Here is a 121,896-nt window from a genome sequence, read left to right on the forward strand (position 1 = left end):
GTCAGCAGCTTAGGCAGTGACCCCAGTATTTCCTCATGTCCAGCTATTCTCTGTTTTCCAAAGAAAGCCATCTGGCCTTCTGCTGAAGGAGCCTGGGGCCATTTGCCTGAGGAGAGCACTGGGTAAGTGGGTTTAATCCTGCTGCCTTTCAACTGACAAAAAAGCAGGGTTGGACCCAATGCAAGAAAATGTCTCCATTAACTACTGTGTGGTGTACCAAACAGCCTGCTGTTGCAATAAAATATTTATAACTAATCATTTTGTTAAATGAGACATGTACTTTATGGCACCTTCTATAATTAACAGGCCATGTTCCAGTTAATTTTGCACATGATGTTTCACAGTTTATTACTAGGTACTACAAGGATACACAGTAAGTACTTACAAATAACTGCCCATATTAAGATGTAGTATTGCAAACAAAAGCAATTAAGCTTAGTATTATTTGTTTGTAAACAAGTATAAAGGGAGGATCTTTGTAAAACAAAAGATTGTGTTAGTGGGATGATAAAGCAGTAAACCTTGCAATGCATGAACACATTATTGTGGACCTACATGCATGGAGCAATGAGGATGTTTTAGCAGTTACTTTAATTTTGCTGACAAATAATGTTTAAAGATACTGGTATGGTTAAGATGTACTTAATGATGCATTAGATGACCTGAATGCTGGCATTAACATTGAAATAATAGCTCATTTGAGTAAGGCATTCTCAGTGGACTACAGTCACATGAACATAGTCAACATTTACCATTTTCTAATTCGCAAATTATAGACTAAAATAAGACATTTGAGGGGTTTGTGCTGAAGTGAAACCTTGAACAACTGCCATTCATCTTGTCCTCAATAAGTTGGAGGTTGTGAATATACAAAACTCTGAGAGATTCATTCTAATCCAACCAGAGAGCAGAGATGTTACATTCTTAGTTCACTGACTTGATCACACCAATGCAGTGTGCTAAGTTATCTCCTATTTTTTCCTGCTATGCAAGCACAGGACAACCACTGCCACCATTTCTCGTGGCTGTCTGGCAGGAGAAACCTAGGCAGGACTTAATTGCTCACCATTCTTCATCTTATTTTCAAAAGCTGGAGTAGGCTTAAAGCAACTAAACCTCAGCATTTCCATATTGCAGATGTGGTCTGGGGAGACAGTTCCAAATGTTTATTGAAGCATCTTCTGAGGAATAATCATCTCTTGGTTAGAGCCAACAAAATGGGTATATTGCTCCTGTTATCTCTGCCTGGCAAACAAACCAGAGTGTACAACAAGGAAGCCTGGTCTGGTGCAAGCCTTCCTCCATCAGTGCTTCCTAGCACAAACTCCAGCGCACCCTGGGGAGTCACGGGGTGGGAAAATCTTCTCTGATGCACACGGATGCCCTTCATCTCTCCCTGAGCAGTTGTGTGCTGGCTTGGCCAGTCTGCGCTGTCCCCATGGCAGGGGGACAAGGCATTTCACACCAAGGAGGCACCATTGCCACATGGATCAAGCCAGGGAAGCGCTGGGGGCTCTGCATGCTCACCACTAGGGATGTGCCATAGTCTTGGGCCCCAGCACCGCAGGATTAGGCCTTCCTGTGAATCAACCAGAAATGTGGCATTTTCTGTCTTACTCTGAATGCAAAAGGCTGGGGCTGGCTCTGCTGGTTATTTGGAATCTGGCAATTCTCACATATTTGTTACTTTTACTGGTGCTCTGGGATAAGTTTTTGCAAATTGCTGAACAGCTGTGCCAAGTTGATGTGTGCCATCAGCTCTCACTGGCTTAATCATCGGTCCTTTGGTAACCAACATCTACTACATGAATTAACCATCTGAGAAACACTGCCCCACTCTATTTATGCCAAATCCCCACATCCTTATTTGAGATCAGGGACTGAGGGGGCACAACAAGTCTACATACACAATTTTCTTGCAAAACATTTCCTGGCTGTTTCTTTTTTTAAGGGCTGTGTCAATATTTGGCTCATGATCTCTGCAGAGGTAAGCATCTGTGTTTCAAGTATAAGGCAGAGCTAGGTGAAAAATCAGTGTCTTTAATGATGCTCAGTTTGAATGATGACAAAATTATTGTGAATTTTCACTGCATTTAACTTTCTTCTCTTAGTCCTATCTTCCCTTGATCTGTCAGCAGAATAACTAATGTTCCCTAGGCAGTCTTGCTCTGGTTAGGCATGTCCATCCTGGTTGCTTTGCTTTGGCGTTGTTGGACCAGTTTCTTTGAGTTTGCCCTAAAACTGGAGGCAGAAGATCTGAAGAGACACTCAACCTGATGAAAAATTCCTGTCTTCATCTTTCATGCTGAAGCCAGCAGATGGTGCTTACTGCCTTTGTACACTCCTTGGAGAAAGCTTACCTTATCTGGCAGTTAGTTTATGGTATTTACCAGGGAAAAGCTATAGGGGTCACAGCTACTTGTCACTTTTCAGAGCTGAAGGGTTGGGCTCTGTAAGCAAAACACATTCCACAATATTGAGAGCTTTAGGATTTCAAACCCCTATGAGTTTGAATGTTTTCATGAACTGTTTTCTGAAAATGCTTTACTACTATCACAATAATTGGTGGGGGGGCTGTTGTTTTTTGTTTGTTTGCTTGGAGGTTTTGTTTTTGTATAAAATTGGAAGGTAGGAGGAAGAGAGCAAGTTTTACCATCTCCTTGGATAGGTTTCAAAGTGAAACCTACAGAAATAGGCTGTAAGATAGAGATTATGCATCCGACAAAGGGTTGCTGAGGCCCAGGGAAGCCAGTTCAAGTTGGGATGATTTACAGGGAATACTGAGCAGCGTGTGCTTCCAGAAGGAATGCTCTGAGACCTCTTCAGCCTGAATGAAAAGGGTGATAAGCTCTCAGAAAAGCATCTTTCCAATCCATTCCTAGCACTGTTAAAGAAGAACTATCCATCCTCACTGATGAGTGGAGAAAGCTATTGGGTTCCCATGTTTGCCTTGGGAGATCTTTACATCCCAAATATTTTCCTAGAACAACTACAGCTGTTCTTTCTTCCAGTGTGACTTACATCTGATGGAACGTGCACAAAGATTGAGTTACACCGATTAAAAAGAAATAAAAGTAATAAATAAATCAGAGCTGCTCTGTCATTTGGTGATGAAGAGTGTGAGCAGCAGAGTGCTGAGGATAAAAGGCTCAGCTATACATTTACATTGAGCTCCTGTGCAAAGAGCTTAACTTGTTCTTTTCTATTTACCTATGTTTTTCCTTTCTACAGACACAAAACCAGAACAGAAACTTGCCCAGCAGATTGCACCTTCCTGTGAACATCTTTTATTCAATATTAATCTCATTCTCTCTTCTTTGCAGCTGAATCATTTCATCTCCATTAGAGCAACAATTTCTACCTCCAGCCACAGGTCAAGGGCTTTAATAATAGGTAACAATTTTGCTTATCTTTAAAACCAGTAGGAATTCCTTTCAAGAAAATGTGTGTCCAACAAGTTCTCTCTGCTTCCAGCCCTTGCACAGTCAGTGCTGTCAGTGCTACCTGCATTCTTAGGAGCAGCCTCAGGTTTAAACTTTTCCTTTGATGGTGAAAGCAGAAGCAGTATTCTCTTTTTGAATTTTTTTTTTCTTTATGGATTTCCTGTTGTACAAGCATAGCTAGGTTTTCTACGTGGGAGAGTAATTTCTAAACCCGTAAGGCTGGTTAGAAAACGCAACAGCCTGGCATCTGGGCTGGACTAATTTCCTGGCTGCTCTTACCAGCTTTGGCAGCTAACCCAGGGGAGCAAGAGCTTCAGGGAAGCTGTGCTGCTCCATGCTCTGGACCTGCATCCTCAGGTTTTCTCCAAATGACATCATTTCCTCCTATCTGCATGTTTACAACAGAAACTTGGTGAAATTACAGAAATATTGGTGTTTGCCTGAGACCATCAGCTAGTTCTCTTCACCTCACTGGAAATAATGTAAGATAAAAATCCCTGATGATTAATATCTTTATGACTTGATCTTATGTGGGTAGTGTGAGTCAAGAATTTTCTAAATAATATGGGAGAAGAGTGTGTCTAGGCTTGGGCAGAGGAACCAGGCAGGATCTGGCCCACTGTTACTCCTTAATGAGGAACTGGTGTACTTCAAATACCTGGAGTTGATATCAATGGCATCAACACTTTGCATTAAACAAGATAGTAAGATAAAAGTAAACATATGGAATTACTTTCTAGTTTTCAGCTGTGTCCAGGAGTGCTGAGCACTTGCCCTTTAATCTAGCATTTTATCATGTCTTAAAAAATGGAAATAAATTATAAGCAGTTACTGAGGTATTACTGAGCTACTCACTTTTGGTTTATATCATGGGCAGGCTGACCAACTTTGGTCCTTAAATAACCAATCTACAAGAAAAAGGCCTGCATATTCAGTTTTCTTTCTGTCCTATTTCTGTAACAAGGTCTTGTTAGTGAAGGCAAAAAGTACTCAGCAACTCCATGACCTCATTTCAATGAAGAACAGACAGCTGCCAAACACTGAGCTCAATGGGAGATGTGCAATTATGCTTCCTTACTTTGACGCACTGAAGACATAGGAAGGTCTCTAAAATCTGCTTTGCTCCCAAAGAAGTCAGTTGTAAAGCTCCCATTGATTTCAACGAGAAAAAAAAGCCTGCTATATCAAGGGTAAGTAAATAAATTTATGTCACAAATATAGAGGTCAGAGCTCACACAGCTTTGCAATGTGAAGCACTGAGCACCTCTAGCATAACGGTGAGTGCTGTGCTGCCTTGCTACAGTGTGCTTTTTCACCTAGCCCAGACCTTCCTCCACTTAGTCTCTCTTCATCTGCCCACAGGAATAGAGTGAGAGGAGTCACGTCTCCTCCAGGTCACCTTGGGTTTCCATAGTGACTATTTGAATGTGATTGTCTTATCAATCAGAACCTCCTTCACTCTCACAAGCAACTATAGAATCTCCTCTGGTTTCTATAGCAACCATGTTTAAACCCATATATTTATTTTCTCTAGGCTTAACTGATTTGTTGAAAATAGTGCAAATTAACTGTGGGTGCAATATTTCTTACATTTTTTTCCCCTTAAACTATCCTTTACCATCATCAACATCAGAAAAACAGTTATGATGAAGGTACTGCCCTTTTGTTTCAGTTACTTAGAGACCCTCTTTGCTGCCTAACCACATGTGCAATGATCTTAAAGATCATTGTTTTCATGAGAAGATTGAAAACCCAAAACGTCTGCAGTTCAGTATTTCCCTTCCCATTCAAACCCCTATGTCCTTCCATCCCCAGGCACTTAGCAGAAAAAATGGTACTGTTTTGATACCCCAAATCACTTTTTGTAGTAATATGCAGGAATAACACCTTCCCTCCAGTGACCTCAAAGTAAAGTACAGTTGTTACTTAAAAGAACACTGTGAGTTACTCAAATATTATTATTGGTGTAGTATAAACAATATGCACAAGGTTAATGGCCCATTTACACTGTAAACCCAATAAATGTCAAGAAGGTTGTGTGGTTTTTTCAACATAAATGCAGTAACTGTAGACAAGGTTGATACCACATTGTCTGTGGTTTCCTTTTACCAGACAGCAGGTAGACGTAAAGTTGTCTATAGAGCTGGCACAGTCACAACTACACCTTTACTTCATGATCTGACTATAGACACACATCGTTTAACTTGGCAGGCAGATCAATGCCATACAGCCACTTTCTCACTCCCCTCCTCAGCCCCTGATGGGGATGAGAATTGGGAGGGTAAAAAAGTACAGTTCACAGGTTGAGATAAAGACAGTCTAAGACAACAGAAAAGGAAGGGATGATAATAATAACAATAACAATAACAATAACAATAACAATAACAATAATAATATACAAGTCAAGGGGTGCACAATACAATTGCTCACCACCCATAAGAATGTGCCTGATTCAAGGTTATAAAGTTATTAATAGACAATTGTTCTGCTCTGAAACTCTGTGGCAGCATTTTCTGGGATCCTCTTGGTAACAGCAAGTTGCAGACATACCAGATCTACCTCTCTGCAACTTCCAAGTTACACGGAAAGGTAGAATGGGAATAGAAGTCCTCAGCTTCATCTGAAGTGCTGTTTTCAAGCTGTCCTGAGTTTTTCTTATTCCTCTTTCACTGCAGTAGGAAAACAATTTTGGTTTTGGAGCAAGATGAGAGACTTGTTCGCTTTTCTCTAAATTTCTAACTTTTCTTAGAAACGTTTGGTCCCTACACTGTCTCCATCTGCTCCCCCTCACCCAGAGCTGCCGAAGTGCTGGCATGAGGCAAGTTTATGCCTGTGCAACGGGATGAACGGCATGTGCAGAAACACTGGCAAAACTACAGTCAGTCCACCTTGCTCCTTAGGAAAAGGATTACCAACAAACTTCAATACACTTAAGGAAAAGTGAAAAAAGAGCCAGGAGGCTGGGATTGTGGTCACACAGTAAAAAAGAGTAAGAGAGTTTTGTGTCGGTGGGAAATTCAGTAACTGAAATCTTATGGGTATAGAGGAGGAATACATCGAGATGATAAAAAGGAGAGGAATTATCTACTTCTAAAATTAAAAAAAGGAATATGCAGTGACTCAGGATCACAATGCTGAGTTCACAAAAGGCAGTCAGTACTGCAGGGGTTTGGACCCCCCAACTGCCTGGCTATGCTTAGGGAGGTTTCCCTGTTATTCCAGGGTGCACCACTGATGGTCCTCACATTGAGGTGTAGATGGAGAGGAATGGGCAGCAGGAAGGCTTGAGGCTGACTGTGAGAGCTCCTCCAAGGAGAGGTGGATGTGACCAAACTGTATTCAGAACCCTCAATGAAGTAAAACCATTTATGTTCAATAAGAAGCATGACCTGCTTGTGACAGGAGGAGGGGACCAGGCAGTCCCTGACTTGACCGGTCGGGGACTGTGGTGTGCCAGCACAGGCCTGGGTGCAGAGCTAATGGTGTCCCAGCTGTCAGTGCAGGGACAGAGTCACTGGTGTCTTTGCTGACTATGAGCTCAGGACCATGGCTTTGTTGCATTGCTTCAGATATGGCCAGACACTCCAGAGCACAGCACTGCAGCTCATTCCTCTGAATACTGCAACACCTTTGCTCATACAAACCTCAGAGTAAACTCACTTCTATAAAGAAATGCTTTGCAGAAACTCAAAGCCTTTTCAATAGGGGCTTGGCTGGAGCTGTTCTTCATCCCTAATCTTTTAATACACAGTGTTTTTCCCCACACAGATGCCCCTCAGATACACAGGGCTTTCAGCTCTCTGTGCAGGTCCTGCAGCATCACTGTATGCTACCAAGGCTCTTGCAAACATGGTTACAAATCTGCCAGGTACCAATCAGAAGGGGATGCCAGGAATCCAAGTGAATTAGAGTCTGCAGGGGAGATGGCAGCAAGCAGAGAAAGGGCACAAGGAAGCCGTGGAGCAATACTAACTAGCAGGAAGAGCAGCTTTCTTCAGGCAAACACTTGCAGGACCTCTACCTTCCTTCAATGAAGGGATTCTACTGCTGGCTAAACCTTCCTGAGAAAACTCTGACAACTTCATTCTCCAAAACACTAGTGTTAATAAATTTGGGCCCATTGTATTTGACTTGGCAGAATAAGAAACTCGCAGGTTTATATAAAAACTGCTTAACATGAAGCTGTTTTTATCTAAATTTCAGCCTATGTGCAGGCAAGCTCAGAAGCCATACAGCACTGATCTTTTACCTTCACACATCTGAAGTTGCTAAAATCATATAATCATAGAATGATTTTATAAAGTATTTTATATGTCCACTGTTGAGGTCTGTAGAAGCTACTGATATATACTCTTTCTATGCAGATGTCCTGAAGTAGTCCAATATCTGAATGTGTAACTCACATGCAACCTGTTAAAAATAAACACATGCCCATTGCCAGCAGTAGAAGAACATTTATGAATCTGAAGTCAAATACTCAGGAACTGGGAAACGCCGGAGTTGAAGCTGTCTCTGCAGTAGTATCTTGAAAATGCTGCAAAGAACAGAGCATTTCTTGCTCCACTTCCCACCTTCCTCCCCAGGCAGGCTGAACTTCTCTTCCTTCTCTTTCCCCTGTGGACTTAAGTTGGTGAGGACCAGACCTGCTGGTTTTTGGCTTGCACAAAGAGTAGCAGGGATGAGTTCTGTGCTTCCTTCTATGTGGCAGGAACAGAAGCCATTTACTGTGGATACATTTGCTCTTACCTAAAACTGAGGAAAGAGGCAGCTGGGGAGAAGGGGTGAGAGAGGGTGTTTTGCACTGTGGTTTTTCCCTGAAGCTTGTAGTGGGGCGGGTGTGAAGCCTATAAGAGCACAGCTCAGTATGGACAACAGGAGTGCCATATGAGGGGCAGATAAGGAGCACATTTCTTGCAAGGACTAAAAGCCTTATTCCCCTTATCTCAATTTTCAGAGCTACTGAAGCTCTATGTCTTTCTCCTGTTTGACTAATGTATTTAGAAACCGATGTAGAGCAGCTACACGTTCCCGTCTTCCCTGGGGCATGCACAGCTTGGCCAGCGCTTTCTCTCTCTCTCCTTCCCTCCTTTCTTTGGGAGAGTGGGAGATGTGGGCTGTGCATGTTTAACACCCCACTGTCTACGCTGTATGTAGCTGCGCATCCCAGTCTTCTTTTCAGCAGCTGCCCCCAGGAACATGACTTTGCTATTTATGCTGCTCCCTCTCCTGCTCCCACTCCCATCACACTGTGTAGCCCACGGTGGCTTTTCCCTCAGCTAAATGACTCAAGTGGCAATAACACTCAGCAGCTGTGCTGGATACTGCCACAGTAGTTCCCACTAGAGTAACCCTAGAAGACTGCCAGTAAGGTAAAGGGTTTGGCATGCTGCTCACTGGGCTCTCATGTCCCTGCAAGGTGGCTTTAGTCCCTCACCCTGAGATCACTTGACTTCCAGCCTTCCTCTGAAGCATCTGAGCAACTCCCACAGAAATGGGAACAGTTTCTGTAGGAGGGACTGTAGGTGATGACTGGACATCAACTTAAAACATGGCTAGCAACACCACTGTCTCCATCCCTCATTTGAAGAGGGTGGGATGTGCTCTGAGCACAGGCACAGGGCAGGTCCTGCAAATGATGTGGTGATTGTCGTCTTCTGTGACTTCCACCAGTGTGCAGGCTGACACAGCCTGGACCTGGGCAGCTGCCCACCCAGCAGTGGCTGCTTAAATGCAGCCTCTGGACACATAGACCCGAGTTCATCCAAAGGGGTTTTAAGTACTAGAGCCCATCCAGACTTCTCTGGCCCCATTGTAGTATTGGTCAGGGACCAGAGATTTCAGTAAAGGTGAGCTAAGGACGTGCCTTTTCTCTTATGTTCAACAGAAAAGAAAGCCGTGGCAAAAAAGTGGGAGCAAGGGGTAGGAATTTAAGCAGGACCTTTGAGCTACTTTTTGAAGTCCGAGCTTTTTTTTTACATTTTCTTTAAAGACGTCTGAAGTGTGGGATTTTGAAATATGAAAGCAGTTATTTGAGCTCGAAAGTGCTCACAGAGAAGCAGCAGTCACCTGTTTGACTTTAGACAGCAGTGGAAGAAGCTACATTTCTTTTTATATTGATTACACCTCTGTAGGCACTTTTGCTGGTGCCTGCAGCAGAGAGGGTTGCAATTGAGTCCTGTGGTAGGCTGGCTGCAGGAGGCAGAGATGGATATCTGAAGAGAGGAAGCTAGGGCAACAGGTGCTGAGTGTTCTGAAGAGGGATAAAAGTTTTGTAAATTTCTGAAAAACTCAAAAACATTTAAAGGACATAAATAAGAGTGGATTTGTTTAGGTTTTTTCCTGCAGAAAGAAAGTGTGATGAGACCTGTGACTGCACCTATGCAGAGGCAAATAGGAGTAAGTAAAGTTTTCCCTGACACTGTGTAAGTCTTGTCCCAGGGCTAGATGCATCTGGTGGGAGTTTATACTGCAAGTAACTGTGCTTTTCTGTGGGAAGTTCCTCCCCTGAGACATTCCAGAGGGATTAGTCAGATTTGTATGCCTCTGAAAGAAATATGTACTATGGCTTCTGGAAAGAAAATAATAAAAATAATCCCAAGCAAAGCTGTAGTGCAAGCAGATGGAGCTGCCCAGCCAGGCTGAGCAGGCTCAGGCTGTCCATGGACAGCTCTGCCCACCTGCAGAGCATGTGCAAGTCAGATGGAGCTCTAAAAAAATATCTGAGCTGTTCAAGAGAAAACAAAACTGGGGTTTGAAGATGGCAATGAGGGGTGGGAAGTAAGTTTGCAGACAGCACCAAATTGGGCAGGAGTGTTGATCTGCTAGAGGTTAGGAAGGCTCTGCTGAGAGATCTGGACAGGCTGGATCAAAGGGCTGAGGCCAATTGGATGAGGTTTAATAGGACCAAGTGCTGGGTCCTGCACTTGGGTCACAACAACCCCATGCAGCAATACAGGCTGAAGGAAGAGTTACTGGAAAGCTGCTCAGCAGAAAAGGACCTGGGGATGCTGGTCGACAGCTGGCCTGAGCTGAACATGAACCAGCAGTGTGCCCATGTGGCCAAGAAGACCAATGGTGTCCTGGCCTGTATCAGCAATAGTGTGGCCAGCAGGACCAGGGCAGTGATCCTCTCCCTGCACTCAGCACAGTTGAGGCCGTATGTCGATTCTTGTGTTCAGTTTTGGGCTCCTCACTACAAGAAAGACATCCAGAGTGCATCCAGAGAAGGGCAACAAGTATAAGGAGTGGCTGAGGGCGCTGGGGTTGTTTAGCCTGGAGGAGACTCAGGGGCAATCTTATCACTCTCTACAGCTACCTTGAAATGAGGGTGTAGCAAGGTTGGAGTTGGTCTCTTCTCCCGGGCAACAAATGACAGGACAAGGGGAAATAGCCTTAAGTTGTGCCAGGGGAGGTTTAGATTGCATATTAGGAAAAATTTCTTCACAGAAAGGGTGGTCAGGCATTGGAATACACTGCTCAGGGAAGTGGTGGAGTCATCATCCCTGGAAGTGTTCAAAAAACAGGTAGATGTGGCATTTGGGGAAGTGGTTTAGTGGTGAACATGGTGTTACCAAGTTAAGGGTTGGACTTGATGATCTAAGAGGTCTTTCCCAACCTTAATATTTCTATGATTCTATGAATTTGAGCAGAAAGTTTGAGGTACTTTTCAAAATCCACACTTTCTTTGTCTCTTTTTTTGTTCTCTTTTAAAGACAGCTAAACTGTTGCTATTTGTAGTCTTGCATCTCACACAAGTAAGAACCTTTTGCACTAAGCAGAGGACCAAGTGGATTAATAAGAGGTTCTGTTGTTTCCAAGAGGAATAATAATTCCAGAGCAGGAAATCATTACTATTCCATCCCTTTGGAGACCAATGGGTAAATTTGCTCATGTTTAAGTATTTGAACTAACAGTGTGCAAATTCCCCATCTCTTTCTAATTTTGGAAAAGTATGTTGATAAATCAGACATCCACAGCTGTGTCCAGAATGTTCTTCTGAATGTATTGCGGCTGTTGGGTGGGACAGAAGAATAAATGTGTGCTTTCTAAGTAGGAATACTGCATCTGAGAGATATGATCTGTTAGCATAAAATAATGTGAAATTGTTTTAAATGAAAATCCAAATTCTGTATTTAGAGCTTGGTAAAAAATATTGAGCAAAATATTTGAATATTATATAAAATATAAATAGCAAAATAATTGAGCAAAAATCACTTTGCCACCACTAGAACCTGCTGTTTGGGCTTGAAACCAAAACTGTGCCCAAGATATATAAATCCTGAGAGATATTTCCACAAGGGAAGTGGTGTTACACTGGCCATCTGCCCTCTCTGCCCCACTGGGAAACCACCCCATTGCTTGTTTGTGGGCTGACTTTAAGAGATGGAGGAAATTTTGTTGAGGTCATCTTGACTAATTAATTGATAGAGCCGGGCGTGTCTGTACAAAGCTGCATTTGCCAGTGATCAGAGAAGCATCCAGCTACGTTTTCTTGGGATCCAAACTGTGGTGGCAATAGATTTAGGATGCAGAGGCAAAACATGTTTGTTACTTGTGCTGATCTGAAGGGCCTGCTCCTTCCTACTGAGGTCCAGGATTTGTTCTGGAGCTCCTAGGGAGGACCAACAGCCATCAACCACAAAAGAAGTTTTGACCATTTTATCACTTGTTGAAACCATATGTATTGGCTTCAACAAATTTTGCAATATTGGAAATAGGAGAGAATGAGGGGAAAAAAAATCTTGTAATAAGCTGCTGGTTTATCTGGGACACTCCTCTTGCTTCCTCTCCAAAGAATAAGTGGTTTATTTTATCCAAATTGGGTGACAAAAGTCAGCAACTTCTTTGTGTTATGGATCTCCAGTAAATAAATAACTTGTAAGCATGATGATCAGCAGAGGAAGATTTGGGACCTCTGCTTCTAACTCTAACTTCATCCCCTGTGTGTTCCCCTCCCAACAGACTCCTGTTCTGATATTCATGAGAAACAGTTTTGCCATCACCATTTGTTCTTCTGCAGGTTCCTTCTACTCCTGAAGCCTGCTCGGCTCTGCACCTGTCAGCTTGCCCATTGACAAATTGCTGCACATGTGCATCCACCTACTTTGAGTTTGCCACAGGCTTCCACACAACACAGTGTATGTCCATTAAACAGCTCATACTGTGTTATCACAGACTGTAAATTACTGCTTAATCACACGACTGGCCTGGATGTCCATCTCAGTTTGAGCTCAGCTTCTCCATGCGACTGATGATGAAGGATGTGTGCTTACCAACAGCACAAAGTATTATGTTCTTGGGAATCCAGAGCAGGAGCCACCACAACATACGTAATGTGACTTGCTGCAACCTAGATAAACTGTTTGAGGGGTTGTATGGATGTGGGAACATCTGAGCAAATATGATAAGAGAACATAAGGATTTAAATGAGCAATGTCCTGCCCTATATAACAATAAACCAAACAAATCAAAATCCCCTCTCCTCCCCCATGTTAATCTCTTTTCTCCTGTTTCTCATTCTCGCAAATCTGTCCTTGGTATTTACAGCGGCCTGTTTTCAGCATGGCAAAGTTTGCCCCTGTGTAGCATTTCAAGTAAAACAATTTAATGGCCCATTGGCTAAACGCTGACTAACCTACTTTGAATTCAGTGGGAGGTAAGGACAGAGCAAAATCTCAGCAAGGATTTTGGCATAGCATCCTGTGGCATTCACATCCTTGCAGTTTAGCGGGAGCTATTTACTCATATGGGGCTGTTTCATGCTCTGCATGAAAACTATTTTAACATTTTTTTTGCATTGAAGCAGCATTACTGAGGCACTTACTCAGCTTTCATTTGTCAGGCTTTGCTCTTGGCCCTGCACGAAGTGGGGCCTCTTCGCAATGTTGTTCAGTGACACGTTCTTCTCTATTGACCTCTCTCTGTGTATAACTGCGAATTGTATGGGATATTACAGATTTGTTCTTTATTTGGCTGTAGAGAGGTATCGCTGGCAAGCATACATAAACACAGTTTTATAGTAAGTATGGTCTGTCATGGCTCAGTTTGGGTTGTGGAAACATCCACAAAGCACACAGACCTATAGCAGGGTGCTTTTCAATGGCAACGTGGTTAGATTACTTAATTACCATCCCCCCTGGTAGCACGGGAAACCTCAGCTCTGACCTAGGAGCAGGCACTGTGAGTGATGCTGTCACAGGTTTCCTGGTAGGTGCCTGTGCATCTACATTCTGTTCTACCTCTGCTTTGATAGATCAGAGGTGATGTGCAAAGGCAGAGTCCTGCTGTCCACATCTGTAGATGGCAGAGCTGATCCCTGGAGTCTGGCTGGAGAACACATGGGTAAGTAATGCTACTGGCTAAGCAAGCAAGTGGCCTACAGCACATGCACAGGGAAGGAATACCTGCAGGAAGCCAGTGTGGCCTTTCCTAATCACCCTACTGCTGGATCCATGGGCAGGTGAGCCCCTATGGCTTAGATTCACGGACTGCATTTAGTGTTTAGACCTATACCTTACTCTCTTGCCTCTTCTGTTTTAGTCTTCATCTGTGTTTTAAATCACTGGGGCCTAAACATGACAGGATGAGGGTTTTTTGTTCCACAGGGGATGCCTTTGGGCTTTTTCTATTTTTCCTGTGCAACTTACTTTCTGAAGAGGAAGAACATGGTCAGAAAATATTTTACTGCCTTCAGCCAGAAGAACTACAGACCAGCTTATAAGATGCTCCAAAATCTAAAAATGCAGATGTTAATAGGTTTTATTATGGCTGTTAGGCTTTTTTTAAGAAAAACAAACAAAAAGTGGAAATTCTATGCTTAAATCCTGTTTTCTTCTATGCAGTTTTGTCTCCTTCATCCCTTTTGAAAGTCATCTGAAAGCTCTCTGAATTAACATTCATTGAAATCAATACCAGTTTGGGGGAATTGATTAAGGTTCATTCATGGAATAAACAAACATGTATCTATTTTTGGAATATTTTTCAAAGAGCTGTGCTGTGACAATCACAGGGAGACACAAAACATAAATATATGCATAGAACACAAACTTTATCTGTTGCAGAGCAGCAAACAGATGCTCAGCTGTAAAAGAAATCTAAAATCTCTACTCAGATTTAGTAACCCATTTGTCAGTAGAGTATCCTTTTCTGCAGAGCTAACCAGTAGCTCCAAACATGAATAAAGGGCTAGGAGCCAAAAATTAGTAATGGAAATGCTTCACAAGTCCCTCCTTCCTTTATAGCTTGTTTAAAACAGTGACACTTATTTTTCTTTGAGCTTTCTATTAGGTGGATGTTGTGATCTTGCTTCCTGCTCCTGCTCTGACCAGAACTGAAGACTTCCTACCAGCTTTACTGCTGAGCTTTGAAGTGAGTCCTCTTGTTACTTCCTTCCCTCCTTCACCGCTGCCTCAGGACCTTTGGCTGAGCTCAGCCTTGGGAGGTTCCCCCCTAGTGCCTCCTGGAAACACCCCTGGGTTCCCTACGGAACATCAACAGACCCTCAAAGCCTACCCATTCAGCTATTGCTGGACAGAGGATCTTCTGTCCTGCAAGTCCTCAGCTCAAACCAGCAACACAAAGATCAGGGTTAGCCTGGGCCTGAGGCTTAGGCACAGGCAGCAGCTTGGTTTTTCTGTGCAACAGGCAAGGTCCCCAGTGCTGCATTCCAGTGGAACAAGTGAGGGAAGATGATGCACTTAGGGCAGGTCTTAGCATTTCCAAAATAATGAAGTTCATCATGAGATGCATTAGACTACAATCTGATAAATGAGAACTTCATTACATATGAAGAATATTTGGTATTCTAGAGAGATTAGCTTATTTTGGCTCCATCACTTCCATCACATACATCCATAAAGAAAGTAAAATGTATTATATAATGGGAACAGTAAATAATAAAAGAAACATTTTACTGAGGGGCAAAACACCTGATCTAATGTTGAAATGCATCATTTGGACTTTTGTAGTAGTCAGTTTAGGTACTGTTAGTCCATCAAAACATTTTAGATCAAACCTGTATGAAAGAGGTTATACAATAGATGAATTTTAGATTTTACCCTTTTTATTATTTATTTTGTCCTTATCCTGTTGTGGTTCTAAGATCTTTGTGGTTAATTTTAAAAAATAATTTTTCAGACTGTGCATAATCTCACAATTCTTAGTTCTACTAAAGCTTTTGGAAAAAAAAACATGACGGCAAAGGAAAATACAACAGTTCTGACAAGTTTCACGTAGTTCACATAAATTTGAGTTATCTAAGATTCAGAATTACAGGAAGATTGAATTTAAAGAAATTTGATGTGCGTTGTGAACTTATAAACTTTGTTTTAAAGACAGAGTTAACTCACAAGTTTGTTATGTTGGGAAGATAAAGTTAAGGAATATTTATATAAGTAACTAAGGTTAATAATGACCCAATAAGGCAATCTCAATAAGTCCTTTTTGAGTGTTTTCCACTCACATCACTTTAAATATTTTTACTGGGGATTTGACACTCTTGTATACTTCACACAGATTTCTGGATAAGAAATAAACACTTATTTTTATTGGACACTTTTCTATGATACTTGAAAGGAGTCCCAAGAATCTCAGAACATAGCTTGAGAAAAGCCACACCTCAAAGATTAAAGTACACTGAATACTGATGCAAATTCTCCCTATTAGTAATGCCACTATAGCAAAATAGTTGTAAAGACTTGGATAAAATTGGGAACTTCAAGAAGTACATTATATGTAAATGTAACAACACACACAATCAAAAATCCTTTATGAAAAGAATTGCAAAAGCTTGCCTTAGAGGAACCAAGTTATTTTTTTCCTTCCAAAAGAAGAGTCAAACTCTCATGCACTATTTAGTCAGTAAGGCTAAATACTTTACACGTTAAGGCCCCTACACTGCAGTGCCAGCGAAATTGAACTGGCCATTAATCTCTGCCTGGCAGTGCCAAGTGTTCTCCTGGTATGTTGCAGAAGGAAGGAAATTGCCTTCTCACTTCACTGTGACTGATGCAGAGATCAAAGTGAAACAGGCACACGTGATTTTCACATGTGTCTGGTCAAAGGTAAATTAGAAAGCAAGGTCATTAAACTTGCGGGAGGGGAAGGAAGGAAAAGCTGAATCACTGATTTATTCTTCTTTTCATTCTCCCTCCCTCAGGGTAAAGCATAACCACTGTAAAAATTTAAATAAGCCACTTAGTCATAAGGGATTAATCACTTACCACACCATTAGCTGCTGTGAAATAGTTAATGTTGCAGAAATCTGAAAAAAAAAAAAAATCCACCCCAGATTTGCCTGTTCTCAGTGCACTTTTTATGAAGGTTCATTAGTGGAAAATTAGAGCAGTACCTTCTATAGAGGCAATTGAATACATGGCAATCCATCAGGACCAGAAAAGCTGCTTTTTGTAGATTCAGAACTAGTTGTTCTGACAGAATTCTACTTCAAATGTCTCTACAAAATTCTCCTCTGATTCAGCTAAGCTTCCTGCTATGGCATCCTATGAATTTTGCAATGTAAGTCCATATCTTTTATGGTGCTAGAATCATAATTTTCATTTCAGCAATGATCTACGCAAGCAGTAGTCTGTAAATAAAACTTAACCCTTCATGATACCACTCTACTGGTACCAACACAGAAGTACTCTTCCACACTTAAAACAGTTTTGAAGTTTGGTCTGACTTTCTATCTCTTAGCTCTAGGAAAAGGAAAGGGAACAATCAAAATATTCCTGTTGTTGCTAACGGCATACAGTCATCTGATGGATCAGCAGAAGTGAAGAATAGGCAGCTCAAAGCAGTCAGTAACAAGGATCTGCATTTTGATAATCCAGTTGTTTATAGTCAATGCAGAAAACTGGGCACTACTGTGGGAAGCTGCACAGACTGTAGCATTGCTCCTGCCCTGGCTGTGAGAAAACCTAGGATGATGCTAGAAGTATCAACTAGAAGTAAAACGCTTGCCTTGAGTAGGATTAGCTGGCCCTAGAAAGCACCAGTCCCTCTCACCTCTTCTTCCTCTTCAATAGTTTCAGTGGCACCAGTTGCTCTTTTCTCCTTTTGGTTTTGTTGTTCCAGACAAAATACTGCTGTAGCAGTAATGGGTTCTTTCAGGTATGTACAGCCCTTGGGGCAAAGACTCTTGGCACACAACTGTTCTGTGCAAAGTGTGAGAGTTTTAAGCCTTTTTATGACTCGTGCACAGGAACACAAAGCAATGGCCTGTCAAATCATGACAAAGGCAACACTTACAGCAGAAGTACTGAAAACAGTTAAAAACAAGAGGCCAGGAGATACCAGTAAAATGAACTTTATTTCAAAGCTCATTAAAAAGCTTCACAATAACACTAACAGAATTAGCGCTTCCTTCATTTTATGTACCCCACATGAAAAATGTATTGTTTAGCAAGAGATGAAACATAAGCGTTTCTGCATGCTACTAACACATTTCACCATCTTATTACCTGATACATACTTTAGACTGCAACAATCAAAAACCTCAGGACAGAAGGATTTCTTCTGGAAAGTCCTTATAAACGGGACAGACACTGGCTTTTTCTGACATACCCAATTAGATGTCCAGACAAAAGAAAACTACCTTGGCATCTACAAATGCCTACGAGTGTTTCGATTACAACCTTTTGAAGGAGCAGTACATTTCAGAATAAGGGCTTCTTTTCATCTTTAGTGATGCAAATGGTTAAATACTGCACAGAAGCTTAGTATGAACTCACAATTCCACAGGAATCTGGAAGTTACCAAGGCAATTTTCCTGTTAGGATAGTCATGACCAACACTATTACTATTCTTCCTCCTGTAATACAACATATCCCAGACAAGTCTTAAGAAAAAAATATAAATAGTTTCCAAAACAATGCATTCCCACCCCCATCACATATGAGAGCCAAAACATCTTCTGTCATGGGATGAAATAACTTGCTGCAAGTGCAGTGGTTTAGTCCAGGTCCATGTTAATGGTGTTTTGATCACTTGGATGACATTCGCCATTTTGCTGAGGCATTTCCGAATTTTTGTCGTCTTCACCCATGTCTTCAGTTTTATAATCACTCCGTTCATTTAATGGGTTTTCTTCCTTAGGAGAGTCAACTTTTGGTTTTGGTTGTGTCACAACAGGCTCACAGACATTGTTTAATTCCTAAAAGAAATGGAAAAGATGCAGTCAGAATATATACTAAGGAGTCACCAGCTTCACTAGTGTGAATAGTCCTGTACCCAAAAGACTGTATCGAACTTGCTTCTGTATTTGTTTCCCCTGAGTCCAAACTGACAAATACTTATTGTACCCTGAAATAAATTAACTGATGTTCCATGGGCAAAGTTCAACTTTGTATTTTGGATTTCACATGAGTTTTTTTTAAATTCTGTTTTTGACTACCAGTAAAACACTGAAAAACATGATTTTTTAAGGTGACTGAGAAACATAAAATATCAATTAACTCCACAGCATTGTACACAGTATACTGGAGCTCCTCTGCTTTCTGCTCAATCTCTATACTTTCTACCTGTTAAGAACACTAGAGCAGTAAGATGAAACTGGGGGAGACAAAGGGGACAGATACCAGTCTAGTTTTAGCACCAACCTCTAATGATAGTTTCTTACAGTACTTACCTGTAGTTTTGCCTTAATTTCACTTGAATGCACAGCTGGATCCTGATCTAAGCTCTTCTTAGCCTGTGCACTCACAGCATTATTCATCCACTCTACCACTTCACTAACACACTTCTCTACTTTCATCATTTCCATTTCATCAATATGGATGTATTTCTCATCCTGCCCAAATACAAACATTTTATATTAGTTAATAATATCACCAAGTTATGTCAACAAGGCTATCTCTTATTTATAAATCTTTACTGATGGTCAAAATAAATAGACATTAGCCACAAGCAAGACCTGTTACAGCAAGTGACAACAAGAAATACAGAATAAGGCTTCCTTTGCCCAATAAACAAGAATTGCAGTTCACAGGGGGCATAGAAGCTTCACAAACAGGTCATGCAATAGAATTTAACATTCTTAGCAAGGCTGATAACAAAAAACATCCCCTCCCCTCCTGGAGGTTCCAACTGGGCCCAAGGTACTTTAGACGGTGTGATTCTGATGTAAGCAGAAAGGATCGAAGTTTTCAACTTCAGCATTCCCTACAATGCCACAGCTACACAATTAACTGATATCAGGAGAAGGATCTACCAAGAAACACAACCTATGAATCCATATTTAGAATTCTTAAGTAAAACCAAGTTTTAAATATACCCTTTTCAATGATGCTACTTATTAAGGACTGTGCAACAGTACTAATTATTTCACCTAATGACAACTTCGTAATCTGTAGCTACGGGGTTATAATTGTTTGCAACTGAGAATTGCACTGAGATGCATCTCTCAATGAGTGTTGTGAGCTGCCCTATTCAAATTTTTAAGTAGAAACCCAAGGAGCAAATTTTCAGGCAGGAATGCTTATCAAGAAAGTAATTTACGAGTACCATTGAGAAGACAACAATAAACAAAAAAACAATCCCCAAACATCCTCATATTATAAAACTGGATCTTTTATTTTATCAACTAGTAGATTTTGCTCTAATGCTTCTCACCATACAATAATTCTCATTCCTGAGAGAACTGGAAATGCATTTCTAAGAAGAGTCAGATTAGCTTTTAAAAGGTCAAGAATCTGACCATAAATCTAACCCTCACTCTTTATAAAATGTCCTCTTTAGCCTTAAAACATCCAGAAGTATGAAGAAACTGAAAATGACATACTGTGTGAGATTTTGAGCACTGGGAAACATTTGTGATGTTAAATTTGTGACCTATATAAAGTAGGTTGCAGCTCATCTGAGTGAATTTGAAGCCTTTCCAGCCAATGAGCCTCACTGAAACACTGTGGTAAAAAAAAAGTACTCCAAGGCCACTTACTTTATTCCTGAATTCCCCAGCTATTGTAGCATAATACTGGAGCCTGTGTCCCAGTTCTTCTAATAGCTTTGGTCGTTCCTCTGCTTCTTGATAGCGCATTTCAATTGGAGTACCTAATTTCTAGAAAAAGCAGTTCCTGTGTGTTTATGTGATTCATTAACATTCCTTAATGTTGTTTTGTGCAGTATTTTGGAAATTTTGCATTTTGGGCATAGTAACAGACCTACCTTTAAATCCTCTAATTTTTCTATGTACACCTGCTTTGCTTCATCCTCACCTTCTTCATACAGCCAGCCTTCTGTCTCTGTTAGGAGTGCAGAGAATCCCTGCAGATCCTATGTGTGAATATAATTCAACACAAACATCAAAATAGGTACCAATTGACTATGTTTGTCTTGCAGTAGCAGGACACTGATAAATATACACATCAATTCTTAGCCTACAATATAAAAATTACATTTCTACTGCATCTTTTGCCTAATTAAGTCACTTAAACCACACCAGCTTCTGAACTGAGAAACATAATCTACAACACAGGTATAATCTATAGCTTTTTGTCCTTCATTGGGCCAATGCTTAGAGTGTGGCTCTAATTCATGGTTTTGGTTATGTGTCCAGCAATACAGCTTCCCCTTCTAGTCACCAACTTTATTTGAAGACACTACTCCATTTGTGATAAAATTTATTTTCAGGGATATGTATCTGCTAAGCCTAAACCTAATTCTGGATCAGTCGCTGCCATCATTCAAACAAGTTCTGGTTTTGCAGCTATTTCCAGGGTGGCTTTGAGTAAGCTTGATCAAGGTATACAAAACATATTTGGTGTTAGTATTTTAAGGGAAGTTCCTGGAACCATAACCTACCTTTTCACAAACGAACTTTTCATACGGTCCAGACAGCTTGTCCCTGAACTCATATACATATTCCTCCACTGCGTTCTTTGCATCATTTCTTTCTTTCTCCAGTTTATCTTGCATAATCATCTTTCCCTGTATGACCACAAAATTTATTTTAATTAAAAAATACCAGTGTTCAAACAGCATTCTATAAAGCACAGCTCTTCTAAAATCTCCCAGAGGCCTTGGCTCACCTAACTGCTGGAATTCTCATTGCTATGCAGTAGACTCATCTGAAGAAATTTTAACAACAGTTCATACCAATCTGTGACATCATTCATGGATCACTGCTCTGATACTAATTGTTATAAACACACTTCAATCTTTCTGACAAACATTTGTAAGTTGTGTGTTACAAGTCAGACTATATTAGCTCACTGTAAACCGAGTTCACACTCCAGGGTTACAGTAAAAGAAGAGAGGTTGCCTGGAAAAGCAGACAAATGATTCATAACTGCATACAAGAAAGCAGTCCAAACCACACTCTAACTCACCTCTGTTTCAATATACATATTGAGGAGATCTTTTCCTAACTGCCAAACCAAGTTAGCTTCAATGGGTAGTTCCACATTCTTCACTTTTATCTTGGGTTTTTTAGCTTCTGGGGGCTGATCACCTTTCTTCTCATTTGTCTGAGTTGGAAAGAAGAAAAATAAGATAATTTTCCTGACTTCCTTCTAATGAAGTAGCACTATGATGACAGAAACATTCAGAGGAAGAACACACAAAGGTTTTTCTCTGTTCTTTCAAAATCTTCAAAATATACTTATGAGGCCCTTTCCTTTCAGGAATTCCACCTCCTATGCTAGTCTCCTTACAGACAGTAAGTACTGAGCTAAAGGAAAGATGTTTCTCAGATGTTTGATATCATGTGTTTGCAGGTTTTTCAGAAGTGTCCATCTGTAGCTTAGCACTTTGATGATGCTGACATTGGTTAAGATTTTAACCCAAAACATTTTTCATCTTGTACAGATGAAAAACCACAAGCCATTAGCAATAACATGCAGACACATGTTTTTCACATAGATTATTTCCTTTTAGGTGTATGAATTCCTGATTCCAACTTTTCTCAGTAGGCCTAATAAGCTTGGCCTCTAACAGCTGTTAAATGAAAAGTCTGCAACCCAAATAAACTAGCTGTACAACACTGCAGGAAGACAAGGAAGTGGTAGAGAGATATTTCTTGCAGGAATCCTTTTGCAAACTCCGTACAAAAATTATCACAAGATACAGACATCATTTTTCACAGTAACAAAGATACGAAAAAGTTTCTGAGCACCAAGTTCCTTACTTTTTCCTGGAATATGTTACCATTTTAAAAGCCACCATTATAGAGCATAACATTTTCAACAGAGTTAAAGGGTCACTCACTTTCTTGACATCTGGGATTTTGTTTTCTTCAGAGGGAGGTTCTGATGAAGGGGGAGACTGTGACGTTTGTTGACCATCAGTTTGTACCTGGGACTGTGTTCCAGCCTCACTGTTCTCTTGCTGGATATTTTTCTGAAATGAAAGCCCAGGCACAAAGGATGTAGAAGGCATGTGCACTTGCATTTAATTATAGGGCACTTCTCTTCTGATGCACATACTGTCCAAAGTGCCCTACGAAGCATTCTGTGCACACGTAGAAACACACATGCTTTAACTAACGGAGATACAGACTAGGTGCAAGTTCAGAAGGACTTTATGAAAATGCTACCAGTGCCAAGCTTGGAGCATGGTACTTGTGTGCGTGTGTGCACGTGCTACCACTTCCTCTTACAAAAAGTGGCTTTTAATTTGAGTCAGAGCTTTTAAGTTTTTTTCCCCCTCAGGAAACTTAAAACATCAAGTAAACTATAGCAATGCGCATTATTCCCCAGCGTTCCCCTCTCCTTCAATGCTGTAGAAAACGATCCAGCTTTCCTTTTCACAAAAAGTTTCAAAACACTTTACTAATACGAAGGATTACATACAAATCCTTTTAACACAAAGAGCACAGATGATTAACAATCCAAATGAAGTTTTCCTGTTTGGAACAGTTGGATAACTATGGTAGTTGTAAGTAATCCCACCCTTAAGCAACCCACTTGCTGCTACTGCCCAAAAACTGATTTTGAAATCCACACACTTTCAAGATAGCGTACATTGTCTCCTGTTCTTATAAAGACACATTTCCTGACAACTATGCACATCTTAAAACTAATCTTCTTTCACTTCCTTAGAAGTATTTTTCTTCCAGAGTATGTAACAGCAGAACACACTTGGCTCAGTGAGGACATTCACACACAAGAGAAGTCAACTTACATCACTTAAGTTGTCAATAGGCCTCTGGTCCTGAGATTCCACTTCAGTCTCAACACTGACATCTTCATACTCTTCACTTTTAACTGGTTCTACCATAGATGCAGTGGACACACTGAAAATGCCATGAGTATTGACACGGACTTTTACTTTGACTTTAGACTTCTCTCCATCTTTCTGGGCTGCCACATTCTGGATAACATACCTACCTAAAACCAAAAGAATCAATACTCACACAGTGGAATTAAATAGGTAATACTCCAGAGATAGGAAAACATGTGTTGTCCTTTTTCATAGACAACACATTTTCTAAATATTTGATGAAGCCTCTGTGCTAATCTCATGGTCCCCAAACTGACATAAATACTACCAGGGAAAAAAAAAAAAAAACAAACCACAAAAAACCCCTCACCAAAAACAAAACCCAAACCCAACCAAAACCAAAGTACACTGCTTTTCAGCCAACTTCAGTTTACGAAACAAAAGGGAACATGATTATTTTTGTGAGCTAGTATAGGTTCTCCTGACACTACTAATTCAGAATAAATATAAAATTGGTTCTGTGTTACTAGTGGACTGAAAGAAAACTACACAAAGACTTAGTTTAACACCAACATTAAGCAGTATTTTTTTAACATAAGTTACTGTCCAACACAGAAACAGTATTTCTAGAAGCACTCTTTTAAGCTGCTAACATCCACGTGAGTCTACCATAACCTTTTAACCCAAGGCAGAATCTAATTGTTCTGCAACTACTGTAATACTTCAAACAAGTGTTGTGAAACTAGAATACAGACAAGTAGTTTAACACTAAATAAAGAATCAGATACTCTTGACATTAGCAGCAGTTTTCTGCCTACTATATGGTTATACACATATTGCCAAAAGAGTAACCTGAAGACTACAATGCTTGTTTAGCTGCAAAGTACAAGTTCCCTGATTTCATCACAGGCCAGATATACACAGGTTTGAACACACCATTCCTTCAGCAACAGACCTAAACTACAGCATACAAGCTTTTACCTGCTTATTTTACAGGCTAGGGAATACAATTCTCTGTCTTGTAAATCCAGTAATATTGGAGATGTGTGACCTGTCCTCCCTTTTGGTGGTCTCATCAGAACTATTAACTCAGCCATTAGTACTACTAGTAATTCTGTTCTGAGTAAAGAATTAATCAGCAAGTGAGCTGAAACCAGTGTGATCAGTTCAGAACAGCAGTTAAACAGCTTTTTATTTGTTAAAGCCATATAAATTGAACACTCACAAATCCCACCATCAGTCTTAATGGTAAGAGTGAACACAAAAGGCAGTGTGCTGTTTCTGTAACTTCAAAATATTGTCATAGAAGCATAGAACAGCCTGAGTTGGAAGGGATCATGAAAGATCATCTAGTTCCAACCTCCCCTGCCATGGGCAGGGACATCTTCCACTAAACCAGATTGTTCAGGGCACCAATCCAACCTTGTTTTTAACACCTAGAGAGATGAGGCATCCACAACTTTTCTGAGAAATCTGTTCCAGTGCTTCACCACCCTCACAGTGAAGAATTTTTTTCCTAACACCTGACCTAAACCTGCCCTCTTGCAGTTTAAATCCATCCCCCCTTGTCCTGTCACTACTTGCTCTTGCAAAAAGTCCCTCTCCCTTGTGCTGGTTTACAAAACATATGATAAGCAAACATACAACATTTAATTGTACATTTGGAACTCAAGAGCAAGTACTTAATTGGCCTGTCTTTACCATCACAATCTTTTTCTAACCATGTTGTAAATTCTTTGTAAGTGTCAACACTGTCAAGTGTTGCAACTTGTCAAAAAGTATGAAAGAGCTGCATAGAAATGTTACATAGACAAATCAATACTGTAGTTTTGCAGTTGCTGCTATTTTAGGCTGCCTTGATTAAAAATTATTCAGCATTATGTCAAGCCAAGAAGGTATAGGAAAAGCCAATAACTAGTTATTCAAGACATGCTTTTTTCATATGCAGGAGATTTTTTTGTGATTAGTCCTAGCCTGCTTTAGTGATAAGCAGAAAAGAAGATTAAAAAAGTTATAAAATTATCTTTTGCAGTGATAACCCCATTCTAGTCCTAGGCATTCATTTATTGTTTTTCCTCATTTCTTTGTCATATAACCATACTGTAATACACCACAGTTAAAGAACTGATTTAAGATCAAACAATGAGAGACAACATCATTTCCAGGACAATTACTTACCAATTTTTGACTCAGGATACGGTACTCCATTAGGATCAGAATAAAAAGCTTCTAATTCAAATGGACCTTTCCTATAGAATGTAAGAACCTTAGAGAAAGGTGCTGCATGATTTCTGCTGAAGACCTCGTGAACTCTGTAATCAAGGGACAAGTAACATTTTTAGCAGAGTATTTAAGCTGAAAGGCTTTAATATAGGGTCAGAACTCTTCAGAGGAACATCACCATGTTTTGACACATATGGACTTCTGAACAGTTTCAATAGAAATACTTCACTACTGTACTGCAAAGGAAAAAACTACTGTTCTCAGTTGTGATGGGAAATTGTCCTATTCCACTAACTTTTCATCTCAGAGGCAAACAAGTTTAGATGTAGGTAACAATACAGTGACAGATTATCAGTAGATCTCCAAAACTGGTTTCCTGCAAAGACATTATTTTGAGCTTGGAATAGCATAATTTTAATTGTAATTTGCACCCTTCCTCAGTCTCAAAGGGCTAATTATAGCCCTGTTAATTCCTTACTCACTTACTTTCGATGGCTCAGTTGAGAACCCTGACACCAGATTATTATTCATTCCTGGATATGAGAGAAAGACAAGAAGCATTACTTCACTTTCTTTCTCTAAGGTCTGTCCACTATTATGCCAGTCTAATATCCAACTAAGTTTTGTCTCCTAACTGTGGAAGATCTCATCTAGTAACCTAAATGTGAGAAAGTGAGAGCTTTACCTAGAATGTGAACCCACAGGCTGCTCTCAGAAGTATGTGACAAAACAATTAGGTTCTGCATCTCCACAAAAAACAGACAAGAAAAGAAAAGGCAGAATTACAAGGAACATGAGTAAAGTAAGAACAGGTCCCTCTAGAACTACAATTTTTCCAAAAAATGAACTTGGAGCTTTTTACATCGTGGACAGCAACTGCATTTGCCACAGGCATGGCACAGTTACTAGCAGAGAAATCAGTAAGACACTGCAACTGCAAGAAATTTCTCTTACAGAAGTTATATTCTTGCTAGGAGTTAAATTCTTGCTTCAGTCAGATAAATAGCATCCACATAAGCTCACAATATTTACAGTGCATAACATTATTACTAAACCAAGAATCTCAGATAGGTGGTGGGAACACCTCACATAAAAATAGAAAGCCAGGGAAAAAAGTAGGATCAGGATCCAGTCATTGTTGTGGTTAATTTCGTATTCTAAAACCTGACAATCAGATAAGGGCAATGCAAGACAACATATTAATTGGTACCCCATTTACTCACAAATTTTTTTTAAATCTTTATATTTTAACATATGAGGAACTATAGTTAAAATTTCCACTAAGATGGAAATAAAATAAATAAATTAAATAAATAAGTAAAATAAATAAACAAATAAAAATGTCTATACAATCTCCACTGTCAACCATCTCTGGTACATAGTCTATGGGTTTTCTGTATCAGAATGTCAAGATCCTAATTTAATGCAAGCAAGAACATCATCCTTGAGTTATAAAGGTCAAAAGCTTCACAGAACTGTAGTCTGAGCTACCTACCCTTCAGTGTCCTCTGCTTCAGTGTTCCACAACAGAGATATTGGAAAAGGGGTAGCATCTGTCACAGAGAATTCTCTCACTTTAAAAGCTGGAGAAAGAATGGCACACTAAAAAAAAAAAAAAAAAGACATGCAATGAAGTTGGTTAACTGTTCTACTCCACTAGCCAAGACAAGCAAGAGAACTACGTAAAGCAGAACTAGGCAAACTGCTTGATTTCAATGCAGTACATAAGAGACAGCAATCTCCTACAGAAGTGTTTACACTGTCTTAGCAGGCCCTTTGGCCTCATTCTTTCTGTAGCTTGTGAACAAAGGCAACAGTCTAAGCAAATACCAGGACTGTAAAGAATGGAAATGCTGCATTGCTTAGGCCTAAAAGAAGTGGTGTTTATCTTAAGGATCCTTCTTCCTTGCCTGAACACAACTGATTGCTAGTAAAGGAAAGCAGTTAGAGAGATGGAGTAAGGAAACAAAGAAAAGAATGAAATAAGACAATAGATTATAGGAGAAAAGAAAGAACACAATGAGTGGTTTGCTTGTAAAATGTAGTTCACAAGTTGGAAATTGTAAAAATGGGAGGGAGACAGAATAAAAGTCTGTTTCACACTGATGGAAAGTTGGATATTAGAAAATATCAACTTGCAGTAGTTTGGGATCTCCACAGATACTTCTCATACCTTGTTGATTAAAAATATCTTTCAGCTTGACATCAACTTAAAATTTTTTTGTATTAAAGATCCCTAGATCCTGTTCTTTTGAAGAGCAGAGTGGACTGCTTACAGAATACACCCAGCACCAGGACTTTCAATACAGGACTGCACCAGAGGAGTAGTCTGGACTTTTTAAATGGCACAGTCCCATAAAAAGATCTAGCGATGTTTCCTTCCGTAATTTAAAACGGACCACTTCCACCATTTTTCATAACTGCTTGGTTAATTCTTCACAGAAGCGATCTCAAGAAATATAACTTAAGTTCATCAAGTGTTGCCAGTACTATACCTGCAGAGCACAGCCCCTAGCTATGGCTTCATCTGCATTCAGTGTTGTACTGACATCCTTGCCAAAGAATTTAGCAATCCTCTCTTTGACAGCAGGAATGCGGGTTGCTCCTCCCACAATCTCCACAGCAGTTACATCTTCCACTTTCAGTTGTGCTTGTTCCATTAATGAAACCAGAGGCATCTCTATCCTTTGCAGCAGGTCAGCACACAATTCTTCAAATTGTGACCTAAGGAAAAAACCATGGAATTAACTAAAGAATGCTTTTCCCACCACTACATTTCCTGATATTCTTGTTTCCAAACTGATGCAGACTAGGTTTGTTGACCACACCGCGAAGAGACTTAAAGCTGAACTCCTATGAGGAGGCTCAAGTGGCAACTGTAGACAAGGTGGTACACAAATAGCTGCTTACAGATTTTCCTAAGCCACTGTCAATGTAGTTATTTAAGATAAAGGTATCATTTGGGCAGCTGCTATATATATATATTTGCCTTTTAGCAGAGATTACAGATAAGAAATCAGAAAACACTGATATTTCCTTTACAACCAAGTCATTGCCTAAATACTGGTGGGAACTGAAAAAAAAACAAACCCCATCACTCTTGGCAGTAGTTACAGAACTAATAAATGAAGTCATGCCTTGTGAGCATGTGCAAGAGACAGATAGATGCAGATTTCATTTACACTCAGACCATAATTAAGTCATTCCTCATAAGCACTGTTTCTGTCCTCTATTCCTCAAACCAATATCCACAGTACAGTTAGAACAGAAAAAAGGAACAAAGCTGCAATTATTGCTATCTTAAGTTCAGTATGGGATTTAGGTTACCTAAAATATGCAGAAGGCCTAAATATGCAGCCAACTGCCCCAGTCTGCAAGCACCAATCCATGGTTTTAAAAACATGTTATCGTACAAAAAGAATCCAAGCTTCTTATGCATGCATTATTGCACTGAAACTTTACTCAGGTAGCTGAACATTCCATTTAACAGCCTTAGCTATTGTAGCATTATGAAAATACCACCACAGGTATTCAGCACTTACGCCTAATTTTAGCACAGTAAATTTCCTTCTAACACAAAGAAACACTTGTTTAAAAAACATGGCCATCAAAGCAAATGCTTTGGTGTTGTACAGAACTCACCTGTTCATTTTTCCAGAGACATCAGTATCATTCATGAAACACTCAATATTTAGAGGAATGTCTGTGCTATTTGAACTCATGAGTTTCTTCAGTTTCTCACACTCCTGATACAGACGAAGAAGAGCTCGAACTTTGGATTTTGGATCTAGTTTGTACTTTGATTTTATTTCTGCACAGAAGTAATCTACCAGCTTTCCATCAAAGTTCCTCCCACCTAGGAAAGGGTCAAATGCTGTGCCAAGTACCTGGTTTGAAAGAACACAATTAATTTAGTCTTACACTCAGTAAAATCAAAAGGAATAGCAATCTCCCAATCTAAGTAAGCCTTTGCTTCAAAAAACTGTTGGGGACAGGTCAGCCTATCTTCCAAGGCACAGGCTTTAAGTACTTCATTCAACCACATCAGCCAAAAATTGCTCTTCACTTTTACAGTGGGAGTAAGACTAAGTAACTAGGTGACAATCCTAATTATTCAAAATTTTAATCCATACACACATTCATTTAGATAAAACAAATTAAATGATAGCAGTTGTATTATGTATCTTACATTTGTGTATTGCAAGGAATTTACAACTGCTGTTTGAAACCACCCTAATGAAATGAAGGACACTGATGAAAACCATCTTTTGACTCGTCGACACTTTCCATGCACTTATTTCAGAATTTAAAGAACAAGACAGATTTGCAGGCTATTTAATTCTAGTATCTCATAAACCCTTTTATTTTCATTTAATCTTACTACCTTCAGTTTGCTCTTATTGAATGCACAGGCTGATACTTGAAATGCAGAATGTCCCATATCAACAAAGACAACTATCCGTGGCTTCTCCTCAGGAGCTGGAAGGTCTTGTTTATAAATTCCATAATTTAGAGCCACTGCAAAAGAAGTGTCAGATATTATCCATGCAATCACTAGTGAGTTTCCAATCACATCCCTGTGAATATTAAGATATAGGATCAAAAGCATCAAGACAAATCCAGACATACACCTATGGAAGGTTTTACCTTCATGGAAGCTTTATTCGATTAAGTTGCAGGATCTGAGAAGCAGAACATTCTCCCTCAGACACGTATATGCTCTGTAAGTGTTTGGGTTTCTGTTTGTTTGTTTTTGTTGTTGGTTTTTTGTGCATTTTTTTGCTTTTCTTAGTAATCGAAAGCATAGAACATTTTAACAGTAAAATCCAAACCAAGTTTTGTATTTACAATCAGTATCTCCCAGGCAGGAAGGTTTTGTCTGAGAGTTGTATAAATGGTCAGCAGAGCTGCATGTGTGTGTCTTAAAACCACAAGTATACTGAAAAAAGCCTTGGAAGTCATGAGGTGTTGACGCTTAATTAAGGAACTTCCTTTCAGAGTGTCTAAATCCCGCAACTGTGGATCTGGGCAGTAAACTAAATGAACAAGTACTCCAGGCATGTGCAGTGACACCTAAATAAGCGCTCAGGGAGAAAACTGTCACTGAAGCTTGATCCTGTCTACCCCTTCACACAGAAGACATTAACCCAAGAAAAGAGCAAAAAGTTTTTCAAATGTTTTTGTCTCATGTTTAATTTTTCAAGTCAGCCCTTTTTCTTGGAGTAACCAAATGCACTCTCTATCCAACTTGTCATTTACAGAAACTGCTCATTTACCCTACTTACCTGCTGTCATGTCATTCATTAATCTAAGACAATTTAAGCCAACAATCTGAGCTGCATCTAGAAGGGACCTTCTTTCAGCATCTGTGAAAAATGATGGAACCTGAAAAGAGCAGGTGAGAACAGGAATTTATTTCCAGAAAATGAGACATCACAATGCTTATTTGAAAGCGTTAATTTTAAAATTGTATCTATTCCTTCTCTTTGAGGAAGACACTTGCTCACTGCAAGCCTCTAAAATGCAACTACCATACTGAATTGAGACTTCAACTATTCTATTCAATCAAAGATGCAATTAAACAAGCATCAGTAAGCACACATTAGAAAGAAACAAGTGAGGTATTTGTATACAAATGCTAAGAACCTTAAGTACTGAGCCAATATGTGAAATTCAGTATTATGGAGACAGACATGGAATACCTTCATCAGAACTAGCAGCTGTACTCCTGTCCAAAAAAGCAAAGAGGAAGGTAAAAAATATATGGCAATACTACAGGTGTGAGAGATGAAAAAAAAATAAGGCATAACAAATATAGAGAATCTATTTTGGTTGAAATTACTTTAGGCAGGAAGTGGTAAGAAATTCTGAAGGAATATGTCATTGAAAATTTTTTGTTTGTCTAGCATTGGCATTGGACAGCAACTTCTGATGTGCCCAGGGAGACATGAAGAACTAACTTTCCAGGTAAAGACTGGAGAATAAACGTTTCTAATAACAACAGAGCTAAATATCCCTAGATGCAACACAAGACAGACTTGTTCCAACAGTCATTGAGAACAGAGCCAGGTGTCATTTCATACTCAGGGCTTTGCAATGGAATGACTGTTATTGATCTGAGGCCATTTCCTTAGCAGTCATAAAATAAAAACAAAAACCAAAAAACAACAAACCCAAACAAAACCCAAAACTTGCTGAAAGGATAAACATAAACAGGACAGAAACTAAGGTTTCCAGTTGCCAGAAGGCAAACTTTGGTTAACAAATTGTTTATCAAAGTTGTTATCAAATTGCTTTGAATTTAAGGAAAAAACACAAGCATAAGTATTTACTTTAATGAGTGATTAGGATGCTTAGTCATGGAAACAAGCTGTAGTAAAAGGGTATAAATCTGGATCCCAGAAACGTTCTGGGTCCAAATCTTCAGACATTTCTAAGAGAATGAGTTCACAAAGTGAGTCAGGGTCTGGAATATGGAAGCAGCTCTGGGATTTCTTTAAGTCAAAAGCTCTAAAGCTAGTTAGGATTAATCTCTTTGTAAGTGCTTCGCAGAGTTCTTTTTCACTCTACACAAATAGAAACAAAATGCCTTCAATAGCTGAAGTTAAAAGACATAATGTTCCTGTGCACTACAATTACTTACAGAAATAACACAGTCTGTTACTGGCTTTTTCAGGTTACTCTCTGCAGTCTCCTTTAATTTAGTCAAAAGCATAGCTGAAATCTGTTCCACACTGAAGATATGCTCCTCATCCATGTACATGACCTGGACAGAATAGGTAAAATAATTCCATTATTTCAACTGAAGGAAAAATTACTTCATGTTCTTTGATACACTGGCTAATACTCTATCAATCATGACATGCTTAATTATTTCATTACAGAACTTCACTTTACAGTTTAATTTCCCAGTTGAGTGTTTACAGTAGCAATAATTCCGTTCTCAAATTCTTAAAAGATTACGAACTGTATCAACTCTATAGATGAAGAAAATGGTTAGGAAATGGTCAAAGTAACACAAGTTTAAAATGTGAGTGAAGCTAGACATGGTCACACACTATTAAGTCAAAATCTAAAAATAGCCAACAATTTTCAAACTACTGCCAAATGCAAAAGAAAAGCCCAGAACTGCTTGTTGGCTATTTTCCCTTGGCATTTTTATCCTTCTACTCAAACACATGAAGAGTCTCAAATACATCAACAGTCTGCTCAAATACATGAAGAACTGTGGAACACAGTTCACCTATGCACATAAAACAATTAATAGCTTAAGATGAAGCTCAGGAAAAAGTTTATTTATTGCTCTCTTACTAAAAAATTATTACTGAATCACCATTTTTCTGTGCATTAGAATACATGACAGTGATGAAGTGAAGGAACATGTTATAACTGATTCTTGAAAGCAGTGCTTGCCTTTTATTCACCTCAGTACAATTTGGGGAAAAATTAAGGATTTTGGTTTTAATAGAAAAATTGTTCTCTAAATATCCCATGTTTAAACTGAATGTTACTGAATCAATTATTAAAACTTTTTAATCACAGTTAAAAAGAAAAAAGTACTAATTTGTTCTCCAAACAACCTGAGAAAAATAGAATACCAAACAGCGGTGTTCTCCCAATACTAACCTTTCTCATATAGTAAAAGACTCCTACACCCATTAATTAAAGGAAACCATTAATTTGAGTTTGAATTTATCTGTTAGCCTCACAAGTCACAAATAGCAGAAGAAAAAGTATCTACTCTTTTGTAAAGCCTGGCTACTATTCTAGTCAGAATTCTTTCTCATGTATAATCTCCTCTATGATCTATTCATTACCTAGGACTGATCCTATGTTGAAGTTTTGAGGCACCAGCTCAAACTAGGATCTTCATTAATGAAGCAACATCCTCCGTTATGCCAGCAGGGCTTCATTAGCAATAATTTTATATACTTTTACAAATGGATACAATGTTATTAACTGCACCTATTCACAAATAGCTGACATTGTATCAGCAAACTCCTTGAAATGTAAGCAATAGCCCAACCTGCAATGTGGTACAAACTGGTTTTCAACCCTTGTTTGCAAGTAACTTACTCCAGGCAGTACACTAAAGATACACATCACTCATTTATAGCAACCATTCCAAAGAAAAGTTCAGACTACCTTACGAGGAATTTGTAACCACATAATTAAACTGCTGCAACACATTTCACACAAGTGACAGAAGGTTAATACTTTGAAGTAATACCATCCGACCTTGAAATAATCTTAGCAGTTTTTCTGCCAGTATGTTTGAGTTGGACGTGTAATGTATCAACACAGAAACTTGCATTTCAGCAATTACTCATAAATGAGCCTTAATTTGATAGTTAACATTCATTATTTAAAGATGAAGATGTCTATTCATACAAGAGTTCTTCTTTAACAGAAAGACTAACAGAAAACCCTAGGGTAATTAAAAGAAACCGATATTTTCATGACTAGGTGCTGAAATATAAGATTTCAGATTTAGCTGTAACACCCAGAAATATACACTGCAAATTTACCTTTACTCCAACTCCACCATTCTTCATGGGAACCAAATCATAGCTCAACTTTTCTTTTTCCTTCTGAACAAAAGGATCATTAAATGCACGGCCATGGAATCTCTTGAAGTTAGATACAGTGTTGTGGGCATGAGTAATTTGCTGTAAAGAAATACAGGGTATTTAGAAATCCACTCTTAATCAGCCTGCAATGTTCAGTGCTGTTCCGTATGCCCCCAAGCACAGGTCAAGTTTTCAGACAACCACCTGCTCCCCTGTCACAGCTGTTTCTTTTAACACCAGTAATTACTATCTGGTACTTTTTATCAGCTCATTACTACAAAAGACTAGCAGACCACTATTTTTTAAGGATTATAAAAGTATCTCTGAAGCCTTGATGCAACCGAGTGAGCAGTGACATGATCTGTAGTGCCTACTACTTTAGTCAACTAATTTAGAATCAGAGAATTTTTTATGTTGGAAAAGGCCTTTCAAATTGTTGAGTCCAACCATTTACCTAACACAGCCAAGCCCACCAATGTCTCAAAATGCCACATTCACACACCTTTAAATACCTTCAGGGATGGTGACTCTACCACTTTTCTGGACAGCCTGTTCAAATACTCGACAACCCTTTCGGTGAAAAATTTTTTCCTAATATCCAACCTAAACCTCTCCCAGTGCAATTTGAGCCCATTTCCTCCTGTCCTATTGCTAGTTACTTGAGAGAAGAGGCTGGCCTCCACTTGGTTACAACCCCTTTTCAGGTCGTTGCAGAGAGCAGTAAGGTCTCCCCCGACCCTTCTTTTCTCCAGGCTAAACAAGGCCAGCTCCCTAGGCTACTCCTCATAAGGCCTGTGCTCCAGATCCTTCACCAGCTCTCTTGCCCTTCTTTGGACACACTGCAGAACTTCAGTGTCCTTCCTGAATTGAGAGGCCCAGAACTCAACACAGGGCTCGAGGTGCCCAGTGCCCAGGAGGACGATCACTGCCCTGGTCCTCCTGGCCACACTATTTCTGACACCGGCCAGGATGTCATTGGCCTTCTTGATTACCTGGACACACTGCTGGCTCATGTTCAGCTACTGTCAATCAGCACCCCCCCAGTGCTTTTCCACCAGGCAGCTTTCCAGCCACTCTTCTCCCAGCCTGTAGTGCTGCAGGGGGTTGTTGTGACTCAAGCGCAGGACCCAGCACTTGGCCTTATTAGACCTTATAAACTGGTCTCAGCCCCTCCATCTCATCTGTCCAGGTCCCTCTGCAGAGCCATCCTAACCTCCAGTAGATCAACACTTGCACCCAATTTGGCCTCACCTCCAAACTGACTGAGGGTGCACAACATTAGTGACTGGCCACTAGCTGGATTTAACTCCATTCACCACCACTCTCTGAGCCTGGCTGTCCAGATAGTTTTTTTTTACCCAACTAAGAGTACACTCCAGTTGTGTCAGTCATCCCATCATGTTTCCGTGATGGCAACTGTGTCATAGTTTTACTTTGCACAACAGTATCCCACTCCTCCTCTTTGTTGCCCCTGCTGCAGGCATTGATGTAGATGCACTTAGTTGGGCTATTGATCCAGCCACTTTTGGGGATGAAGAAGCTCCAATTCCTACATGACCATTCTCAGGAGCTTCTGTGGTTTCCAACACATCAATAACCCTTGTGTCATTGCTGCCACATGGATCTCCATCCTCTACCTCCACTGAGACAGCAGACTGAAGGACCTCACTAGCACACTGTCCCTCAAATACCAGTGTGGTGCCCCCAGGCCTATCTCTAGCAAACCTGGTTTTATCCCTTTTCCTTCCAAATCTAATTTAAAGCTCTCTAAAAGACCCTTGCTAACTCCCAGGCAAAGATCCTTTTCCCCATCTGTTGTCAGCAGCCCTGCTGTCATGTAAACTGACCCACAATCAAAAACCTCAAACTCTGCCATTGACACCAGGCTCAGAGCCTGGTCTGCTGGCTCTTCCTGTCTTTTCCCACATTTCCTGAAACTGGAAGGATAGAGGAGAACACATCACTACTTGTGCTCCTGATCCCTTAACCTGCTGTCCCAAGGCCCTGAAGTCTCTCCTGATTGCCCCTGGACTTCTGGATGCAACATCATCACTTTCAACCTGAAAAAACAGTAGAAGTTAATAATCTGAGGGCCATACCACGGTAGGAACTTGGACCCCAAGGAGGCAGCAGACTTCTCTAAGTGGTTCCAGCCAGCATATTGGGCCTTCTGTTCCCTTCAGAAGGGAGCCTCCTATGCCAACAACCTCTCTTTTTTTCTTTATGGAAGCAGTTTTGACATAGACTGGCTTAACCTGGGTGACAGCTTCATGCAGGACGAACCACCATCCTCATTATTGTTCAGTTCCACTTGCAGAGCCTCACACCCAAGTGCAGGGCACTTGGCAAGGTGGGGCATTCACAGAGATGTGTCTGCTGTGCTGCCCAGGAACTTGTCACCATTGCCTCCATCCCTTTAAGACACTGTGTTCAGAGAGGTGGAGAGGAGGGTAAGGAATCCTCTCTATCGTGTGTCCTATCTGCCTCCCAGGCCTGTCCCAAGGAAGGCAGGGTACAATTCCAGTATTTCATCTCTCTCTTTTGCACTCCAATACTTCTTAACCTACTTACTTCCTCCCAGAGCTCTATCACTAAGTGGAAGAGTTTCTCTACCTGGACACACTCCCACAGCTGTGCTTACAGCTGCTAACCAGTACTGGCACAAGAGCAGGGCTCACCCTGCAGGTGGCACCTAGGTGGCAGCATGTTCCCGCCTGAGCTGTCTGGGCAGCTGTGTCAGTCGTGCTGGGTGTGGACCTTAGCAAGGCCATGGCTTTCTGCCAGGTGAATACCGTTGCTCCCTGGTCGAGCTGGCACTGCTTCAGCACTCTTCTGTGCAAACTGCTGTGCCACACCCTGGTCACAACTGCCCCCTAAGGGCTTATTTTATATTTGGGAGCAACTGCTGTTGTTGCTCCTGGCCCCACTTAGGCACCATCAGCCACTGCCGCTCAAGCTGCAGGCTTCTGGCAGCTCTTGGCTCCCTGTGATGTTCCCCCACTCCAGGAAACTCCCCGCTGTGTGCAGCACTAGAGCACTCTGCTACTGATCATGCCAGCAACCGGAGCCACTACCTTGGCAACAGAGTGACAGAATTTAGATGAAATTCAAATGATTCAAGATAGAAACCAGCTTCACAAGTAGTTGCAATGTTTGTAAACTGGCACTCCAACCCCAGCCACCCCACCTCCACTTTAAACCTCATTACATTAAGGCAAACAACTGCTTCTGTAGTTATGAAGTGTCAAGTTTAAGTGTCCCCACGCATTTCAATACTTACTTTTTTCCTCTTGCACTACCTTTAAATCACATCATTTCCTTGTCCATGTTCATCTAGCAGCAACTCAAATTCTTGCACCAGACTGATGAAGTGCATAGATAACACCAAAAAACTTGAGACTTTTTTTGGTAACAACATCAGCTTGAAGTATATGCTAAGCTATAATGCAAGCTCCCCACAGACACAAATTACCTAAGGAAGCATTCATTATCAGGAATGCAAAGCACAACAGAAACTGGACAACTAGACCGGTCCAAAAGAGATACTGCAAGTATCTCAGCATAAAATTAATCCTATTCTATTGGAGAGAAATTATAAGAGTATATTGTTCTCTGCAGGACAGATTTAGGTAGGCACAGACTATATAATAACAACTCAAATGCTGATCATACCAAGGAAGATTTCTAGCATTCACTACCCTCAAAGGAAAGCATCAGTTCCTTGTTGCATGTAAAATTTTCCATCATGAAATAGAAGAATTTGAACTACATCTTATATTAGAAAACTATGCAACTAGGACAGTTCTCCTACAGAAAAGCTCCCTGAAAAAAAAGGAGGCTGTACTCCTACTAACAAACAGTAACTTTCAGACAGCTGTGTGGAAAAATGTCACACTTGAATTCCCTACTGAGAATCATCCTTGGTTTATTCTAATCACCAAACAGCACTCAGCAATTAATAGTAAGAGCACGAGTTAGGACAGGACAAAAATCATGCCAGGAACTATTCCAGTCCTTTAATGCATTTGAGTATTTAGGTTCCTGTGTCTTAAGATTGTTGCCCAGCATGGTTTCATTTATTTGTATACCCACAGCTTCAGAGTACTTGAATGCTACGTAATTCACAGCTGTACAGCTGTAGAAACAAGAATTATTACCATGTAGTGGACAGAGAACCACAAACACTGGTAGCTTTTATAGCCTAATTTAGAATTAACATAGAAGCCTTTTCTAAGAGAACAATCTTAAAATATTTTTAGAGTAATTGTATGCCATAGGTCCGTAGCATGTTTTAATATCTTCTTGCTTAGTCACAATTACGAAAGCTGAGAATTATGGTCTGTTAACTAACATACTGTTATCATCTCTGATGCTATCAGACTTACTCAAAGGTAAGAGAAACTCTCTGAAAATTTGCTCCAGCAGCAGATTCTCAAATATTAAAGAGAGCACCTCTGAGCTCTCTCACATATAATCACATTGTAGAAGGCAGTCAAAAACTCGGGGTTTTTTTTTTTTTTGGTGGGATTTTTTCTTGGTTTGCTTTGTTTTGATTGCTTTTTTTTTTTTATCTAGGAAACTCATTCAAATGAAAAGCATCACTGTACTCCTTGATTTAAGTAGCAACTACACCCTAGGACACAAAAAATGTATCCCTCCGTTATCCCTGTCAAGAAACTTCTATATTTACAAAAGAAATACAATTTACATCTCAAGTCATCAGCCAAACTACACCACTTACAGCACGACAAATAATTGATCTATTATCTTTTATCCTTTTAAGTATCACTTTCTTCTGGCAAAAATGTTTACCTTCAACTGCTAATTGGACAACCAAGCATGAAAAAGTCAATATAGTAACATCATACAGGTTAGTTTGAAAGCACCTTAAATCACAGGTGTTCATCACTGCAAATACACACTTGTAAATGCATTCTGAGAGATGCAATCTACTTCACTTTCAGCTTGCTTCATGCTTTCCCCAGCATTTACTGGAATAATCTAACAATACTGAAACATGCTCGAGAGTACATAGGTTCAGATCACTTGCCATTTTGAGTAACAACTAATTTTTTGCACACTGATGAATCATACTAGTTTCTGACTTAGTGGAAGCAGTCAACTAAACAAAACCAATGTTAAAACAAAACTTAATGAAAAAACACAAACATAGACATTTACTTTATTACTGCAAATGTTAACCCATAACTGAGAGCATACATGTGCTTGTAAAGATGTAAACTATTTGTATTACCTCAGCTGTTCAAAATTAAGAGGGGAGATATTACAGTGGAAAAAAGCCTCGTTTAGTGCTCTCTCCATGGAAACCCACTGCAGTCCTTTTACTATATGAGAGATATGCACAGGCCAGTGGAGGCTGCATGTTTGATCTCCACCGGCAGCAGTTACGTAACAACTTAAAATACCTAAGGATTATTTAACCATTACATTACATTATTCTGAGTCTCGTTGGAATCAAGCTTTCCTTCTAAATTGAAAATATGACTTTACTGAAGAATACATTCAACCTTTCAGAGCATCTCAATCAAAAAAACCCCCCAACAAACAACCCCCAAAAATGACTTCAAAACAAGAGCTACCTAATAGCTTTAAGAATCTGAGCCAAACTTCTCCCCTTACAACTAGTTTTAAGAAACTATATACAAAATTTAAAACGTTATCCTTCAAGTGCAAGGAAAGCCTACATACAACTGTTAGAAAAAGGAACCCAAAGACCTTAAGCTGTCAGAAAAGCAACATATTCAACGGGAAAATATTACATTAATGAAAGAGAGAGCAGTAACATTCTAGCATAAATATCCTACATTTCTCTGAAGAAAGCATGGCATCATAGTGCAGCATTTCTAAAATAAAAGGCTTGACAAGGAAAGTGAAGTTGTTTGGTTTTAACTATACCCAGCCAACTCTCTTTACATCGGTACTTCGACAGGAAATTACCTACCTGGTTTTTAGCCGCAACACCAATAGCTCTGTTTTTAGAGCCAAACGAAACCACCGATCTGAAAAGAACAACAGGCTAATTAACTCAGTACTGACAACAAACATGACTGAGATCTGTCACAGATACATCTCCTACTACTTGAAGTAAAACACCAAAGTCTTTCTGTTGAAGTGCCATTCTTGCAGCTTGCCGTAAAAAACTTCTGCAAGACTTTTATCCATCTTAAAGCCTTGGCTCGAATCCAGGACTTCTCATAACGGCTTATCAAAACGCTAAAACGGGATGATCACAACTCAGAGCTCACATCCATGCTACACCCTACCCATCTGTGCACGGCTCCTTTTAACTTTGCAGCTTGCCGCTTTCGGCTTTCTATACCCAACCTCTGATTAGAGAAGAGCTGCTCTGGAGCAGGTGGCAGAATCCATCCGACTGCAGCGTGCGAGCGTGTTCCCTCCATGTCCCACTTAACCCAGGCTGCCACAATGGGGACTCGCCGCCGGCGTTCCCACCCCGCCGCACCGCGCCCCGAGCAGCCTCCGCACTGCCCTCCATCCCCAGGTTAGTGCCCAAGGGACCCGCTCCAGCCCCGGCTGCGGGGCGGGGGCGCACAGGGGCAAACAGCGGGTCAGGTAGGGACATGGGGGCACAGAGAGGGTCGGGACACGGGGGCACAACGGGGTCGCCGCCCGGCCCCGCCGCCCTGCACCTGCCCCCCGGCAGCCCCTGGGGGCCCGTGCGGAGGCGGCGAGCGCGGGGAACGCGCCAGCCCCACATAGTGGGCAACTCACACCCCCCCCCCCGCCGGGAAACTTCCAGCGCCTTCCTCCGCCGCGGGCGCTCCGCCGGGCACGGACCGGCGCCCGCCCGGCACCGCCGCCCCCCTACCCCAGCGCCCCTCACTCACGGCGTGCAGCGGTCGCTGAACTCGTTGGCCACGGTCTCGATGCCGCCGGCCCGCGCCACGGCGATGTAGCAGCTCTGGAAGCCCAGGTCAAAGCCCACCACGGCCATGGCCCCAGCGCCAGGGGGAGGCCCCCGCTGTGCCCGGCTGGCTCCCGGCGCTCCTGCGGCCGCCGGCCCCGGCAGCGTGCGCGGGCGGGAGGGGAGGAGACACAGCAGCGCCGCCGCCGCCGCTTTAAATATGACAATGAGGCGAAGTTTCCAGAAACTGCGGGAGCCACTCACCGGCTCCACGTGCGGCTTCCGCTTCCGCCCTCGGCCGCCTTCTCGAACAATTCCCGCCAATCGGCGGCGCCGGCCGCGGTGACGCGCGCCGTTCCCATGGCGACCGCGGACGCCGCCAGCCCCGCGGGGGCGGGGCCAGGCGGGAAGGGGCGGGCCGGGGCCGGGCGGGGGCGGTGAGGGAGGAAAGACTGGATGTGTGGGAGTAGGGGAGATAAGCGGGTATCGGTGGCAGGGCCTGTACTTTAGTACGCTGGGAAGCCTTTCTGTAGAGCCGACTGTCACGCTGTTATTGGTATCTCCCCGCCGTGCTGTGGGATAACAGCACAGCTTAAATATATTAACGCTATAGATCCCTTGTTCTCTTCAGAGGGCTTTTATCTCTGTGCCCAGTGCAACAATCCACTATAACACAAATGCCCTGTTGCTTCCTAGCTGTTTAGCTCTAGCTGTTTGTTCAAGACCCCATTCCCTGCTATAAGTAGGCCTTAACCTCCTGCATTCCATAGGGAGGGGAGGTATGACAGGTACACAGACCTTGATTTCAGTTGTCAGCGGTACATCTGTTATGGAATGACAGAATCAATTAGGTTGGAAAAGACCTGTAACATCATCAAGTCCAACCTGTGGCTGAACACCACCATGTCAACTAGACCATGGCATTAAGGGCCACATCCAGTCTTTCCTTAAACGCCTTCAGGAATAGTGACTCCACCACTTCCCTGGGTAGTCCAGTTCAATATCTAATTACCCTTTCTGCCAAGAAATTCTTCCTAATGTCCAACCTAAACCTCCTCTGGTGCAGCTTAAGACTATGTCCTCTCTATATATTAGATGCTGCCTTTCAGGTCTTCACTGTTACAAAGTGCAGAGAGAGGTGAAAGTATTCAGAGTACTGAGTTTCCCTGTGTGGAAGAGGCAAAATATGAATATTTGGCCCCTACTCCCTTTCTAGGTACAGTGGTACAGCAATTTCTGATAAAGCTTTGCTTCATAGTTGAGTAACATTCATCTCTGTTCGTTCTTGACCCCTCCTGAATGTATATGGCAAGGATTTGGTCCCTGAAATAGTGTTTGCCTCTTTCAGAGGAACCACAGAGCTTAAAAATCCATTGAGATCAGAGTGACTAGCTGAAGATGCAGCTTCTAACTTCAGAATAAGCTGATAGGTTGGCCCAAAACTAAGGTACGTGTGTGTAAGTTCATGAGGTTTCCTGTCCCTACTTAACATGGTAAATATTCCTGATAATGCATTTCCAATTTTAAATGAGGAGATAGACTTCTTCAAATATTTAGGTACTTAAATATCCTGATACAGAAATGCTTAAAATACTAAAGCTGCCTTCGTGAGTGTCCAAAGTCCTTGCATCCTGGATAACACTTCTCTAGGACTTAAAGGTAAAAATCCACTGTCTTTATTAACAGTTCACCTGTATATCAGCTGTCACCCTATCTGATGAGAAGTTGGGTGCCTAATATTTTCAGAGGTTGTTTAGAAAATCCTGTTGTGGCAAATTATGGACATACAGCATGCCCAGTAGTATAAGTGTCGCCATAGATGATAGAAGTAGATACCAAACATTCTTTTTGCTTTTTCTCTTTTGTTGTAAATTGTTTATCCTTGAATAGAAATAAGGAAAGCTTGACTGTTTGCCCAGATTTGCAGCTGCTCTCTAAAGGGAGAAAAAGCTCAGCCACAAATTTGGAAGTTACTCTGCTGGCATAATCTGTCTGATGGTGCAGTGCGGTGTTTGAGCTATGGCTTCAATGAACTTGAATCCCAGTATAGGAATAAAGTTTTTCTTACTTGGCCTAGAGCAGAGGCACATGTTGATAGTGACTTGCTATCTGTGAGGTGAATTCCCACTGTGGAACTGTAAATGATGTCAGGGAGGAGTAGAGAGAAGATAAGAACTGCTGAGGGAGATAATATTGGTAAGATGCTTGCTAGAGATGGTTCCTACATCTGGGCCTGGGGCAGCTGACACAGTGGTGAGGGCCATTCTGAAAGGATAATGGCTGGTGGTACGCGTTGCCAGTAATCTGTAGGCTGGAAACCCTGTGGCTGTGAGCAAAGCCTGTGTACCACCAGGAAGTGCTCTGTGAAGGAACAAGTTTGCCTGTTATGAAATGAATAAGAACCCTCTGGTTTTTATCACCAATGAAAGCCAACAAATACAAGATCAAAGAGCCATCAAGAAATGATACAGCATTGATTGGCTAAGGTTAACACACTGGTGAGGCCTGGTAGTAAGAAGACTTGCATCTATCTGTCCAGACTGATGCTTTGGAAAAAGCCAGCAGGACTGGAATAATTAAAACAGTGATTTAGCAAAGGCTGTAGAGATGGTAAACTTTATTTTAAAAGTCTGGGAAACAATTCTGAAAACTCTTGGTTCTTTCTTCCAGTGATGTGGAGATTCTGAGTGTCTTCTTTCTGAATTAGAGATAGGAAGGGTTATATATAGACTATTAACTGTCTTGTACAGACGGGTGGGGAAACACTGTAAACTCTGCTGGTGTTTACTAGTGTTGGAAAGCTTGTGAGTTCAAGAACTGAGACTAACTGATGTGCTGCCCTTCTTTCTGGTTGTCACATCAGCCTTTATTGGATGACCATGTGGACAGACATGCTGACCTGATCTAAAATTTCCATTAATGCTCTCCTCGATCAAGTAATCTGGGATTTTAATGCTGTTGGGAAGGGAATAAGGTCTGCTATTCCTGCTTTCTCATCCTTCAGTGGGAAACTGGATTCTTACATGGGGGTGCTATGTTTTAACCACTGTGATTTTGTTATGCACCAGCTATTGCAGCTATCTTTTAACCACTGTGTTTTTGTAATGCACCAGCTATTGCAGCTTGTTACCAAAATATAATGATTGACCCATGTTTTTCAAATTTTTAAGGTTGCCTTTCACAGTTAGGATGAGTGTTGCTCAGTCTACCCAAATATTTTCTCCATTTCAGTGTTTAGCTTATGACAAATAAAGAGTGAGTTTGGTGACAAAAAAGTATCTGTTGTGGGTTTTCCTTTACTCCTCAAGCATGTGCAGGGAGTTTAGCTCTGTAAATGCTCTTATTGTCTGTGATGTTAAGGGCTTCTATAAACATGTCCACATTCTGATCTGGAGAAAAGAGCACTCTGACCTTTTTCAGTGTAAGCAATGCTTTAAAATGGTAGCTGGTCAGGGCTTTAAAAATTATTTTCATATTTGGTACTGTGGCCTCTACCAAAGCATTAATAAGGGTGTTGAGAAACTGAATTTGACATGGGAACAGGAGTTATCTGTTAAAACAGTCCTAACGTCAGTAAACTGCAGTGGGGTGTGGAGGTAGAATGACATTAGGGTCTATACAGGGAATGTTACCATTATAAAACATGACCTCAATGAACTGAAGAGGATGGGCTAATGTCCCTGTGAAAGGCCAAGCATCACAGGACATAACATAGGAATCTATTGAGTACTTGACATTTCTGCTATGTTGCCGGAGGCCCAAACAGAGATGTACAGGAGCTCTGCTGGGACAGTGGAAGCAGCATTCTTTGTACATGATCTTTGTATTTTATTTAAAACAGAAAATGGGAAAACCCATCCCAGTATATGCAAGCAACATCTAAACATTGCATTACAAGCAAATAGGTCTCTATCATTTATCTAGGGATTTTATATATGTTCTCACTTTCCATTTGAAGGATTGAGGTGCATTCCAGCCCACCCATGCTATTGTTCTAATCTGTTTAGAAGTTGCCTGTGCCAGCTTTACTGCAGCTGCTGCTCTGTAACTGTGAGAAGCTGGCTCTTTGGATGGTACACGATGGGATGCTGGTTGGTCTTAGCTTCTGCACCATTTCTGTCTCTCATCATTTGAGAAGGTCTTTAATGCAACATAATGAGATTAGGGTTCATTTGTTCTTGGGTTCCCAGCCAAGTTTTAAAGGGTAAAGAGCATTTGAGGTCATTGCTTATTCCAAAGAAAGATTGACATTCCTATCAAGCCATAGTTCTCTGGAAATGTGAATTAGTTCACTAGACAGCTCCAGTAGTCTCACCCTTGCTGTACAGTCCTGTATTCCAGCTCTTGTTTTATATTGATTTTCATACCATTATGTTACCACTTTATGATATTTATTTTCATCTATATAAACATTTTGTAAATCAAGTGAAAAAGAGGATAGTGATAAGGAAAATAGTATGAATTGCCAAATGTCTATGCAACTAGATGAAGTAATAGGTAACACATCATGCTTGTATTTTCATTTAGCCTTTTTTTTTTGTCTCTTCTGTATAATAAGTGTTAATGATAATGTTATACAGTATTATCTTTGTTAATACCTCCATCTTCATGCTTATCCTGGAGAAAGAGGAAAATTGAAGAGGATATGTCACCGATGCAGTAGTGTAAGCAGCCTGAAGCATAGCAACCAATGGGAACTCCTTTCTAAAGTTTTGAAATCTGAGCTGTGCTGTTCAGAGCATCCCCACTGTGGGGAATATTCACTTTAAACAAAATGCACAGCCTTGCGGGCAGGGCAGATAAACTTCCTTGATAGATTTTTGCATGCTTCCTGATAAAAGCCTAACACGTGGCAAATCATAATGTGACTCTTCATGGCTCTGGCCATGTATCAGCATACTTTAACGCACAGCATAACATGGATCCAAATTCCAGAGTAACCAGCAGGGTGATGCTTTATCTTCTTGACACTCTGAATAAGACTCTTAATCCAAAAGTAACTTTTTAATCCGAATACAAGGATGTCCTTTTCCTGTGATTTTTTTTTTCATTTTCAAGCCTATTAATAGACCTGTGTGCTTATAAAAAATAAGTTAAAATGGAGCGGACTTTGTTTTTGAGGTTAACATGAATTCCTCAAAAGTTATTGCTGTGAATGTTTGCTTTGATGGCTGGGAAATTACCATTACTGTCTGATGTTGATTAAGCCTTATTTGGATACAGAAAAATGCAATTTAAAACTAAAACTAATGCAAAGGTGTAGAAGGTAATTTAGAAGTTATAGTGCCAAGGTTATTGTGAAATTTGTAGTTCTATTCCTTTGGATGTACAGATGTTTTAATCCTTTCACTTAAAAAAATGGATTGTCCTAGTGGAAAATGTTAAGATTTTAGGCAAAAGAACATTTACACTTTATTTTGTGTATAATAAACTTATTGCAGCAAGTCAAGTATACCATAAATGCTTTAAGATCCAAAATTATGGAGTTTAGGAACATTCAGATAATAATAAAACTGAAGTGTTCATGCATCTCAAATACTTTAACTTGAGTGATTATATGTTTGTAGTTCCCTCATAACCTTTTCCGCTGTTACTTAGACACAAGAGGTGTTTTAAATAAAAAAATCAGACAATAGGATTACAGTGCAAAACAAATTTAGTACAGGTGATGAATTGCACATCACTAATTGAAAGAAGTGAAGACTTTGATGGTTTTTAAGTAAATATGGAACTAGATTGTATAAACTCTCCAATGCCCAAGTGCAGTCAATAAAATAAATGTAGTTGTAAAAGCAGAAACATTGCAAAGCCTCCTTAGGCAGACTGGATTTGAAAAAAATAAATCAGTAGGGTTTGACTGGGTTTTGTATATGAAATGAAAGGAACTGAATATTATTTTTAATTAGATAAATGACAATGAATAAAAATGAAAATTAGGGAGGGGGGAATGGAGATAAATAAGCTAAGTTATTACTACTTGATCTGATAGCAAACCATCTGGCAATATGCTGTCAGATCATTATGTATCATTTATATGACTCAGTGCTAATTAGATGTGCACGGATTATGCAGACTCCCTGTGCTTTCAACACTGGTAGAGTGTTTTAAAAATATCACTTGCAATATTAGTATGACATGTACTTGTTATGAGTTCCTGACAGTAATCCAAGCCATTTTCCCACTAGAAAGTATCCCAAGCACTTCAAAGACTGTTCAAATTTTGACTTATTAAAAAACAAAACAAAACAAAAAACCCCAACAGACACTAAGAATTATCTCAGCTGGTTATAGCATGATGCTAATAACACCAAGGTCACAGGTGTGTTGTAACAAGGTGGCTACCGAGGTGAAACAATTAACACCGCTCAAAGTTCAACAAAACAGCATTTATTACAAAGAAGTAGCAAACAAAAGGAGAAACCAAGAAACAGGAAAAGGAAACAAGCCCAAAGACAACCCCCCACGCGCTCAGGTGTTATTCACACAGTTCCAATACATACTGACCCCAAAATGTTCTCAATATAATGAGCTCCTGCATTCTTGGGGCGTCAGTAGGCTTAACACATTGGCAGGCATCCCTGCAAGGAATACTTGGTCTCCAATGTCAAGCATGCCGCCCCCCTTGAAGAAAAAAACTGTCTGCTTTTTATACAGTTAATCTGAGATGTCTACCTGGGCAAGTGTGGTCAGCACTGCCCAGTTAGAGGCCTTCAGTCCCATCCCCCATTACATAAGTTATACTCCTCCTGCGCATGTGTGCTGCACATCCAGGGTCTTTCCTGTGAGTCTGGGGGCTTACTTCAACACCCTCCTCTTCACTTTCTCCTTCAATTGTCATTGAAGAGCCATCAGCCAATAGCCAGGCCCCAATTAATTTCAGTTTGCGAAAGATGCTTCCTTCAAGAACAAAGTTCCCATTTATCAGTTCTTGTTTTCTCATAAACTGGCAGGAAAAGAACAGACTCTTCCAGGTGGCTGGACCAAGCACAGCCTAAAAAGTAACAGCGTCTAGTTAAGCACCTGTAGATGCCATTTGCTTAAGAGTTGATCTCGATGATCCATGTGGGTCCCTTCCAAATCAGAATATTCTGTGATTCTGTGAATTTATTTTTTTTCTCTTTTTCTCTTTTTCTCTTTTTAACTTTCCAAAAATCTACTGACTGAGAAGTTAGACCTGGACAGCATGAAAAGATAACTACATAGATAAATACACACTACAGGTTACAGTAAGCATGCTTTGAAAGAGCATGTAATAAAGTGTCTAGAGCATGTAATAAAAGTGTGTGTGCATTGCACACTGTGCTTATGCATACACAAATCCAACACTTTCTTTTTCTAAAAAGAAATGTAAGGGTGTTGTTTTCCCACTCTCATTGTCATGAAGTCAACAATTGCCACAAATGAAGGACTATAAAATTTTCCTTTGAGTGTTTATAGCATCTCTATAGCTACACTTAGAATAAATTAACTATTATATATACTTACCTATCTTAAACATGCTGCCACATATTTGAAAAAATATCCGAGCATTCTAATACAGGGATGTAGATCTTAACACAATAAAACTTTCTATGGTGTGGGTGCTTCTGTAAATATGCATGATTTGCTGTGTGTAGTTTCCTGTATGTACATTTATAGATGATTTGGAAGAGTTGAAGGTAGCTCAACAAGCTGGCAGAATGCTTTATAGTGTAAAATGCACGATCTGCAAAGTGGTGTAAATAAACATTTACATTTACTTATAGAATTACTTACTCAATAAAGAGCTATATGCTTATCAGAGCATTTTTTTTATTTTAGACCTAGTCATGTAATGTTCCTCTAGGATAAGGGAAAAATTCAAACCAAAAGTGAGATGTACACTTTTAACAGTGACTGTCATTAATGATGTCCTGGTGAATTTTTTCAATATGATAAACTCGTTTAAATTATTTATAGTTACTGTACTTTGAACACAGGCTAGATTCATCCATGTGTCAAAACTGGATTGTCATGCAAGAGATTTCATTTTAGTAGTGTAATAGTAAAGTCCATGCACTGCTTGGAACATGCTGAAGACTGATCGCTGTGAGAGGTCTCAGCTGGGTGGGCCCAAAACTGAGAAACTAAAATAACGAAGAAATTAAGAAAATGTTGGTGAAAATGTTTTGATAGTTTGGCTGGATTTACCTGGGCTGTGCTAATATACATTTTACAGAGAATTCAAGCTGAAACTAAAGAAACATGAACTATTTGCCTGTTTGGAAATTTACCACATCTCTTAACCTTAAGCCTGAGCCAAGCCTTGGCATACAGTTATGATTATTAATTAATATTAGATATGGTTTGTTGAGTTTGGATTTTGGGGTTTTTTGCTCTTGCTTCAATAAAGAAAAACAAGCTTATGTATAACTTCTGGACATTAGGTGGCACTATTGCCTCATATAAGCCGCCATATAGATGCCTCCTAGCTTAAGTATCACAGTGTTGGCTCAGCTCTCTTTTTTTCCTTTAGCATAACTATATAAGGCAAGTGAGAAAGCAGAACTGTTAGCCTTCTTCTTTTTTTTTTTTTTAGTTTGATTTTAAATAATCATCTTGCTTTAAATAGCAATGCATTTTTGACCAAGGTCTGATGTTGCTCAGTTTAAGGAACTGGTGTTTTGATTTCAAGTGCTAAAATGGGAAGATATTCTGTATGGCCAAATTGCTTTTGTGTGCAAGTACTCCAGCCTGTGATGAAACTGCGCACTAATGTAAAAAGCAAGAATAGCACCTGTGTATTTTATTGTTTTTAATAAAATTCAGTTTAAAATTATTTTTTTCATTAAGAGCTGATTTCTGTCAGTGACAGGACTGACATATCAGATACCATTATGTGTTTTTGTAACTGCAAGGTCTCCTCTAAGTTTACTTCTAAGATGTATTTAGGTCTTTTTAATTGGACCCTGATCTCCTTGCTGGCAGCTACAAAGTTTGTTCCAGATTAGAAGACTGGTATAAAAACATATAACAAATACATCTTTTAGTTATTGATATAAATTTTTTTCCAGGGTTAGTTAAATTTATTGTACAGAGCAAAGTACTCGAATACTAGATAACTAATAGCGTTTTGCCATGAAATTAATTAAAGTCAACTGTCAGAGACTGCATTTTGAAAACTGTCTGACCAGTTACAGAGGGGTTACTGCTGTGGAAGTGAATGAGCCAGTAAACAGGAATATGGTGTTTCAATTAATTTTTACTTTATGGCTGTATTTGAGGTGAAAGTGCAGAATTAAGTTTTGTGGTTGTTTCAATTAGTCTCATGGCACACTGTTGAAGTTACACAGATCAGCATCAGTACTGACTTACTTGAGGGAAGACATGCTGATGAAAGCTGGAAGAATAATAGTGAGGGTTTTTTTTAATTAAAAAAAAAACCCAACGCTGTTTCCATGTATCAACCTTGTTCCCTGTTCAACCTAAATATACAAGCTTAGCCTAAATAGAAATCTGCATAGAAGTATTTCTTATTGTTTGAAAATGCTGCCATCCAGTTGAGTTTTCAGAAGCAGTACCAAATCATGTATCAGTAGTATCTGCTATAAACTGCTTGTGAACCTGCTACCTGCCAAAGCTTCCACTGTTAAGCCTTCTAAGGAATGTGTTCTCTAGAATCTGAGCCAACTGCTGAATTAGAGAACAGATTATTAAAATAAATTTCTTGCATTATCTGTTTGTCTTGCATAATCTGACCAGCTCTCTCTGTTTATATCGCTCCAGAATTGATTGCAGTGAAGTTCTTCAAGTTCAAGATCTTTCATTCTTCTTTTAGAGCCTCATAAGTAAACTTAGAGTAACAGATAATTCAGTTTCAAAGCTGAAAAGTGAGATAGAAGCTTTAAACATATGAGAATGGGTGAGGATCAGTGATCTAACACTGGAAGCATCCTACTTTTTTATTCTTTTTAGTGGTAACAGAAATTGGAAAGAAACACGATACTATTTCTCAAGTCCTGAAAAACTAGGTAAGGACTTTTTCTAGGCCTGTAAAGGATATGATGAGAAATAGTGTCCTAAAATTAGAGCAAGGAAGATTTAAGTCTGACATCAGAAAGAAGCATTCTAGTGATGAGAAGTAAATACTGCATGAGACTTCTACATAGCAGCTTCTAATGGTGGGGATTTCAACAACTATCAGAATGGTTTAGACCAGTTCACTGCTGCAACTGGGAAAGAGGAGATGGAGGATGACTATGGACTGTGATTGAAGTGATGTGCTGGGTTGTACTGTCTTTTCTTTCCATAGGAGCTACTCAGCTGGTACTGTTCCTGTTAGCTCCAACAGGGTTTGGAGTTCAGTGTCAGCCAGAAACTGGAAGTCAATACCTTGCACAAATGAAAGATACTTTTGATTTCTGGTGTTGTATTGGGTTTGCATGACCAGGCTTTGGTTGCGGGGGAACTACAGGGGTGACTTCTGTTAGAAGCTGATAGAAGCTTCCCCCTCCATGTCCTGCAGAATCAATGTCAGCTGGCTCCAGGATAGACCCACTGCTGGCCAAGGCCAAGCCAATCAGGAATTACAGTAATGCCTCTGTGGTAATGTATTTAAGAAGGGAAAAAGAAGTTGTTGTTCAGATGAAAATTGCAGCCAGAAAAGAGTAGAGTGAGAACATGTGAATAACTGTGCAGACACCAGGGTCAGTGGAGAAGGAGGGGTAGGATGTGCTCCAGGGGCTGAAGCTGCTGGGGTTCCCCTGCAGTCTGTGAGGAGCAGCCCGTGGTGAGGCAATTTTTCCCCTGCAGCCCACAGAGAGGACCACAGGGGTACAGAGATCCATCTGCAGCCTGTGGAGGAGGCCCACGCCAGAGTAGATGGATACCCAAAGGAGGCTGTGATCCTGTGGGAGGACCATGTTGGAGCAGGGTCCTGGCAGGGACCTGCTGACCTGTGGAGAAAGGAGCCCACTTTGGAGCAGGTTTTCCTGGTAGGACTTGTGACCCTGTGGGAGACTTACACTGGAGCAGCCTGTGCTTGAAGGACTCTACCCCATGGAAAAGTGACCCATGTTGCAGCAGTTTGTGAAGAACCCATGGAATGGACTCACACTGGAGAAGTTCATGAAGGACTGTCTCCCATGGGAGGGACCCCAAGGGGAGAAGGGGAAGGTCTTTTCTCTGTGCAGCATCAGAAATGACCTATGATGAACTGACCATAATCCCCATTCCCTATCTCCCTGCACTGCTGAGGAGGGAGTGTGGGGGAATGGTGGTTTTCAGATTTATTTTACTTCTCATTATCCTGCTTTGATTCTGTTAGTAATAAATTTAATTAATATCCCCATTTCAAGTCTGTTTTGCTCATGACAGTAATTGGTGAGTGACCTCTCCTGGTCCTTATCTCAACTCAAAACCCCTTAATTATATTTTCTCTCCTCTGTCCTGTTGCAGAAGGGAGTGATAGAAGGACTTTGGTGGGTACCTGGCGTTCAGCCAGGATCAACCCACCACAGGTGTCTTCATGGTTTGAGAGGCAGCCTGGATCCTGCTGGGAGCAGATATGAAACAACCTCTTAAATTTCCTTCTAAGTCCCATTCAATCCCACCCATGATTTTAACATTGTACATTCTGTAGTGGATAAATTGGCTGAAAAAAAATTGTCTATTAAACTTACTATTCAGACTGAGATCTATTACAGTAAACTCACTGCCAAGTAAAGGTGATGACGAGACCATATTGTCACCAATTTAGAGAAGACTGTTACTGACTGTTGTGCGTTGACCGCAGTCAAGAGCTGAGCATCACCACAGCTGCTTGCTCACTCTTCCTCCTCCCCCAGCATGATGGTGTGTAAAAGGAGAGCAAAACTTGTTGGTTGAGATAAAGACACTTTAAAAAATGAAGGAAAGAGAGAAGGAAAGACCCAAGTGATGCCAAGGCAATCACTGGCCATCTCTCAGAGCAGTGTCTAGCCAATCTCCAGATATCAGCCACTTTGGAGGCCAATTACCACCCCCCTCACACCTTCTTCTAACCCAGCTTTTATTGGGGACCATAACTTTATAGGGCATGGAATATGCCCTTGGCCACTTTGGGTCCTAGCTGTGTCCTTTCACAACTTTCTGCTCAACTTCTGGGGAAGCATAACACCATATAGGCTGCTATGAAGGAAGTAAGCTCCATCCTGGCCAGAACCAGTACACTAAATCTTTACAGCTTTTTAGGTAAAATTCAACAAACTAGTTGTTCTCTATGCTGTCTGCACAAAGCTTGTAATTGACATTTGCTGTGTATGTCATGGCCATTTTCTTAGGATGGGCTGTGTTTTCTGTAGAGCTATGCAAAAACTTGTTACTGCTGTTATGCTCAGTGTGCTATACTGCTTCCCCGCAAAGCGGTTTTTCCTGTCTCTTAACTGAGTTGTTTTGATTTAGGACTGTGTATTTTAGGGGTTTGGAAAATATTTTTCTGTATGATGATGCCATTAATCTCCTAAATTTCTTTTGGTTTTTGTATTTTCGCTGTGTCATGTTGACTTGATACTGCTGTATTTGAATGGTTCTCTACAACATGTGGCTTTCTGTGGTTTTTTTTATCCAGTTCTCTTTGACTTTCTATGTCAAAAGCAGAATGAAATAGTCCTAAGGGCACAATTGCTAGTGGACATAATCTAAAATTGCTTCGAGGCTCATCAGGCTGTGATGAGTGCAGTTGCTCTGAAGTGACACCAGGCTGTAATGGCTCCTAAGGGCCACTCCACATTTGAAAATTTCTAGAATGAGGAGTGCTCTGGTTCCTACTGTCAGTTTTAATCAATAAGCTACTCATACAGCTAACTATCTTAGCCCTTGTTTCCCCTTAAACCAGTCAGAAGGACAAGGCAGATGCCCACCTTTGAGCAAAGAAGATCAGGATGCAGAAGTCCCTTTCAGACATAATTAAATTTATTTTTATTGCACAGAAGACGGTTTTTGTGCTTTTGTTCATGGCAAGGGATGGTCGTTAGGTGACTAATTGTAAGCAAAGATAGTTGGTAATCTCAGAATTGAATCATTTTACCTTTAATAATGAGTGATCTAATGAATTTAAGCTCATGTTTTGCCTAAGTGGGAGGCCTCAACAGGCAGCAAATACCAACTTCTACACTTGAAGTTAGTTTACATGACCCAAATTTTAGACTGATTTTGTCTGTAAGGGTATCAGAATACATACCATCTCAGAATAAGAGAATAATTTAGGATGGGAAGGATATTTTGAGGTCACCTGAGCCAACAATCAACTCAAAGCTACTTCTGAAGTGGCACAGTTTTCCAACTTTGCTTGTACAATGGCATGATTATTGTGCACACCCAAGGTTCACAAGAGAGCTACTTCAGCTAAAGAAACTAACTGTTATGTTTCTGCCATTGTTTAGGATGTTTGCATCTAAGTATAAACCTCCTCCACTTCTTGAGATTATTGGCATTAAAAGCTGTAAAACAGACATAGCCCAAAGTGTTTGGTGTCACCATCTTATAGGATGAATTTTTCGAGGCTCTAAAACCTGGTTTGGATGTTGCATGTTGTTTGAACATCTCTGGATGTTGCTGTGACTACTTGTCTCTTCCACTCTCCAAGATGTTTCTTCTTTTTTTTTTTTGGCTGCCAATTTGGGATGTCATAACAACTTTTGAGTTGGTTCCGGAACTGTCATGGTTTACAATGTAGCTATAATAAGGCAAAATGAAATATGTGGAAGCTATTTATGAGATATAGGACATCTTGAGGCAGTGATCCCAGCAGCTGATGCAGGTTAGTCAATGCTTGAATGATTGTATTATTTATAGCCCATCAAACCAACAGAAACGTTAAAGACAAATTCATAGGACATTATTAGACCATCCACTTCAGTGTTCCTTGAGCAGATTGCCTTGTTTTTTCCCCTGCCACTATGACTTAGTACGCAGTTGAGAAGGGTAGGTGATTCTTTGTAACACTTTCTTTTCATGTAGGAAATGGAATCAAGGGAATGTAGTTAACATGGCCAGTAAGCTCTTTGAAACACATGGAAGCATTTTGTTCCTGCATGGTTTTGCTCAGTTAAATCTCTTATTGTTCATCTATACTTTGACTTTTGGTTGACAAGGTAATATTTTAATAAATTGGTTAAAAGACACTATCAGGTAGTTTAGGAATAATGTTTTGTCTTTTCAAATAGCTACACTTCAACAGGAGAAATATAAAGAGCTCAGATATGCTTCATAGAGACAGTTCTATGTCAGATGGAAGCAGCAGGAGACCAAACAGGAGAGAGCGGTGAGTCTGACAGTTCTTTAGACAAGCTGTTCATTTGACCAAAGGAGTGGGCAATATGCCCTTAGCTTATTATCAGTACTGGAAAGCTTCAGTCCTCTACATCTGCCCGTAGAAGTATTACCCTTGTTTCTCCTTGATATTGTGCAGTACCATAGACAGAAGCATCTCGCAATCTCATCACCAGAACCTTGCAAGAAATCAAAATAATACTTTTCCCTCCTAGTTTTAACTGGGCAGCTATTTGTCTGCAGATACTGATTCTGAAAAGTGTTTATACTGTAGCTTTTCAGGAATATTGCACTAAAAATAGTTCATAACTGAACCTTGCTGACAATATCATGTGGCATTACATGATTTCAGTGACTTCTGAACCTATATAAGTTTCTAATAAAATTATTAAATTGAAAAAGTAATCTCAGAAACTAAAACTGGAGACAACACTGAGCTTCCAAAAGTAGAAAAGGAAAATGTTATAATTGCACACAGTTCAATATTACAAAATATTAATACTAGTTTAGGGATAATAAAGTCCTTTCTTCAGAACTCTGACAGTCTGAATTCCTTCTATGAGAGATAAGCAATTTTTAGGGTGGTCAGGCACTGGAATAGGCAGCCCAGGAAGGTGGTGGAGTCACCATCTCTGGAGGTGTTTAAGAGGCATCTGGATCTGGTGCTGAATGATATGATTTAGTGGTTTAAGGATTACAGTGGCAGTGCTGGGACAGTTGGACTTGATGATCTTAAAGGTGTCTTCCAACCTTGAAGATTCTATGATTCTGTAATCTTGTAGTAGGGGTTTTTTGGACAGATGAGATATACCATAGAACAAAGCCAAAGAGGAGGTAGAAGTTCAGGAGCACAGAACGACTAAAGCCAACATGGCGACTCTGTGGGGAGAACAAAGAACTGTAGAGAACATCTAAGGATGATCTAAGATCTCATCAGTGAAATTTAATGTCTGAACCAACACAGCAAGAAACAAGACAGAAGAAAGAAATAGATTCTGCAACTAAACTGCGATCCTGTGGAAAGGAGGGAGAGCTGAGTTATTGACTGGAGTGGAAAAAGAAGTAGGAAAGATTTCAAGAAGAGTAAGGAGGAGGAAGGGCATTCACTTCCTAGGTTCACCTGCCAAAGGATTCAGGATTCCAAACTTGCATCTCTCTGTGTGTTTTAAACCAAAAACTTAAGAAATACAGATTTGACAAAGTTGCAGCTATCAGTTATATTCCTTATGCTACCTGAACAACATGTATTTTTGGTTTCCTTCATGGCATTTCTTTGAGATTATGCATTTCAGAAGGTAAACCACATCTGGGATCTGCACTCTGGAGACAGCAGATTTTCAGTGATGCCTACAGGAATGATCTGATCATAAATTTTGAGGTATGTAAGGGAGATTGAAGCACTGCTATCTAAGCAGAACTCTGGGGACTTCTGTCAAGTTCCACAGTTTGATGTATCTGTTTCTCATCAGTGGCTTGGTCTGTAACAGTTCAAAGATGTTGAAATACCTGTGTCCTGCCCTCTCCTCTGAGTGTATATACTTTGCCTCTTGGACAATCCCATAATGAGCTCCAGAAAATATGCTACATAAGGTATTTTCACTGTTTCTGTGTCAGATGACACAGAGGAGCTGACTGCCACAGACTATTAAGCAGTCATTACTGCCCCATAGGAAAGTAATTGTCTTTATCCTTCTTTACAACCTTCTAAGAATCTGTGACTGATTGCTTCATGCCCAGTGTTTTTCCAGGTCCTTTCTAGCGAGTGTGTAATCTAATAAAAGCAGTCTCTATCATGAGAAATTTCTTGATTGAACTCAGTTCCCATGACTCTCTGCTACAGCCCCAGACCGGTTCTCTACAAAGCTTTGACTGAAGGCTTTAAGACTTAGCTCAAACTTTGGAGTCCTCAAACTTTAATTGAGAGGCAATACTTCCCAGATTAACCCAGGAAGAAGGGAGACTAAACTCAGATTACACCACAGGCTGCCATAGTGGTTGACTGGAGTGCTCAATGGTTTGGTTGTCAGGCTTACAGCGTGTGTGTGCTGGTACTGCAACATTATCAGTTCTTCTAGAAAGATGGGGCAAGTCCCAGACCAAGTGTCGCTGACTGAGTCATGTCTAGAGCACTTGGGGCTTTCCCCGCTACTGCAGATTTCTCCCAGGGAGAGCAGTTTAGAGTACTCCAACGGGGACAAGGAAGTGTATGTAGTTCAGATCTGAGTGACGCAGATTATCAGAGCTTCCATGCTCGAGCTCATTGCCTAGCGTTTGACAAGTGTAGGTGTATTCCCAGTGTATTAGTATATTAGGTTATATATTAATGGAACTATAATTGAGTTACTGTCTTGAGTGGCTGAAAGATGAAAAACTGTTTTCAAATGCATGTTGTGATTCAAAAAGTAACTGTGTGATTCTGAACTCATTTGGATTGGTTTTACTCATTTCCACAGGATTAGTCATAGCTTAAAGTTATGCCTCTCCTTATGTAACTTCCTGAGTAGGACAGAGAGGTCCAACTGCAGAAGCCTGCGGAAGAGCTGGAACTCAACCCACATGATTTGCAGGTCTGTCTCTGCCAAAAAGACCTTTCTATTGAAAGAAACTATACAAATACTCTGTTGTTCCTGGATTCATTAAACATTTCTCAAATGGTTGATATAACTAAGTAGTTGCAGTCAAGTTCTCTAACTCAGTAACTGCTGTTGTATCTTGTTCGTAATTTCTGTCTTTTCCCATATTATAGTCCTTCTACAGGAACAGAGCCACCAGAGTAAGACACCGCTGCAGTGCCTGTACAAAAGGGCACCCTTAAATCACACACCAGCCTTTGCATTTGATATGCATAACTTTCCATACATATATTTATATATATATATATGAGAGGATTATTTCATATTTGCAGCTCCTCTTTTTAATCTGAGAAGTGAGATAGCAACAGTGCTACATTTGTATTATTTATGAATGTAAGAGATATGTAATACTATAAGGAAAGGAGGATTGGCGGTGTTCTAAACCTCTGTGTTCCTCACCAGAAAGTTCATTATTTTCATCCTTTCCGAGCTGGAAATTCTCAATGGGGTAGTTAGAACAACAAACAAACACAACCTGAGTTTGTATGTGGAGCAGAATTCCAGAAAAATTTTTATTTCCTGCTTCATCGTCCCAGCCCTGAATATAAGATTTAAAACACTTCAGTGCTATTTTTCTTAGCAATCTTAGAACATTAGGTTTCATGGCAGAGTTCCGTATATCTTGGGGGTTGTTACCATGAAATTTTTCTTATATTTGTGAGAAGCCAAAATATTTATTATGTCTCAGCAAAAAGTTGGGTTTTTTTTTTTTTTCTTACAGACTTGCTGTGTGGGGAAATGTTTGAACATGGGTATATCTTAAAACATTTTGGAAGTGAAAAGTCTTATGTTTAGCCCCGCTGTTGTGGGCATGAGCTTTGTGACCTAAATACCTATGGAAACCAGCACAAAACACAAAAATGGCAGAAAGGGCAGGAAACAGTGCTGAAATTTAGAAGGAAAACCAAGCAAATGCAGATATACATGTTAAGTAGAAGGTTTCATATCTTTTATATTGTTATAGTTCTATAAATGGAAGGATAACTTAACATTTCTCTTTTTTTCCTGGAAATGAGCATGCACATAAAATCAGAAAGAGACTTATAGTATGAAAGTTTCTACTTCATTTGCATCAGAATTATTTTTCTTGAGGCCAGTAACTTATTTAGTGAGTTGGAATGTCGACAACAAGCAGTTGTTCTGTAAGGCAAATAACAAGCTGTGGTTGCTTACACTTGTGCTTCGTTTTCCCTCTCTCAACCACCTGCAATATCAGGTGTGTGTAGCAAATACATAAAGCAAGTTGAATACTCCAAGCAAGTCTGGCTAACACATTTCTATTGAGATAGTTTTAAAGGAAAGTGTGAGGTCTACAACCAAGTTACTGTGATATAGATGTGCTCGCCTGAACTTGCAGTGGGAGTGAGTGTTTATCACTGTGAAAAGGTTTCCATTCACCTTCACAATCATCTCTCTTGCATACTTAAGGTGCTTTATTTTAACCACTTTATCTGTCAGGAAAATAATGCCGTAGATCTAAAAGCAGCAGAGTTTTGAAGAAAGGTCCAAGTTTGGGTCCCATGCTGTTGGCCTTATGGGATTAAAAATAGTTTATGGCTGACCTGGACATTGGACCATTTGTGTCCAGTGAGATCAGTGCATACTGAATGGTTGGGTTGGTAGGAGGGTTCTGTGTGGAAAGTATTTGATGGGAAAAGTGTTCATATAGACTTGGCTGGAATTCACTGTACCCAGCATGTAAGGAATCATTACCTAGGGTCACCAGGTAACACTCAGAGTCATGTTTAAGGCAAAGAGGAAGCAGGCCTTATATGTTATACACCAAGAATTTCTCATTTCTTGTTACTATAGTTGAAATGTGAAAATTCTAATAATTATTAAAACAGATCTAACTGCTACAGAAAAAGAAAGAATAACAGTGCAGTGAAAATTTTAGACACACTGCTGGGTTTCTACTCCTATTACTGCTTGTCTTTCTGTGGCTTCCCTGGGTCTGAAGGCAAGCAGTTTCATTCTGGGATGTATAGGAAGTGTAATAGCAAGTTGTCAGAGTGTAGAGTGCCTCACTGGGACAAATCTGACATTCCTGCAGATGATTTCTTCTTCCTTGCTCCAGAATTCATATTTGCTAACAAGGTTTTACACTCTTGATATTTCTTCATTGGTCTGCAGCTCTGTTAGAGCCAAATTTACTGTCCATGATGTCCACACTGACATTTATGCACGTTAGATATGCATAAATGAATCTGCTTTACCCCTAAAACCAGCTTTATGTGGCTCCATGTCTGCATTTCTTTGACCAAATATGGCTGAGGCATTGGCAGCTGTCGAGTCTCCAATGCCAAGGCTGTGCCCAGGGTCACATGCCTATACTCCCTGTTGCTAACCGTGTCCCCACTTCTGGTCACACAGGTAGTTAGGAAAGGCTGTCTGAAGGTGCCACATGCTCTCTTGGGTAAGAGTTTGTGAGATTGTTTCAGAGATGAATTAGGCCACTTTTTAGGGTAGACCAGATTCCTGTCAAGAGTGTTGGGTAACATTTCACAGAATCACCGAATCAATTCAGGCTGGAAAAGGCCTCTGAGATCATCGAGTCCAGCCTATGACCGAACACCACCACGTCAACAAAACCATGGCACTAAGTGCCACATCCAGTCTTTCCTCAAACACCTCCAGAGACAGTGACTCCACCACCTCCCTGGGCAGCCCATTCCAATGGGTGGTTAAGGAGAGTTAATGACTAAGAGGAGCTGTGCTCCCTGGGATTATTTAATTATTTATTATTATTAACTGGGCTAGATATTTAATCCCTAGGAGCGCCGAGCGCCCCGTGGAGCTGAGGGCCGGCGGGCGGGAGAGCTGAGGGCCGGCAGCGCTGAGGGCCGGCAGCGCGGGGCCGCAGGGCGCCGCTTGTGCCGCTGCCGCCCGCCAGAGGGCGCCGCGGCCCCCGCTCCGCCTCCCGCTCCTGCCGGCGCTAGTGGCCGGTCCTGCCAGGGAGGAGGGAAGGGGAGGAGGGAAGGGAAAGGGAGGAGAAGAAGGAGGAGGGCTGGCTGGCGGCGGCACCGCCACCAGCCAGAGGCCGCTCGCCGGCGCTCCTGCGGCAGAGGCGGGCAGGCGGGCGCTCCGTGTCCCGCGGCTCATCGGCCCCCGGCAGGATGTCTCGGGAGCCGGGCTGCTGCAGCCTCTGGCTCCTCTTTACTGCCTGCGCCCACCTCTTCTTCCTTCTCCCGCCGCTCCGCACCCGGGGTGAGTGGCGGGGGCCGGGCCGGGACGCCATGGCGAGGTGAAGGGAGGAGACCCGGGACGCTCGGCCCCTCCGCGGAGGTGATGAGCGGGAGGAGGGCACGGAGCGCTGGAGAGCCTGGAGGGGCGCCGAAGCCGCTGCCTCCCCGCTCCGTCCCGCCCCGCGGGGGGAAGCGGGCGGGAGAGCGAAGGTGTCCCTTCCCCCGAAGTTTGTTAGGAAGCCTGGCTGGAGTGCGGCCGGGCAGCGCGGGGTTCCTGCGCGGCCCCGGCTCCAGGGGAACCGCCGGGAGCGCCTCCCGCCCTCGGGGCGGTGTGCAGGGCATGGGGCGGTGCGGGCAGGGGCAGCCCGCACCGGGGAACCGGCCCTCTGGTCGGGAACATCTTCGTGGAGCAGCCGGGTGAACCCAGCGCGGAGTTGTGCTCGTGTTGGAGCAGCGCCGCGCTGACAGGGGCGCTTTGCCGGGGGCAGATGGGAAGGTAAAACTGCCCGGTTAAAATGCCATCCGAGAGGAAAGCAAAATGCTGCGGTGTTTTAGAGACGTTTGTAATGTGTCTAGTGAGGTGGGAGAAGATTAAAGGAGAAGGAATACTAGTATGGGTTGCGGTTGGGTTGCTGCAGGCTCCTGGAGTTGGGAGCTGCTGCTATGAGTGTAAGAGATGGAAATAAATGTTTATATCTGTTTTGTTCCTTATTCTTTCGGTTCGTGAATGTTTCCATCTCTGTCAGCGTAGACCTGTCAGTTTGTTGTAAGCCTTTGGATTTGTTTCTCCTCTCCCGCTATGTCTTGTGCACCAAAATCATGCAGGGGAAATCCGGTACTAATAAATCCCATTTTCAGCAAAGTAAAACTGATATTTTGGTTTTTCTTTTGCAAAACACTTTTCCTTTCACTGACACAACTTGGTTTTTGGAGGAATCCTCATACTCTACAGCTCTTTCTAAAGCTGCATTTCATTTTTTCCGGGATGAGTAGTTTTGCTCTAGTGCTTCAGCAAGGTACTGTAGCACTTGATAACCTCAAACAGATTGTAATAACAGTCAGAGAATAGCAGCTTCAGTTTGTCCTCTGTGTGTATGTGTATTTATTGTACATACTCACATGCAACTAGAAGGCAGAAATGGAAATACTTGTGTTCTTGTTTAATAGGTCTTGATTAATGCTTGTGTGGAATTTGCTCACCAGAAGCTTATTGTGGTATCATGGTTTTCTTTTTTTTTTTTTTTAGAATATCCTTTTACATTAAAGAGTCCATCTTTCCTAAATAACCCATGCTTTTGAGATGGCCTGGATAGTAAGTTTGCGAAACAATCAGCTTTGTTCTTGGAAACCATATAATTTGGATTGCCTTTCACAGAAGCAAACGTCTGTAGGTAGTTAAGTAATTTCATAAATTGCAGCTTGCAGGTGGCAGCTTACGGAATGGGAAAATGTATTCAGATGATTTTGTATGGTCTAACTTCTAGACAATCAGAAGGGATAATGATGATGCTTTTTCTTCTATTGTTTTTCTTTGCTTGCCTTTTATAAAGATACTGGTGTACACAGCACTCATTTAGACGTTTCTGTGGTTTAGATGCCCTCTTCCCATATGTGTAAGGAAATGTAATTAGATGCTTTTAGTTTACGAAAAGCTTCAGATGCTGTAAATTTGCTTGCATCACCCCTTCTTCTTCCTCTTTCATCCTTCTCTCTTCCCATTTTGTGTTGATAAATCCGTAATCATTCTTATCTGGCTAGACCAGTGTCTTTGATGCTGATAGAGTAGCAACAATGAAGAAATATTATAAAAACTTGCATGTAAATACATGAAACTAATTTATGTTGCTTGCTAGTGCTCATGGAACATCTCTGACTGACAGCATCAGTGCAGATTTTCTGTGGAATCGTGTCAATCCATAGAATCTTATGTTCTTTGAAAACTTGGGAGGGGGAAGAAACACAAACAACCCCCAAACAAAACAAAAATAGGCCTTTCGTTAAATTATTATTAGAAGTATAAAGAAATTCTATTTTAAATGTTTTGTCTACTATGTGCAACGTAATCAGTGGCTTCATTATTTGAAGTGGTTATTATTAGTCATGGTTTTGTCATACATTGTCATAGAATTGTAAGTTTCTTGTAGCTCATTTAAACTGATCCAGAGTCCAGTGAGGTGGCTGGAATGACTTTGGGATCAGTCTGTAAAATCAAACTGTAAAAGAGTAAGATAGCAAGAGGTGTTGCCTTTCTGTCTCAGATAGATTTGTCTGTGAAAGAAAAAGAGTTAACTCCTCAGTTTTTACCATCCTTTGTACTTCAAGGACATATAATTGCAAATGTTTGGAAGTTGTTTATGCTTGAAAGGGTAGTACTGAAGAAAGAATTGCTTCTATGTTTAAAATGTGGTATTATATCATTATATATATTCATACAGTGTATTTTAATACTACAGTATTTACATTAATTTTTCTAATGGTTTGCTGGCACATATTCCTGTGGTTCAGCTGCTGCACAATGAAAATAAAGGATTGAGTTTTACTTTCTAGTGTTATAAGCAAGTCTTCTCATCAAAATTTTAATGGAAATAATGGAACACTTGACAAAAATAATTAGTAACTGAAGCTGCTTCCATTACATTTTCAGATTACATTTCCAGGCTTTGAGTGGATCCAAAAATGTTTTAGTCCTGTTCTCAAAAGAAATAAAGATAAGATTGATGATAATAAAGAGCTTTAAAGTCTTTCCAAAATTTCTTTCCTTTTCTTATCCTCAGTTCTCGGACATCTAGGCAAAAGTAGGAGAAGACTAGCAATTGACATGATCTGCTTATGCCAAAGGACATGATTTTAATGCACGAAGTGTATTAAACTTCAGAATACACAGTACATTAAATAATGAAGTGACAAATACAAAATTATGGGTTGGATTTAAGATGGCGCCTTGCTGGCTTGCCTGTGGTTTTTTTCTGCTTTGTTTGTGAGAAATTGTGCAGTTAATCACCTAGGCCTTTTGGTTACTGTGGTCCCTACACAGCTTGAACTTTTACTATCTAATAAGTTTCTTCTTTTGTTATATTTTCTCTGTGCTCTGTGGCAAGGCAGCGGTCCACCTGAGGTATGCTTGCATTGTATCAGAAAATGCAAAGGGATTAGAGGAAATTCTGGATTTAGCAAAGGTTCCTCTAGCTCTAGAGATTGATCTGTATTTTAGGGAGTTACGCTGAAAGAAGTATGTCCGAATTAATAATGATGTTTGTGTGTGAAAAGTTACTGTTCTGTTATGGTAGCATCTGATAGCTCCTAGAGAGAGGTCATCCTTCTTTGTGCCTGTGTACTTTGCACACAACAAAAAGATATCCTTGCCACAGAGAGTTTATGGTTTCTACCTGTGTCGTACAACTGACCTGGTCATGAGCTGCATGTGTACGTAGAATTTTTCTGTCAGTGGTCCACTCCTGGGCACACCTTTTTCAGAAACCTCTTGGGATTGAATTGCAGGTGGATGAATTAACCTTGGAGATGTCCACTTGTGCACAGGCACTGTATTTTCTACCTACACTGTGGTCCCTTTGTTGATATGTTGTAGGCCAGCTAAATTTACCATGTTCTTCTGCCACCCTTTTCCCAGTAAATCCTTAGAAGAGGATATTTATTTCCAGGCTGAGAGATTGGGTTGCTTAGCCAGAACAGTCTTGGCGCCAGTTTACTCCTGAAGACTGCTTTATTTGTATCAAATATATGTGCATAACAGATTTGCTAATAAGGTAGTAGAGTGTTGCTAAGATAAATTTATACAATCTGTGTGAGTGAAAAGCTTGATTACTGGGTGAAGACTCTTGAAGCTTTTTTGTAGTGTCTTCAGGGGTCTACTAGTCTGTTTTTTGAATGGTTCTTCAGTAGTTTAAAAGTAGTCTGTACAGTTCTTATTAAAATGTATTAGCTGGAAAAAATTTTCCTGATATATTTAATGTAAAGGATATCAAGTAATTTTAAGGTGTTTATTTGTTGGAAAAGAAGTGGACGCTGCAGTTCTGCAATCACAGGGGATAAGAATAATGGTGTAGAGGGAGATTTTAGCGTTCATTACAGGTATTGGTTGTTGAATAAATTACATGTCTGCATGTTGAAGTTGCATTGTGTGTCAGGGCAGCTGCAACAAAAGTCATTTTCAGCTGTTGTCCTCAAAAATAAAGAAGGATTGATATGGGAGGTGGTCAAAGAGAGTTGGCTGATTTTCAGTGTTCATCTCCTACAAGCTCGAGAATGATCCATCCCCACATGCAGGAAGGCAAGTAAAGATGGCAGGAGGCCCACATGCATGAACAAAAAGCTCCTGGCAAAACTCAGTCATAAAAAAGAAGCACTCAAGAGGTGGAAATACAGAGACGCTGTCTAAGAGTGCAGGTATGTCATTACGAAAGCCAGAGCCCACTTGGAGCTGAATCTAGTGAGGAATTCTACTTGTGAAAGGCAAGATAATGGGCTTCTACAGGTGTATCAGCAAAAGGGAGACTAGGGAAAATGTGGGCCTACTTCTCAGTGGGAGAGGGACTTGGTTAAAAGAAGGACAGGGAAGTGGGTGAGGAACTCAGAACCTTCTTTGCCTTGATCTGTACTATGAAGACCCACCTTCAGCAATCCCAGGCCCCTGAAACTCATGGGAAGGTCTGGGGCAAGAAGGAGTTACTTTCACTGGAGGAGGACCAGTTTAGGGAACGTTTAAACAAACAGGACATACAGAAGTCCACAGGACTTGATGGGAGGCACACACAAGTGCTGTTAGAGTTTGATGATCTCAGTGCAGGCTACTTTTGATAATCTTTGAAGGGTCATGGTGACTGGGGAGATTGCTCAAGACTAGAAGAAAGAAAATATCAGCCCTATCTTCAAGGAGGGCAAGGAAGAGAATCTGGGGAAACCGTAAGTGGGCTGGTGTTATCCCAGTCCCTAGAAAGGTGGTGTAGCAAATAATCCTGGATGTCATTGCCAAATAAGAAAGGACAAGAGGGTGACTGGGAGAAGTCACTATTTTTATGAATGGGCGATCATGCTTAACCATCCTAAAAGACTTCTGTGATAAGATGACTGCCTTCGTGAATGTGGGGAAAGCAGTGCATATTGTTATCCCAAGTTTAGCAGGGAGTTTGAGTTCAGTGCTGTCTCCTATAATGTCACATACAATCTGATGAAGTGTGGACTGTATACGTGGACAGTGAGGTGGATAGAAAGCTGTCTGACTTGCTGGGCTCATGAACTCTCATCAGTAGCATGGTGGCTCCACCTCTTCATTAGTGACATTGACAATGGGATAAAGTGCACCCTCAGCAAATTTGCAGAATATACAAAATGGGTAGGAGGGATTGATGCACAAGCTGGTTGAGCTGCTATTCAGAGGGACCTCAGCGGCCTGGAGAAGTGGTCAAACAGGAAGCTCAAGACACTGAGTTCAGTGCAGGGAAATACCAAGTCCTGCCTCTGACAAGGAGGCACCCCATGCACCATTGCACACTGGGGGCACATTGTCTGGAAAACAGCTTTGCAGAGAAGGACCTGAGAGTCCTGGTTTGCACAAAACTGATCATGAACTAGCAGTGTGCTACTGTGGCAAAGATGGCCAGCAGCACCCTGGGCTACACTAGAGAAAGCGTTGGCAGCAGGGCAAGGAAGGTGATCCTTCCTGTCTGCTCAGCACTGGTGAGATACGTCTGGGGTGCTGTGTCCAGGTCTGGGCTCTCCAGTACAAGATAGAGATGGATGCACTGGAGTGAGTCCAGCAAAGGATCATGAAGAGTATTAATTGATTGGAACACCTTACAGATAAGGAGAGGCTGAAGGAGGTGGGGCTGTTTAGACTGGAGAAGAGAAGTTCAGGGAGGATCATACCAACACCTGTATATACCTGATGGGGAGCAGATTCTGGCACTTAACAGGACATGAGGTAGTTTGCACAAACTGAAATACAGGAAATTCCATTTGAACATAAATGCTTTTTTGTTTGGTTTTTTTGTTTTTCTCTTTTTTTTTTTTTTTTTTTTACTCCAAATGTGATCGAGCACTTGAAGAGTTTGCTCAGAGACTTTATGGAGTCTCTGTCCTAGGAAACACTCAAAACCTGACTAGACAAGGTCCTGAGGATCCAGCTTTGGGGGGTTGAACTAGATGACCATTAGGGATTTTCAACCTCAACAATTCTGTGTACTTCATACCAAGGTGAACTAGGTTGTGTAAGTATTTCCCTGAAGAGCTTTATCTGTGCTCTCAAAGTGTGAAATAGGTTGGTTGTTTTTTTTTTTCCAGGTGATCTGATTATTGTTTGATTTGTTTCATGTGCATTAATATTTTATAAAGCTTAGAAGCAATGTGGCATCGGTTATTGAATCTGCTACAGTGACAGACACATCATCTCTTGTCAATCACAGTTGTTTCAGGTTTCAAATGTCATTCCTTAGGTGCATATTAAAAACTGGAAGTGATGAAATTTATGCTTGTAGTCAGTTTTGTGAATAAGCCGAATTTATGAGGTGATACTTTTTCAGGTTAATACTACATAATTAATACATTTCCCAGAATGAGTGTGTTTTTTGTTGCTCTGGTAATTAGGATTGTATAAAGTAGAAGGTGTGGATCTGGTTTGTTCAGGGGAAAGGATTCCTTGTCTGAATTTGTAAGTACTGTTATGTTGGGAGAGAAGGAGGAAAATGATCAGAACATGCTGTCAGCAAGGGATATAATAGGCAGATTGAGGCATTTTCAGTGTACTTTCATACTAGAAGTGTAAAACATTTACTTGAGGACAACTTTGGGGTACACTCATACTCTGTTTTATTCTTCCTGGCTAAAGACCGTATGGAAATGTGTCTATGATCAGCATGAGTCTATTGTGTTAGAATGATTTTTGGGATGTCTGGATGTAGTGCTGTGATTTGAGATTCAAGTTAATCATGACCAGAGATGTCATTGTGAACTTCAACTCCTAGACACTTGATGAAATTTGATCTCCACTAAAGGAGCATAGGGATGTAGGTAATGGGAGATGGAGCACCACAGACTTTGGACAATGTTGTCTTGCTTTGCTATATTCTAGGTTTCTAGTGTGTCAAAGGAATGACAGCAGTTAGCAATTCACTTTGAAATCAATTTCAAGCAATAAATAATTTAAATTTGCTTTAAACAATCCACTTGGATCTACTTTCCATCCCAGTTTTTAAGAAAACCTTCGATCTGACCATGATGAATAGTATCTTGAATTCCTTCCAAATTATAACAATTTTCTTTCATTTGCATCTCTTTAGTACATTTGAGAAAAAAATTTCTTACAAAGAGTCTTAGCAGGGCTTTCTTATGTTAAATGGTACTACTTTTACAAATGAGCAAGCTGAGACAAATTGATTGACTACCTCAACAAGAAAAAAACCCCAAGCGCCAGAATCCTTTTTACAATTCTTTTTCTGATAAAAACTAGAAGTGTATGCATAGGGTGGTGTCACTATAAAGGGTTTAGGATAATGTCAGGTCTGTGCAGATTACCTCTGTGGGTTCTCTATTCTTTTTGTAAACATTTATTTGGGCCTCATACATTAACAAGTTTGACTGTTGTTCAAAGATGGCGTTCAAAGCCTATGATAGCCATCTTCACGTTTGATAGAAATTTCTGTCAGCTGCTGACAGTTTCTGTGGCTACACGTGAAGCTTTGGTAATCCAAACTTTACCTAAAGACGGAGTGGACTGCCGGTCTCCCATGTGGTAGCACATTATGCTTTTACCAAGTGAACTACTGGATTGAACAGATTTTTTTTCTGAAGGGATTTATTTGCCTTGAAGGCAAGATGAATTGGCTTCACATCAAAAAGTGATTTTTTTTTTCAGCAATAGTATGGGAATTCTCAGGCAGCAAATGTATAAATTCCATGACAACAGACTGTCTCATGTTCACAAAGATTATTACTAATATGGTATCATTCAATGTGAAAAATATACCTAATGTTGGCATGGGTTTTGTTGTTTGGTTTTTTTTTTTTTGCTGCAGAACTTTGTCAGTTGTGAAAGAGAGCTCCTATAATATGAAAAAAGTCTGCTTTTTCTTTCAGCTTTTGCTGTAAGTGTAGTTCCTGAAGGTGCAGAAGATGAGACTGAACTGTCAGTGCTGCAGGTAATAAATTTTAACTGCTAGAGCAGACATTATAAAATAAGCTAGAAGAGTCCAGAGCAGAAAGCCTAATATCTGTGACATTGATTATTTTGATCACTGACATTAGTGGTACTCGTATCATGTCTTTCTGTTCAGTGTGGCGTATAAGAGATAAGTTGTTGGTGTTGTTCCTTTTGAGAAAAGTTTTTGAGCATATAATCTTTATTGTTTCAGAGACAGGTTATCCTTTCTTTTTGGTTTTGTTATGCAATACCTTGAGAGGGAAATGGCTGCCTCTCTGCTAAATTAGCATTATTGCATATTACTACTCAAGTCACAGCTCAAGTAAAGCCTGCATATGAAATTTCAAATTAACAGATTAGAAGAACTGATGGTCAGAGCTATCCCGAGCTTTAAATAGCATAATGGGTGTTAGATATGTATGCATGTATGTCCTTTAACAGGCCTCTCTCTGCCGTTTTGTTATTGTCTATATTTGTAACAGATATTTGTGTGTGTATAAAAGAAATTTAAGGGAAGAAAATAAAAGTACTGGAATGAATGGAGTTAGAATCTATAACTGCCATTTAGATCAGTGATCTCATATCAAATGCAATAGAAGTATAGTCAGAGGTATGCGTTTCTAAATAATATGTGGTTTTGATGATGGTTGCTATATCTACAGTAATTTTCATAAATTAAAAAGATCCCTATTGCAAATTGCTGATCTGCTGCAGTATATCTATAAGACTTGGTAATCTCATTCTGTTGTCATTACTTATAAATTGCTTTCTTAAATTCCATTACTATCTCAATCCAGCTGTTTATGCTATCATTCTTATATAGGATATAATTTATGAAGACTTTTCTACTATTTTAGAGGTTCAAAACCTTCCCTGAAGTCAGAGGTGCCTCCTAGAATTCTTCAGGCCAAAATATCTTTTTTTTTCCGTCCTTTTTTTTTTTTTTAATAGTAACATTAACAGGAATGTAACAGGCAATAATTGTTTTGTGTTGTGTTTTAATAAAAGTAATTGTAAAATATGGCTTGCCTTTCCACTGTGTACCACAGGGCACACAGTTTTTTGTTTGCACAGAAAATTAATCTATGTTGTTTCTGACATAGGTTAGCTTAGAATTTAACTTACTTTGTGATATAATAACAGTGCTGTGTAGAGTCACCAAAATAACTTAGTCTTATAAGAAATTTTTTAAAATTTATTGACCCAGTCAGCAAAAAAGGATAATAAAAATGGATGCAATGCAGTCATTCTTGAAAAGGTTTTACAGATGGCTACCAAGGAAGTTAGAGCTTATGCATTTCAGTGCAAAAGTCAAACCTGTACAAAGGAGAGATCATCTGATGCAAGTAGAGCTAAAAGAATTACATAGATCTGATATTAAAAAAAAGGGAGGGGGCTAAGTATCTATAAATAGAAATTGTCTTGTATGGCATTTCTATCTGAAAGTCTTAAAGCACTTGAACCAAGGTAAATCCTACAACATTCTTATGCAATTAGTAAAGATGATTTTTATTTTATATTTGGAGATACCAAAGCACTGGGGGGCTGTCACCAGGGAGAAGTTGTGCGTTAAATGAAGGCTCTGTTTTCCTTCCTACAATTTTTATAGGAATTGCAGAGCTCTTTCTCCAGTCCTGTCTCTCTTAAGCAACACAGTTCCACCCAACCTCTGTTATTTAGAAGCAATGGAATATGTTCTTAAGATATTTTTATGTGTGTGTCTTCGTTTCCTGGTTAACAATGCAAATGCAGTGTCACTGTTGTCTCTTCCTCAGCACTCTGGTAAAATTCCAACTATCACAAACTTATGTGATACCTGAATAAATTTCAGTGAAGTCATTTTAGGTACAGCAACCTATTTATTTATTTGTCTTGATATAAATTGCCTCTGAGTCTTCCTTTAAGAACTGTGTTTCCATAGAAGCTTGATAGTGGATGAAATGAATAAGAGTGTGTTGGGTTTTTTTTTTACGTACTGAACAGGTGTGTTTGCATTGTACAGTTCCATATTCCAAACTTAGTGCTCAGGAGATACATAATAAATAAAAAAAATAGTTATTGTTAGTATTAATTTAAAGAGCTCTGGTATAAATTGGGTTATGCAAAAACTTTTTTTTTATTCTCTTACTATATTTTCTGAGTAATAATATGCAAGCATGTAGGATATCTGTTGCAGTTCTTGATGCTGAAAACCTTTTTATTTTTCTTACTAGTTTTTGAGTTAAAACCTCTATGTTTACATTTATAATCTGATGAATGCTTTGACTCCCAGTGTTTTTTCTATAGAAATATTTGAGGGTTTGTATGTATTCTTACTTGGGTTTTTTTCCTCCTTTCTTCTAGAAGCCTGAAAAAAGTAGAACAATCAGTAAAATAAGCAGAGGTAAGTACTGTATAGTCTGTATTTGTTTTCACTTGTGGCTGCCTTTTTAGTATAAACAAAATACAGTTATGCTTCGTAAAGTGACTCTGTGAACAGTGCCTAAATGCTCAACAGCATTATTAGTTCATTGCTGATTCATAAATACCTTTTTTTTTTTCCCTTTGGCTCATGTAGTCTCATCAAAGAGAAACTTCTGAATCTTTGACTGCACTTGCAGTTCTTATAGTTAAGTCTTTTCTGAACATGTGCACTTCCACTATGAAACTCATGAATTGCTTTTTGTAGCACACTGTATTTTAAAATAAAATTTTATGATACCTCATAGCTGTTCTTGTAACAATTTAATATGAAACTCGGTTTTACCATTCTGCTAGGCTCTCATGGAACTTGTAATAACTAGGGTTATCATAAATTTCTTGTAACAAATCATAATAACTTTGTAATATCTAGAAGTAAGTATTTAAGAAGCATGTCAAACGTTATAAGGTAAAATAGTGGTAAAATAAATTTTTTGCTGATAGACATGTGTGATAAATAATGAGAATAAAAATTCTGCAGGGTTCTGCCTTTTCTGAAGACAAGTGTGGTGTCCTTCTGGGAAATAGTTAACAAACCTGAGATAAGGACTTGCATTCTCTGCACTGTAACCCTGGACTTCTCATTCTGCTAAACCCTCAGGACTTGGCTCTTCTTGTTCTGAAGGGAACCAGCTTAATTATGTCTCTCTTGTATTAGGTTCTGAGTAGTTGTGAGTTCATTCTGACATTAAAGCTGAATACCAGGAAGATTTAGTGCTTTTGAGACAGATATTAATCTTTGAAAAGACTCCATTCTTTGTTTTGATTGGTAGACTGTTTCTCAACTTGAGAAACAGTTTAAGTGTTTATAACTATTTTCTGTTGACATTTTAATAGACTGAATATGTCTTTTTATCAACTATTTTAAACTCCCTATAACAGAGGAAACGATTTCCATTGGATTAAAGCAGTAATATCAAAGTAGGTGTTATCTTACTCCTAGAAAGTATTCTATTGTGGATTATCACAGTTGTTGTTAAATGTACTGTAAATGAAACTGAGCATAATTCAGATACTTCCATATCTGTAAACATACTGATACTAAAACAATAATTACATAAAGAAATGTGGTGTTTGCTTTTTATCTCTGGGGATGTTTTTGGTGTTGTGCATGTAGATTTAGCCCTTGGACTGTCATTAGCATCAATGAAGTGTAGTTTCGATTTTTGCAGTGATTTTAATTTTTGCACAGGAAATCTAGCAAAGATCTTACTAGACAGCAAATAGTTGCCATTCAGAAGGTTTTATTATGCATGGGTTTTTTAAGCAGTTTGTTTGGTGGTGCAGAGCATGAACACTGTTCATTCCTAAACTGTGTAGGAAAAATGTGAAATTAAAACTGATATCTAAACCAGTGCTTATGCCATCTCTGCAATATATCACCAGAAGCCTCAGACAATTTGACAATGTTAGAGTCTGTCTTGGTGAGTAAGCTAATAAATTAAGGGAAAATAACAATAAGGGAAAAGTAGAAAAACATTGAACTACAGGTTTGAGCTGTCATAGGTTTAAATTATCAAGTAACTGTTCAGGGGAGCAAAGCAATGTAATTGATCCTCAGGTCTTGGACACTGCAGTTTTCTCATAATCTTAGTGAAGATGTTTGTGGTAGTGCACTGGTTTTTATTGTGATCCTTCTTCAAGTGTTCAGTTTTATTCTTTTTCCTTGTGACTATTTCTTTCCTTATTTTGATGGTTTTTTCTTCACCTTTGTTCTTCTCTTCTGCATTAATCCTACTCTATTTACCAAGTTAGCATATAATTTTTTTTGGTGTGAACTTTGTTCCTTCTCCACATTTTTTGACATTGTGTACAGATCTCATGGGATATTAATTTCTTTCCTTTTGGTACTGTCTCAAGTTGTTATGTTCTGAGTTACCTCTTGTGAATACTTTCTACATAGTATCTGTAAAGTTCAGCTTTTTCAGGCCAAACAAACAGTAACTGCAGTATCATGTGATTCTCATCTTAGACATTGATTGATACTTAGTTATGGTCTTGAGTGAGTTATACAGCATAGATCAAACTTGTTAAGAATTCTAGAAAGGGCCTCTGTCCACTTTCCTTCATCTTCTCATCCTTTGTTGTCCTCTGCTGTACCTTCTGCTTCTGAATGGGATCATATCTACCTGCTTCTCTTAGTTTTCTAAGTGTTGAGGGACTGTTCTATCTACTGTCATCAAGAAAATTTGGCTACCTACTTTGTCACCTACTTGCATTTTTAAAATTCCATAAATGTTTGCAAATCTTCTTCATTATTTTCTCTTAAATATACCAGTAAATTTATCACACTTCTCTCGTATTTATAGTTCTTAACTACAACACCTTTAAACACTGTGAAGACACATGTGAGATATTAGTGCTGTACTATTAGATAAGAGTATTACCTCACTGTTCTCATATGTGTGCCTCTCCATCTGATGTTTGTGTCTGGGTAGGGGTTTAAGTTCTTTTTTGGAGAAGCATCTTTTCTGTTTCATGCTCATGCATTGCCTAGTGAGGGGAGATGCTGGTCTATGACTAACACCATTTAACTATAGTAATAAGGAGTACCAGTGTATTGGAGAAAAAGCAACTTCGTTAGTGTGACTACTGTTCATTGTGGGCATGTAAGATCTGCTGCACATCTTGTACTCATGCCGTGCTTTTTATAAGTTAATCCTGAAAATGACAGTTTTGGATTTTTGTGTGTGTTAAATTATGCCTTTTTATTATTTCATGAAATGTTTTTATAGCTGAAGAAGTAGCTTGCTGTGTAATAGATTCCCCCACACATCTGGGTTCTCACTGGCTTTGGAGCAAAACAGAAAATAACTTCTTTTGTCTTAAATCTTCTTATTTTCTCGTTTACAGAATTAAAAGAAATTGTATTTGTCATCCAGAGTCAAAGTAATTCTTTTCATTCCAAGAGAGCAGAAGATCTAAAAAGAGATATTTTAAAACAGGCTGCAGATCTTGGAAAGGTATGTCGAGATAATATAAAGTACACCTTGTATTGCTGTTACTGCATTTTACCAAAAATACTGGGGTTTGTTGTGCCTTTTTTGAAATCCATTTTATTCCTTTTGTTAATTGTCTTCTGTGTGCTTACAAGAAAACTATTTCAGTGGGTATGTACTGATTATAGGCCGTGATTTATCCCTAAATATTTTTAATTTCAACTGTCAACCTTTTTGTGTAACAGTTGGTTTTGTTTGGAGGGCATTTGATGCAAAAGTGATAAAAAAGACTTTAAAGAATGCAGTTTTCTAATACCACTGTAGAGCATTTAAAAAATTTACAAAAAAAGGATGCATTCTTTGCGAAGTGAAAAACATAATTTAAGTATTAGTTAGAATAATTTTAGGTGAATATTTTATTAGAGCCAATGAAGGTGCTGTAATGTAGATTTTGTCAGTATTTCATTGCACAGTTGTGACATTGTGGCAGTAAATGAAAAATGTGTGTGGACATTAAAATCCTAGCACAGGATTCCCTATTTCCTACAGCACTACTCTTGCAGACCTCTCTTGCCCATGTCCCTCCATCATACAGTACCTTCCCTAACTATTCCTTGTTCCTCTGCCACTCCACTGCAGACTGAGCATGCTGTGCTTCACCTGTTGGCCTGGGAGCTGCATGTTGTACTTAACACTCTAATTTGAAATTTTATTTGTAAAGCTTTAGCCTAGAGAGTAGAGGTTTTTAAGAAACTTACATTGAAAGTTCAATATACTTAAACAATGCTTTATTTTCTTTGTTTGTAATAAAAATAAAAAAAAATTACCGTTTGCATACAGCCCCTGATGTGAAATAGCTTGCTGTGAGGTTGGTTGACCTATTTTTCATTTCCACGTTCTTTGTTGTAAAGGAAAAAGAAGTGTGATTTAAATTGTCTTATGTATCTTAGTCTTGGAGTGCCTAAATCATATTGCTGAATGTTTTAGGCTTCATTTATCCAACCTTATCAAACCTATTGTAATTAAATCCATTCTGAATGCAGTTTTTAATCCCTTAATGAAATCAGTCATGTGAACAGCCTTTGTTCTGCAGAGTTCTGCTGTTTTGGGGTCCTCTTCGGAATTGAGACAAGTGTTCAGATACAATGTATGCCGAGGTGATTATGGTGTCAGTTGTTAAAACCAAGGATTTTAGTTGTGTGCTGTAATTTATGTTGCAGAGTAGTAATGAAAAGATCAATAAGTGGAAGTACAGATAGTTTCAGTGAGGCAGGAATATAGGCATGTTTTATGGGAGAGAGATAAAATCTATTTGTGATCAGAGTTGTACCTGAAACTGACCTGGCTTTTTAAAAAATTTATTGCCTAATTAAGGAGATTCCTTTATGGGAATGCTGAAATGGGATGCTTTCCCAATATTAACAGGTAAGTGTTAAAATGCAGTCATAGTGTCTTGAGAGAAGCAGTGGTGGAAATATATCACGCCAAAAATCTCATGTCTGAAATCTGAGAAAAGGGGAAAGCCACCAGTGTATAGGAAAAAAAAAGGAGCATAGCAAGCAGGTACTTGGTATGTGTTGACTGTTTTGGTCAACTCCTAATGTCGCTGTGAGGCATGACCTAATAATACTAATTATGGAGAAGGGCCAGATGATCTCTGCAATCCTGCATTTGCATTTACCACAAATGAATGGGCACACATTCTTCTTCTTGACCTGCAACAAGCTCTATAGCTAAAATTTCCCAATGGTTCTTGGAGTAGGTCTGAACCATTACCTAACTGTAAAATTCACATGCAAGTTAATAATGTTGTTGTTATAAAATTTGGTGGGAAAATAGCTTTTTCACGACAACTGAGTTGTTTTTAAACTGATCTGTATATTTAGATAAAACATCCATAGACATAATTTGCTTGAGACATTTCAAAATTAATGCCATAAATGCAATGTAATCCATCATATACCTGTAGTTTCAACTTTCAGATTATTTGCTCAAATTCTAGATTCTAGGATGAAAACCTTGTTTCCTCCTTTCCCTCCTTTAATGGCTTCCCACTGCACAGAAGCTGCTTTCCAGCTGAGACTGATCAGATGATTCATTGTTGGATATTGCAGTTTTAACAAGGCTTAATGGATTATATTTAAGTGAAGCGTTGGGCTACATTCTGACCTGCCCATCCATCTCCATGTCTTCAATAGATTGTCTTTATGGCAAGATTTCCCACAATCTCTAGATCAACTTTATTTTTTTAATTAAAACAGGTATGTTGTAAAACATCAAAAGCTTTAAATTATTTGATTTCTCAGTCTTATTTGATCAAGTCCCCCCTTTTTTCTTCTTTTTTTGTAAAATGTTAGTGTGCCCTCTGTTTCCTTCCTTGCAACAATTTTCCTTTCTTCTGCAAGAATTTATTAATGTAAATAAATCCTGTAGCCTCATGGAATATGCTTATTAGCTCAGTTCTTAAGTGCTTATTCCTTAAGATGTAAGAGTTTATCTTGTCTGACAGTGGACTGGTTTTGTTGGCAAGGTTCTTTGGCATACCTTCTCCTTTAGCTTTCCACTATTTTTCCCTCTCGTACAGGGATCAGATGCCAGTCAATATGAGAGCTGTTGGGGAAGATACTGTCATGTCATCTGTGATATTAGTCTTGTACGCCACTCTTCTTGGCTCGGGTCCTCCTAGTCTTTGACTGATCAGCAAGACTCTTTCCACAGCAAAGTCATGAGTCTGATACGTGAATGTGTGAAGGTATCTTGCTGAGATGACAAGTCCTACACTTCTCTGTGGTGAGGACAGAGATGCTGATGGAGCATCTGGCACCTCTTTCTCAAAGAAGTGAAGTCCCTACAGAGATCCCTCATGGAAGGACTCATGCAATTAGAGTAATTAGGGAACATGGAGCTGTGGTGAAAGAGAGGGAGGAAGAAGTTCCAGCTGTTCTCAGTGGCCTCCTGAAACCACACAAATCTTTGTCCAGAAGTTTTGGGTACCTCTTATGTGTTGCTCTTGTAATGCTTTTTTTTCTGTCTGTATTGCTTAAGTCAGATTATACTACCAGTAACTACTAAAATCCATGTATCATCTTTGGTTTATGAATAGAAAGGTCTGGAAACAAGATTTTTTTGTCATTTTCTTTCTTCTGTCCCATCATCCTCCCCCTTAAAACAGTATTTCACATTTAAACAATGAACACCTAAATATTGCTGTACTAGTTGAATTTTTTTCCTAAACTTGCATATCTGTACCTTGTGTAATTTAGATTTCTTGTTCAAAATAGAGAACAAATTGGTGGATTAATTTAGCATTTCAGATGGCCTCATTTTCAGATTACTCTATAAAGTTTAGTGGGAACTTCATTTTAACCAATCTTTTTTCTCCCCTTGCTTTGCTTTTGTTTTGCTTGACCTGTGTTTGTAACATCATCCAAAACTTTAATATTTACATTTATTTTTCAAATCTGTCAATAAAACTTCACTTATATTATGTGGGCAGAGCTTGCAGTATAAACCCTAATAAGCATTGCATTTAAGTGGTCAGTCTATGAAGTTCCTGTTTCCACTTTTTTATCCGTATTAACATCTGTGTTTGTTTTATCTTGTGTTACTTATTCTGCTCTACATACATTGTCTAATATCAGCATGTTCTAGTAATTTTCTTTCCTGTTGAGTCCCTAGTTTGTCTCCAAAATGCTTAATGCAACTGTTCATTCTGGAGCCTCAATATTTGGGTGCTCAAGTTCTGAAATGCATCTAAACTCAATTTTGTTGAAGGGTGAGGTGCCTTCAAAATACAACCTTTTGAAAGTATTCCAGGAAAAGTGCACAGAGCTACTGTTCAGTTTTGAAAACTTATTTCACAATTGTCTTGAATGTCTTCAAGGGCTTGAATTGTCTTACAAGGCTTTACAGATTGACTGACTTTTGTTTTATCTTTGCTTTCCTCCAGCTGTTCTCTCAGCTTTTTGTTTTAATTGTTTGAACTCTGACTTTCTGATATGCCCTTGCTTCTCATTCTGCAAAGGTATCAGCGTCCTTTTGACAATTGACAGGCTTTATTATCAGCAAAATTGATGTCTAGCTCATTAACTATTGAAAGTGTAAAAGTTACCTACACTGTAGTGCTGGAAGGTGAACAGGATCATTTTCCTGTGATAGATACCCAGCAGATTTGAAGGAATTGGTAGAAGTCAGATAATTCTACACTAATGAGATCTTTTAAATGTTTTAGTAGGGATAAATGGACTCCTCTCAGCCCTGCCTTACGCATCATATACCACAAATATGTGGTAATTGCCTTGAATTTTTTATGCAGAAAACAGGACCTGTCACCTCACAGAGATGATTTGTCATGTCAGGGCAAAATATATACAAGAAATTTGGAAGTTTAAAATGCTTTAGGCTATGTGCTTCTCTCAGCCTCTTCTACACCAATCTCTGCATACCTAATAGGATTTGAATAAAACCGTTTTACTAAGGTATATCTTTATTAGTATAGAATAAGAAATTGCTATAAAGCTTCCTCCTCCACTGCGACTGCTGTCTGCTGTATTAAAATTGCTTAGTCATCTTTGAACAGAGTGTTCAAGTATTCATGAGAGTAGAATTACTAAATCATCAGATTTAAACCCTTAAAATCAGTACCTGTTGACAGTTTTAAGTTCTCCTGAGCATCTGTACAAGTCCTTAAAATACATTTACCAAATTTCTTGCCTTGTGGAAGCTGCTTCTGCTCTACTGTTCCTTCCCTTGTTCCTTAGTTAAAAACCATATTTTAGGTCTTTGGTAAGACTGTTGGGGGGGAAGGACCTGCTGCCCCATGTATGACACTAAGTTAACTATGGAGATGACTGCCTCAAACTTGCTGTCAGTGAAAGATGCTTCAGGCTTATTTGTCGTTAAATATAGAAATCTACTTATATTGCCAATCCTGCTGATATTAAAAGAATCAACTGAACCTCATAAATTGCTTAATTTCATTGTTTGAATCATAGTGTCATTAAGGTTGGAAAAGACCTCAGAGATCATCAAGTCCAGCCTTTGACCTAATACTGTCATGCCCACTAAACTATATCATGAGGTGTCATGTCTGCTTGATTTCTGGAGCACTTTCAGGGATGGTGAGCCCACCACTTCCCTGGGGAGCCTATTCCAGTGCTTAACCACTCTTTCAGTGAAGAAATCTTTCCTAATATCCAGCCTGAAATGTTTTTATTCATTAGTTATGATTGAGAAGGATTTTACTTTTAAGTAAAAACTCACTTCACAATCCTAAAATCCTATCTTACCTTCTAAACAAAGAATTTTACATCAGTTGGCAACATAATTGTAGTGGTTCACCATTAATTCTTACTTTCATGAATAATAGAAATGTACTGTATACCACATCTGTATTTTGTGTGATTGCATTTATTTAGAATACTTGTAAAGCGTGGGCTGTGAAGATAGTTCTTCACTGCTTTTTATTCACACAAATAAAAAGCAGTGAAGCAAACAAATGACACTTTACTACAATGCATTGTTGCCATTCTAGGCTACTGTCTAATTATATACACCTGTGGTAGCATTTATTATAATAAGCACTTGAAACATTTCCAGATTTTTTCCACATCTTTTTATTTGGCTTGTTGCAAAATAAGATTTAATTTGTGATATTGGTGATCACTAGCTCTCAGAAGAACAGAACAGGGAAGATATGGGATATCTAGGGGGAAGATGAGGGATCTTAGAGGAGGAAAAATAAAATTAAAAGCAGACTAAATTGGTGATAACTTTCATACTGATTAAGTTTCTTCCACCAAAACTACACTTTTATTTAGCAAGTTAATAGTCTTAGTTTTCAAAATTCAGACTACTGCTTAAACTAAATGTTAGACTGGCTTAAAATACGAGTAATTATATTTTTATTTTATTAAATCCCAGTTGACTGAAACTGTAACAGATGTGCCATACTGCTTATTTGGACTATTTCTATACTAGCAGGTAGTGTTGTACAATAGGAGCAAACCTGGAGAGCAATGCACTTGTTGCTGAGGAGCTGGCCCTTGTTTTACATGACACTGCAAAGGGCTTTACTTTGGACTAGTTCTGAGCTGACTCTATGAACTGGAGGTCCATTAGCAGTTGCGGCACATCCTTTGGTTTAGTTTCATCCCAAAGAAGTACAACTTGTGCACCCAACAATGCACAAGACAGTGCAATGATGAAGGAAAAAAATGCACAAAAGTGGACTAACTTGTACTGATTATATGAGGCAGTAGGAGCTGCTTTTGGTCAAGGTCTCAATTGTACTGATAGGTTTGAATTTTATTTAGTAAATAAGTCTTTCTTACAAGGTATTAAGATTTATAATGATGATAATCAATTTGAAATGTGTCAATATCTCTGAACATTGTTCACATCTCAGTAATTAGAAGAATGAAATTGGTTAGGTTTTTATATTGTTCCGTTTGAAAGGTCAGGAGTTGACAAACCTATCAGCAAACACTAATTGAATACTCCAGAAAACTTCCTTTTGGTCTTTGAAACACGTAGCCCAGATAATTAAAGGTATTCTATGTCTTTTGACTAACTGGAGGGTGGGGCACATTATTGATTTGTTGATGAAAATATTTTTTTGCTGAAAAGTATTTATTTATTTATTTTCGATTTAGTAGTTTCTTGAGTTTTCTTATGTCCTGGTCATCTGAATTACGATCTGTTCAGGTTTTCACCTCCGAGGTTGGGAGCAATTGTGTTGATGTTGACACATTTCTTCCTCCTGACAATGGAAAACGTAGGTGTATTTATAAATTCTTTGCATGACAGTTTGCTGCAGGGCACTTGTTTGTACCAGTAGTTGAGGAAAATCTTGTGATGCCACATCAACATAATGCAAATCAAATGAACTCTAATTACTGCTGAGCACAGGTGAATTATTTCTGGATCACAAAAACCTTACTGGACCTTCTCCTGATTTTCCAGTTGTTGGAAGTCTAGGCAGCATGTTAGGAACTGGCAATGTTGCTGAAATTTACTCCCGATATTGTTGAAGAGCAACCCAGTAAAATAAAAAGTCGGTGGCTGCCAGCATCTTTCCCACATGAAAATCTTACATCAATGATAATTATAGATTTTTCAGACAGAAATATATTGTAGTAAAAAGCTTCCTTTTTGATGATGAAATAATTTATTACATAAGCTAGCTGCATAAGAAGTCCCATCAGATACAAATCCTTATTGTAACTGTTTTCCCAGGCAATGAGTTGTTGGTTCTAGCATGCAAGCACTTGAGTCAGTGCTTGGTTATGCATTCAGGTATGTTTTTGGGCAGCTAAGTTGTGTTCTGAGGATTTTGATATAACGTATAGTAGGAAAAAGGTTTAAAATTACTTCTTTGATAAAATGTCTTTTTTTTTCCCTCTGCTCTGTAGTTAGAGTCAGGAACACTCCAAATTGCTTTAAGCTCCAGTTATTACTTCCATACAATTAGGTAAATGCTTTGGTCTTCTCTTTAATGTAAGATCATTTGATGACAGACATGCACAAAGTTCTTGGTCTTGATTTATGAAAGCAGGGTACTGCTATGGCCTTTCCCTGAACTCTCTGAAATTACACATAATATATTATGAAAACTCAGTTCCTTTTTAAAATGATAACCAGGCATCTGAGAGTAGAACAGAAATAGAGATTCTCTCTAATGGAAAATAGTAGATTATATTTTATTACTTTAGGCTTCCTGAGGAGCAAAAGATTATTGGATATTATGCTTTATTAGCAACATGGGGTTTGTTGTTGTGGAGTTTTTAAAAACCTTATTGTGGCCTTTCAGTACTTAAAAGGAGCTTATAAGAAAGATGAGAACAGACGTTTTAGTAGGTCCTGTAGCAATAAGAAAAAGGGTAATGGTTATAAACTAAAAGAGGGTAGATTCAGACTAGACATAAGGAAGAAACTTTTTACAATGAGGGTGGTGAAATGCTGGCAGGTTGCCCAGAAAAAATATCCCACCCCCAGAAACATTCAAGGTCAGGCTGGACAGGGCTCTGAGCAACCTGATTTGGTTGATGTCCCTGCTCATTGCAGGGGGTTGGACTAGATGACCTTTAGAGGTCCTATCCGACCCAAGCTCTTCTATGGGTACAGCTTGAAGGGAGAAATAGAGCAAGGATTAAAATAGACAAGGCAACTTTGGAGAAGATCCCAAATAACTGACTTGTTAAACAGAAGCAACATTCTTTTGTTACAGTAGTATTGTAAAATAGTACTTTAAATCATCTGTGGGTTTTATTTGAATGAGTATATTGAAATAATATTTTGTCCTGGATTCTTGGACATAATGCTCTGATAAAATTGATACTTATGTCTTTAAAACATGAAAAATATTTGAAAAGTGTATTGTAATTTTCAATGTTTAAAAAAATTGTTAGAATATAGAGAAGACATCTTGTACAGTGTAATATTTGACGTTGGCAGTTCCTAGCAAATTGTCTGCCCCACTGGGTTTAGAGGTAGGAGATTTGCTCTTACTTTATGTAATTTTAGAAATCCTTCAGGATATCTACAGAATTGGCATGTTTGTGAAAATAAAGCTGTAGGGAGACTTCAATATGTATTCCACAGCTCTACATTATCAAACTAGTCATAACGGATGACTGTAAGAGCTTGGCTTATTTAACCTCCCAAGGGAAGGCTGAGAAGAGGGTAGGTAGGCTAGCTCTGAATGTGTCTTAGGATTGATTACTGAAAAGAAGATGAGAGAGTAGGGAAGATGTTGTTAAGTGCTTGTAGAGCATGTAGAGACTCGGAAAACATTTCTAACTCTGGAGCTGTGCAATTGAACAGCAGTGTCCAGGGTTTAAGATCCCCCTCTCCTGCCTCTCAGCTCTGGGCTTCATGAGTAGTTTATTAAAATTACAAAGCACGGGGATATGTGCAAGACACCTGCAGATATTGGCATATGGGACTCATTAAGAGCAGATTCCTATACACTCCTGTGTTTTTCTATAATGTGTTACAAGCTTGCCAATTGCTCTGATCAGGGGACTCAGTAATATAACAATGAAAATATTACTACAGTGTTTTACATTTCATCACAGTTCCCTATCTGTTTTTATGCTCTTCTTACATGTCACATAGGACATACAATTGATAGTGCTGAGCAAGATCTAGTTTGAATTATGTTCTAATAAAGCATGTTCTCACGAAACAATACACTTACTGCAAGGTTTAGTTCTGCTTAGATGAAATTCATTGAACTCTATTCTGTAGGAAAGCAAAGCAAGAACAGATGTGCTAGTGGGTCATAGAGGATATGACCTAGCTGTGGCTCTGGATATCCTATTTTAGATGGGGATGATCTCTGCCATGCTAGGTGCTTACAGAGGCCTATTTTAGCCCTTTAGTCTATGAAACCTTTGTTTTTACACTGTACTGTTTTGTTCTCTGTAAATTGTGCATTTCTCATATAGGGTTTGGTAGATTAATATGAAATTGCAGGTAGTGCAGAAATAATACATATTCTTGTTTTGGGTTAGCAAGTCTCTTAATTAGTTGTTTAAAATTCTTTTATTCTGAATTATCTTTTTCTTTTTTGGATATGCTATTCCCACAGGGTTTTTCATTTTAATGAAGAGGACTTCCAATGTTCAGATTCAAGAACCAGAGTTTGATTTTAGTTCTTTTGATGATTTGCTGTGAAATTGAGTGTGCTGCTAGCATCTTCAACTTGCATAAATAATACTTAATGGTTGTAAAGGTACAAATGAAGCTGTGTCAATGTCTTTTGAATTGATTTGAAAAAGTGGATCTAACCCCTTTATTCACACTTAGTTTTTTGCTTATGTAGAGTTTGAAATTGCAATCTGTAGCAGGTATTGCTGATCTCACTGTGATGATAGAGTAGATAGTAAAAATGGAGTAAAAATGTCTTATATTGTATTTCAGACCACAAGCAATTCCATTTTTTTGGTTTTGCCCTTTAAAGTCAGCTTAGTTGTGAAAGTGGGGAGGGTAATAAATTATTTTATTTAGATTATTAGATACTTTGCTTGTACCATACATAAAATGTTGATACGTGTGAAAACATGTGTGCCCTGTAACTGTGAAAACAGTAATTTCAAGATAGAATAACTACTGAATGCAGTACAGGCTATGGATGCCTTTGCAGGGGAGTTTTATGAGATAGGCAGACACAGTGCGTAAGTCACATATCACTACCTTGACTGTCTAGCCATCCCCTGATGAACTCGCCTGCATGTGCCCTTCCACTGCTCAAAGCTGACATCAGGTACTTTTTACCTTTTTTCCCCTCATCCATGTACTGAGGATAGAATAAATAAAATGAATAGGTCAGCCGTGTTCGACAAGGTTCAGAGTGAAAATACATAAAATGAGAGAAAAAGCAACAGAGATCATCCTGTATTTTTGAAAGAGGCTATTTTACCTGTACAGTGTGTTTTAAGCATCTCCTTTATTAAATCAAAATTGATGCATTGTTAGAGGTGAGTGGAAGCAAAGGAACATGAAGGACATGTGTTTTCATGTTTTAGAGGAAGTTGGGTAGAGAAAAAGAACAGGCTAATGAGAATACCAAAGAGAAAAGATACCTTCTAAAAGTGTTGGATTAGCTCAAGAGAGAGTGCTTTTTCTTTATAACCACTCCTTTTATCTGCACAAAGGAAATAGGTGGGCATTTTTTGTTAAAGAGATACCTGAGCATATGTTACAGCTACTTAGATTATGTAATTTACTTTGTACCTTTTGCATTTACAAATGCTTTTTTTTTTTTCTGAAATTAACCTACCTTCAGCCTTTAGTGTGATATAGACACTGAATATATTATTACTAACTACTTTTTCTTTGTCTGGATCCTATTGTACATGAAATACATGGCTACCTACAAATATTAGCGTAACTGCAGGGTTTGTGTGTTTGTAAAAAAAATGTTCTTGTAAAGACAGAGGTCTGCTTTTTTATGTTTCTATCTGCAATCCCATAAGCAGACATAATTTTATGGTTTTACCATGAAGTGGCTACATTTTAGTCAAATACCAGATATTGAGCATACTATGACTAAGATTTGCCACTTCCACAAAAAACCTCTGGAGTTCTTTGGTTTTGCAGTGAATTGAAAGTAAGCAGAAACATATTTGATAGATTGCCTTGAACTGGAACCATAAATCATGGGATGCAAGTGAATATCTTGTTCCAAATTAAAGTTTTGATATTACTTCTTTTCAATTTGGGTCATTCCAAATAGCATAAATATTTTCAAAACCAGTACATCTTTATCTTTGTGTAAGGTTGATGCATTCCTGAGATACAGTTATTCCTTAGAGCAGTAGAGATCTTTTCTTGAATGTATGAAATTTGGAGGGTTTATGTATTTCTAGGTGCTGTGCTTAATTGCTTTTAAAAAGGATTTAAAGTAAACTTGACTTGAGTCAGCAGATAGTGTAAACTTTACCTTACAGCTTTTCTTAGAAGATAAATTATTTTTATGTTTACATGTTAATTTTATATTAATGGAATTGTTAACAAAAAGCATTCATCAACGTTTGTCATAGGTGGAAAAGTGGAAAGGAATTAGGCCCTTGAGAGAGCAAGGTGGTTTGTCTTAGGAGCTCTGAACCCACTAGGCTGACAGAGGCAAGAGGCTTCTGCAGCTCTGTGTCCCCAGGTCCAGCCAGCAGCAAGGCTGAGCACGTGTTCCAGTTGGGCACATGTGTGCGTGCACACACAACACATTACGTGTACACGTATACATGTGGTCTTCCAGTTAGATCAACATGGACACCACAGCACCCTCACAAACACAAACTGAAGCAGTGGCCTGACCTTGTTTCACCTCTCTGGCTGGTCAGGATGAAAGCCTGCTCCATTCTAGTTGCTGGTGCTCAGCCCTCCTCCTGTTAATCCACATGTACACACACACACACACACACACACACACACACAGAGTATGGATCCTCCCAGTAGCTTTTATATTCAATGCACGAAGTAGTTGACCCCTGGCCTCACACACAGACACACACATGCAAATGGGCCTTTCTGGTACCTGGTACAGACTTAGAACCCTACCAGTAGCTGACCCTTGCTCCCCAGAGGATCTCCTGAAGCTGGGACCTCCCGTTTCCTAAACATCTCATAATAAAATTTGGTGCCACCCCAAAGTGCTCTTCCCCTGAATCCTGTGGTGAGCCCCGTGTCCCTGTGGGCAGTAACCCCCTGACAGGCTGTAAGGTGAGTGGGGAGCCTTTCCCTTCTCTTTAGCTGGTGAGTGCCAACACCTAGACAGAATGATGCTGCAGTGTAGGATTGTACTTGTTAATGGAGTAAGACACTGCCTATATAGGGGATGTATTATGGGAATTATATATCTCCAACTTTTTACATATATTATAAATCATGCAGTTTGATATATCAGAAGGCCATGTTTAAATGGTATTTTCTTAGAAACTACCCAAGAATGATAGCTTATCTGCTAGACATTGGGATCTGCCACATCAAAGAGGTTTCAAGTAACAAAAGAGCAAAGAAATTTATGAAAAAGATTTTCCTTTGTAGGAATCTTCTTTGATATTTCAGAAAGAAAAAATACTGACTCCTCATTTTGATTTTTGTGTGAACCCATGGTTTTTTGTCGCGACGTTAGTGCAACAGGTCAAAGCTCAACTCAAAGCAGAGTGTTAGAACTGTTACCTAAGATGTGTGTAACAGGATTGTCCAATGGAAGCCTTTGTAGAATAACCCACGTTATTTATTAGTATTTCTTTACAGTATAAGATTTAATGGTATGGTAAAGAAATTACTATGATATATTGATTGCATGGGACCTATACAAAGCATTTAATTTGAAGTCTGTTACCTTTATAACTAACAGAGAATTAAGAAATTATGAGTTGGAAGAAGCACTTCCCCTAAATTGCAGATCACCTTGTTTCATACCATCTTAAGTCATCTATTCTTCAAGGCTACTTGCCAGTCAAAAACAATGAAAGTCATTCCAGAGTAATTTTTTTAAGATTAGTTGATATTTAGGAAAAAAGTACATATAATTCAAGTTTAATGGGAATATTTTTATTTTTCTTAAAGGAATTCCCTACGGTTCTGCTTATTCATCAGATGGACAGTCATGAAGGTGCATGGACAATATTGCCATTAATGAGAGAGTAAGTGTAATGAATGCCAGTTATTTTGGGAATTCAGACCTCTTTTCTCAGAAGTTTTTGAATGAGAGTTGCAACCTTATATTTTCACTTTCTTACTCTACATTTTTTTTGGTTTTCCAAAGCAATTTTCTGTTAGTTAAATCAGAGAAAGCTATTTTAAGTAACAATAATAATAGAATGTAACTGAACAACTACCTTCTTTGAATCGTTGTGCATTTTAAAATTATCAGGGAAGTAAACTAGTCAAAAGAAATAACATTTTTAAGTGTGCATTTTTCTATTTGGTTCCCAGTTCTCACAGAATAAGGTGTGAGGTATTTCAGAACTTTTGAGCTTTCAGATTACTTGACTGAATGAAGTAGATTCATTAAAAAAAAATAGATAATACTGTTTGGGGTCTCTATCTGTTACAGTTTATAGTGTTTATAAGAGGTGGTATGCCTCTGTAGGGAGAAGCTGTAGGTTTCAGCATCTTTTTAGAAGCTTATCTGGCCAATTTTCATCTTAGTCTGATAGGAGAAGGCAGGTAGTCTCAAATACCTTTTGGTTTTAGCTTATGCTGATGAGCCTAAGGAAGACATGCTGCATTTATGGTAGTATCTTACAAACTGTCAGGAAGCAGTGATTCTTATTTCAGAAGGTCCTTAAGCTCCATGGTACTGAGGGCTATCTTTTGTTTGAAGCTTGTATTTGAAATCAGTGCCAGAGACTTGGCAGCCTCTTGAGGTTTAATTTAGTCAATTTAATTTATTAGACTTACTCAGGGGGAGGTTTTTCTGTCAGAGTGGTTGCAGGACAAGATGCTTTTCCTTCTGCTCTCCATGGCTTTCTGTGTGTGTAGGAACATGAAAATAGTGCTTGTATAGTAGCTGTCTTTGAGATATATGTAAACTGTGAAAAGTAACAAAGGAGATTTGAACTAAAATGAAAAACTGGAAGATGATGTTCCAACTATCAATCATCTTTTTTTTTTCCTTCTTAACTCCTGTTTCAATGACCTAGTAGTTCCTCTTCTGAATTGTTTATATTTGGTGACAGGATTTACAGATATAGCTTTTCTAAGATAGCAAAACTTGGAATGAAAAATAGAAATGCTCATTTGTGTGAGAAAGCAGAAGAAAATTCTTCAGAAATCAGAAGGGGAATCTTAAGTAGAGGATTGCCATCTTAATACTTCTGGAATATTAATTTTTTTCTTGTCTACTCTTTCACTTACTGCTTTTGACAAATGAAGACATGGAATAGTTTAGAAGTATATTGAGGCTTTTACGGTTTTGTTTTCTCAATGGACAATAGAGGAACAAGGGAGTTTGGCCCATTCTGCAACAGCTGGTGATGCTTGTAGTTGTGATATAAGATGCATTCATATCAGAAAACTGTTTTCAGTTTTCCTCAGTTCTATAGTTGTCAGCATTTTTTAAGTAAGCCTCTAACCAGCTATGACGATTCTTAATTTTTAGTTCTTGGGCACAAGTTAAGTTGGGCAAAGTATATAAGTTGGGCAAAGTATGTAATTTCATTAGATGTAATCAGTGGATGTCTTATGACACAGTACCCTTATTGTGTCCAGAAGGCCCACTACATTTCTTCTCGGGAGTCATGTTCATTAGGCAGAGAATAAATCCCTTTTTAAAACATTATTATCCAAACCAGTATCTTAGCTGAGTAGTTCCAATGGCTCCTTGCAGTCTGAACTCCAAAGTTGTGTGCTATGAGGTCTACATAAGACTGTCTGCAGGCTTAAATGCTTAGCCTTGAAAATAATTCTCATTTTCCGTCAATAGGTAGATGAAGAGATCATTCTTTTTGTGAACTTATTTGTGCTGTATTCATGAGATTCCATAACTCTTTTTGTGGGGATCACTCTAGTGTTTTCCCTTTGCCTTTCACCCACCTGCTTTCCTGTATCTCCAGACATTTCTCTCCTGAAGTTCTAGCTGAGCCTTAAAGTGTGAGAGAAAAGCCTGCAGTCTTCACAGGGCATTAAATACCGTACATATTTAAAAACACGACAGTATCTGATGCACTTTCTGTACTTGTTTGGCAAGTTTTATAGGGGGGCAGCTGTTTTTCCCAGTTGATTTTACCTTGTTTGCTTGCCTGAATGTCAGAGTTGCCTGGATTTCAGTGTTGACTAGGCACCAAGTATATGCTCTTATGAACTAAAAGGATGAATGGATCGTGAGTTCTTCTGACTGTTGTAGTTTAGCAGATTATCTTAAGAAGAAAGCAGTGAAAAATAAAATATTGTTGCAAGACACAGAGGAAAGGTAGCTTTTCAGGGTGGTGACTGTCATGATTCAGCCCCAGCTAGCAACTAAGTTCCATGCAGCTTCTCACTGACTCCCCCGTGATGAGATGGTGGAGAGAATTGGAAGGGTAAAAGGGAGACAACTTGTGAGCTGAGATAAAGACAGTTTAATAGGTAAAGCAAAAGCTATGTGCACAAGCAAAGTAAAACCAGGAATTCGTTCACTGCTTCCCATGGGCAGATGTTCAGCTATCCTCGGGAAAGCAGGGCTTTGTCATATTTAACAGTGACTTAGGAAGACAAATGCCATCACTCCAAATGTGCCCCCTTCCCCCAGCTTTATTTGCTGGGTATAACGCTATGTGGTCTGGAATATTCCTTTGGTCAGCTGGGGTAAGCTGTCCTGGCTGTGTCCCCTCTCAGTTCCTTATGCACCCAACAGCCCACTCGCTGATGGGGTGGGATGAGGCAGAAAAGGCCTCAAAGCTGTGTAAGCCCTGCTCAGCAGTAACCAGCCCAAATCAGCACAATGACTTATCCCAGATGAAAAAAGGCTGAACTAGTTTAACACCTGGCAACCATCTTGTGCTTCTAACATGTAATTAAAATACCTGCAGAGGCAGGTATCACATTTTCTAGCTGAAGTATTTCTCAGATAGTGAGTTTGGCTTTTTGAGGGGATTTGTTTGTTTGCTGACTTAACAGTTCTGCTGTTTCTTTTCATTGCTGATTTTATAAGTATCAAATGCTGTAGAGAAAGCAAAATGTGATGTTCATAGGTACTAGTTTTGTTATCCCTCTCCTCAGACAATTTGTTTAATTGAATCCACGTAAAAGCCATTCAAAGGAAACCAGACAAATAAAGATTGTGGTTTTTTCCATTAGGTAGTCATTAATAAATAAGGCTTTGTTCTGATAAGTAATGGAAGAATTAAGCCAGGAGGAGCAGAAAAACAAGAAATGACTTTTTTTTTAAGGAGTCAGGAATTCTGCATTGAGATTATTGCTAGCCTCAAGGAAGGTAGGGTACTCCTTTCAATCTCTATAGTTTCACTGTACTGGAAAAGCTAATGAAGCTTTTAGGTTGGGAATGATCAGTGTCCAACAGCTGTCAGAAAACCTGTCATTGGGCATTTTCATGATTGTTGCAGTGCTGTTAGATGCCCAATGGTGGGACCCCTTGGAAGAAAGTTGAGGTACAGGGGGGAAGGTAACTTAAACTGCTATCTATGAACTTCTGAATTCATAGGTGGCTATTAGATCTATAGTACCTGTATGTTTCTGACTAGACATCCTTTATGTATCCCTGTTCTCTTTCTTCTGGAATAACTGGTGCTTTTTAAATAGATATCAGCAGAGTCATTCTCTTTATCCATTCACTGTAGTCCTTTATTATGTAATTCTAAATTAGTAGTAAAAGTTTCTGTTTCTATATAAATGAATAATTGATTGCAAAGTACTTATATTTGGGGAATGTGCCTTGAATTTGTCATTTTGTTCATTAGCCACTTCATTGGTAAAATTTTAATTTCTGTTTTTAGCTTCTCTGTTACCTATGGTAGGAACTCCTCATGGATTTTCTTCTGTGAAGAAGATACAAGAATACAAGTTGTAAAACTGCTAGAAATACTTGGAAGATTCGACAGGTCTAAGGTGAAATAAAAATTTAGATATGTAACTTTCTTTTGAATGTGGTTGGGTGAGTTTTTCCAAGTGGAAAGCGTATATCTAAACAGCTTAAAATAGGGAGATTTCTATTGCCGAGGTTGAGAGCCAGGTATTTAACATGAAGAAGTACAAATGCTTGTCTAGCTGTTGAAGAACTATTAAAATCAAACAGAGAAACCATTTTTTCTGTGGGTAGCCTGAAAATGATGTACCATCAATAAAAAGATGAATATAGTCTGCTGTGTGGTTCCCTCTTCCCATTTTCCTGTCTGTCATCAGTTCTGATTATCATCACACAGAATGACTGATGTTAGTCTGTCTCTCATCTAGTATAGTAAGGTATTTTGTATGCATTCTGTTTCTGAACTGTGTTGGTGATAAGTTTTCTGTACCTGCTGGAAAACAAAACAGCACCAAAGGATTTGAAGAACAAAAAGAAAAGTGTAGCTACCAAGAAACAAAGTAAATTTGGCAATGCAACCGACATGAAAGGTGTTAATATTTAGAATTTTCAGTGTTCAGAAAAAAAACACCTTGGTGTCAGCCTGTATTAAAAGAAACAAAAATCTCCTTTATGAAATATGTTCTGCCTTTTTATTGCAACTCTACTTCAGGACTCACTTTAGCATATTTACTTCTTTTGCAGGCACATGGCCTTGCAATGTCTCCTCACAATTCTTTTCTAAAATGGGAATAATGATTATTCAAAGATCTTACCTTTTTAAACACTTGGCCTTCAAAATGGCTGACTGAATATATTCAGACCCTTGGAATATCCATTCTTCTTCTTTTTTCCTGTTTCAGAAACACCTACTCCTAATTGACATTCTCAGAATAGAAAAATGAACATTTTTTTCTAGATGCTACCCTTTTGCTGGTTTTAGTCTCTCCCTTGCGTTACATGCAGATTCTATTAAAATAACGAATTATGTTCCAACCTGAATTAAAAGGAAACTAAAACGTTTGCTTTTGTACATAGTAATTGTCATCTTAGTGTAACAGTCCATAACTGATTCCTTATATACAGTAGTAGTCCGTCAGCCACACAATTTGAGGTGAGTTACACCAGAACAAGCTCATTCATTATTTGTTTTAAACTATCAGCAGTCTCCATAATAAAAAGTTGGTATACAGTAATCTCAGTAAAAGGTGTACAATGGCCATGTGAATACGTGGTGAATCTGTTGCTCTTCAATCTAGATATGTAGAGATTAGTAGCAGAGCTATTGAGACTGATATGAATGTAATATTGAATGTACTATTGAGTGAAAACAGATGTATCAAAGCCTCTTGAGAGACCATGGAGGAGTGTTAAGAGAATGATTTGCATTGATAACCAAGAACATTATTGACTCAGTAAAACTGAAAAACAGTGAGGAATATCTTATTTGCATAAAGACTTTAAGGCATGCATTCAGATGTTGAATTATACCTGAACATCAGGAAACACATTTTTATTGTGCACACTGACTGTACATTGGCCCACATTGACCAAAGAGGAGTCTCTGTCCTTGGAGATAACTCACAAGCCATTTGGACATGGTCCTGAGCATCCTGCTTTGTAGGTGGACCTGCCTGAGCAGGGCAAGTTAGACCAGGTGATCCCCAGAGGTCCCTTCACCTCTATGATTCTTTGTTTCAACAGCAGATTGATTCAGTCTGTGCTTTCATAGTGGAAGATGGCAAGGTTAAACCGAATTGTATGTGCCGCTCCTCTTCCTGGCATCCTAGCAGGATGATAGACTACAGCCCCAAAGACATCCAGAATGAGTAAACCAAGTTGATGGGCAGTAATGACTTACTAGCTGTTGATACCTATAGGGTGTAAAAGTTCTGTCTAAAGGCCAGTTTGTCTTTGAGAAGCGTAAGAACTCATAAAATATCTTACTAATACACAGCGATGCTGTGACAGTTAAAGTCTCCTGTCCTCTCTGTCAGACATGACCCTTTGAGTTTGGCACACTTTCCTTGGTATTTCTGAGTAAGTGGATCCAAAAGTGAGTGGGTAGAATCAACTCGATGAGCAAATTAGGTAAAGTCACCTCTACACTCCCTGAGGTCTGCTATTGAGATTTGTTGCATCACGTTCCTTCAGCTATTAAATTGTTCTAAAGATTTTGGAGTGCTCTTATTCAAGGTAGGTCATTTTTGCCATTTTTGAAACACAGTATATTAACTGATCCAGTGGATGGTAGTTATCCACAATGGAAATCATGTACTTTTTTTTTTAATTCACATTTTTCCCTATATGCAATTTGATTACTGCAATTCCTTAAGTTATTTTATAAGTTCATTTGCATATAACTAATCCAATCTTGTTGAGACAGCCTGCACAGATTGACTTTTCCTACATATCTGGGTAGTAAATAAACAGTGTTAGGAACCAATAAGCTTGGAGAGCATTGGCTGTAACTTGTAATGTCTTCACAGTGATATGTGACTTAAAATTGCCAGAAATAATACTGTGAGAAAGCCTGTGGAGTGTGTATGTATGGGTTTAATTACAGAGAAAGGAAAGTAGGGTTGTCTTTTTTTTTTAATCCATAGATTGTTTTCATGTAAAAATTAACACCCAGAATTAAGATAACTAAAAATTTTTTTTCACTCTGTAGCATAACAAATTAGACTGGAAGAGTCCAGAAAAAAAAATTCTGCAGATGGTATCATCGTATTAAAATGTTACTATTTATTAACTGTTTCTGAAACAGAACAGTATGATTGTGTTATGAACATTTTGAAGTCTTGGAGGCCCTAAAAGAATTAAAAAATGGTGTGCACAAATGCTTCTAAGGGATTTTTGTAATACTTTCAAGGCAGTCATCTTTGTGCATAAAAATTAATGTTTGCCCATTTTCTTTCGCCTCACAGCATTTTGTTTGCTTTTAATGCTGTAGTGAACACTTGAATCCTTCAGTAAAGTAAGGAGAAAACAGAGCCTGTTGTTATTGAAGATCTAAATTATAGGCTGTGTGTAGATACTGCATAGAAAGGTTTGTTAACCACCATGAAAGTGATTAAGAAAACAGTGGAAAAAAATGCCCAACTTTATATCCTCTATGTCGATATGTGTGTAGTGTTAGTTTACCTTTACTGTTTCCTCAATAAATTGCAGAAACTGTCAGCCTTAGGAGGCACATAGGAAGAAGTTTTCAGCATTTATGTTACCTGAAGAAGTCACTAGTCAAGTACAAGATACATTTGACTCGTATTGAGAGTAGCCAATCGAAGAGGGCAGAACTATGTGGAATTCATGGGAAATGCACTCAACACATTACACACGTTACACTTGCATCAGTCCCTTGGAGAGTCAGTGTTCCTGGCAGAAGTGGCATCCCATATTTTTGGCTCATGTTGCTTATATGGGTCCTGACCATCCTTGCAGGTGGGGGTTCTTGAAGCAGGCAGCACCCAATAGCTTTGACTTGGTGTGTGTGGCAAGACAAGCATTCCTGGTAGCACCTGAGGGCTGCCTTTTATTGCGTTTTGGGGAGCCAGGTTGAGTCCTGGCTCGCTGATGGGGAGGTTGCCAGGCTGAATGTCCTATGGGACAGCCATAGTCTTGCCAGGCTCAGCTGAGTTTGGCTGGAGGTGTCTCCTGGTGCACAGACCTCTCTTCTGTTTGCTGCCTGCTGTGCCCTGGCTAAATCTCATTTGTCACTTCTTGTTGACTCTGGTGAGCTATAAAACTTAGTCTATATAGCAACATCTGCTTAGATTGGCTACTGAGGCACAAGATCCTCTTGAGGTTAGACTGGGTTTTTTAGGTCAGATGTTTCTACAGTACTTCTGCTTGAATATTTTCACTTTTGTCTTGAATTTTGTGTAAATTATTTGTTTCATGTGAAGTGTGTAAACTGTGCTGATGCCTTGAAGGAATTTTGTGGAAAAAACAGTTGCCCAAACCTGCTTTGACAGACCCTGCTTGAGTAGGGGAATTGAACTAGACAATCTAAAGAGGCCCCTTCTAACCTTAACTATTCTATGATTCTGGGACTTCAGTGTTGTTTGAACAAGTGAAATCAAGGGCACATGCTGGAGTTTGAAAATACAGCCTATAGTTGAATTCAGAGAACTACCTTTAGTTTCATTTCTTACCAAGTACTTTTTTTTCCAGGTTATTTATTGTGAACAGTATGCTTCCCTTGTTTTTGTTTTCAGGTTTGCTTTATTCAGCATGAATGCAGTCATCATCTTCACTGAAAGGATGCTGTAGATGAACCAAATTGTTTCTTAATTTCCTTTACAGGAGTGGTTTTTAGGTAAAGCGTTATATGATGAAGAATCTACAATAATTCACCATTATGCCTTTGCTGAAAATCCGACAGTCTTTAAATTTCCAGATTTTGCTGCTGGTTGGGCACTTAGCATTCCACTTGTTAACAAGTAAGAACTGAATTTTTAATCCCTTCCTACTTATTGATAGTTATTAAGAATGTTTGGTTTATACAATTTTTCTAGATGCAAATCAATATTATCTTATCGTGTTATGATTTCACATGGATTGATATTTTCTATAAAAGATGAAGGTATTCCTGCAGTAAGGTTGAAGATCTGTTGCAGATCATGTAGATATGCAGAGTCAAATTTTTTCAGCTGTCTTTGAATTGAAGCTTCTGATTGCAGCTTAGCTGTGACAGCTTGGGATGTACTCAACCAGTGCACGCTGGTGCACTGGTTTCTCATGGCTTTGACTTCAGAGCCTACACTGAACTTTTGCTGCTGCCCCCTATATTAACAGCACTCACACTGATACGTATCAGTCTGCTTTGAGGATCTAAGGTGCATAGGTAGACATTCAGCCAGGCACAGTAATGTAAAACTAGCTCTGGGCATGCCTACATAGACTTGTGCTCCCACTATAACCTTAGCCAGAAAATGCTCCTTTGATAAAATTGCATTTTTTCATTGTTTGATATATTCCAAGCATAATTATTATAAACACTTAAGAAGTCATTATTAGACAAAGGTACAGAAATAGATTTTCTGTGCATGTGATTTATTTTGCTTTGCTCTGCCTATGTCATCTAGTTAATAGTTGACCAGTACTAGTCATTCAACTAGTTCAATACCATATTTTGTAATTTAAAAAATTTATTCTCCCCCAGATAGTGGTTTTATTCCTGGATCTTAGAGTGACTGCATTGCCCTCTAGAAGTGTTTCCCATGTTGTAGAGACAAACTATGTGTTTACTTCACATTAGATGCTTTCAAAGGAGATTTCAAGTTCATAGATTTCAGAAGTTGAATGCACCTTACTGTAGCAAGGATTGATGTTTTCAAAAATTGAAAGTGCCTGAACACTATTTTTTGGAATACACAAAGAAGAGAATATTGTCTGAATTTTGAGATGCTGATCAATATTGAGCTTCAAATGTACTGCTGCTTTTAATTTGTTGAGAATGTACATCTACTCCAGGTGAGAACTTTTTTTTAGAGCAGGAAAAATGTGTCAAAATGTGTGTGCTGAAAATTAATATTAACATCATGACACTGGGCTCAGATGAAAAAAAATTAATACGATAAAGAAATATAAGTTGCTTCTTGAGGCAATAACTACAGAAATGTGATTTATTATTTTTCCCCTTATAAAATGGTCAGTAATATACCATTTTCCAGTAATGTACATTTTCCTGCAAACACTACTGATTGATTTTTTTTTATATGTCTGAGTAAATTTCTTCATCTTTAATTGTATAGGCTTGCGAAGAAGTTGAAGAGCGAACCACTGAAGTCGGACTTTACAATAGATTTAAAGCATGAGGTAAGCAGTGATGTGATGAAAAAATATATAAAGTTATATATTTGAATGATGATAAATCAAAATGGAAATATGCCATTTTTCTTAAACATTGCTAGAAAGTTTGACTGCAATAGCATGTTTGATTTCTTTCTCTTTCTTTAAAATATTGTAATACTTTAAAATTATATTTAAAGCGTAGAGGAATTCATTAATAAAATTGCATTCGTATATGAATGCATGCGTGATTGTATACAATAAGGTATATTCTAAGGCTTGCTCTGTAACGAAGGAGAGGCTTGCAATTCGTGAAGCATAAGCTGAGGTGTACAGTATCTCAGGTACTAGCCAGCCTCACTCACTTTCTAAATCAGATTCTCAGAGCTAAATATGGTGGGGTTTGCCCTAAATAGTCTGAGGATCCCAACTGTTGTGTAAACAATCAGTGCTGCAATTTCCAGCATGGAAGTCTGCAACTGTTATTTTTTGTCTCTGGTTTACAGGAGCTTCAACAGGTTGTCACTAGGTATTTCAGACTCTGACTGAAACATGAGAACAAAGGAGTGGGGGGTGGATCTGGAAGAGTATCAGTGCTACTTTTTCCGAAGCTTTTTTATTTTTTTCTGCATTCAGAATATTTGTGTAGCACAGGGTTTTGTACTGTGTTTAGTTTTTTTACCCAAGTGAACTTCTGAACCAGGATAGAAGAGGAGGATGAATCTGGAATAAGCTTGTTGATTTTGGCCTGAAATTGGGTGATATTGAATTAGTTTTAAATATTTTAAAACTCTTGAAAGTCAGCTGTGAATTATGGTTCTGGTCCTGAAGAAAACCTACCTTACTTAAAACCACTGCTGCTGTTTCAGATCTTGTAGTGGTTATAAACCTCCTCATTTATAACATAAATCTACAGTGTATTTATAGAGTATAGATTTGTAGCATATTTAAATGAATTTGGGTTTGTGGCAACACCATTCTTTCACATAGTTTCCCCTTCTTGACTGATGTATTTCTCATTAGCATTAGGACCTCTCAGTTTTCGTTTTGCTACATGAACAAGACAACAAGCTGTTTCTTTCCTCTTGTTAATTTTTTCTAAATGCAAGACCTCAGGCTTCACACTCTTAATCTTTTTTTTTGTAAGACAAAATCATTTGTATATTCCCAATATTCCAGTCTACCTCAGCACTGACAAAGTCTCTAAACAGTGTCATAAAAAAGATCATTAAGAAACATCGCTTTTATGTGCCACAGATTGCTTAATGAAAAGCAATTGATCACTCGACCAGCAAAATGACTTCCATCCACTTCTCATTCTGTTAACAGGTTTTTGCATATGTTTCATTTCAAATTTATTGCCATTGATAACCTAATTCAGCCCTGTAATTATTCTTTCTGCACAGCCTCGTCTCCCTAGAAACAGTTCCATTTCCCCTCATTTATTTTATAAATCACCAGCTTCTGCGTCCTTCTTGTGTGAATCAAGATTGACAACAAATCAAAGGATATAATCTGTTATCTTTAATGATTGTGTGTAATGTTCAAGTTTATGAAGGATGAGAAATATTTGGAGAAATGTTTTAAGAAATATTTTAGGTTGATAGAGTCCTAATAACATATGCTTCTAGTCTTTGGTATTTTATTGTGCTCTGTATCCTTTTTCTTTTTTCCCATAACATTTATATCACTTCCCTATCTCTCAGATGCGGTAAAGGATTTTTGTCATGCTGCTCATTTGTAGGTTGTTGTTTAGACTTTTTGTAACTATGTAATATCTAGCATATTCCTTGATGCTTATTCAAAACTGGAAGAAAAAATTGATTTTTTGTATGTCTAACACTAGATTTGAACTAGAACTAAGACTATTCTTGTCTTTTTATAGTAAATCCATTTCCATTGTTCTAGTAACAGTGTGTCATCTGCACTATAACCCAAAATAGCACTCTGACCTCACTTCTGAAATCAAATAGCTTTACACCATTCTAAGGCTTTCTATTGCAGATTTCATTTTCCAGTGGGAAATTTTAGCGTATTGTGAATTTTCATAAATAATTAATGTTAAGTTACAGTTGTTAAATATTCCTTGTGCTGCAGGAGCACTGCTTCTTTGTTGGTTCATGTGATAGACTTAACTCTGAATAGCTGAATTCTGAACTAATACAGGGATGACTGGTTAAGGAGATCCAGGAGCACAAGTGATGTGTTCTCCTTTATCCTTCCAATTTCAGGAAACGATGAGGGAAGGAACAGGAAGGGCCAGCAAACCAATACATGGCTCTGAGCCTGGTGTCAATGGCAGAGTTTGAGGTTTTTGATTGTGGGTCAGTTTACATGACAGCAGAGCTGTTGACAACAGATGGGGTACACCTGTCTCAGATGGGGTAAAGGATCTTTGCCCAGGAGTTAGCAGGGGTCATTGAGAGAGCTTTAAATTAGATTTGGAGGGGGAAAGGGATAAAACCAGGTTCACTAGAGATAGGCCTGGGGGCACTACACTGGTGTTTGAGGGACAGTGTGCTGGTGAGGTCCTCCAGTCTGCTGTCTCAGTGGAGACAGAGGATGGAGATCCATGTGGCAGCAATGACACAAGGTTATTATTGGTGTGTTAGAAACCATGGAAGCACCTGAGAGTAGTCACATAGGAATTAGGGTTCTCCCCTCCAAAAAGTGTTGGGATCAATAGCCCGACTGAAATGCATCTACATGAATGCTCATGGCATGGGCAACAAAGAGGAGAGGCTGGAAGTCATGGCACAGCAGGAAAGCTATACATAGTTGCCATCTCAGAAACACGGTGAGATAACTGGCTCAATTGTAGTGCTGCAATGGATGGCTATAAACTCTTCAAAAGGAATAGTCAAGGAAGGAGAGGCAGTGGGATAGCCCTCTAGGTCAGGGCTTGTCAAGTGCTTGACCATGGTGTTAATAGGATTGAGTATTTATGGGTAATAATCAGGGGGAAGGCCAACAAGGCAGACATTCTGGTGGGATTCTGTTACAGACCCCCCCAGACAGGATGAAGAAGCGGATTAAATGTTCTGTAAGCAGCTGGGAGAAGTCTCACAGTCACTAGCCCTCATTCTCATGGGGGACTCCCACTTACCAGATGTCTGCTAGAAATACAATAGAGCAGAGAGGGAACGGTTCAGGAAGTTGCTTCCTGGCACAACCGGTGAGTGAGCACTGCTGGACCTGCTGTTGGTGAATAGAGAAGGACTGGTGGGTGATGTGATGGTTGGAGGCTCTCTTGGGCATAGTGACCACAAAATGATGGGTTTTATTCTTAGAGAAGTAAGGAGAGGGGGCAGCAGAACTACTGTCTTGGAGATACAAAGGGCAGACTTTGGCCTGTTCAGGACACTGGTTGAGAAAGTCTCTTAAGAAAGTCCTGAAAGGCAAAGGAGTCCAAGAAGGCTGAACATTCTTCAGTAAGGAAATAGTGAGGTGCGGGAGCAGGTCATCTCCATGTTCCAAAAGATGAGCCACTGGGGAAGAAGAGTGGCCTTTCTGAACAGGGAGATTTGACTGGAACTTGGAGTAAAAAGGGGAGTTTAAGACCTTTGGAAGAAGAGGCAGGGAACTCAGCAGGACCACAAGGATATCATGAGGTTATGCAGGGAGAAATGCCCAACTAGAACTTAGTGTGGCTACTGCTGTAAAAGACAACAAAAAATGTTTCTATAAATACTGTAGCAACAAAAGGAGAGCTAAGGAGAATTTCCACCCTTTATCAGATACCAGAGGGAAACATAGTGACAAAGGATGAGAAAAAAGCAGAGGTACTTAATACCTTCTTTGACCCAGTCTTTAATGGTAAGACCAATTGTTCACAGGGTACCCAGCCCCCTGAGCTGGAAGACAGGGAAAAGGAGGGGAATTGATCAGTGATCAGCTGCTGCACCACTTAGATACACCCAAGTCGATGGGGCCAGATGGGATCCATCCAAGGGTACCAAGGGAGCTGGTGGAAGAGCTTGTCAAGCCAGTTTCCATCATTTACCAGCAGTCCTGGCTAACTGGGGAGATCCCAGTGGACTGGAGGTTAGCAAATGTGACACCCATCTACAAGAAGGGTCAGAAGAAGGATCCGTGGAACTACAGGCCTGTCAGCCTGACTTTAGTGATGGAGCAGATCATCTTGAGTGCCATCATGTGACACATACAGGATAATGAGGGGATCAGACCTAGCCAGCATGGGTTTGTGAAAGGCAGGTCCTGCCTTGCTGTTGTGTGTGGCTAAATAAAGAACCACTTACATTCCATAATGTGAATGTGGTGACAAGGCAAAATGATAAATTTGGAGATTTATGTGTTTATTGGCTGCTCCTTACAGTGAGTGTATCTCTTACATGCCAATTTCCTACTCCACCTCTACTTCAAGCATGATCAACAGCATTTGTCTTAATGCATAAGCATGAGTGGCAGTTTTCTTCCATATAGTGTCCTTTCCCTTGAATACTTTGTTGAACTCATATGTAATGCTGGATTCATCTGTGTTTTCAGAAGCATTGCTTATTAGTGAATAATAATGTTTGTACTCACAGTTGCCGGTAGCCTGCATCTGCTCAATTGCAAGGAAGAGTACAGTAATTTAAATTCTTCTCAGTGCAATCAAACTAAATGTTTTTACTTAGCAGTTGAGGTGGTCAAAGGGTGTATGTGTAGTTACAACAGCCCAGCTACAATCAGCAACTTCCTAAAAAGTCATCGGTTAATTGTGTTCTATTATGTGACTGTGCCCTGTTGAAAATCTTTCAAATCTAGAAGCTTGTTTCAAATACCTAATTGTGTTCTAAACCTGACCCAGTCCTAACAAGGCATGTAACAAACTGACCTTCTATTCCGTTCCCTCTAAGTTCCAGAAGTTACTATGGGCAGGTAGTTGGGATTTTCTGAGATTGTTGAGACCTAAATGAGACAGACAGGAAAATCATAGAATCGCAGAATGGTTTGGGTTAGAAGGGACCTAAAAGATATCTAGTTCCAACCTCCATGTCATGGGCAGGGATGTCAAAAATAATCATCTATAAATTAGAAGTCTGTGACTGCTTTGATGACTTGGGCTTTTTCAGTCCATACTTAATGCTCTTGGTTCTTCTGAACAAGGAGGAGAAGGAAATATTGTGCTCTCTTAATAATAGCATAATGATCACATTATTTACTAAAAGAGGAGTTGAATTCTGGCCCTAGGCTGGGGGGCCAAGGCTAAAAGTTCCTAAGTAGGCATAAAACAGTGAAAAGGAAACTTATTTTCATTGCTTTTAGTGTGTGCTGGGTCTGGCATATTAGAGAGGAGCACTTTGCTTGTTTTCCATTCAAGAGTCATTGGGAATATGTGTAAATAGTATGGGAAACAGAAACTAGAACCCAGGACTAATTTTGCTCCATTGGAGAAGTGTCATTCCTCTTGTAAATTCCAGTTGAGTTAGATATAAGTAAACCTGGAAACCAGATTTCCTACATCTTGAGTATATGTTCAAACAGCTCGTAGAATTTCTTCCATAGCAAAAATATTACGTGTTGGCTCTAGAAACATGAGCAAGAAGTAAGGTATGCAACTAGTTGATTGACTAAGGGACAAGTCTTCTACAGCATTCCATATTCTTCACTTTTCCTGTTAAGTTTGCCTTGTAATGTGATTTCTTTGCATGTCCTGAATATTTTTATACAGTGTCATTACTGATATAAATGTTACCTATTTTGACAGATTGCCCTGTACATTTGGCAGAAAGGGGAAGGACCACATCTTACTCCAGTGCCTGAGTTCTGCACAGATGATATGAACTCATATAAAGTTGATTATTGTGCAACAACATTCAGTAATTTTCTGCCACTTTGTGTAAGTACCATATTTTAAATATCATTCACTTAGTAAATGTAAAATTCATAATAAAATGCATAATACTCGACTTCAGAAATCTCAAAATTTAAGAAAATATTTTTCAATGAGTTAAAAAAGACTTAACAAAGTAGTTTGTTCTGGATATTTCCTAGCAATTAATATTGCAAATGCTTTAATGGGTCTTTCTACCACAATGTTTGATCAGCACATGATCTGTAAAGTATTTACCCTTGCACTTCTGTGAGATACTGAAGTATAGATGATCGTAATACAGTATTTGTTGCCCTAAAGTACAACCCATCTTTTCCACCTCTAGGAGAATACATTTGTGTTATTATGACTTGAGTGCTACTGGAGGCCAAAAAGTGTTCCGTGCTTCCAGGAGAGAGAAATTCTAGGTGCCAAAAATGATAATAAATAAAAGTGGTCAAATGGTTTATTACAACTGAGAAAATTAAAAGATTTTTAGTGTGTAGCATTTAATCTGCTTTTTCCAAGTGTGATACAATTTAACATGTTCTCATAGTGATTAATTTAAAAGAAATTAAAAACAATATTCTTTTTCAGACCTTGTTCATCTTTATCGATGAAAAATGTATTTCAATTATGTTATTTCAGGAATTTTAAACAACCAGTGACTTTTTTTCAATAGATAAAAATGTACTTCCTAATGTATTACTAGTACACTATTCTATTTGATATGCTATACAATGAAAAGGTATTATCTGTTTTATTATATTTATGGACATGCATATCCTATAAAGTATTACAGGCAGAGCCTGGACTTAAAGATTATGTTTTGTTCTGTTCATATAGGGAGAACCAGTGAAAAAGGAAGACATTTTTGTTGCTGTAAAAACATGTCGAAAATTTCACAATGACAGAAGTAAGTTGTTGAATGATCAAGGTACTAGGTTTGTGCAATATAGTTCATTAAATGAATATCTGAAAAACAAGCTGATCTTTGCTGTCTCTGTAGCTCTTGGGACTAATATTTGCGAAATCAGCTTGGAAACAGGAAAGTTTCAGAATTATAAACAGCTTATTCTTTAGACAGAATTTTTTTGCTGTTCAGAGTCCTCAGGAGTGCTGTCAAACATTTGAGATGAAAAGTTGTGGTTGTTTGATGTTTCATCATTAGTGATTCTTGGCAAAAAACTTGAAATTTAATATCTAAATTAAAATATGCATGAAGTTGGCTTAAATTGTAAATTGGAGCTCTTGCAATATTAATTAATATAGCAGCTATTAATATCCTTCAGTGACTTTGCCCCAGATAATTGGTTCATTTCTGTCCTTTGTACTAGCAGTGACAATTGTGCAGCTCTATGGTGACTGATTTAGAAATCTGAACAAGCTGAAAGGTCCCTCATCTTCTCCTTCCTTTTGTACTGCCCTCCTCTCCAGTAAAAGATTGAGCAGCTTATGTTGTCATATTCCTTCTGGCTGTTGTCACACTATGCAATTTGATGTGCACACGTGTTTTATAATGCTTCCAATGGGAAATTTTGTCTTGTAGATATTTGGTCATATGTAGTACTTTGTCCAACCTGTGACCCAGATTAAGAATCTCCCAAGTGTGTGAAACGCTAGGCATGTTTTTGAAATTGTAGTGTTATACAAGTAATGATAATCACCAAAAAAATAGGACTTTGATATCCATGCTAAGAACAACAAAAAGAAAACCTAGCACCACCCAACAAGATACATGCAGTGAGCATTAACTTCCTTCTCATAGGCATGGAAAATAAAGACACGGAGAGACACTCAGCTTCAGCTAATACACAATAATGCTCAGATAAGTTGAGCTAGATCAAGTATTGCAGGAAAAATTCTAAATTCTAAATCCACTGATTTAGCAGAAGACACTCTACTTACTAGATGCAACCTACCATTGCATTCTAGTTTACTTCTAGACATTTGTTAATAAAGAAATTCAGGAATAGATTTATTTCCAGGAATTTGAGTTTTGTGTGCTCTTTAATACTGCAGGTGCATAACATTGTCACCATTAGGCTTAGTTTGTTTATAAGCATAATTTAAAGTAATTATAATTGACAAAAAAATTGAAAATTAAGTAATGGTTAGTACCTGTACCAAATTTGGGGGGGAGGGTTGCCATATGTATTGTCAGAGGACAGGATGAAGAGAAAAGCTCTTTTCTTAACTAAGTCTGGTTAAAAGCAGATGGCTTTTTTTTCATAAGAAGATTAATTAATTATTATTTTTAATGCTACTGCACTTGAAGACATATTTGTAGTATTTTAATAACCTAATCATTAGGCTATCTTTAAAGTAGCTTTTGACAAAACAAAATTGACTGTCTTGTAATCGGAGTTCACTGAAGAGTTCTCCTTTCTGGATCCATGTTTATTTTCTTACATCAAAATTTGAAAAAAATCAAAACAAAACAACCTAGAAAGTCAGACAATAACATAAGGCTTCAAAAAGATAGCATAAACATCCTTCAGGAAACAGCTGTTGAAGACTGAGGAAAATTCTTGAACTTTCCTCACAGCTTCCAGTGTTATGCAATAGAGGATAATCTTGCTCAAGATTTTGAAAGATTAATGAATGCCAGCTTCAGAGAGCTCTTTTTACCTGGTAAGTCATTCTTTATTGTATGCCAAAAACTACATTAGTGCAGCTTTTAAGCTTGGAAATTGATGTGCTTTTAAAAGCAGCTAATTTTTACCTCAGAATTTACTTCAGATACAGCTCTTCTTACACATAGCATACGTAGTTATAAAAGAAATTTTCAAGACTGCAAACATGGATCAAGGTTCTAGAAACTGCACAAATAAAATGTCATTAAGAGCATAGAGCTGACCTTCTATAAAATCTCTAGTGGTATTAAAATTTTGGTGTGATCACAAGTATTAATACGTTGATAAATATTTGCATTAGCATCTAGCCCAAAATTTCATATAGTTGTTCTTTCTTTGGAAGATACAAGTTGCTAGAAATGACGAAGTATTGTGGGATTCAATTTACAGTAGACATTAGTCTGGTGGTGACACTTCCATCAAGACAAGCAAGGAAAAGAGAAAGACACTTTAGCTAGTAGCCCCCTTGCTAGACCATTTAACTGAGGTGAGGTTCAAGTCCTTGCTTCAGTGAACATACTTCATTTATATGCAGAAGGGCACTCACTCCACTGAAGAAATTGAGAGGCTCAGTCTGTAATAGCAAATATTTCAGTATGTTAAAGCACCCTGCTGAGTTTCTGGTCCTCGTTTGGAGAAAGGTAAAACAACCTTTACAGATGTGTCTCTTCTACCAGGTGAAGGTTGGACACTTTTGTATATCTGTGATACTTCTGTTCTGGGGCCTTGTTTTCTGAAAGCTTTCAGGTTTTGTTCTTCTAAGAGACATTTTCAAGTAGAACATTCCACAAAATAAGAAAATAATTTCCTGCCTAGTTGTTTTCTTAATCTAGTTGAAAAAAAAAGTTTACTCTGCCAATTAGTGCCTGATTATGCAGTGTTATATGATGTAATGTGACTTTTTATTACATAGGAGGTAGAGTTAATGCTTTGTGAAATTCCTGGTTTTGCATTCAAAACTCTGCTATAAAGTTGTACGAGTACATTTTTTTTGTACATAATTCCCTTTGTTTTATTAATGAAAAAAAAATGAGAACACTTACATTTCTTTAAAAACTTTTAAAAGCGGGATGGACCATTGCACACTGCTACGGAAATGATTGTTTTCCAAATATTAAAGCCTTTCCATTAGTGCATTGAGTTCCTGTTACTCTGTCTTAACACTAAAATGAAATAAAAGGTAACTTATCAAACTGACTATTGGTCAATCAAGAATAATTAATCCTTCAAGTTCTTGTGTGGTTAGAGTACAGGGAAGTGAGCAAGCAGGTATGCAGCAAACATCAGATTAGGCAATGGATGAGTCTAGCAAGAGACTAAAATGAATTGTTCACAAGCATCAAAGTTATATAACAGCAAAGGGAAGTTATATGAATATTTCCTCCATTTAGAGCACTTGCTGCTACCAGTGAGACCTCCTGGATGGTGTCAGAGAACATAAAGCAGAGAAACAATGACAGCAGAATGCACAGTGTTTCAGAGTACTTGCTCATCTAAGGTCTGACCACTTAATTTTTAAGATGGAAAAGAGATCATTATTTTAATCTGATAGTTTTCTTCCAAACACCCTGCAGATTGTTGGGGGTTTTTTTGTGTTACATTCACTTCTGGATGTAATTTAAACATTCACAGCACCATTGTTAGAATTCTGTGTGATCAATTTTAAATGTTGATGTGAAATGCCAAACTAATAAGAAAAGGGTTGCTTTTGTAGAGAAGCATTAAGCAATCCTCCTTTGAACAGAATCTCCATGGGATCAAAATTGGTTGTATGATATTTATAAATTACACAAATATTTTTATTTATAAATAAAATAATAAATATTTATACATTTATAACGGGAATGGTTATAAAATGCTCTGTGAGTGTCTCTCCATAGATGGGTGCTTTTGAGCATTAATATGACGTTGCTGTCAGATGGGATGTGTATAACACAAGCATAAAATTTCCAAATGCATATTTGGTCTGTTTCTAATTGAGAACATTTTATACGCTGTACAGTTGGATGTGTTGTTTTTAAAATGTGGCAGTTTCAATACTGGAAGTAGGATTGATTTCTGATTGTGTTTGTGCTGATGTGTGCTATGAAGTCTACCATAGCAAGTGTAAAAGTAATGAATTCCACACTTCGGTTAGCCAAAATGTAAATATCACAGTTTTCAATGTAATATGAAACTATAGTCATATTTTAAAATAATTTTTTATCATGTATATAAAACTGTCCTGATTGGCTTTCATGAAGATATAAAATTGGTTCTAAGTATTATGGGAAAGAAAATAGAATGAGCATTTAGAACCATAGTGCTGTATTTGAAACAGCATTTTTAATACCATGCAAAGGACTGTGGTTAACAATAAATGGTTAACATGAATTTTTTGATCAAGTACTTGTTTTAATCAAGTTACTTGTGTTTCAATGTCAATCATTGTTTTGCAGTACCAGTTGTAAAGCAGACTTGGGAAAGAGAAGCTGCCCTTATTGAATACTACAGTGATTATGCAGACATGTCCATTCCTACTATAGATTTAGGCATACCTAATACTGACAGAGGTGAGCTATTGACTATTGTTGTCAGTTTTGCACAAATAACTGTCTGAAGAAGTTAAGTTTTTTGGATGATATGTGTATTTCATGTAAAGTATGTAATTTAGAAATTATGTCTGTGGCGCATCTGTGCAGCCTAAAAAGAATGCTTTTGCCACAGGAAATGGATGGAGAGTACATTGGGAGTTCCCCTGTGTAGGTAACATGTTCTTTATAGTAGAAACCTAAATACCATGAGTATGAAAGCATGGTACACTGATATACTCCAAGACAAAAAAATTGGTGTTATTAGTTGGGTAAGAGTAATAACTCTTCAGTTACTGATGATCTTGAGTAAGATCATCAACAGTAGCAGAAGTCATAAATTTATTTCAAAAGACCTTAGACAGTGCCAGCTGAGCACAAACTGCCTGCCATGTGGTTTTCAAATATTAAATTCTTGTGCCTAGTATGTCTTGGTTTAAGCACAAAAACTAAATGTTAAGATTTAAATGTTTGTATGTCAAATAATGGTGTTTTAAATTAATTTACTTAGTGTTTGAATAGAAAAAATACTATGGATATGGAGTCTTTCGTGATTTTATTAATTTTTATTTTTTTCTTTCATTTGATCTATTTTTCTTAGGCTTATAGTCTACAGGCTATACCTTCTGAATTAGAGCTGTCCAAGCAGTGGCCTGTTAGCTTTATCTGGCCCACTAGGTCAATTGTTCTGATCTCTGGGTTATTTCTGCCCTTCTTTTTTGTCCTCCACAGGGTCTGTTAGAAGCAGAGATCGAATAGGCAGGGACTTCTGTTTGCATGGGTACAGTGGGACATATGCAAACAGAGCGTGTTTTCAGGAGGCAGCAGGCCTGATGGGCGTATGTGGATCATCTGTAGAAGCCATGCCCAGTATTTCTAGTTATGCCAGGGGGAAGAGACCTTCCACATTTTGTGATGAAATAAAATATAGAAATCTTGGCTCTAATTTTGTAAATGTACATACATCAGTCTGCATTAAGTTCACAGTTTCATAAAATCAGCACAGCCAGGACTTCCTTCATTTCTTAAGCATTCCTTACGGCATTTTCTCAAAAACATTTAAACTGGAAATAGCTTCAAATATAATATCCTATCCTTATTTTTAATGTTTATTAATTTTAATATTGATGGTGACAATTGCTTACACAGCCAACTGTGTTGAATAAAGACTGACTGCAATTAGTTTTTTCCGAGATCTAAAGAACATTCAGTAGAAATCTGAAACTCCTTGTTTGTCTTGTCCTGCTCATTCTGAATAAGGGTGTTTCACTTCTTCATTCCTAGTAAAGGGTGTCTTACCCCTCCAGCTTCATTATAGTCTTGTGATAAATATTAAGATCTTTCCTTGGGGGGCAGTTAACAGGACCCGAGTTGTAGTGATGAATGCAGTAGATTATTATAGATCTAAATATTTATATAAAGGCAATGGATCTGCCTGATGCTTCATGAAATGCTATGAAAATATCTTGGAGTATTTTGCAGAACATGTTTCTATCATAGTCTCTTAATTTTACAGTTTTCGAAATTAAAAGTAGCAATCTGTCCAGTATTGTCCAACAACTTAACAGGATAGTTGGAATAAAGGTTACTTTTAATTCAAAGAATTAAATCCTTCTATGCAGTGTGTTCCTGCATAGAAAGCAGTGGTTGTGCTGGAGCAGTTTTTACAAATACCATTCTGCATAACAAAGATTGTAACTTAAACTCGCATCTCCCATATTTTGGCAGTCATTTCCAAAATGTTTTACATAGTGCAGTAGAACATTTATTTAATTAATAATAGTTTATTGTAAAATCCTACTTTATTTAAATGTATATTCTGTTAACTTCTCTTTCTTTAGGTCACTGTGGGAAAACCTTTGCCATTTTGGAAAGGTTTTTGAATCATACCTCTCCCAGAACCCCTTGGTTAGTCATAGTGGATGATGACACACTGATAAGGTATAAATTTCATTACTGCAGGATTTACCACTGTTCATGCCAATAAGAGTTTTAGCAATATTCGTCTATTCTTCTGTATTCAAGAGATACGCTTGTTTTATTAGTTACATATCTTTATATTTCTTCAAGAAAAAAACTGTCACTTAAGCATTTTTTTGACGGATATTAAAATCAGTGTAATCTTGTAACTTGGTTAAAACTATGCATATTAGTATTTTCATGTGATCATATAGTCTGAATATGATTACACATTGGTTCCTCCATATAGGTGTGTCTGAGCCAATTGGTTTTAGTCATTGACTAATATGCTTTCTAAGACGTATTTCTCACATAAATGTGCAGAAAAAAGGTTCCATAAGCTAGGGCAGTTGTCCAAGCTACCCAGAATGATGTTCAGAAAAAGAAAAAATTATTTTCTTTGTTAGAAAATTAGATTCCATTCACGTAAAATCTGACACTGCGATATAAGCAAAAAAAAGGCACAGTGATCAATGAGCAGAATCACATGGACATGAACATAAGTAGTTCAAGACAATACTTTACATGCAATCATGTGGCAGAAGAATTTGGAAGAGGGTGTAACTGTAGATAGAGCAGTGTTCATATAACTAAAACTACCTTTTGTTTTTCAGTTTGTACATGTTCATTGGTAATTTGCAAAGATCTTACCATTGATCGGAAAAAATAATTTCACGTTTTCTCTGAGATGAGGTGCACTTTTGCTGACAAACTTTACCTACTTCAGAAAAATATTTTAAGCTACTTGATTCATCACTTGACCAAAATTAGCTGTCATATCTTATATAATCCATCGTAAATGTCTAACAGTTTGTATCTCTGGGATTTTTTGGTAGAATTTCTGAATTTCTCCTGGTATCTTTGTGCTACTTACTAGAATGCCATTTAAGCTAGCAATATGTTTACAAATTAAGTTTTACAAGATTTTTTTAAATGGATTTTCATACTGTAGTATCTTCAGACTCCGAAAATTACTCAGCTGCTATGACCCAAATGAACCAGTATTTCTTGGAGAGCGTTATGGTTACGGCTTGGGAACAGGAGGATACAGTTATATCACTGGCGGAGGAGGGTAATTTATTTAAAATCCTACTGAGATCTACATTAGGTCCTCTTTTGAGTGCAAATGTTTTAAATTACAACACAAATCAGTTTCAATAGAAACAGTGATGTTTCCCCCAAATGTGTGCAATTTACCTCACACCTGTGTAGCAACACTGGCTGGTCACAAGTCCCAACTCTTCCCCCTTGCCCCCAGGCTCTAGTTTATTGTTCCCTCTCTGTTTGTGCTGACTCATACGACTTCCTATTGTACTCTCTAGTTTTTTTCTTTTTATTATATATGCAGTCTTCAAAGTTGCAATGATATTGATGGAGTTTCTTACTGCTTTAATCTGACAATATTCTAAGGTCAGTCTTTTTGCCTTAGCATTCAGTATTTGTAGAAGTTTTATCATATCCCAGTGTCAAGCGAAGGATTACCATACAGTGAATGAACTCATGAAGCCCTGCAGCAATTTCAGAGTGAATCTTTTTAATATAATTTGTAGTAGCTAGAGTACCCTTTATTCTGATTGGACTGTGTGGATAGAGGAATTTAAAGGCATCTATGGAGCACTAGACAAGATTGTAGTCCCTCAGATGTTAAACTTAAGATATCAACATGTTCCTGATCTATTTAAGGCTTATTTTAGTGATACTGATCTAACAGCTCTAGGCTCTCATTGATATTTAGATGAGCAGCAAAGTTAGGATGAACAGAAAAACCTTGCAATGGCTTAAAGGAACATTTTTTCAGTTATGGAGGGAAATCTGTCTAATAGATGATTCAAGGAATGACAGTCTAAGTTTAAACTTCTTTTCAGTTAATGGCTACATGATAACTAACTGGACAGTGCATTTGAATAAGACAGAGAACACCTCTTTCACATCCGAGCCAAATTTAGGAGGAATTATCAGCTGTGGTAAAAATGGTGGATAGCTAAGTTATCGTTGGAATAACTATAATTGGCATAATTGGTATAATTAATTTACATTCTGCAAAGCAATTATCTTTCAGAAAATGCCTCTTGCACTGTTTGTCAGTTCCGACTTCTCAGATTTAAAAATTTCCAATGTGTTGTATCAGAGGGCTACATTTGGTCTTGCAGCTTTATGTCATTTAGCAATATTTATTAATTACAGTATTTGGCTTCTTTAATAGCTATTGTCTTATATATTTCATGTGCTTTTTTTTATTCAGGATGGTTTTCAGCAGAATAGCTGTTCAGAAACTACTTGCTAGCAAATGCCGGTGTTACAGCATGGACGCGCCTGATGATATGGTCCTTGGGATGTGTTTCAGTGGCCTAGGAATCCCTATAACACATAGTTCACTTTTTCATCAGGTCAGAGAGTTATTTCTAAGTATTTAAAATATATTGCATTTTTTAAGTGTACATATAAAACAGAACTCATAAGTACTGCAAACTTGAATAATATGTAATAACAGTAACCAAGATGCTGCTGCTATACCTTGTTTCCCTGCAGAACAAGATTGATCACACAAATAAGAACATTCTGAAAGCATGGATTACTATAATGCTTTAATAGTTATGGTATTTCAGTTAACCTATAACTACATGTTACAAAAAATACAGAGGCGGGTATTTTTAAAAACAAATAGAATTAGGAGCCACATGCTTTGAATAATTGTCATATGTCCTCTAAGAAAAGAAAAAAACCCACAATACAATATTTTTTTCTTCAGGTAATGGAGAACTGACCATGAAATTTTTCAATAAATCTGCCTTGTCTACTTACCCAACTTTTTTATTGATTCAATATTTACTATTCTGAAATATCTCATTAGTGAAGATAGATCCCACAATATTTAACAAGCTAACTGTAGTGTCAGGGTGGAAAACACAATACATTGAGGCCTATAGAGATTTTCTGCCTTGTAAACCAAATCCTTCCATGGCATTAACAAGAAGCACTAAAGATTTTTTTTTTTTTTAGTGCACAACTTTTTTAAAAATCAGCATGTAAATCAGTGTAGTGTTTGGTATTTTTCAAGTGTTGGTCCAATTTAAAAACTGGGAAGACCTGTTTATCTGAATATGAACTGAGATTAAGATAACAGGCTACTTGAGAATTAGTAAATTACCATGTGGTTCCAAATAGCTGTCAGTGGAAGGGGGGGTGTTCATTTGAATTACCAGTTTTTCCTATGTAAAGTTCTCTTTCTGATTACATTTTCTATTTAGAGAAATGTGAAGACTGAGAACACACTATTCAATACTTTAATTCCTTGTCCATATAAAAAAAAATCATATCTGTTTACTTTCCTATTTTGTTTATCATTGCTTACTCTTTTAAGTACAAAAAGAAAGCATGTAATGCATCTTATAAAATCAACAGTTATTGAATAGTTTGTGCTTGCACAGATGTTTTAAAAAAAAACCACAAACTGACCTACTTAAAGTGAAGTTGGAAAGAACAGAACTCATTTTATAGATAAAAAAAACAAAGCACCTCCTTGTAATCCTTGCTGGTGTGCATTTGATACTGAATTGACACTGAATCAATACTGAATCACTGTAAAAGTGAAATCCTAGCAGTTAGATTTTCCACATAGAAAATTACACTTGATTTGTAATTCATCACTGTTGCTTATAACAAATTCTAATTTGACATACCTTGAACAAAAATTAACCCTGGGGAGAAAACTACTGAATAAAAATTGAATGTGCTTATTCTGCAAATTCCACTATTATGCAAATGAGAAAAAAATGAGAAAACTAATTTTGGATTTTCTATCAACCAGAAAATTATTTTTTTAAGGCTTGACTGAAATATGATGTGTGATGTTCCTTGAAGTACATGAATTCAAAATTGTTCTTAGATATTTATTATGAAACAGAAGCAAAGATATCTTTGTCCTTAGAGTGTCTGTGATGTGTTTGCTCACTCCTACTGTTTTCCTGTTGGCTACATGCTAAGATAGATACATACATGTTCTGTAACTTGTTCCAGAGGCTTTTGACATGATGAGTCTCTTAAAGAGAACAGGAACCTTCCCATGTTGAGTAGCAGCCAGGATTGTGATCTTAAATATTCAATCTGTCCACGAGCAAGTATATGGGTTTTCTAAAATACCAAATACAAATTCTAGAAAAGAAAAGAAAAAAAGAAAACAGCAAATATTACAATAATAGATTCCACAAAGTGTAGGGAGAGAAGAAGAAATTCAGGGAATTTATATCTTTTAAGTTTAACCACCTATAAAGCTATATGATTCTCAGAGAGCAATGTAATAAAAATTATACAAAACACCAAAATTTTGTGTATAGCTCAATACAAAGCTGTTTGATTTTTCAAACAGCAAAAATCTTTGGTCCCAGATATCTAAAAATTGCCTCTATCCAAAGAAAATTCTTCAGATTTTTGAAACCTACACGTTCTTCAAAGTGTGTTTCAAAAGTCTTGAGGGATATAGGCTGCCTCTTGATTTCTCCAGTGGAGTTTTTAAAAATAAGCACTCTGTGGTTTAAATATCAAAATTTAAAAAGCCACCAGCAACACATTCAGATTTCTTAATGTCAAATTCTGTTGCCTAATTTTATGATTGGAGTATATACAGAACTACATGAAGAACACTGCATGTAGAATTCATAAATGCCACCATAAGTAGGTGAAGTGTGCAGTATTGAATCAGTTACTAGCTTAGGCATTAGATCAATTATTTGGTATCCAAATCACTCGACTTTCTTTGTGCACTTTACATCTAGAAAAAACAACAAAAGTTTGCCTTTTGTGCATTTCTCTTTACAAAGGCTCTCTTTATGATGACAAAATGTACTTATTTTATCAGGAACCAATAAAGGTGGGGCTTTTTTATATGATGATGCACTTATGAGCCATTAAACTGCCAGAGAAAATGAAACACGCATGGTGCATTTAGACAGCAGCTGCATCATGGAGCTGTGTTGTAATTCTGTCTGGTTTGATACAGCCTGATAAAGAATAACAATGCAGTTTTCTGGCACCAGAATGTATCCCACATTTGAAACCTTTACTTATCATAAAACTTCATGTGTTTTGGCCGTTTATGGGCTTATTAGGATCCTACAGTCACACTGGCAGGGCTGGCAAGTCTCATTAAGAGGAGGAGGAAGAAAATATGACTTAAAATTATTTTGTCATTACTGAGCCAGACCTGCTTATTAAAAAAGATGCAATACAAACTACACTGTCACTTGTTTTCATAGATGGTGACCATTTAATCCCAAGAAACAGGGCATATTTAATATCAGTGTACTTCATTCGTAGCGTGATGACTGCAGTGCAAGTTGAAGATTTAAACTAATGCCTATCAATGGATTTAATAGAATGACGTAAAAACCCCTTTCTTGCCATCTTGCGTGTTTTATCAGTGCTACATCGCTTTGTTACGTTACAGAGGCCATTGAACGGTGATACTTTCTCTTTTTAAATTTATTCTTGATCACTGAGTATGAGTGGTTTTGCTTTATTCTTTCACCTTAGGCAAGGCCAATGGACTACCCAAAAGACTACCTTTCTCACCAAATTCCAGTATCATTTCACAAGCATTGGAATATTGATCCGGTGAAGGTGTATTTCACATGGCTGGCACCAAACACAGAAGAATCACGTAATGGAAAAAAAGTTGGATATAACAGAGAAGATTTATAAGCAGTAGAAGAATGTAAGTTCTGCAGATGACAGACAGTCAGTACTGTGATTTTTGTTTTGTTTCCACTTTCTTCTTCTGTTCATGACATAAGAAGGCAGTGTTTTGTTCCTGTTGGTTGAACCTCCTCAGAACAATGGAAGAAGGCACTTAAATGACTTTGGGATTCTTTTGCTTTTGTATACCAATGAACTTGATACACATTTAAAATGTCTTGTACAAGTTTACCTGTGTTCTGATTTGGACTTGGGTCAGACAGCATCAATTTACATTTCCTTCCTTTATTCTCTCAAAAGCTGAAGTTATGTATTTGGGAGCCTAACATTGAATATGTGTTGAACATCTATTGAACATCATCTCTCACTGACCTACAGAAAACAGTTCTCTAAAATGTTTTGAAACACTTTCTTAATAAATCATAGAGAAAAGTTGACTTTTTTTCTGTGGCTCCTTTATGCTCATTTCATATAGAAATACTGTAATTTCCTGAGGTAGTTGGACCAGGCACGACCCACTGTTGTACATTTTAAGTTTATTGGCATTTGTGTGGAATGTCCTGTACAAAATGGAAAAAAAAAGGTTAAGGACAGGGATTTCTTAAGTGGCCACGGGAGGTCACTGTGACTCCTTTTGAAACCTAAGACACTGTGCATCTATTTGGCAAGTATAAATGTGACTCTTAAGGATTTTTTCAGAACTAACACTTCAGTATTTCTGATGTGTGCATTTCAATAGCATATGGATGCCACCTTTAAAAAGTTTGTAGTATTCCTAATTTATGTCATCAAGATAAGTGATTTTATGCATACAACATGTAAAGAGTGATTCATATTTAAAATGTTCTTGAATTTTTTTTTAGTAATTCAGTTTTGTAAAAATGTTTGTACGAAAACTGGCTTTAGTATGTTCTAAACTAATTTTTATATTGTGAAACTGCTTCTTTTAAGATGACAGTATACGACACTTGTAGGCTGTTATTTAACTTGGCTTGCTATATTGTTACCAAATACAGGGTCTTAAAGCCATACTGCTGAAGTAACTTGTGTTTTGGTTTCTTTTAGTAGGTTGTAAAATTGATTCCACTCCAAAGAAAAACAATACTTGCTCTAGAGTCAAAGTAGGGGAGCCACTGATTCCGGTTTTGGTAATTACCGAAGTTGTATACACATTTGTTTGTAAATGTAGCTTGTGGAATTTTAAGCATTGAATAGCAAGCATATATTTATCATAGATTCAAATTCTGGTTAAGTAGGAGCAATCCATGCTTTTTTTCTTCCCACACTATCAGTGCCTTAAACAGTAGACATTTTACTGATACCAGAACTATGTTCTCCAGTACCATGGGTGAATTGTTAATTATGTTTACTGTTTAGAACTGTGACAGCTGAAAGCTGAATAAAAACATTCTTTAACCTTTTGCACTTTCTTCGTCTTTGCAAACCAAGTACAGGATTCTTTAAGCACCAGTGAAATAATTTTACCACTTTAATTGTGTTTACTGTCAGTTGTACTGAAAGGCAACTTTTTTTTTTTCACGTTCTGTCCAGACATACTTCCCCAGATTAAGTTAATTTTCAGTCTCTGGTTTTGTGCAAATGGAAAATGCTTTTTCAGTGAACACCTCATGTGATTGGGAATCTTGATGATATCACAAAATATATTTTATTATCAAATTCTCCAAAGGTTTTGCAACGCAGTCCAGACAGTTCCAACTTCCAGCTGGTGATATTTAATCTCTCCTTGGACCTGGTAGAGGCAGATTAGATCAACGAAAGATGATTAACTTTGGGTCCAGGCTGTGTTTTACTTGTAGGCTGCTGTCTTATTTAAAGCTGGGGAACCATTGACTCACTGATTGACTACTTACTTGAACTTTTATTTCTGATCTGACAAATGTAATAGTAGCTGTCTTAAAATCCATTTTTTCCCTTGCTGTTAGCCCTGGGGTTTACTGCAAGGATTCAGGAGGTATTAGTAACCATTAGACTTCTGATTTTAGTCTTCAGTTTTGAAAGCAACAAAGCCATAATTTACTCAAGTATTCTACCCCCAAAACTCTGACTTTTGAGACACAGCTAATTATATGCAACCCTGACATAAGCAGCATGACAAGAGAGACCTTTTAGTCTCTCTTTAGATTTTTTCAAGGAGAGGATCCCAAAGAGTTTCTATAAACAAGATATAAAACCTTCTATATTAACTTTAGTTTCAGAAGATTCAGGATGACCATTACTACTTGAAATCTGAAGACAAAATGGTGTGTTAATGAGCCTGAACTGTACTGATGTTTCTAATGAAATTCAAATGGATTATAAATGGTGTTATGTTAAAGCAAACCAATAGAAGAGGCATTCACAACTCACTTTGTAACAGGCAGATTAAAATGGGACTGCAAAATTGATTGAAGTTTCCTTTTCTGGGACATTCCAGGATTGTGACATAAAAAAGAAAATTGACTGGTTTTAATGTTTATAACATAAAAAATTGCCATGTGTTAGGATCTTTCTTTCACAGAATTCTTTTGATAATTTGGTTGGTTGGTTAATCTGCTTTCAGAAGCCAAAAAAACCCTTGAAATACTGTTGAATGCCTTCAATATAGCATATATATAAATGATGAGTGATGCAGTATTTGAGGCCCACATTTGATCACAAGTGAGAATGAGGACTCTGAATCTGTTTTTATTTCCCTGTATCTGCAGATGGCCCAGAAATGGAGGGACCCAAAAAGATCTGATCTTGATATCTTCCTCTGCAGTTAGGACAATGGGCAAGAGTCTTGAGGCAGCTTGCAAGCTGGGTAACTTTCATTCTGTGCTGGAAGACTCTGCCCTAAAAACAGCTTTAATGGCTACTGATGGGAGGAGGAGTCTTAGTTACCTTATTTTCAGTTCTTTAATTTCTTATGGTTTTTGTTATCATGACTGTAACTAGAATGTCTCAGCCAGAGGCCTCAGACAGCATTCAACTAGGTTCCTGGAAAGTGAGATTGACACAGTGTAAGGACTACTATAACAGTCTACTGTGAAGTGCCTCCAAAGCTAGTAATGCCACTTCATTACCAAAAACCATGGAAAAGTAGTAAGAGGTTTGGTTTTTGCAACATTCTAAAACTCTGGAGGTTTTGTTCATTACACTCCATGATAATAAGTATACTTGACTTTGCTTTAATGCAATTGCTTCTGCTTATTGTTGATATGAAACTAAAGGAGAAATTTAGAATTCTGAACAAAATGCTCCTCGATGATGTCACCTCATCGTACAATTGCTGAGAAAACTAAGAGTACTTTGATTCTGTTCCATTAATGCTGCCCAGTGCAGCTGTGGCTCTGAGGTCCCAGGTCACAGCAGCATGGTTGTTTCACTCTCCCCACTAAACTGGTGTACACATCTACTGTGTTGGCATAGAACAAATTTACCTCCCCAGTCACACTGAAGATTATATCTTCAAAGTAATTTTTGCATTCAGGAAAAAAAAAAAGATTTGATATTGAGTTGTAGGTAAACAATTTTTCTATTTCAATTTGTTTCATGTTAAGTGTATGTATAAAGAGTAGCTTTTTTCATACACAGTCTCGTAGTGCTAGCCATTGTGTAACTACTTGATTTATATTTTGTCCTGAGAAGAAAAATCCTCATGCTTTTCAAATGTCAGTCTGGTGGCTTACAGGAGGAAATCTGTGGAACTAGAGGAAGCAGAGAGAGATGAACTATCTGTTTGCATCTAGGTGCTTTTGCAGATTCCCTTGACTTGTTTATTTGTGCCCTTGTCAGTCAGGAAGCAGCAGTGCCTCCACTGAAATCAGTTAATGAGATTTCTTCTGCCAGAACCTGCATTTGCATGGCAAGAATGAAACAGCTTTGGTGGAGTGTTTGTGCACTGATTAGTTCTGAAACTAGGGGGAAAGACACAGTAGAAATAATTTATTTAAAGATGAAAAGGTAAGTAGGCATTATGCAAATGCATACAGAGGCCTAAAGGATTCAAAGTCAAAGAAAGGAAGAACTGGTCTGGAAAACAGGCTGTGGAGAGGAGTGATAGGAAATTACATCAATGGAGTTTAGTGGAACATTCTTTATGGAAAACCTCTATACATGCTGGTTTTGTAAGCTAAAAAAATTAATACTAAGCTATTCCCATGAGAAATAAATTTTTAAAGCAATGTTTTTAAGTCTGAAGGCTTAAGAGCCTGACTGTTACACAGAAAAACTCAAAAAAAGTTAAAAACACTAGGTTGTTAATATTTTACAGACTTGACTTTAAAAAAAAAAGATTTTAGTGTAAGCAGTTTGTTAATTATCATAATAAGAAGCCAAAAAAGGAAGTTATCTGCTGGGAAGATTATTGTGCATCATCAACTAGTTTATGCCCACTTCTCTTGGATGTATTTCCAACAGTTGTGACTTTGTAGGAACATCTGTTGCTCACTGATGCCATGGGATGAAGTGTTAAGGTGCCTTCTCTTCATGTGAAAATATTAATGAAGTGAGCTGTTACATGTGCTGTGCAGTCAGATCTAACTCAAATAGTGGAAAGAAAAGAGATGGAAATAAAAAGCCAACACCAACCATAGCCAATGTTACAACACACAATCTCAGCCATCTTTGTCATTCACTCTTAAAATTCCTTTGGAAATGTAGCAATATTAGACCATGGGCAAAGACAAAGGGAGTGGGCCATGTGAGGTTTGGACAATGCACTGGGCATTTCACTGGATTCTAGCTGGGACATCCTCCAGATGAAGGCCTAATCAGGCAGTTTATACTGAAGTCCATCAAGGTCCTCATAGCAAGAAGCCATGTGTTAATCCTAGTTCTACAGGCACTGCACCCCCTGGATGAGCTACTGTGAAGTACTGCTTCCAAAGTAGTGTCTAGAGTATACCCAGAGGTATTAAGGAATTGGGTTGGGCTTGGCAAAGCTGTGCTGAGCTTCCCTACAGGACTGCATAGGGTCCTTTCAGGTTGCCAGTGCTCTAGTAAGCACTGCCTGCCATCACTGAAATTGTTTGGATGGCCGTCTGAGGACCAAAGAAGCAGTAACTTCCCAGTTCTCTTAAGACTCAGAGCTCCACATCCCACCTCCCCCACCTTCTGTTTTTTCCTCCTTGTGCTTTGCTATAGCATGGTTTTCTGGCTTTGCAGGTTGAAAGGAATGGACATTTTAGGCTACACATCTGGCTGAGACCAAATGTTCTTGAATGCTGTTATGCAAACGGCAACTTCAGCACAGCTCTGGCCAATATGGCACAAGGAGACCTGTGCAGATAATCCATGGGGCAATACTTCCACTGGCTCCTCGTCCAGACAATACATGGGCCCATAAGACTTGAATTTAGATATAAATATTAATTCAGACAATTCTGGCAATTCAGAAGTGATACCTTCTCCCCAGGGTTTGTGATGTCTTTTGATACTGAAACTCTTGGTGCCACATGGCTCTAAAGTTAGTAAATTACTACTAAAAGCACAGCAAACAGAGAGATGAGGGAAGTAGCTGTA

General features: G+C 38.7%; 2 protein-coding genes across 3 annotated transcripts; one reads left to right on the top strand and one right to left on the bottom strand.

The window, feature by feature from the left end:
* Nucleotides 1-17,735: 17,735 nt before the first annotated feature.
* HSPH1 (heat shock protein family H (Hsp110) member 1) lies at nt 17,736-41,428 on the bottom strand. Of its 2 annotated transcripts, XM_017818595.1 has the most exons (18): nt 41,263-41,428; nt 40,356-40,413; nt 34,352-34,492; nt 32,467-32,589; nt 31,109-31,208; nt 30,208-30,341; nt 29,466-29,710; nt 28,319-28,547; nt 27,319-27,425; nt 25,779-25,912; nt 23,562-23,767; nt 22,647-22,778; nt 21,770-21,907; nt 21,243-21,368; nt 20,607-20,714; nt 20,380-20,499; nt 19,072-19,233; nt 17,736-18,597 (listed from the first exon to the last, which is right to left on the bottom strand). In XM_017818595.1, the coding sequence occupies exons 1-18, from the start codon at nt 41,367-41,369 to the stop codon at nt 18,397-18,399; spliced, it is 2,571 nt and encodes an 856-aa protein (XP_017674084.1). In that variant the 5' UTR covers nt 41,370-41,428; the 3' UTR covers nt 17,736-18,396. The 2 variants fall into 2 exon arrangements, with proteins under 2 accessions (XP_017674084.1, XP_017674085.1); XM_017818596.1 differs by lacking the exon at nt 22,647-22,778.
* Nucleotides 41,429-61,208: 19,780 nt separating this feature from the next.
* B3GLCT (beta 3-glucosyltransferase) lies at nt 61,209-117,812 on the top strand. The gene is made up of 15 exons (XM_017818658.1): nt 61,209-61,387; nt 69,454-69,515; nt 71,861-71,900; nt 74,831-74,940; nt 87,991-88,067; nt 91,860-91,971; nt 96,233-96,369; nt 97,684-97,747; nt 103,431-103,562; nt 104,382-104,451; nt 108,610-108,723; nt 110,583-110,682; nt 111,653-111,772; nt 112,943-113,087; nt 116,230-117,812. Exons 1-15 carry the CDS (start codon nt 61,297-61,299, stop codon nt 116,395-116,397), a joined length of 1,542 nt encoding a protein of 513 aa, XP_017674147.1. The 5' UTR covers nt 61,209-61,296; the 3' UTR covers nt 116,398-117,812.
* The last annotated feature ends 4,084 nt before the right edge of the window (nt 117,813-121,896 follow it).

This window comes from Lepidothrix coronata, unplaced genomic scaffold (assembly GCF_001604755.1).
Source record: "Lepidothrix coronata isolate B3197 unplaced genomic scaffold, Lepidothrix_coronata-1.0 Scaffold69, whole genome shotgun sequence".
Taxonomy (NCBI): Eukaryota; Metazoa; Chordata; class Aves; order Passeriformes; family Pipridae; genus Lepidothrix; species Lepidothrix coronata.

Coding starts and splice junctions, on each gene's coding strand:
- HSPH1 (XM_017818595.1), bottom strand. CDS start 41,369: ATGGCCGTGGTGGGCTTTGACCTGGGCTTCCAGAGCTGCTACATCGCC. Junction 32,590..34,351: donor ATGGTGGAGTTGGAGTAAAG/GTAAATTTGCAG, acceptor TATTCTGTCCAG/GTCATGTACATGGATGAGGA. Junction 21,908..22,646: donor AAATCCCAGATGTCAAGAAA/GTGAGTGACCCT, acceptor TTTCCAACTCAG/ACAAATGAGAAGAAAGGTGA.
- B3GLCT (XM_017818658.1), top strand. CDS start 61,297: ATGTCTCGGGAGCCGGGCTGCTGCAGCCTCTGGCTCCTCTTTACTGCC. Junction 103,563..104,381: donor GTAATTTTCTGCCACTTTGT/GTAAGTACCATA, acceptor CTGTTCATATAG/GGAGAACCAGTGAAAAAGGA. Junction 104,452..108,609: donor AAAATTTCACAATGACAGAA/GTAAGTTGTTGA, acceptor ATTGTTTTGCAG/TACCAGTTGTAAAGCAGACT.